General features: G+C 36.5%; 17 protein-coding genes and 1 long non-coding RNA gene across 26 annotated transcripts in view; 8 read left to right on the forward strand and 10 right to left on the reverse strand.

Moving 5' to 3' along the window:
* Positions 1-7,301: 7,301 nt before the first annotated feature.
* Positions 7,302-7,887, reverse strand: LOC130746762 (uncharacterized). The gene has a single exon (XM_057599485.1). It carries the CDS (start codon positions 7,738-7,740, stop codon positions 7,534-7,536), a length of 207 nt encoding a protein of 68 aa, XP_057455468.1. The 5' UTR covers positions 7,741-7,887; the 3' UTR covers positions 7,302-7,533.
* A 1,918-nt stretch (positions 7,888-9,805) lies between these two features.
* LOC130746760 (secretory carrier-associated membrane protein 1-like) lies at positions 9,806-14,020 on the reverse strand. The gene is made up of 12 exons (XM_057599483.1): positions 13,721-14,020; positions 12,484-12,585; positions 12,330-12,392; positions 12,198-12,231; positions 11,980-12,102; positions 11,476-11,538; positions 11,302-11,395; positions 10,874-10,919; positions 10,721-10,788; positions 10,518-10,566; positions 10,281-10,346; positions 9,806-10,198 (listed from the first exon to the last, which is right to left on the reverse strand). The coding sequence occupies exons 1-12, from the start codon at positions 13,781-13,783 to the stop codon at positions 10,112-10,114; spliced, it is 858 nt and encodes a 285-aa protein (XP_057455466.1). The 5' UTR covers positions 13,784-14,020; the 3' UTR covers positions 9,806-10,111.
* Positions 14,021-15,154: 1,134 nt separating this feature from the next.
* LOC130746761 (uncharacterized) lies at positions 15,155-15,951 on the reverse strand. Its single transcript, XM_057599484.1, has 2 exons — positions 15,825-15,951; positions 15,155-15,745 (listed from the first exon to the last, which is right to left on the reverse strand). The coding sequence occupies exons 1-2, from the start codon at positions 15,931-15,933 to the stop codon at positions 15,291-15,293; spliced, it is 564 nt and encodes a 187-aa protein (XP_057455467.1). The 5' UTR covers positions 15,934-15,951; the 3' UTR covers positions 15,155-15,290.
* Positions 15,952-16,638: 687 nt separating this feature from the next.
* Positions 16,639-18,437, reverse strand: LOC130744903 (uncharacterized). Its single transcript, XM_057597063.1, has 4 exons — positions 18,417-18,437; positions 17,920-18,009; positions 17,229-17,522; positions 16,639-17,127 (listed from the first exon to the last, which is right to left on the reverse strand). Exons 1-4 carry the CDS (start codon positions 18,435-18,437, stop codon positions 16,729-16,731), a joined length of 804 nt encoding a protein of 267 aa, XP_057453046.1. The 3' UTR covers positions 16,639-16,728.
* Positions 18,438-19,266: 829 nt separating this feature from the next.
* On the reverse strand, positions 19,267-26,939 carry LOC130746759 (protein STRUBBELIG-RECEPTOR FAMILY 3-like). 5 transcript variants are annotated; one of them, XM_057599481.1, is made up of 18 exons: positions 26,700-26,793; positions 26,496-26,553; positions 26,111-26,329; positions 25,647-25,776; positions 25,486-25,557; positions 25,230-25,295; positions 25,082-25,153; positions 24,934-25,005; positions 24,743-24,814; positions 24,587-24,652; positions 23,953-24,018; positions 22,574-22,974; positions 22,062-22,444; positions 21,417-21,688; positions 20,954-21,092; positions 20,173-20,309; positions 19,932-20,088; positions 19,267-19,841 (listed from the first exon to the last, which is right to left on the reverse strand). In XM_057599481.1, the coding sequence occupies exons 3-18, from the start codon at positions 26,229-26,231 to the stop codon at positions 19,752-19,754; spliced, it is 2,316 nt and encodes a 771-aa protein (XP_057455464.1). In that variant the 5' UTR covers positions 26,232-26,329; positions 26,496-26,553; positions 26,700-26,793; the 3' UTR covers positions 19,267-19,751. The 5 variants fall into 5 exon arrangements, with proteins under 5 accessions (XP_057455464.1, XP_057455465.1, XP_057455462.1 ...); XM_057599482.1 differs by lacking the exons at positions 26,496-26,553; positions 26,700-26,793 and adding an exon at positions 26,867-26,939; XM_057599479.1 differs by lacking the exon at positions 26,496-26,553 and having other exon boundaries at positions 26,111-26,266; positions 26,700-26,852.
* Positions 26,940-30,509: 3,570 nt separating this feature from the next.
* On the forward strand, positions 30,510-34,928 carry LOC130746763 (lipoyl synthase 2, mitochondrial). Its single transcript, XM_057599486.1, has 4 exons — positions 30,510-30,998; positions 31,884-32,095; positions 32,654-33,033; positions 34,658-34,928. Exons 1-4 carry the CDS (start codon positions 30,571-30,573, stop codon positions 34,778-34,780), a joined length of 1,143 nt encoding a protein of 380 aa, XP_057455469.1. The 5' UTR covers positions 30,510-30,570; the 3' UTR covers positions 34,781-34,928.
* A 19,199-nt stretch (positions 34,929-54,127) lies between these two features.
* On the forward strand, positions 54,128-58,960 carry LOC130746765 (indole-3-acetic acid-amido synthetase GH3.10-like). The gene is made up of 4 exons (XM_057599487.1): positions 54,128-54,549; positions 54,779-54,880; positions 55,190-56,019; positions 58,073-58,960. Exons 1-4 carry the CDS (start codon positions 54,218-54,220, stop codon positions 58,621-58,623), a joined length of 1,815 nt encoding a protein of 604 aa, XP_057455470.1. The 5' UTR covers positions 54,128-54,217; the 3' UTR covers positions 58,624-58,960.
* Positions 58,961-62,248: 3,288 nt separating this feature from the next.
* Positions 62,249-65,685, forward strand: LOC130746766 (protein SYM1). Its single transcript, XM_057599488.1, has 7 exons — positions 62,249-62,795; positions 63,352-63,492; positions 63,569-63,682; positions 63,762-63,935; positions 64,409-64,524; positions 64,739-64,820; positions 65,167-65,685. Exons 1-7 carry the CDS (start codon positions 62,424-62,426, stop codon positions 65,170-65,172), a joined length of 1,005 nt encoding a protein of 334 aa, XP_057455471.1. The 5' UTR covers positions 62,249-62,423; the 3' UTR covers positions 65,173-65,685.
* Positions 65,686-73,186: 7,501 nt separating this feature from the next.
* On the reverse strand, positions 73,187-73,879 carry LOC130746768 (putative cell wall protein). The gene has a single exon (XM_057599493.1). The coding sequence runs from the start codon at positions 73,843-73,845 to the stop codon at positions 73,456-73,458; it is 390 nt and encodes a 129-aa protein (XP_057455476.1). The 5' UTR covers positions 73,846-73,879; the 3' UTR covers positions 73,187-73,455.
* A 452-nt stretch (positions 73,880-74,331) lies between these two features.
* LOC130746767 (probable protein phosphatase 2C 52) lies at positions 74,332-78,713 on the reverse strand. 3 transcript variants are annotated; one of them, XM_057599492.1, is made up of 7 exons: positions 78,547-78,713; positions 76,804-76,884; positions 76,372-76,606; positions 75,764-76,108; positions 75,572-75,689; positions 75,252-75,475; positions 74,332-74,966 (listed from the first exon to the last, which is right to left on the reverse strand). In XM_057599492.1, the coding sequence occupies exons 3-7, from the start codon at positions 76,384-76,386 to the stop codon at positions 74,499-74,501; spliced, it is 1,170 nt and encodes a 389-aa protein (XP_057455475.1). In that variant the 5' UTR covers positions 76,387-76,606; positions 76,804-76,884; positions 78,547-78,713; the 3' UTR covers positions 74,332-74,498. The 3 variants fall into 3 exon arrangements, with proteins under 3 accessions (XP_057455475.1, XP_057455474.1, XP_057455472.1); XM_057599491.1 differs by lacking the exon at positions 78,547-78,713 and adding an exon at positions 77,579-78,355; XM_057599489.1 differs by having other exon boundaries at positions 76,372-76,884.
* Positions 78,714-90,709: 11,996 nt separating this feature from the next.
* Positions 90,710-94,030, reverse strand: LOC130746769 (uncharacterized). Of its 3 annotated transcripts, none has more exons than XR_009022213.1 (4): positions 93,376-94,030; positions 92,936-93,157; positions 92,031-92,670; positions 90,710-91,330 (listed from the first exon to the last, which is right to left on the reverse strand). It is a non-coding gene; the product is annotated as an uncharacterized LOC130746769 (long non-coding RNA). The 3 variants fall into 3 exon arrangements; XR_009022212.1 differs by having other exon boundaries at positions 90,710-92,095; positions 92,321-92,670; positions 93,376-94,024; XR_009022211.1 differs by having other exon boundaries at positions 90,710-92,670; positions 93,376-94,015.
* Positions 94,031-94,456: 426 nt separating this feature from the next.
* Positions 94,457-95,361, forward strand: LOC130746770 (photosystem II repair protein PSB27-H1, chloroplastic). The gene has a single exon (XM_057599494.1). It carries the CDS (start codon positions 94,567-94,569, stop codon positions 95,086-95,088), a length of 522 nt encoding a protein of 173 aa, XP_057455477.1. The 5' UTR covers positions 94,457-94,566; the 3' UTR covers positions 95,089-95,361.
* Positions 95,362-104,701: 9,340 nt separating this feature from the next.
* On the forward strand, positions 104,702-109,107 carry LOC130746771 (uncharacterized). Its single transcript, XM_057599495.1, has 6 exons — positions 104,702-105,748; positions 105,877-106,088; positions 106,569-106,791; positions 107,469-107,554; positions 107,715-107,806; positions 108,359-109,107. The coding sequence occupies exons 1-6, from the start codon at positions 105,659-105,661 to the stop codon at positions 108,601-108,603; spliced, it is 948 nt and encodes a 315-aa protein (XP_057455478.1). The 5' UTR covers positions 104,702-105,658; the 3' UTR covers positions 108,604-109,107.
* A 6,845-nt stretch (positions 109,108-115,952) lies between these two features.
* Positions 115,953-116,787, reverse strand: LOC130744904 (60S ribosomal protein L9-like). Its single transcript, XM_057597064.1, has 3 exons — positions 116,554-116,787; positions 116,139-116,261; positions 115,953-116,012 (listed from the first exon to the last, which is right to left on the reverse strand). The coding sequence occupies exons 1-3, from the start codon at positions 116,785-116,787 to the stop codon at positions 115,953-115,955; spliced, it is 417 nt and encodes a 138-aa protein (XP_057453047.1).
* Positions 116,788-120,958: 4,171 nt separating this feature from the next.
* On the forward strand, positions 120,959-125,296 carry LOC130746772 (uncharacterized). The gene is made up of 2 exons (XM_057599496.1): positions 120,959-122,326; positions 122,653-125,296. The coding sequence occupies exons 1-2, from the start codon at positions 121,801-121,803 to the stop codon at positions 122,685-122,687; spliced, it is 561 nt and encodes a 186-aa protein (XP_057455479.1). The 5' UTR covers positions 120,959-121,800; the 3' UTR covers positions 122,688-125,296.
* LOC130744905 (uncharacterized mitochondrial protein AtMg00810-like) lies at positions 123,889-125,112 on the forward strand. Its single transcript, XM_057597065.1, has one exon. The coding sequence runs from the start codon at positions 123,889-123,891 to the stop codon at positions 125,110-125,112; it is 1,224 nt and encodes a 407-aa protein (XP_057453048.1).
* Positions 125,297-131,134: 5,838 nt separating the features above from the next.
* Positions 131,135-132,606, reverse strand: LOC130742894 (protein EPIDERMAL PATTERNING FACTOR 1). Its single transcript, XM_057594993.1, has 2 exons — positions 132,391-132,606; positions 131,135-131,823 (listed from the first exon to the last, which is right to left on the reverse strand). The coding sequence occupies exons 1-2, from the start codon at positions 132,482-132,484 to the stop codon at positions 131,585-131,587; spliced, it is 333 nt and encodes a 110-aa protein (XP_057450976.1). The 5' UTR covers positions 132,485-132,606; the 3' UTR covers positions 131,135-131,584.
* A 9,039-nt stretch (positions 132,607-141,645) lies between these two features.
* Positions 141,646-141,659, forward strand: part of LOC130746774 (NDR1/HIN1-like protein 6) — a 1,982-nt gene continuing 1,968 nt past the window's right edge. Inside the window, exon 1 of the mRNA XM_057599497.1 lies at positions 141,646-141,659. This exon is cut by the window's right edge and continues 1,968 nt beyond it. The gene's annotated coding sequence lies outside the window, so the exon portion shown is untranslated.

A 141,659-nucleotide genomic window follows, 5' to 3' on the forward strand; every position in this document is an offset into this window, starting at 1 on the left:
TTTGGTAATGAAGTTTTATGTTTTCATGATATTTGACTATATGTCATTTATGTGGTATTATTTCTATAACATTTTGTGTCTTTTTCATGCTATTTAGTATTATAACATATTTAATATTTTTTATAACTTTTTTCTGAATTTATAATAATTTTTGCAAGATTTTTTAATATTTCAGATATATTATTATTTTAATATAGTGACCCAATAAATCCATCCAACCCAATCCAAACTTCGTCGAGTTGGTTCGGATCGGGTCCGAAGAAGAAATTCGTGAAATCCAACCCAATCCAACCCAGACAATTTTGATCGGTTCGGATTTTATTTTGACCAAAATCCATCCAACTCAACCCATGTGCACCCCTACATTTTCTTATAAGAATTTTTGCCTTACTGATTTTGCTTAAATTGAGCCAAGGACTCACGCTTAGGCTTGCTAATTGACTTCTTCTCCACAACAACTCTAGTGTTTTGGCTATATCAAGGGTTTGAGTAGCTGTGTCTCTTTGAGAGACTTTGCAATTTTATCCTTGTAAATATTGTAATGAGAGTATTTTGCAATTTTCTCCTTGTAAAAAACCCAAGTTGAGTAATTGTCACTTCACTAAAACCAAAATAGTCTGGAAAAAAAAGAGGTCCCTTATGGAATGAAAATTGTTGTGGATGTATTTTGTCAAGTTTTAAAGACAAAAATTAAAAATTACAATATTTAAAGAGATCGAAAATTAAATATTTTGAAAATTAAATTTGGTGTTTCTTTCCTTTTAAAAAAAGTGAAAATTTAATTATGGATCATCAAAAATATATCTAAAAGTGTTACTATTTTTTATCTTAAATAAATCTATTCAAATATATCTATAGTATTGATTTAAAAAAAGGAAAATCTATAATATCGAGTATATGTATTGACATATTCATATGAAAAGACAAGTGAGGAAACTTTTGCATGTATTTTAACTTTAAAATATCAAATCTACCCAAATGCATATATAACTTGGAGAGCTATAGTTCAACCATGATTCTCATCGTTTGTACTCTTTATTAATTGTAGGGATGTAAAGTGTTTCGGGGCTCAATTCAATTGACCATTTGACAACCATATTTCCATGGATCAAGATCTACTTCCAATCAAGCGCCATTTTCAATTATGTCCATCCTCAAAGGAACCCATACGTCCATCCTCCTCTCGACTACGACTACTCTAGGGCATAAGTATCAAACACATTTATGTCACCTCATCACGTCCCATCATGAGCCCTTCCACCTAGCTACGGATGTAGGCATCGAGCTCAAGACTCCATATCTCGCTCACAAAACTGCCTTCAGAACTTTGAAGACAACATGAGACCCAACAGTTGAGATTTACCACCATACCAAACCCTCATTGCAATTCTCGAGACCTCCCATAACACTCTCAAGTATAAAAGGCCAAACACAAAGATTAAGCAGGTAAACACATTTCGCCCCAACACTTGAAGAAATCCCTAAAATCTCCAACTTCTAACTTAGGCACTGGAGTGTCTTTACAGGACCCCTCTTGGACTTAACGACGGTGGACGATCTCAAGACTCTTCCTTCTTCTTCCTCCAAGCTCCTTCTTGTCGCCCTCCTACCGAAGTTTCATCGTTACTCTAATAAAGTAACCCTACATAAAATGTTTCTAGTACCATTCGAGAGAATACACTTTCAGATTGATTTGTAATAAGAATTACGCTCACTTCACTTTTTTTATTTTAAAGTGTGTGTCATGAATAACTAATTAAATACACCAAAAAACTCTTCATGTCACCGGCATGAAGCAAAAATGGTTCTAAGTTAAGAAGTAATCTTTTCAATGTTGCATTCAATTTAACTTTATACCTACAACTGGCTAACACGTCAGTCATCAGCCCATCATGTTTAAATCTAGTTTGTTTAGACCCGCACAAAGGGAAAACTGAGATTTTTAAGTTTGGGACCTTTTTCACACATAAGTGTGGGACTAAAATTACAATTAAGTCATTTATCTATTAAATGAGATAGGCAGGTATACATAATTACATATAACAGAGTTACATACATATGCATGCCTTAAAAAAAGCTAGAGTTACATGCATGCCTTAAAGATGAACCATGTGAACAACTAAACCACCACTGTATGTCTGCATCTGTAAGCAGTCAGTTTTAGAGAGATTCTTCAATCTGTGCAATTCGGGAAGTGCTCTGCAGTACTCTGCACCTTCTTATTTTTCTTCTTTATTCGTCTTGTCATAATTACTATCTTCTTTATTTCCTCTCTATTTCAGAATTAAGTTACTCCACTTTATTTATATTCCCTTTTTAACCCCTTCAATTGAAGATACATAAGGATATGCGACATTTATCCTTCCATGACATGGTTTTGTATCCGGAAAGCTTCAAATTAAGTTCATGATCAACTTGTGACTTGAACATCTATTTTATATAAATCAATTTTTAACTGAAGGTTGGCAATTATAGCACTAAATTTAACATTTTAAGGACCAATTAGGAAGAAAAATAATTTAGGCGGTTGATTCATGTCGTACTCACTTAATTTAATTTCCTTTAAACAATGTTCTACTTAGAGCTCGAATATGAAGACTGTCACGTGGAGTACTATAGATTTGCTTAGATAAAAAAGGTAAAAAATTTATGAAAGAGAAGGGTACCGAGCTGGCTGCTGCAATGCCTTGTCAAATTTGAGTTGAGCTATCGATATATTAATGAGTGCCATCGCTAACACCACCACCGTGGCACCGCCCATCTACCACCCTGCTTGGGTGGGGACGCTGACTAGTGACTACTATTTGATTGAAATTTCCATCTTACATGTGGAGAAAGCTTGTGCTGTTATAAACACTAAATGGATGCATATGAAACTTACTTCATTTTTTTCTTTCTAATCTCATTGTTAAAAACAGAAATTGATGAGCATTTGTATTGTGCAGGTAAAAAATTTATGGTAGAAATAGGTACTGCATGGTACCGTGCTGCCATTTGATCTACCTTGTCAACTTTGAGTTTTTAATGAGTACGGCCACTAACACCACCATTGTCCATCTACCAGACTGGTGGATTGGGGTGCTAATTAATATTCTATTTGCTTCAATTCAAATCCCAGAGATGGTCAGATGGAGAAAACTTGTGCGTACCCTTCTTTTAAGATCTTCAAATGTGTTATTTCAAAAAAAAAAATCTTCAAATGTGAATAAGAAATAAAATAAACACTACAAAATGTCATATACCAACGGACAGCTTTAGTGACAGCAATAAAAAGCGTAGGAATAAATGTTATTTACCAATAAGCGCCTTATTAATCGTGGCTATAGGTATGATATACCTATAGGTGATTGTTACCGTAACTAATTTGTATAGCATTGCCTCCTCCCATGTTATAACCATGAGACATACCCTTCATGTCATGCATAAGTCATAACAACTGGTACCAGAGTTGATGGTTACGAACATGACAGCCAACAACAACCCCGCTAATTAAGATAAAGGATGGTTGGATGACAATTGAGGGGGGGATTGTTGGAAATTTGTTAAGTGTGAATAAAAAATTAAATAAAGAAAAAAGAAGTCTCACATTGATTAATAAAGGAGAAAGTTGAATATAGCTTATAAGTTAAAGGACCCATACATACATTGACTTGGTTTTCGATGAAAGATGTGGTGTCCTTCACTAATGTGGTTTACAACTCATCAAGTGGTTATTAAAAAACATATCAATGTCTCTTCTCAATCTATAACCATGAGAGAAGAGTGGAAATAGGTTGAGCTAAACTGAACTTTGTTTAAATAATAGGTCTAGCTAACCTACTTAAAAGTTATACAACTTACCCCCCAAAAGAGGTTCCACTTACGGTGAGCCAGTTATAAAACTGGTTCACCATGGACCAGTTTTATTCTAACCGTTAGATGTATTTTTTTTTAATATTAACGGTTCAGATTAATTAAATATAAAAGAAATTATTTATTAAATATAAATCACTTTACTAAAACACCCTTTTCACTTTTTCTACCCTAACCCTAGCAGCCTTCTCTCCTACCTCTGAAAAATCCATAGCCGCCACCACCCCTCTCCCTCTCATGGCAGCGCCGCACCACCTCCCTCTCCCTCCCATGGCAGCGCCGCTCTCTTCTTCTCACTACCGCACCACCACCACCACCCAACCACCCCACCACCACCTCCACACCCATCTTAACCCATAACCAACCCCACTCACTCCTCCCAACGTTTCATCCTCTTCTCCTAACCCATATGAAACCCAACACCACTAAACCCCCAACCCACCGCCACCACCAAACCCCCACCAACACCCACGAAACCCCCAAACCCAGCACCACGGCACCACCACTAGTGAATGCAAACAAGGATAGATAAACCGATCTCATCTCCGTTCCCCCACCTTCGTCGCCAGCCGTTGGGGCTCCGTCGTCGTCGAACTCGTCCACCACACCCTCAATGTCTTCATGGTTTTGACAGAGGAACAACCACCACCACCAGATTTGGGTTAATTCGTTTCAGATCTGGTGGTAGTTTTGACAGAGGAATATGGAGATGAATGAAGGAAGATGAAGGATAGAGGAAGAACCATAGAAGAATGATGGAAGATGAGGATTTGGGGTTCTGGATCTGAGAAGCCTTCGTATTTTTCGATTGTTAGAAGCTTGAATCCTTATGGTAACGGAGCAGAGATAATGAATCCTTTTTTTTTTATCTTCTTCTTCTGTGTTCATCTGAGTTCATCTGGTTTTTGGTTTTGGGATGACAATTTGTGTGTGTGGGTTGGTGGTGGGGGAGGAAGTCGAGGGTGTGGGTGGTGGTGGTTAGGGGGTTTTGGATGCAAGGGTTGCAGTGGTATTGTGGGGAAGCGGGAGCGTGGTGGCTGAGGAAGGGAAGGTGGTTGTTGTGGTGGCTGGGCGGAGGAGGATGGTTGCGGCGCGACTGGTGTCGGCGGCCGGAGAAGGTGGTGGTGTTGTACCATGGTGATAATGGAAGGAGATGATGATGATGGAAGGAGAAGGAGAAAGATGGAAAAAAAAATTGAGGCAGGGATATTTTCGTACTTCAATTGTATCATTGAAACTGGTCCATGGTGGACCAGATTTAAAATATTCCACCGTAGGCGCAGCCCCCAAAAGATTAACACTACAAGAAAGAATTTAATTCAATGATAATCGTTTGGAAGCTTCTTTGATGGAGCAACCTCAAGCCCAACAAGATGTCCAACAACTTCGCGCATAAAGAGCAAGAGCAGTACCCCCTTTGTGGGTTTGTTTCTCCCCTAAGCGAGAGGTTTTCTACCCACCTTGGATGGGTTTGGTTCTCTTCTAGGTGAGAGTTTTCCTTTAATCGGCTTTATTTTCTTGTCTTCCTCTTCTAGATCTCTCTTTCTTCTTCCTACAGCCTCCACTCGTTCCCCCTTTCCTGCCTCCAACCTTTTTTCTCTGTTTCGTTTCATCTTCACAACCATCCTCTTCCCCTCTCCTCTCCCGTCCCCTGACTACCGTAGACACCAATAGACCCTGTTTTCGACGAGGTACAACTGAGCCACCTCTCTCCATGCCAGAGGCATAACTACGGATCCAAGCTTCTAAAGAGTTGAACACAGCAGCATCAAATGGAGATCTGAAGAAAGGAGACAACTTTGGTTCTTGTTGATGGTAGATCTTGGGTTTTGAAGTGGGGGCTCTCATTTGTTTTTAGTTCTTCTGTGTTTCTTGATAGTCTTACAGATCCATTCTGCCACTCTTCCGCCACCTTTATTGGCTAGGTATTGAGACCTGATGGCTAGGGTTTGTTTGGCCCAGTTTTCATGGGCTCAGTGTTGTGGGTCTGATCTTTAGGCTTGGACTTGCAAGAGTTCTCTTAAATCTCCCTTAGTTCTAACTCAGTTAAGATATATGTTTCTAAGGAGTCACATGCTTAAGTGTTAACGAACTATCTTTGTAAGTTAATTTGAGATTATGACCCAATTTTCTTCATGTAATATGTATGATCTACGATGATCAGTTGTAACTGTCATTGGACTCCCTTTGTTATTAAATGAATTTGAACCTTAAAAAAAAAAAGCAAGAGCAAGAAGAGCTCAACTTTTTCAAATAGGTAAAAACGAAAGCATAAAAATGATCCTTACCACTTCCCCACAAACTGCCACATTCCTATAAAGGGAAAAAACTCCGTCAGAATTTAGTTTCACCCACTCAAACTTTGGCGGGGAGGAGAATTAGGACAAGTAACACTCCTAATAGTTTATTGATACCTTTTAAAGTTAAGTAAAAATTTAAAATAAATTTTACTTTATTTTGAAATATATTTTAAGCATCACTTAAAAAAAAATTATCCACCAAAAAGAAAACACAAATTATTTTTTTATTTAAAACCGTATTTATAATTCTTTTAAACCGGACAATGGGCAGCACGTGTCATCGGAAATACATCCTTGATCCTTCCTCGTAGTATTGTACATTTGTACCTCATAAAATATCGTACATTAATGTACAAAATATATTCACCAAAAAAACCTTAAACTTTATAGTTTTTTTGTTTTGTTACAGTTACATTAATGTATCTTCTTATTTGCTTTCTAGAAATAGAAAAAAATAGCCAAGGGATTAAATATAATTAATTTGTTAAAAATATTTCTAACTTTCTTCTTTTGATTATTCTTATAAACTACTAAATGTTCACCAAATAAAATTAAAAAAATAACTATTCCTTATCCGTCTACCTTTCACATTACCAACAACGCCTAACAGATTAATATACACAATTGGTAGATAACTCTCCCGACATATGATTATTTCAGAATTTGATTGTGTCATCATCACCTTCACCAAGATCTAACGTAGAACCCTTCTATCAACACATTTTGACTTAGTAAGGACGTAACATTTCCTATAAAAGTTGTATGTTCAATTTCCACCATCGATGTAAGAACTATATTGATCGGCGATCTATAAATACATAATCGACCTATGATCCTAAAAGCATGTCAAGACTCGTGGTTGCGACCATAACTCACTTCATCCTTTTGTTCATAAAAAAAAAATTAGAATTGGTAAGTTTACTCTAAATATTATAGTTTGAAAGTTAGTCTTATTTAGAAGCATATAAATGAACAAATTAGACATGCTTTAGAAAAGAAATTGCAGTATTGCACACGAACAACATATCTCCCAAACATGATTTCAAAAAAAAAACATATCTCCCAAAAATGAATTCACCCAATAAGGGAATAGAGATCAAGAAAGAGAGAGTTCCAAAATCAAAGGGGATAAAGAGAAAAGAGAGCGATTAAGAAAGAATATCAAAAAGTATTAGTACTAGTAGTAGACATTAATAAAGATATATAGAATCACAGGAAGAGCATGATCATCATCACATCATTCCATATTCATGAGTTAGCAACCAACCAGAAACCACTACCAAGGAGACATGAGTAAACAAAGCCCCCTATAGTTATACTCTAGCTACTTCAATTCTCCTAACCACATACATAATATCAATGTTAATTAATTACTCTCAAACTAATGGTAAGAACGAAGAACAGCTCCACAAAAAGTGCAAACAAGTGCCCTCCATGATTTCCAGTAAAAAGGGACATAGCAAAACCTCGTCGCCGTCTTCATATCCGCCACACTAGCTCCTCCGCCACACCGTGAGCAGATCCCCGCCGCCGGCTTGCTCCGCTGCATCTCCCTCCTCTGATCCACCAGGAAACAAAAGAACACCATTATCCTCAATGATCCCTCGTCGTTTCTTTAACTCTAGCTAGTTCTGTTTTGATAGTTTTGAGAACTAGCAGTTGAGGAAGATGAAGAATATATAATAAAACTGAATTGATGCTGAGTGACAGTAGTTTGTTGGGGCAGGCAATGGAGTTTAATGTCTTATGAGAAAGCTTGCTTATCGCATACCCCAAAATGGGCCTGTTTAAAGTTCGATCATGTTTGAGATTATTTTTGACGGTTGAGAAGGTTAACGTGTGGAGAGTTGTTCGATGTTTAGTGAAAATACAAAGGTTAAATGCACGTGGCAGTCAAAGAACGTGTTTTTGTAATAAATGACAGGGCGTAATGCTGGTGGCAGTTGGTAGGTCCTTGTTGATATTTTGTTTGCCAATTGCCAGTTTGCTCTTCTGGCCCCGCCCCCTGTATAGATCTTGGGTTTCTTAAAGTATATTCCTTAAAACCCATAGGTTCAACATGATTTCGTATTTTACAGCTTGTAAGTTAAGTGTGTGTCTGGATCAGTGTTAGAAGAATTGTATATGATTAAAATTGCATCTTGTCAGAATTGAATTTAGTAACGTGAGTTTAAGTGACGTGATTTATGTTTCAGAAGCAAAAAATAGTTGTTTTTGGATTTCTGGATCCACGTTTGGCCTCTCCAGATTTGAAACCAAACACACACTTACTCATAATTGATTTTCGTAACGAAGTACAAATACACAGAATCGGATCAGTTAGATGAAGAAGTTACTTCAAGTTAATTCTGCCCGATCCGAATCAAACTCGTAAAATTAATTCTCAAAATTGGTTTCCAAACATCTTCAAAACAATGGAGATCCACGTTTGAGGTTCTGATCCACGTTTGGAGCTCAGATCCACGTTGAGAATTGGAACCAAACACACCCTAAGTCTTCACTCGTTCTTTAGGGTGAGGGTAAATTTAACATGAATGCAATCACAACACAAAATAACTAGTTCCGAGACAATGCCATTGAGAGCTAAGATAATCTAATGTTTTCATATTATTTTCCAAGTGTAAATTGTGAAACTATAACAAATGATTTGAGATGTTATTTTTCCTATTAGAACTCTTCGAGCTTCTCCTATAGTTCATTGGTTGACAACATATCTTGCATATATATATATATATCTGCTGGAACATTCATAGTCACACACATACGAATTACACTTACAACTCTTCCGTTCTTCACTTTGTAAATGTTTCATTTCAACGTCTTTTGTAATCCTAATTGTATCAATGCATCCGCACGCTACTTGTAGTTTTGACAAGTTGAAATTAGTTCTTCCATAAAAAATTTATCTATGCAGTTTTCACATCATTTGAAGACTTGACATTGTAGCCGTATGCAATACTTTCAAACTAGGTACCACTCTTCTTTTTTATCTATGTCGTTTTTAACACAATTTTTTTTTTCTCTCACACTCCCCAATTCGAATTCACCTTCTCCCCTAGTCAAATATCTGAAAAATGTCTCATAACACTCAAATATAAGAGTGTAGAAAATCATATACAAGCAACAAGTTTAAAGCATCAATTGCAACTGCCCAAATTGACGCCCCACAAAACAAGGCTGATTTTGAGGCTTCTTATCTCCATGTTTTACAACACTTGTTCTGACAACATTCGCAAGTAGCCTCCTTGAAATTAGGAGGTCATCACTAACTTATGTTTGTATATAAGTTTCACATGGCCTTGTTCTGACAATCTTCACATAGCTTGCACTTAGCATTGCTACCATAGAGCAAATGGCTGTCGACCTACCTTTCAGTTAATATCCATAATTTGGGCACTATAAGATCTCCTCTTATGTCAAACTTCTGGAGAAGACAAAAGTGCTGCTACCATGCCAAAATTCCAGATGCCTACAACAAGTGTCAAATAGGATGAGGCAAACACTTCGGCCAACACTAAAGAAGTTAATCCACACCTTAGAATCTAGAATATGTGATCTCCATCTCATTATGACAATCCTATAAGATATGAATGATTGACTCCGGAACCAATTCACAGAGCGAGCACAAGCCACTTTCCATAAGAATATTTTTATTCTTCAAAAATTATAACTGATTCTTTTTTTAGCCCGAAAAATATTTTACAAACCATATTGTTAATATCAAATATAGACAATATTCTCTGTAACAAGTCATACATCAAGGGAGCATCTCAGTCTGAGACAATGTTAGCCTATCTATGCACAACTACAATTTCTATGTTAACCTTTTAGTGTGACTCAATTCCTAGGCCAAAACCTAGGGAATAAACATCCAAACAGAAAGGGTGCAAGGAACTGGAAAATCATCAGGAACACATTTGCTGGTGCCAATTTCCTCATTTAGTCGCCCTCCCTGCCTATCACATAGCTGCCATCATGGTCCCTCTCGCAGCCGCGCGCTTCATCTCTGCAGCCTTCCCACTGCCGCGAAAGTACATGTATACTTGCTGCAAATGCAAATCAATTATCAAACAAGAAAGTAGATGCAAAGTCAAAAGAATAACAAGGCAATTGTTTATTATAGTTAACCTGCATAACCCAGATGCTTAAGAGTGATTCTATCGTGAAAAAACCAAACCCAATTAAGTAGAATACCTGCAATTCAGCCCAAATATTAGCATCATTCATACATTTTAATCATGACTTGAAGTAAAATTAACCCTTCCTTTTGGAGCAAAATAAGGTCCAACTATTGTTTATGACTCTTTATCAAGAAACTAGTAGCAAATTAGAAGGAAAACAAATAACAACACAATTGGAACATACCCCAACCAATACATTGTAGGTCAACACCTCAAGCGCAGGTAGTATACCTCTGTCCACAGCATAACATAAAAAACAACACAACCATTAGTTCGAATAAAAGTGCAATCGTGATGAAAACGAAAAATTATTGCAATTAAATAACTGATCTAAGTGTTTTCCTATATAATTATATAAAAGGAATGCAAGAGTGGACAGGATCTCACGTTAGAGATTTTCCTTTGAAGATAATTGGAGGAGCAACTGCAGCAAAAATGCAGAACGCAACATGCCACTGCTTGGACATAAATTGGAAAAAGGACATGAGCACTTTGCAAAATCAGCACATTATGAATTATTAGAAAATATAGAAAACTTACAATGTAACACAGGAAGAACCAGCCAAACTTTAGAGCACTGTCTGTCCTGTAACACGTGATGGCACATAATTGTAAACCAAAAACATACCAAATCGGAATGATAAAATCAGGTTAAAAAGAACGAAGGATCTCGATTTTCAGTAGATAAAATTATTCATTTTCATAGCATTCCTTAAAAGACATTTACATCTCAGTGCTTTTTTAATGCAATTTGGTCAAAGGCCAACATGCTCCATCTGTCTCCACAAAGTTCCCTAAATGGCATACTAGTATACTACTGTTGCAACAACATACTTGATGCTTCATATTGGTGATAAGGCCAACTAGATGACATTAATAATTTTTCAGAGTTTAAAAGAAAGGCTGAAAACCTATTGCATATACACACCAGACTAGAAAATTTTGAATTCAATCAGATTGATGACTACCTCATAGCACGATAAAGAGGGCGATACCATATCACATAGGATCCAGGGGCACCAGCAATGAAGTATATGATAGCAAGAAACCATATTGACGTACCTACAATGTAAGTCAAGTTCATGTCAATAACAGCATGGCCTAGTATGATTGATGGTCCAATATGAAGTTGTAAAACAAACCTTCTCCTTTGATCCAAGCCATAGTAACAGCCACAATATTCCATACAAGACATATGATAAAGCCTGCAGTTTGTCGCAAAGTTCCAAACTAAGATACAATAATTAAAGCAAGATAAATTCTTATAAAAAGATATTTATACTGGAAATTTCTGCAAAAGGGGGAGAAGGCTTTGTAGTTCTATTTATAGAGCGAAGGAAAAGAATGGAAGATACATCTCCCAGCTGAAAAAGAAAAAGAAGACATTACCGTGTCATGTACATTTGTCAGAACTCAGAAGTTACAATGACATGGTACATGAGTTTTAGAAGTCTTCAACTTTGTTATGAAATTTATTGAAGCAAACTTCAATATTAGTCTAAGAAAACAATAAACGATAAGAAAAAAATGTGCACACTATGATTCTTTTAATGAAAACTGCCTACCAAAACGAAACTCCTTTTAGCATAAAATTTATCAAGATCAAGACTTGCAAATCTTTTGAAAAAAAATGGACTTCAACATACCTAACCATGTTGTAAACGCAACATACTGGATCCTTTGAAGATGCAATGGTATTTCTTTTGCAATATCATGATGAATGATGGGGAAAAAAGGAGGCCAATTCTTTTCCTCTATAACTATTCCAGCTGCAAACAAAAAAACACAATGTAAACCACCAAACTGAAAGCAATGTTCCTGTAAATCATATTGGCTTCAGGAGGTATAGATGAGCTCAAAATACCTCGTGCTATAGCATCTTCCTTTCGCTTTAGCTCCTACAAAATATCAAGAGATCATGAATTACTTTATTAGTACAAAAGATATGATATTCAGCTCACATAGAACAGCGAAAAAAGAGATCAGTCTGAATAACCTGTTCCCTTCTTTTCAACTCAGCTTCTCTGGCTTGAAGTTCTTTCTCCTTTGCCTTGATGTCCTACAGTTTAAAATGAAATAATTGATTTTATATTTGGTCAGCAGCACTATGGCATGATAGTTTTGACATTTTCATAATCTGATTTATCTACCTTTGAGGTATCAAGAGGAATGTCAATAGTTGCTCCACGATCATAAGGCTCAGGAGGAAGGGGTTTAAGCTTTGAGGTTGCAGGGGGAACGCTTCCTGCGTTCTGCAGGTTTATAAAAAAAATGTAGAAATTTAATGAATGATAAAAAGGCATATAACCTTTTCTTTACATTTCAAGTTCTATATATTAACCACAATCAAGGAACTATATCGATGCAATGCCCTTGCTCAATCTAAAAACAGAGGATACTTATCAAAAGTTAAAACATGTCTATTCAATGTCCATCCTTAGTCCAAATATGTTAGGAGATCAATCAAATAGAGAGAAGATATGAGAAAAAAAATTCTCTATTGATTGATCTTTTTTATTAACTTATATAAATAGGTATATACACAGTTTAATGCAGTTCAATTAACTGAATCTAACTACCTTAGTTTACCAAACTAACTCAACAGCATGCTGCTATAGTCAAATAAATAAGGGTTTCAAGTTAATAAAATGAAAAAGTATAATGAACACCCCAGGTAGCAAATACACCTAGAAGAAAGAGAAGTGAGATATATGATGATTGATATAATAGGAAAATAAGAAAGAGAAAATGGGAAAATGAGTGTGAATGAATCAAAACCCTTAATATAATGATAGTATGGAATGAACGGGACGACATCTAGTAGTGTAGAATGCACCTCCACTATAATTGATTTTCCTTTACCAGCTCCATCCTAATATTCTCAATGAAAATGCATAAATTTATAGATCTTTAAAATATTACTAAGTAAAACTAAAGGAACCAGCAAAGTCAATGATAAACATTCTCAATATATGTGTGTGTGTTAAGAAAGATAGATAATTTAAAGCTAATAAATAATTAAATATCATTACAAAGAATGAATGAATGAAGGAATCATTGAGGGGCTTTATTCTTAAGAAACATTTTCTTTCAAAGTTCTACAATCTGATACATGAACAAGTTCCACAACATTTGACAATATCTAAAAGTTTTACCATATCATCGCGCAGCTATAGAAGCATGAATTGATAGGTCCATTTAGCTATATACATTACGAATTTCATTCAATTCATCAATGATTTCATTCAACATAGCATTGAAGCCATAAATCAAATGCATGCAGTTTTATTCATCAACAACATGCAATTACAATGTGAATGTGACACGAGATGAAACTATTCATGCAATGCGGTAAGGAAAATGAAGAGAGTTAAGATAGAAACTCACGGCGGCGAAGGGATTGACATCTTCTTCGGCGAAGGGGTTGGAGTTGGTGTCGTAGTTACTCATGGAATTTGAGGCCAAACACGGAGATCTAGATTGGAATCAAGGTGAAAAAAGAAAAGAAGAGAAAAAAAAATGGATACGGGAATTGATGAGAAGAGAAATTAAATGAGAATGGCATTCAAAAACAGGGGAGGAAGATGTTTGTTGTAGGCCTGGGAATGGAAATGAACGGCTTCTCGTTACGTTAACGCTGGTTTGTTTGTTTGTTTGTTGAGTGGGAAGGAAAACTGAAGAGGAGGAACAATGGGGAGGAAGGAAAATTTTCATGCATAATCTTTCTTTTTTTAAGAAAATTCCATGCATAATCAAAGTTTAGGGTGGTCTCTAATTTAATGATTTCATAATTTTGATCTTTTGTCATATATGTGATCATATTAGCAAAATTGAAAAATTAAGGGGACCAAAATTCTAGAATCACTAATCTTGGGGGACCAAAATTGTGAAAAGAAAATGATGGGGATCAAAACTGCAGAACCACTAAACTAGGACAAAAATTGTGAAAATTAAAGTTGGGACACCAAAATTATTATGTTTGGTTCATTTCTTAGGAGAAGACTCTCCTAAGACCATTTTGTTTCCCCTCCAAAAGTGAGGAATTGGAGGGGGATATTTTGTTCGAAAAAAATGCTTTTCTTCACTTTTAATGGTGGCCTTGCTTCCATGCTCTGGTGTCTTCCTTCTCTTCCATGTGGTTCGTGCCAAAATATTGTTGTTAATGTGCCAGTGCATGCGGTGAAATAAGCAATATCATCATACCTTCTTCTTGGGCTTTCATCTTACCATTCAGCTATTATATATTTTGTTTGTGCATAATATTTTTCCTGCATCTAATTACTTGTTCTTTTCAGGCTTCTTTCATGCCTGTTGTGATTCTAGCAGTGAATAATGAGGGTATTATAGAGGCAGTTTGGATGAGCTTCTTTATAAGCTCTTATAGAAAAAGAGCTTTTTGTAGAAGCTCTAAATGAAAAAGCTCCTCTTAAATAAGCTATTTAGCGTTTGGATGCACACATACATAAGTGCTTATTCAAGTAGAAAGTGGCGTTTGGATACATTTGTATAAGCACTTTTATTTTATAAAATTACGAAAAAGGTCATGATTTTAATATTAATAGATTCAAATATTTAAATACTAAAAAATTTATCATTAAACTATTTATTAGTAAAATTATTTAAGTTATTTTATAAATAAATATTATATTTGTAGCTTTTAATGAAATATTTTTGGCAAAAAATATTTGAACAATGTTTTTTTAAAATAACATTGAAATGTTTTATTTATTTGTGTTAGAAATTTTCAAAAAATTAAATGTGTGTGTACACTAAGCATCTCTACTAAAAAAAAATGCCATAATATCATAATGTTAACAATGCTCTAACAATAACGTCAAACCATATCAAGTATCAAATAGTTAATACAAATCATAATTCGTAGTCTTGAATATAATCATACCACCTTACAAATAAAAAGACATATCTACTAAAGTATCATAGATAACTAGGAAAAAAGCTAAACTCGTGTTGGAAACATATTTTTGATGTGTTCCCTAATTTGCTCCATTTGCAAGGAACTTTGAAAATCAGGTTCCTCCCATGTAACAGTACTTGGGCCAGCTTCATTTTCTCCTCCTCCATCTTCATTTTCATAATTTGCATCAAATTCTTCATCACTTCTATCATTTCTTCTAATAAAGTTATGCAAAGCCATACAAGCCGTAATGATTTTGTTTTGTGTCTTCAAATCATAAGAAGGCATACTACCTAGTATCTTCCATTTTGCTTTGCAACAACCAAATGATCGTTCAATCACATTGCGAAGACTAGAATGATAATAATTGAACACCTCAACTCTCCCTGTTATTCTAGGTCCATTTCTGAATTGCGGAAGATGATACCTATTTTTTTTGTATGGCCCTAGAAAACCCATAAAAGTAGGGTATCCCGCATCAACAAGATAATATTTACCTAAACAATAAAATATTATCGCATGTTAATACATAAGTGTAACAATATTATATAATTATAAGTTTTAAATATTACGTACCATGAGGAGGATGGGGAAAATGCAATGATGGTCTACGCAGAGCCTCCATAAAAATCTTAGCATCATGTGCAGAACCCTCCCACCCAGCCCAGACAAAGGTGAAACACATGTTGAAATCACAAGCAGCCATGACATTAGTGGTAGTGTAACCTTTCCTACCAATATAAGTTGCCTGAAGTTGAGGAGGAACACAAACTCTTATGTGAGTACCATCTATTGCACCAATGCAATCTTTAAAATAAGGGTAATATCTGACATCATTCTTAATCTCATCAGGAACATCACTAAATGATGAGTCAATAGGTTTAATTATGTCTCTTGCAAGTCCACAAACAGCATTTAGGACGCTATGAAACTGTCTAGATATTGTTTCTCCAGAATGTTGGAATCTCTCCTCTAAATTGCGAACAGAAGCTGGTTGACCCACCATGTATAAAAAAAAAGCAACCTGCTCATAAATTCCCACATTGCGAGTTGGCCTCAAGTTATACTTGTTTTGCAACACATCACATAAATGGAAGAAGACATGTTTCTTCATTCTAAACATTTGGTAACAACGAATCGGATGACCATTTAGAATTTTAGAAACCCAACGATAACCTGTTTGATCTGAATCTCTACGTGGACTTTTGACAACATTACTCGTGAAGTAATTCACAACTTCGCATACAAGTGCGTACACAACCTTTTTCTTCTCCTCTAACTCTGATGAAGACATCCTGTGAGATTTCATTGTTAAAATTATATCAAACCAATAAAAGTGGAAAGCAAAACTAAAATATCATGTCATAAAATATCCAAACAAGCTCATAGAAGATCACATATCCAAAATTCAGAAAGTCATAACACTAACATATGTCATAAAATATCCAAACAAGACCACATAAGATCGCATATCCAAAATTCATAAAGTCATAACACTAACATATGTCGCAGGATCATTTTTAGATCCAGGATCACTTGACTCAAAGCTATTAATAACACGTTCCAATTGACTAGAGAGGTTAGCCGCAGCCCCAACTTTCTTCTCACCCTCTCTACCTCTCTTCCTTTGTCCATTTCCCCTTGAAGATGATGGTTGCGCTGTCATTTCTACCTCAATCCCATGCTCTTCTGTTTCGGCCTCATCAATATCAGCATCAAATGACTCTTCCACTCTAATGCTTTGACCGTGAGAGTCTCTTGAATCTTCAGATGGAGCATATGCTGCAAGACCAGTAGCAACTACACCCTTGAATAAAATTTCCATCTCAGGAAAAAATTTCAGACCTTCATCTCTAAACTTTCCAACCTCAGGACTCTCCTGTGAAAAAGAAAAACAAGGATTAACACTTGCAAAACTCAGGAAATTGTAGAGCAGATCATGCAAATACAATAGCTGAAATAAACAGTCATCACACATACCTTGATTTTGGCCTCCCACCATTCATCACTAGCAGCTACTGTTCTCTTAGTTGCATCCCAACCAAGACCTGATTCTATTGCATTAAGCTTTGTCCATAATGCCCAATCTACTTTCAAATGATCCCACTTATTTTTAAATTTTTTATAATCATATGCTAACTTTGTGGCATTGTTGAACTTGGCTTGTATATTTGCCCATCCAGTTCTTGTAAAGTGAGTGTGAGGTCTATTCCCAGCACGTACCTCTTCAACGCACACTTTCAAAAAAAATTCCAAGATTCTTATCACTCCAATCTGCTCTCTTTCGTTTCACATGAACTTGAGACATTTCAACAAGCTTTAAGAAACAGTATATAAGTGAATGGTAAGCACATCATTCAATTCAATTAATATTGCAAGTTAACTAACTATCTTTCTTGAATTCTTGACAGTGCATACAAATGGAATATTAAAATTTACATAAGGAAATTAGCAATCAAAACAGCAACCGTTTCAACTTGTCCATGAAATGAAATGCTACCAGAGAACACAGTACATAGATGATGATGCCATTGATAATTGAGAAAAAAGAAAAAAGAAAGTAGAAAACAGAATCAAACTTAGAAGCAAAAGAAGCTAAAAATCAAACCTACCATTGATAAGTGGGTGTAACATACCAAAATGAGTGTGAACAAGCAATGCTTTCACATACCTTCTTGTAGAAACTTGGTATTGTAGAAGCTTCAGCACTTTTCTTCTGCTTTTCCTTAAAAATGTCAAGCAAAATTCTCTTTGTTTCAAGCTGTGCAAATTAAAGTAGAAAATCAAAATGGGGTGTTGTCAAGTTCTGCAAATTACAGTTCCACCATGCAATGAAGCATTCAACTTTGAAAGAATCACCCAATTCAATTTTCTTTAGCTTTAATCCTTTGCTTCAATTTTGTTTTGTTGGTCTTTATAGTGTTAAAATGCTTCAAATTGTCACACTTTGATTAGTGTTTACCATATCATTGTTCCTCAAAGTTAAACAGTCATCACACGTAGTCTTATCACTTGTTAACCACTAAGCTTAAAATGATCAGAAGATGACATTAACAAAGTCTCAAAGCATATATATAGCACCATGATCACTAGCCATAAGTTAATCATAACAAATCTACTACAGGGAAACAGAACAAAGAAATAAGAAATAAAATCTAACATAACTACATAAGACACATACAGATCCATGTAATTATAAACTGGAAATTTCAGTGTGGTGATTTCAATTTCAATCACAATGTTGAACTGGAAATTTGGGGAACAAATTCACACAAAATGAAAATCACAAAAATCAGAACGCAACCAGATGAATTCGAAATTGGCAAAGAACAGAACCACCAACAGAAAGTGAATCTCTCAAAATTGATAACATAAGCAGGATCAATTATCAAACCCTAATCAGATTATAACATATAAATCCCAATTTGATGAATTCAAGATAATGAAAACAGAGTTGCAATTTGATGAATTCGAAACAGACGAAGACGCACCTTGGTAGGAGAAATAGAGAGAAAAGGAACTGCACGATTGGGTTTTGATGAACTGATTCAATTCGAATGAGAATGTCGATGAGTTGAATCCAAAGAACGTCGATCGTGACGGCGGCGGCGACGAGATTCAGTGGGGAACCATTTGTGTGCTAGGGTTTAGTGTTTCAGATGGAGAGAATTGAAATGTAGGACAAGGCTTGTCATTCTGATATTTTGCTAAGGGTAATTTTGTCAATAAAGTTTTAGGTAACAGCTTCCCGAAAAAGCAGAAAAAATAAGCTCCAGGACCCAGCTTTTCAAAAAGATCTTTAAGAAGCTTTTTAATAAGTTAAAATAAATTATCCAAACACCACTTTTTAATAAGCTCTAGCTTTTTTCTAGTGAAAAAGCTGTAATAAGAGCTTATTTATGGTATCCAAACGGCCTCATAGTTCATGTAACTGCATTGTTTTATTCATGTTTTATCGTGAGTCTTATCCTATGACTATCAAATGAATTCTCTGTAAGTGTAAATAGCAGAAGGCACGTTTCCAGTTTACAAAGAACTATATTAATATATTATATTACAGTGCTTGAATGTGAAATGGTACAAGGATTACCAAATTTCATCAAGGATGAACATAATAAAATCCCTAGGATGCACTATGGCATCAGATTTCATCATCAACAACAATAGGGAAACAATCATCAAACAAATGGGCCAATTACCCGGTCAACATGGCATGGTTTAATGAAATCGATCATGCATAAAATTATACTTATAATCTACATTTGGAAGTGTTGCTGACAATTCTCTGAAGCTGATTGGACAAAGCAACTCACAGAACTTGGCATGTGATTATTGGATGGCTTGGAGCTTCATAGGAAGTAACAAAGCACAGGGTGCTTCATATTAGGCCCTCAGATGAAATATGTATATCTCAACTGTCAACTAGTTGAGAATTTGAGATCATCATTTATAGCATGTCAATAGTTAAAGATCCATTCATGTTCCAATATGAAAATACCATCTTCATTTTTCATTTTGCTGAGATTCCTTCCTTATCATATTTAATAAGTACAGCACAACCTCTGACATGGCTGGCCTAAATTCTGGCTCTGACTGCATCACATGACGGCCAAGAAAAGAAATCAATTGCATGGTAGCACAGAGATTGAAATTCAAGTTCAGATTGAAAGTGAATAAGCTTACCTGAACACATCTAGAAATAATGTCAGCAAAAGTTGACAGTGATTTGGGAGGGTAATCTCCATTGAGAGAGGGATCAACCATCCTTGATAATGCATCAATATCATGAAGTCGAGGAATTGCCCATCTTACCAGAAACTGTTCCCCTCGAGGGCGTGTCCTGTCCAAGATGTTCAGAATTCATGAATGAAGTCCATGAAAAGCTGGAAATAGATGCTGAATTACTTTGGTTATGAGCCCTTACCTGTCATAGGACTGCCGGCCTGTCAAAAGTTCTAACATAACCACACCAAAGCTGTACACGTCACTCTGGTATGTGTAAATTCCGGACTCAAATTCTGGAGCTCCATAGCCATAAGCGGTTAGCAGTTGCCCTGAGAGCTGAAAATGCAGACAATGTTATCAGGCTGTCATAGTGCAAATTACAATTGCAATTACCCCCTGGGTTCCTCTATTTCAAAATAATTGTCATCTGAGTTTCCGCTCAAGGATTCATAAACTAACTAAATGTTCCCAATTAGAAGAGAATATAAGTTCACTTAGCCATATAGTCTTGGTTAGAACACTGGTTATATTTACATTTTCAAGTAATTGAAAACATTTACTAGAGGTAAGTATCATTAAAAAGTATTTATTATATTAAATCCAGAATAAAAAATTACTTGTAATACTTACATTTTCAAGTAGCAATTGGAAACATTTACTAGTGTATTAAATGCTTTATAACCCATGCCCTGAGGACCCATCGGCAAGACCATTTGAATTTTACATTAAATTATTTTGAAAATTATTTTGTAATGGAGGAACTAACTCACATGCTAATCATTCCAATGCAGAGTGATTGCATTATAATGATGCTTAAAAAAAGACAACTTAGTTGTACATAATGGGAAATTGACATATTAAAATTTGACTATTTTAGAGGTTAGTCCACAGGAAGTATATGTTTCTTCTTGCAAAACTTTTGGTACCATTTCCCTCAATATTCAGAAACATATTTTTTACAATACCTAATAAACTCTTACCTGACTCACAGAACCTTTAGTTATTAATGGAGCCAGGCCGCAATCAGATACCCGCACTGATAGATCATCATCAAGGAGAATGTTAGCAGACTTGAAATTTCTGTGCACAACAGGTGGCTGACATTGCTCATGCAAGTACCTTGTCAAAGGTTCACATCAAGTATTAGACTCAGAAAGTTCCACATAAAGAAGCATTATGGGTAAATATTATTTGTATTTTTTTTTGCAATTTAAACTTCAAAAAGTTCTATTATATATTTATTAATCCCAAGTTTTAGATTTTTCTAACCTACTCCGTTTCATAGTAGAAAGATAAGCGGAAAAAGAAGGGTTATTACACTTTTATATTTCTGATGTACTCAACCTTTCTTTTTCCATCAAATCTTTCCACTTTTGTATTCTTTATCCTATGATGTTGCTTAGATTAGAAAAACCGTTTTTCCTAAATAGTTACTTGACTTACTCTAAGGCTGTAGCTGCAGCCAGTGCTATCCGGATGCGAGTATTCCAAGAAAGTCTTGCTTTGAATTCATCATCTGAATGAAGTGTTTCCTGCAGAGACCCATTATTGCAGTACTCATAGACCAGAAGCTTTTGACCATGCTCTAAACAGTACCCCATAAGCTCAACAATATTTGCATTCCGGATTCTGTCAATACTGTTAACCAATTCAAGAAACTCATCATCCTTTTGGTGATCAGAAACTCTCTTGTCTAGTTTCTTCACAGCAAGTATCTAACAATTCATACAGAGAGAACAAAGTGTCAGAAATTGAAACCAATCAGGGTACATATAAAATTTACAGGACTTCTAAGGGATAGAGAAATAGAGATTTGAATCAAGATGCCATTTAAAAATATCAGTAGTTAAGCGTGTGATGGAACAGTATAAGCATTAAACCAGTTAACATGTCATTCAGGAACTGTCTTGCCAGAATATTTAAATCACATAGATGTAATCATTAAATGCTACCTAAAGGTGGTTAGAGTTCAGGAAACATATCATAATAACTAAGCAGACAAGGAAAACAAACAAAAAGTCGGTGTGTACTCCATTTCAGCAGTACATTCTACGAGGGATCAATGCAACTAATAAGCAACAGTCTTACCTTCCCATCAGGAAGCTCTGCCCTGTACACACTCCCCAGCATGCCTAATCCTATAAGATTGTCTTGAGAAAAGCTATTTGTATACTGTTGAAGGGATGCAATGGTGAAAGATTTGGCAAAAGTGGGAGGAGCTGGACTTTTTTTAGGATGATTGATATTAGCCCCTCCGCTGATTGTGGTTGGCTCAACAATCACCCTCTCAGCAATAAGGGGTGGAGCAGGAGGTGGTGGTGGAGGAGGTGGGGGTGGTGGAGGCATTGAAAATTCATCTAATCCACTCATATCAATCTCTTGCTCTAACAACTTTGGTATTGTTCCTCTTCTTTGCTCATCTTTCTCTGCTTGATGATCCTCTTTTGGCCTGACAACAGCCCCTTTGGGCACTGTTAGAAAAAATCAAAATTATTTAGACAATAAAATGGTTAAATTGGTGAAATCGTTACAAGGAAAAATATTTCAAATGTCAGAAAATAAATGGAGACTGGAGAGACCAGAAGAATATGTTTTCTTGCCTTTCTCAGTTTGTCTGGGTGGTTGCACTAAAGCTCCATTATCCCTAGGATTCTGTCTTTCACGTCCATATGCACCAATTAGATGTTGCTTGGAAGTTCTCTCAACCCGTTCTTTTCTGCTACATCTTGGAATAAAGATAGCAAGTCCCAGTGCAAAAATAATAAACACCAATACACCAGAAATACATATCCAAACCACCCTTTTCATGTGTGTTTTTGATTTCCCAGAACTTGATTCAATTGCTGCACTTGGTCCATGAGCCTGTTTAGCAGGTACACGCCCAGAAGATGGTGTCCCAAAAACCAAATTTCCGGATGGTGGTGCAGTCACTGGAGAACGAGGTGGATGAGCCGGAGCTATAGTTGCATTGCCAATAAGATCGAATGGATTTCCATCTTTACTGCATATGATTACCACTGAGTTATTGAAGCAGAAAAACTTTATAGATATATATATCAATCAAATTTCTGAAATGACACAGATATCAAAAAAGGAACTGAAAATAGATAAAGGAATACACACATCACTTTTCTAATGTAGATACAAGAGAGCTATAACACTTTTGGTCCCAAACACCAATAGTCCAGTCACAATTTTTCTCTTTGAAGCTTACAGTTCACCATTATCCTTATTTTGTCTTTTACATCTATTTAAATTACAAAAGAACAACATACAGGAAAACAAACACAAATTTCAAGCACCATTACTAAACACCATATTACAACCATACTTAAGTCCTTCATTGCAAGTTCAAAAAAAAGAAAATGTACACCTCACCAAATTAACTGACTATAAAACATCTGAAATTGCATGTCTAAACTTTTGACTCTGGAGACTTATTCTGTCATATGTATAGTTTCTATTGCCTGGCTGTATAAATGGAGGCAGCGTCGATTTGGTTGCTTTCTAGAACTGAAGTGCTATATAAATTTTGGAGAAAGAAAAGTCTCATACTGGAGTACTTGTGTATTCTTCTGTTATTAATTCCTGAATTTTTCTTGGCGGTATGGACATGTACAAAGAAGACCTTTGGAGGCACCGGTGAGAAAGGTTGATAACATAGTCTTTATTCATATGAAGAGGAGTAGAGAGAGGCCAAAAATAACATTGGAAGATATTGTTAAAAATGACCTCATTATCAATAATACCCCTCAAAATATAGTTTTTAAGCTCTATGGCATACTGTGAGTAGTGTGATCCTATAGCCGACCTCACTTAGTGGGATACAGCTTTTGCTAATGATGTTCTTATATCTTTGGAATTAACAGGATCACAGATACTTTCACGAAAAACACAGTCCAAAATACCAAGATCCATGCCCATCTTCATACTCAAGAAATCGCCGCATACAGAAGAAATTACGTCTTAAGGATCTTACCTGAACTTTGGGATGCTTAACAACTTTTGAGGTATTGATCCAGTAAATTGGTTGTTCTCGACATTCCTGCTCCAACAGGTAGAATAAGCATGAATTTAAGAAAAGAAAAGAGTAATTGAAAAACTAAAAGATGACATCAAATCCTATATGCATTCCTTTTTCTTCCAAAAGCTCTATAATCCATGTAAAAAGCAATTCTCCACACTAATAGTAATAGGTTAAAGTAAATAATAAACCCCACAACTTCACCCAATTTAAATTTTGGGCCTCACAATTATATTTTTATGGACATCGGTCTCTAGTTTTGTTCATTTGAATTTTGATCTCAGCCATAGTGCAATTAAAGCATTAGCCAAATATTTTCCACCCATTTAAATTTGAATGCTCTAATTTTTACTCATTAAGGTATATGTGTCTATTTTTATGAATTTTTTTATCTTTACAGTTAAAGCCTTGAATCCTGAGAACCAGAATTCAAATAAGTAAAAAAAATTATAAGGACTTAAATCTAAAAATAACTTTAGGAACCAAAATAAAAAATGGTTGAAACTTGAAACTATAAGGTCTAATTGTTTATTTTTTTATCATACTAATATCAGGCAAAACTTGTATGAAACATGGTTAAGAGGAGTACAATTCTTGCAGTGGAAGGTCTTGTAAAACGTCAAGGGTCCCAGACAGATTATTGTTCTGTAAATTTCTGTCAACAAGGAAAATGTTAGATTCAGTGACAGAGAAAAAAGAATTGAGTTCATAAAAGTCACTATATATATTGAGTCAAAATACTCACAGGGTGGTCAGAGCTGACAAAGTCTCCAGAGATGGAGGCAACTCCCCACTCAAGTTATTATTATATAAATCTCTGCATAGAAGTTTGTGGCTCATCAAATAAGTTTCATGTACAATGGAGCTAAAAGAATCTTCATTCAACTTCAAACACACACACACATAGCTAAAGATTGATTTGAAATAAGGCCCTACAGATTGGTCAATTTTGTAAGAGACTGAAAGGCATCTGGTATTTCTCCAGTTAAAAGATTGTCGTTAAGAGACCTGAAAGGAGAACATCAATTTCAGTTAGATAAACTTGCATAACAGTTGACATCAGCTATCAGTTAGATAAACTCACATGGCGATCAGTTCGGTCAATGTGGATAAAGAGGTTGGAATACTTCCAGTGAACTGGTTACCTGAAAGAAAACTGCCAAAGTACAAACCATCATGTCAGTGCACAATTTGTTGCAAGAGAAAATATTAAATAGGTAGGTACCACCTACAAGTTTTGCAAGGTCACTGGCAAACCGGATGGAATACTTCCCCCGATGTGGTTGTTGCTTAGAGCTCTGCCCCCAAAACATGAAACAAACAGCAAAAGTGGTGCCAGATGAAAAAAATTAAGAAAGACGACCACTGAAATTCATGAACCTACAAAATGCAAGACACATGCTATACACACTAACACATGGACTTGCTCAGCCATGCATAAAGATCCAGATAAGCAAGCCTGTGGAGAAGAGAGAGTTTGCTACTTACATCTCTTGGATAGAAACAAATGGCCCCAAGCTCTCACCGAGTTCTCCTCCCAAATTCGCACCATTCAGAACTCTGTCATACATTAAATGATAAGAGACAACAGTCATTTATTTTGCAAGATGTCAATCAAAATGAAGAAGCAAGAAAAAGTCTTAACATACATTGCTTGTATGAGTGAACCATTACATTGAACGCCCTGCCATGCTTCTCCGCACGGATCTCCCGCACTAGAAACCCACCCAGGAAGAGCAGGGCTGCCCAATGCAGCATATAAGCGATTAATTGCCGCAACTGATACAATCATGAAAATTCAGAACTCTTATAAATAGACCACAAATAGATGAAAATAATAATCAAGAGTATGTTGAATTAAGTAACAGGGACACACAATTCAGTAGCCAGCACAAAATTGGTCTAGAAACTAAAGCCAGGATAATTAAGTAAGCTAAACTAGCCAACAGGTACAATTTTGAATTGAATTAGACATTATCTGAGCATATTACTTAACAAAAAGAAGCACAGGAGCACAAATTGAATTAGCAAGGGAGGTAGATAAAGATTATCAACCCAAATCATGAGTGTGGAGGGAAATTAGGGAAGGGGAAAATGGGGAGAAAATGATTACCATCAGTGGGATTAGTGTCTGCAAGTGAAAATTGAACTATGCAGATCAACATAAACCCCAAAAGAACTTGTCCATGGATTTTCACTCTCTTGTACTGTGAAGCAGATCGTTCCACACCCATTGATCCCCAGCTCAACCTTAACCTTGAGCTCAGTCCTGTCCAATGAACCCAATCAGAAAGCTTTCCTCTAACCAATTTAGAAATCAACACCAAGGAACCTGAAAATTGAATCCAAGAAAACCAAATTGCTGGAAGTTAAAGACAATTAAACTAAAAAGTAAATGAAAAAAACCCATTATTCCAAAAGCATAAAAAATGCACATTATACATTTATACTCAAGTATTGTATGAAATCTGTGAATCTGAGAAACAGAGCGAACATACTTTAGATAGAAAGTGAGAATAAAGAGGTAATGCTGGAAATATCTTTAAGAAAACCAAGCTGGGAAAAGAGAAAAAAAAAAGAGAAAGGAAAGGGTTATTTTAAGTAAAACTTAATAGCTAAGAGTCAAAGTGGAATCTGAGTGAGTGGAGAGAGAGTTGAACATTGCAACATTGGTGGTCGGTCGACCTGACAAGAACCCTAACCTTGAGAAAAAGCTGAAAGCAAGGAGAAAAGGAAAAAGCTGCTACAGACTGAGTACTGTGAAGGAGGTTCTGTTTCTGTTCTGATCCAAAGCGAAGAAAGTGCGTGTAAACAAATGGCAAAATCATTCATTGTACATATCTATCTATCTAAGTACGGTGAAATTTACCGTTGTCTGTTGTCACGCTCCTTCATCAACGCGCGTACGCTTTTTCTCTGACATGCCATGCTGTCCATTCATGTTTCATGTTTGTTTATACAAGTTTATATGTTCCTCTGCTTTGTCATGTCTCTTGCGTTACAACAACTAGTCAATTATTTCTCAAATTATTTTACAAACATTTAATGGTTAAAATATAGAAAAAACTTATTCAGTATGAACAAACTGCATATTGCACATTGAATTGCGATATTCATTTTGTAACAACTTTTCTCATATTGACTTGCAATGTGTGTATGCATTGACGTAGAGATTATATCAATAGATTTTTCCTAAAAAATTATGTGGGATGTGATTGATATTAATGGCGTTACACCTATGAATTTCAACTAGATTAATAAAAAAAATTGTTAAAATATTGGGTGTCTGGGTATGATCATTTTTCTTAGTTCATTTATTCTCTTGCATAAAAAATCAAATATGGCTCCTACTTCTTGTTATTAAAATGGTGTATGGAGATTTTGGTTTCGGTTGCTGGTTGGCTGGCTTCTCTTATCATATGATTTCTCTCACTACAGAGTGTTCACCATTATTTATACAAGGTAAGGTATCATGTGCAATAGGAGGATTGGAGGGTTTTTTTCAATTTGTCATACAGTCATACACTATGACATCGATTGGCATGTACTAAACAAAATCCTACAGCGGTCCCAAGATTGATAGGAGGATTGGAGGGTTTTTTTCCCCATAATTGGGTTAATGAAATTTCTCTATATAGGACTGACATTTGGACCCTGCGTTACGAACATACATATATGTTTAGCGGCGGAAGAGTAAAAAAAAAGGAAAAAAGAGTTTAGTGGAATTTCAAACTCCCCGAAATAAATGTGCAATTTTGTAACGGTTTTGGTAGCGGTCCCAAGCCGATAAAATGTTGTCTTCCCGTTGTTTATAAAACTTGCATATGTGAATTGGCGGTCGACATTGTGCTCAGTTTGAAAATAATTTTGGTTCATAATAAGGGTGTAAGTTAAGATAAGGTTGAAAATGGATATGTAATCATCTATCCACAATTAAATCAATCAAATTCATCCAATTACAAAGTTAAAACTAAAGGAGCATATTGCACATGCCCTCTAATGAGCTGGTTTATCATTGTGGCAATACGGATGACATGAGGGGGCATTTCTTTCCTGGGACGGCAATATAAGACCGGAAAAGACCTCCACGCCCAAAATAAATAGGTACAAGGTTAGACGGTCATCCCCAAAAGACTTCCACCTCTGCTTTGTCTTGTCTGTTGCGTTTTTTTTTTTCGAAAGGGGAAATTGAATTGATAAAAAGACCTTGAGACCAACTCTCTCAAGTAGGTAGTATAATAGGGTCCAGGAAGGGAACCCAGCAAGGAAAAGAAAAGCAGAAAATTGCAACAACAGGGGCTTGGCTTAAAATTACAACTGTTGCGTTACAACTAGTCAATTTCTCAAATTATTTTACTCACAAGCAAAACTCACTTTAATATTTAATGGTTAAAATATAGGAAAAATTAATTGGTGTCATCCCTGCCTATTCAGTATGAAAAAACTGCATATTGCACATTTAATTGCGATGTTCATTTTGAAATTTTCTCATATTGACTTTTAATTAATGTGTGTATGCATTGACGTAGAGATAATATCAACTTGATTAGTAAAAAAATTGTTAAAATGAATGACTGGGTGTCATTTTCCTTAGTTCATTTAATTCCTTTGGATGGTTTCGGTTGCTGGTTGGCAGGCTTCTCTTATCATATGATTCCTCTCACCACAAAGTGTTCACCATTATTTATATAAGGTCATGTATCAGTATCATGGGCACTACATTGCCAATATGTCATACAGTCATACACACTACGGCATCGATTGGCATGTACTAAACAAAATTCTTCAGCTGTCAAGACCCAAGATTGATAGGAGGATGGGAGGGGGAAAATAGATTTTCAAAATTGGGTTGAAGAGATTCCCACCACGGATCCGATATTTGGACCTGCGTTCCAAACATACATCTGCATAATTGTGAAGTGTAAAAAAAAATTGGAAAATGATACCCGGGAATGTTATGATGAGAATGTTATTCCTAGACATCTTTAAAAAAATTATTTGGTTCACAAAATCAGTTTCTGGGAATCTTTTTTAATATTCCTGGGTATAATTATAATATATGTTTAGTTCAAAATGTATATTCCTGGGAATAGATAGTAAAATTCTTAAAATACCCTTCGCGGTAAAAGACATGGGTAGTGGGTAGTTGGTAGTGGGTAGTGGCAATTCAGATATTTCACACCAAAAATCTCATTCCCTTCTATTCAGGATTCAACTTACCCACCTCTGCATCATGGGAATGAGAAATGCTTGTGGATGGGCATATGACTTATCCAGGAATGAAAGATACCCGGGAATATTTTTTTTAAATCTGCTACCAAACACTAGAATGTAGATTCCGGCCCAAACATTCCCGGGAATCTTTTTCCAATCCGTGAAACAAACGCCCCCTTTGAAAATTAAAGTGTAACTTTATTGTTGTTTTTGTAGCGATTTGAAACCGCCATAAATTATTTTTGTTTTTTCCTATTTTTTGTATAATAGTTAGCACTTTGTTGGGTCCAAAAATAATTTTCATTCTCAATAAAGGTGTAAGTTAAGATAAGAGGGCAAGTGGAACCATGAACTCACCATCTATCCAATCAATCCACAATTAAATCCATGGAATTACAAAGTTAAAATTAAAGGGAAAATTGCACTTACCTCCCCTAAGATTTATCATTGTTGCACTAACCTCTCCTCTATCATCAACAAAGAAGAGGTGAGAGATCTAAGGCGCTTGTCTCGCAATGCGAATGTCATGAAGGGCATTTCTCTCATGTGCCTGTAATATAAGACCGGAAAAGACCTCCACACCCAAAATAAATAGGTACAATGATAGAAGGCCCCCCCACCCATAGCCTTCTAGAAGCTTGGGAAAATGGGAAAATCTCTTTAACCTCCCATTTAACAAAACAAAGAAACTAATTGTAGTCGTTCACCTCATGATCAAGTCAATCGTCTTCGCGAAAACTCCATGGAAGCTAGAATTGAATATTGAAATCCCTCATTCAACGCAAACAATGACTTCGCCATATCTAATTTCAGACTCACATAACACATTGCTTCCCCTTCTTCCACTTCACCTTTAGTTTCCGAATTATATAATTTTCACTATAGCCCCATAAAACGATTTTCGGAACTACAATGAAAATTCTTATTGTATTATGAAAAATTTCTCATTCTTTCCTTTCACTTTTTTTCACACTCTGTTTCCTAACCTAATATAACATTAATTCGGGAACATAGAAGGGTGAGATTTATTTTTTGGTACATCAGAAAGATAAATTGTACCATCCAAGAATCGATCCCCGAATATCCCATATTCAACCTACATGTCTCATATCTCTTACAATTTAAGCTATCTTTTAAGGACATATAAAAGGGTGAGATTAAGCATTGAGGAGGATGCGAAAGGAACACTTCACTTCTTTTTATCAACAATAGTAAATGGGCCACGTGTAATCCTAATCGATACCGGCCCAAATTGAGGCCCATATTGAGGGAGAGTGGAGTTGGCGGCACCTTGTATTTCCAGCGGTCTCTATCTATCTACGCACGCGATCTGTGATTGTCCGAAGAGAGCGAGGGATCATGTATTCGCGGGTTAGAACCGTCGCCGGAACCCTCAAATGGGCCACCAAACCCTTCTCTTCAACCTCAATCACCACCACCACCACCAACACCGCCACGCCGTCGCAAACTCTCGCGGCGCTCCGGGCTCGCCTGGCGGAAGAATCGCCATCGCTCTCTGACTTCATTGCGCTGAAATCCGGTGACGGTTACTCGGTCGAGGTCGGCACCAAGAAGAAGCCGCTTCCGAAGCCCAAATGGATGAAGGAGTCCATCCCCGGCGGCGAGAAGTACGTGCAGATCAAGAAGAAGCTCCGTGAATTGAAGCTTCACACCGTCTGCGAGGAGGCTAAGTGTCCTAATTTGGGTGAGTGCTGGTCCGGCGGCGAGACCGGTACCGCCACGGCTACTATCATGATTCTTGGAGACACTTGCACTCGAGGTTGCAGGTTATATACCAATAATTTCTTTTTGTTTTTGGAATTTACATAGTTTTTTTTGCAATTGGTGCCTTCAGTTTAGGTTAATCATGAATTAGAGTAACCATTGGTACGTTAGCTTGATGGATAAATGGCATGGAGTGGTGGTATGGAGATGTAGGTTCTCATTGTGTGAGACCTGAGGAATGTGAAGTTGTTTTTAAGCAATGATGAGTTGTTTACTGGCATATTATGATGAAATGGATGATGCCCCTGTTCGAAAGTATGCAATGATGAGTTGAGTGGACTCAGTGTTGTCAAATAGCGGTTACAGCGGCGCTATAGCGTAGTGCTCTCAGAGCTTACCACTATTCCGCTGTTGTCCGCTATTTTCCACTATTTTCCGCGATCAGCAATTAACAGCACTGAGTGGACTGGCTCCTTTTGTCTAGTTGCTACCTCATAGTCGTGATCAAATTCTTGTGTTAATTGAATTATAAGAATCGCTTCTGAAGTCTGAACCTGTACTGCCTTAGATGTTTTTTATAGGTCAATATAAAAGGTTTTGTAATTATACAAATCTGAACCTGGCACTGTTCATGCTGGGGAAATTACACTTGCATACCTAAATTTATGTGCTCTTCTATTGCCCAATGCCCTTTATTTGGGAAATTGTTTGTGCCTAACTAACCTACTATATCAGTTATTCGCAATTTTTGCACCATTTTCTTTTGTCTTGTAAATAACAAAAGGAAGTAATGTAATTTCCAAAGAGGGATTTTGGTTGTAATAAGCGCTACAGGGATGTCAATGTAATAATCCTAAGTCCTGAAATGCTAAAACCTATTGAAGTTGTACATGGATCAGTTTGTTTTTACTAGAACGCTTCCTTTTAGTAATGTTGTTATTTTTCAGATTTTGCAATGTAAAGACATCAAGGACTCCTCCTCCACCTGACCCTGATGAGCCCACTAATGTGGCGGAAGCAATTGTGGCATGGGGTTTGGATTATGTGGTCATAACAAGTGTTGACCGTGATGATTTACCTGATCAAGGGAGTGGTCATTTTACTGAAACAGTGCAGAAGATGAAGGCGTTGAAGCCTAGTATGCTGATAGAAGCCTTAGGTATGCATTTTGGATATTTGTAGTTTCTGAAAATATAGCAGTGTGGTGGTCATTTGTATGGCCGTATGGGCAATTGATCATTTAGTTCTATCCAATAGCAAACAACAATCAAACCTTTTATAGGTTGGTTGGCACCTAATTCTACTGAATTAGATGAGTGTCTATCTGGTTTGCAGTTAGAGCTAGTGAATGATATATATGAAATGAAGGGCTATCTTATGTGAGTTTGTGTTTCAACTTTCAACTATAGGCTATTAGGTAGCTAGGTGAATTACAGGTGGTACGTAAGATGCAAATTCCTCATGCAGTTTCTGTTGATGAATTCCACATAGTTAACTGGTAATATTTCAATAGTTGGCTTTTAATCAGAATAGTAAAAGAAATCTTGTTGATAGGGCATGAGGATTGGGGAATAAACTTGAAGGTTTGATTTGTATGTGCATAATTTCATTATAGGGTTTCAGTTTTGGCATATTTGTTGAGATAGATCATTACCTTTTCAAATAAAATTCAAAATTTCTTCCTATTACAGTTATTGCTTTATTTTTGTTGCAACAGTTCCTGACTTCCGAGGAGATGCAAACTGTGTAGAGAAGGTTTCCAAATCAGGATTAGATGTCTTCGCGCATAATATTGAAACAGTTGAAGAGCTTCAAAGTGTTGTGCGGGATCATCGTGCCAATTTTAAACAGTCTTTGGATGTTCTAATGATGGCCAAGGATTATGCTCCTGCTGGAACCCTCACCAAGACTTCCATAATGTTAGGTTGTGGGGAAACGCCTGACCAGGTTTTGAAGACAATGGAGAAGGTGAGAGCAGCTGGAGTGGATGTGATGACATTTGGTCAGTATATGAGACCTTCAAAGCGCCATATGCCAGTATCAGAATATATTACACCTGAGGCTTTTGAGAAATATCAGACTCTTGGAATGGAAATGGTAAGTTCTTAGCATTTATTCTAGGGTTCTGATTAGTTGAATTTTACTTGTCTGTAAGTGAAAGGAATATACATTTATTGATTGGAAAGTAAAAAATTACTAAATTTTGGGGTGGGCATGGTCCAGTTTCTTTAAGAAAACCAAACTTAACTAAGTCAAACTTGTATTATGGTTCTTTTTTTTTCTTATTCAAATTGAACTGGTTTACTTTTGGTCAAATCAATTTGATTTATAAGAACCGGTTAAGGACCCAGTTTTAGACTGGTTTAAGTACAGGATTGGATTTTTTCCTCTATTTGCCACTATCCACTATAGAAAGGCAAGACACGATAAAAAACTGGTGGAGTGATATTGACAAGGGAGAAGAAAATTCCCTGAATAGAACCATGGAACGTTGTGGGGTGCCATCTCTGGAGATTTGTGAACAGAGCTACTGAAGTCTGAAGGAGCATTACCTTAACTTTAGGGCTGGATCCTTTCACAGTTAACTACCCTAACCAAGGAAACTCAATGCTTCTGCCCCCACATCTGCACCACGGGATGACGATTGAGAGGATAACCGAGCTATTCTCTGATGTGGCTGTGTTAAGCCCCAAGTGTACCCGAAGAAGAACACAAAGAGGCTTTGAGAAGAAGGGGGGATTGTTCTGATGGAGAAAAATCAGAAAACCTGAAAACCAAAAATACGAAGACAGTTCAGAGGGGTTCGTGAAGATTTGGGGAAAATTGCAAACAGATAGGAAGAAGATTCAATCCTAACTAAGGATTGCATAACAAAAGGAATGTAGGTTTCATTGTTTCTAAATAAAGGGAACACAGATTTTGGATGAGGTTCTATTGCTAGTGGTAGTTGTAGATGATATAAGGTTTGGAAGGAGACACTGATTCTAAACATGAATGATAATTTGATATGAGTTTTGGACATTTGGGGTTTAGTTAGAAGTTTGCTTACTTTGAATGATATCCGGTTTGGCAAAAGTGATTTTTTTTGAATAAAATGTTTGTGAACCATTGTTCCGTTTTTTTTAAGCTTGGTGCAGTTTGGTTTGCCGTGCAGTTCTGTTCATTGCAATTGTTTGAACATGCCTATTACTAATTTACTATCAATCAGTATTTATTGCTGTATTGTCGTGATTTTGCTGGTGCTCTCATAATCTCAATATCCATCAACATTTACTAAAATCTTCTGGCGGTTGTTACTATGTTTTCGTAGTCTAAGTAGATACTAGGGTCAACGTATCCAACTTAAAGCATTTGGGCTTCTTGCCGGTGTTTGTATATGTAACTCAAAATTTGTAACAGATAGGATCATTTCCAGCATCATTCTTGCCTATTCAGTCTGTAACAATTCTACATCGTGCTAATCCATAATGAGTTCAGCAATTAGGATGACATCTTAGCGCCCCATCTAGTAAAGATCTAATTCTAGCACTTCATCTGGCATTCTATACGTCACCATGCGAGTGTAATCATGGCAGCACTTTTCTTTCCTGTTGATTATTGCATCCAACTTCATGTTGATTTGTGGAAAAGCTCTAATATATTAAAAGTTTCTTATAGTATATTAATTATGACTTGATCATGTTGTATGAATGATGGCTTAATTCTACTTTGCATGTGACAGGGATTTCGATATGTGGCATCTGGACCCATGGTAAGATCATCATACAAGGCAGGTGAGTTCTATATTAAATCCATGATTGATTCAGATCGGGCTGCATCGTCCTCAAAGCTGACTGCCTCTTGATCAATTCTTTTTTTTTCTTTTGTTATTTACACATCATTTAATGTTCATTATATGTAAGAAGAAGCGCAGGCTTACTTCATCATGTTGATGCTCATTCCTCATGTAATATATCATTTAAATATTACAAACAGGCTTATGCTGTCTGCAATTTTTCTCTGCCCCCTCCCACACACAAGCATCATTGAGTGGTTTGCTTTTAATTTATTTAGAAAATGCATAGGTTTATAAGAGCCCATTTGTATTCCGTAAAAAACCTCGGTTTGATCATCCTGAGGCAATGAAAACCAAAGTTAAGAAAATCTGAGACAAGAGTTATGATAAACTTGACTCGGAATGATAAATTTGTTTTTGACAAACAGGCTCTAATGTTTTGTTCTACATGAACACTTTTTGCTCTCTGTAACCGGTGCAATTTGTACCAATTACTGTGTTTTTATAATTTAGTTCTTATTTGAGGATACAGTTAAAGATGTTGATTTTAATATGGTTCATGTGTATATTTTTGTGAGTGCTACTCAATTTGGGTTTATTTGGTAACTGCATTCTAACTCATCTCACTGACTTTGAAATTTAAAGAAAATTTTGGGACTACTTGATAGCAGTATACCAGCAATAAAATGTGTAATTCTGGTGCCAAGTTGTCCTGAAGCCATGTCTAGTGTAATAGTTACAATAGAGCTGTGAGGTATTCTTTTTTGTGCTGTGACTTATGACAGGCTGGTGAGTGTCTGTGTTTTGATATCCTGTGGGGACTGGTTCTAAAAACTAATGAAAGCTGGAATGGTTGAGTAATTCTTTTTTAGGCTAAAGTACACTCCTCAAGCATATAATATTGTGGAAACTGGAAAGTTTGGTAGTCCCTTTGTACTGGGGGGTCGGCGTTGCTAATTAGGCCATTATATGTCATGTTGGCAAATCTTAGTGCCGTTAGTGGGGCTCTGGTCTTGACTATCTTGGTGATACAGTTAATAAATAGAACTGCTTTTTAGAAGAATGGAAATTTAATATATGATGAGCTTGCATTCAAAAAAAAAAAAAGAAGAATGGAAATTTAAATAACTAGCGTTTTAGCCCATGCAGTGAGAAGAATTTTAAATTTTTTTTGGTACATTGGAAATAAATTACACCCGACAAAAATTGATTTCTGAACCTTCCCCTCTAACTCATATGTCACTTAACTCTTACCACTTGAGCTATTTTTAAGGACAGAAGAAGTTTAAATGATTAAAATTAATTTTATAATAATTATTTTAAAATTAAATTATATATTAAAGTATAATTTTCTATATAAATAAATTTTTATAATTAATATATAAATGTAATATTAATGAAATAATTATTGGTACGAATTTGATTTAGTACTTGAAAAGAGTTAAGATATGAACTAAAATTTCAATGAATTTTGTTATTTTGGTTTATTCATTTAGTTGGGTTAAATCAAATTAACCTTTCATAATTGACAATTCAAAAGGCAAGTGTTTTTCCCTCTTTTTTAGCTTTGCTATGATACATTGTCGTGTTCTTTAGCATGACATTGACAGCCATGTCCAGCATGTCTCACTTTTAAATCATCTTTTCTCTTGCATTGCCAACTTTCAGAATTCCCTTTTGAGTTAACCTTTTTCCGTTTCTCGCATAAAATTTCAGAATTCACTTCTGAATTCATATTTTCCATTTTCTTGACTAGAATATCAGAAAGCTTGCAACGGGAATAAGGAAAATGAAGTATCTAGTTATTTTGGTGGTGTAGCTAATATAGAATTATAGTCTTATAGACCATCTTTGCCACGTACGTGTCATCAGAAATTTTATGTGGCATATTTTGTTGCTAAGTCGGATTTGACAATTAGCTCTAATAATAAGAATAATTCTTATTGCCCCATGAAGCCTCTTGAAATTAAATTGCAAAACAGTGAGAACACTTTTAAATCAAAAGAGCTAGTCATCGAACATGACTTAGAAGTTAGAAGTGGTAAACAATGGTGACATATGTCTCGATTAGCTACATGACTAGTTATTAATACCATATTAAGAGTGAATGTCAAACTAAAAACCATAGAAATTGTATGATGGGGATAATATCATATTTAAATGTTAATTGAGGACTTGAAACTAGTTTTATTAAGTGTTTCCATGCATTATAAACGCATACTCATTGAGGTTTTGTTTGGTTAGAAAAGAAAGTAGAAGGAAAGAAATGAGAAAGAAAGTTATGAGTTCTGACGATGGATTAAAGAGAAATTGAAAGAAAAGAAAGTAAAAATTTTATCTCCTCTTACTTGGTTGGGTTATAAGTAAGAGAAAAGAAAAATATGTTATTGGATGGATTTTATATTTACCCTTCCCTCTATTTTATCAGCATTCATACTAAATAACAGAACTCATTTTTAAATAAGTAAAATGCAAAATAAGTTCAGATTGGAGTTGCAACAATAACTTTTATTAGGTTATCCACACAAGTTAAGAATTATGGCGCTGATTCATAAACCACTCAATCGTATAAATATTTATGAACATTTCATTTTTTTTCTACCTCTCACTTTTTATCACATAAAATCATACTATATTATACTCATTAATTCTTTCTCTTATCTTCTTTATCACCATAGGTATCTATACCCAAATTTGGATCCTCAATTTATGAATCATTTGGTAAGAATTAAGATCAAATTAAAGCTATATAAACAGGTCCAACATGTTTCTTGCTTGGTCAATCAATTAAGCTCACTCTGTCTACAATTATATTCACTCTCTCTGGATTGCCCCTTTCTAACACTTAACCTCACCATTCTCCCCTCTAGGCTCTAGCTCATTTTCACAACCTTTTTTCTGACTTCCCATTTCCCAACTCAGCCAACATTTCAAAAACCTTTTTTCTTTTTATGTTTCTCTTATCATCAACACTTTCAAAACAAACCAAGCTGAAGCCATGCAATACCATTCTTCCAATTAGCCACCACACAATTACTTGGTTCAAACCAAATGGGTTGCTGCTTGTGCACCCCTAAGCAACACCAAAATGTCCTAAAATACCAGCAAACCCAGCTCAGATCCCATGCACCCAAGTCTCCCAATGCTACCCACCAATCAGAATGCAGAGTCCCACCACCACCTGCTGAAGAATCTGTGAAGGAGGTACTCTTGGAAACACCCATTTCCAAGCCCCAAGTTCCAATTTTGACGCCAGAATCAAAGACCCAATTGCCAGTTGTGCTACACAGCAAGGATCCCATCGATGAAAAAGCAGCATTTCTGGAAGAGGCCTCCGATGATTGTTCTCCCATTTCGGGAACATGCAGCGTCGGCGAGAGCTTCTCCACCACCACCACAACCACCGTGACGGTGACAGAGTCGAGAGAAGACGAAGTTACGAGTAAGCGAGGCACCAGAGGGGAAACTCGGTACCGGAATCGACCACACAACGATGCGCCCCGGAGGCGTTCTCACGCCGTCATTGGAAATGGAATCGGCGGGAGAGAGAGAAGGCCAAATTCTCCGGCGAGAGTGACAGAGCCTCCGCCGGCGAAGAAGGTTCTGATGGGTTCAGGTTCAGTTCGTCGGAGGGAATCCGGCCAGGTCCGCCGTGATCCCGGAGAGGATTCCGGAAGGCGGCCAGGGTCACCGTCGTTTACAAGGACGGTTGGCGCCGGCACAAGTCGGAGACAGCTCAGGCCGCCGGGAGGAGCTGGTCGGCGGTTGTTGCCAATGGAGAACGGTGAGGTTGTTGGGGAGAAAAACGGCGGCGTTTTAATGGAGGAATCACTTGAGAATCCGCATGTTTCTTTGGAGTGCTTCATTTTTCTGTAGATTTAGCACTGAAAGCTATTTTCACATTGATGTGTGTTTTTGTATCATAGTAGCACTGGCTTGTTGTATGTTTGTGGTTGAATTTGATCAATGTATGTTATAAACATGCCTAATTCTTCTTCAGTTCTTCTTATGTACATATTTCCAGGAATGTTTCTAAAAGAAAGGACTGATAATTTGGCAGCATTGGGCCCAAAGGAAAACACAAATATTCCAAGCCCAAAAGAATTACCAAATCACCAGCTTGGTTAAAGGGATTTGATCAGACCAGTGGAAGGAACAAGAAGAAACGGAAATGAGTAGGAAAGTTTGGCAATATATTAGGAGTACTATTATATATATATTAAATAGTCTCATATTATTAGTTATTGGGCCAGTAGATTTGGGCCTTAGTAAGTACAAGAAGAGACAAGTAGTATAAATATGTAATTTCTATTTCCAGTCAATTAATCAGAAAATTGAGCTTGCTCACCAATTTGATTTTTCTTTTATTTTCTTATTGCTATCTCTGCTAGGGTTTATCCCTTGGGAGGGTTTCTACCTTCCAACTGGTGCTTTCATTGATGTCTTCCTCTCAGCCAGAACAGTCCTCCATGGACACCATTGAGGACAAGCTCACAGCTCTCCTCCAACGCCAGAATTTCCAGGATTCACGAAATGAGGCCTTTAATGCCATCTTGCAGACTCTACACAAGTAGATTTCTACTCTTGTTTCCTTGCAAATCCCACCTCAACCACCTCCAGGGTTTACATCTGGATCTGGCCTTGTTAGACCCCCAGGACAGCTTGGTTTCTCCTCTGGACCACCTGGGTTTCAACCTTCTTTGGTTACCCTCACACCTGAGGAAATCTTGGCAACTTTAGCACAACCACAAACCGCTGGATCTGTTCCTACTAATCCAGTAGCAGCTGGATCTGTTGCATCTGGCTCCCGGGTACCTGCTGTTCCACCTGCACAGCACAACAAAAATCTGAAATTACAACTCTCTTCATTTGATGGTAAGAATCCTCTTGACTGGATCTTTAAGGCTGAACAATTTTTCCAATATCATCAAACATCACCCACACAAAGACTAGAACTCGCTGCTTTTTATATGGATGGGGAAGCTTTAAGTTGGTATAAATGGATGTACAATAATAGACAGCTCCATTCTTGGGAGGAATTTATTAGGGTTCTTGCTCTTCGTTTTGGTCCTTCTACCTTTGATAACCCACAGCAAGAGTTGTTCAAACTCCAGCAACACACAACAGTGACTGAGTACCAGTCTCGTTTTGAACGCTTGTGCAATCAAGTTCTGGGTTTGAGTGCTGAAACTATGCTTGATTGTTTTATTTCTGGGCTACGGACTGATATCAAGAATGAGTTGTCTATTCTAAGGCCCTATTCAGTGTCACATGCTATTGGGTTGGCTAAATTAGTAGAATCAAAAATTGCAGATTCAAAATCCCAGCCCTATAAGTACCCCAAACCAGCACCAGCTCACCACACTAACCCTCCATTTTCCCCAAAACCTCATCAACAACCCTCCCCACAAACACCACCAAGTCGCCCCCACAATCAACAACAGCCCCTCACGAAATCCCCAACCCCAATGACAGTGAAGCGGCTGACTTCAACCCAAATGCAAGAGAGAAGAGCATTAGGGTTGTGCTACAACTGTGATGAGAAATATGTTCAAGGACATAGGTGCCAAACAAAACAGTTTCTCATTTTACAGATAGATGACCCAGCTGAATCAGAATCAGCACATGACACAGAGGGTTGTGGCACAGTAGAAGAAATAGTAGAAGGGGAAGAAGAGATAATTCATTTTCAATTATCAAATGCTGTGCTAAAAGGCGTACCTTCTCCGCGGACGCTGAAGTTCTTTGGAACCATCCTTGGACAGCAATTTCAAGTTCTGATTGACTCCGGGAGTTCCCACAATGTGATGCCACCACGCATTGCTCAATACCTGCATTTGCCAATTAAACCAGTTAGCACATTTCCAGTCATGGTTGGGAATGGAGCATACATCTACTGTTCAGGGGTATGTCACAATACTCCCTTAATGATTAAGGGAACAATGTTCAATGTACCTTTCCATCTCTTGGACATTCAAGGGGCAGACGTTGTCCTAGGTGTAGAGTGGTTGCGCACCCTAGGCCGCATTGTTTCTGATTATTCCATTCCAGAAATGACATTCTTGGTCAATGGCATGCCTTTTACCATTACTGGCTTTCCTCACCCTCCCCCGAAATCAGCCACTTACCATCAAGTGCAGCGACTCCTTCACTCAGATGCCATTGCTGAATCCCATACACTATTGTGCATGCCCACAACCAATTCAACCTACATGGCCATGGATACACTTGTGTCCCCTCCACCAGACCTACACCCAACCTTATGGGATTTACTTCAATCTGCTGCTCATATTTTTGCACCACCACATGGGCTGCCACCCCCGCGCCCGCACGACCATCACATCACACTTATTCCTAACTCTCCGCCGGTCAATATTCGTCCCTACCGCTACCCTCACTCCCAAAAGGAGGCCATGGCCACCATGCTTGCTGACATGCTTAAGGAAGGCATAGTGGTGCCAAGCACAAGCCCTTTCTCCTCCCCAGTCCTGCTCATAAAAAAGAAAGATGGGTCATGGCGTTTTTGTGTCGATTATAGAGGGTTAAATTCTATTACCGTAAAAGACAGGTTCCCAATACCTACTGTGGATGAATTATTAGATGAGTTGGGAGGTTCAGCACTTTTCTCCAAGATTGATTTGAGGTCAGGCTTTCATCAAATTCGCATGGCTGCTGATGACGCCCACAAGACTGCCTTTAGGACAGTTGATGGCCATTACGAGTTCCTCGTTATGCCGTTTGGTTTAACCAATGCCCCAAGTACATTTCAGGCCGCCATGAATGATCTTCTGCGTCCCTTCCTTCGCAGATTTGTGCTTGTATTTTTTGATGACATCCTGATATATAGCCCTGATCTGAATACACATGTAGAGCACCTCAAGGTTGTTTTGGACACACTATCAGAACATAAATATTTTGCAAAGCTTTCCAAATGTGAATTTGGAGTTAGTTCAGTCGGATACCTGGGACACATTGTATCTGCCAGCGGAGTGGAACCAGATCCTAGCAAGGTGTCTGCTATCAAGGAATGGCCAGTTCCCCTTTCACTGACTGCCCTCAGGGGATTCTTGGGACTCACAGGCTTTTACCGCCGATTTGTGAAGGATTATGCCAGACATGCTGCCCCCCCCTTACTGACCTGCTGAAGGAAGGCCCTTTCTCTTGGACAGCTGAGGCAGAACAGGCTTTCCAAACACTCAAGGGAAAGGTCACAGAAGCCCCAGTTTTGGCCTTGCCTGATTTTCAACAAGACTTCAATGTGGAAACAGATGCTTCAGGTTTCGCCATTGGAGCTGTACTATCCCAACAAGGCCATCCCATTGCCTACTTTAGCAAAAAGTTGAGCCTGCATATGCAAAACCAATCAGCATATGTTAGAGAAATGTATGCCATAACAGAGGCCATCAAAAAATGGAGACAGTACTTGATAGGGCACAAATTTAATGTGTATACGGATCAGCAGAGTTTGCGACACATGCTTACTCAGTCAGTACTCACACCAGAACAACAGAAGTGGGCAGCAAAATTGACAGGGTTCCAGTTTGAAATTTTCTACAAACCTGGGTCTACTAATAAGGTTGCTGATGCCTTATCCAGAAGCATTCAGGGTGAAACCCCAATTTATGCCTCTTTGACCACAGCCGTTCCATCAATCATAGAAGAGCTACACCAGTACTTTGCTTATGCCCAGGGAAAAGAATAACTAAATCAGAAGCTAACTTTACGGGGATTTTTCCAACACCAAGGACTGTTGTATTACAAACAAGGGATGTATCTACCTGACCTTCCTAACCTGCGCCAGTCCATCATTTCTGAATACCCCTCCACACCCACCTCAGGACACTCAGGACTACAGCCAACCTTGTCCCGACTTGCTGCATCTTTTAACTGGCCAGGACTCTATACACAAACAAAGGAATACATACAGAAATGTCAAATCTGTCAGATGAACAAAACAATGACAACAAAAAAACAAGGACTCCTGCAACCTTTGGCGAGCCCAGAGAGGGTGTGGGAAGATGTTTCGATGGATTTTATTACAGGATTGCCTCCCTCTGCAGGACACACTGTCATCTGGGTAGTTGTGGATCGACTAACCAAATCTGCACACTTCTTGGGGTTGCCCGCCAAGTTTACAGCACAGGCACTGGCTAACCGATTCTCCACAGAGATCTGCAAGCTCCATGGCATTCCGCGATCCATCGTATCTGACAGAGACAAATTGTTTACAAGTCAGTTTTGGAAGGAGTTATTTCGCGTGCATGGCACACGCTTAAAATACAGCACCGCATACCATCCAGAGACGGATGGTCAGACAGAGGTGGTCAACAAGGGAGTTGAGACTTATCTGAGGTGTTTTGCTGGGGAACAACCACGGTCTTGGCACCGTTACCTCCACTTAGCAGAACTTTGGTATAACACATCCCATCATTCTTCGATTGGCATGTCTCTGTTTCAGGCCCTCTATGGCCGAGCACCTCCAGCCCTCTTGATTATGTGCCTGGGAGCACCACGCTTGAGTCATTAGACACATCCCTTCAACAAAGAAACCACATTATCAGAATTTTGAAGGCCAACTTAGCCAGAGCACAACAAAGAATGAAAGAACAGAAGGACAAACATAGGGTGGACATTACCTTTGAGCCAGGGGATTGGGTTCTTCTGCGTTTACAGCCTTACCGGCAAGGATCCCTTCACCGCAGGCCATCCCAGAAGCTTTCCAAACGCTATTTTGGCCCTTACAAAGTGCTCAAACGCGTCGGAATGGTCGCTTATGAGCTTGATCTGCAGCCAACGAGCCAGCTTCACCCAACCTTCCACGTGAGCTTGCTACGGCGCTACCACGGAGAACCTGGGGAGCACCGCGAGCCCTTACCACCGCTGGCCAATGATATAGCGGAACCAGTACCAGCGGCGGTCGTCGCCCCTCCTCCATTAGAGCCCACGACCATCCCTGCGAGTGGGGTCAACAATCAAGGCTTGGAGTTGGACATGTCAGTCCAAGGTCTTGAGGTTGAAGGAGGATTCGAGACTGATAGAGAGGGGGAAGAATCGCTCACGGTTGAGGAAAGGAGAGAAGAGGGAGATGCATTTTTGTCTGGAAAAACTGAAGAACTGAAGAAAAAAGGAACAGAGGCACTTAACGTGAGAAGTGAATTGGGTTCTACCCTTTCCAACACTCTTAAATCTCCTCTGGATACTTTGCAGACAAGTGACCCACCCCCTTTATCACCAACCAATCAAAACAGCTCTCTCTCCTCACAACCCACGTTACTTTCTGACCCAACCTTGGCAGTCCAATCCCAAACTCAAGTGGAGAAAATTTTGGCATCCGCGAGGTTGACTCCAACGGCTCCAAGGAGCCCCACTGCCGACACCAACCCTAATTCCTCTCCTTTGGATCTCCCTCCAACCCAGCTGGATGCCCCACCCGTTTCTGACTCGGTCCAAACCCGACCCAGCCTTGAGGACAAGGCTTTTCTCCCAGGAGGGAGTGATGGCAGCATTGGGCCCAAAGGAAAACACAAATATTCCAAGCCCAAAAGAATTACCAAATCACCAGCTTGGTTAAAGGGATTTGATCAGACCAGTGGAAGGAACAAGAAGAAACGGAAATGAGTAGGAAAGTTTGGCAATATATTAGGAGTACTATTATATATATATATATATATATATATATATATTAAATAGTCTCATATTATTAGTTATTGGGCCAGTAGATTTGGGCCTTAGTAAGTACAAGAAGAGACAAGTAGTATAAATATGTAATTTCTATTTCCAGTCAATTAATTAGAAAATTGAGCTTGCTCACCAATTTGATTTTTCTTTTATTTTCTTATTGCTATCTCTGCTAGGGTTTATCCCTTGGGAGGGTTTCTACCTTCCATAATTTTACATTGGATAAAGATTAATTTTTATGTCAGTGACGGTGTAAACAAATTTACACACTGCAATAATAATATTTTTTATATATTTTTCATAATGTTATTAAATAACCTTCTTAAAATATGAGTAACATGCAAAGGATGTTACCATGATGTAGATGTTTCCGGCTCGAACTAGATTGCTCCAAAGGATGTCACATGTATTAAATCAAAAAAATTAAGAGTAAATATGAAAGATTGTACTCCTTCCCTTCCTTATTAACTGTCCACTTTGAAGAAAAAAATTTGTTGTTATATATATGTCCACTTAGAGTTTCAAGAGAGAATTAAATGATGTTTTTCCAAGAAATGCCCTTGCAGGAACAATAAATGAGGAAAGATAATATACATTTCAAAGGGTGAAATAGGAAATGAAATAATACTTTTATGAAAAATAACAAAATTAATTGCACTCCTTAATATGTGTGTTTCTTCTCTTCCTGAACAGTTAAATATGAACGGAGGGAGTATGAAAAACAATAAAATCAGTACACTAATTAGTTTCATTACATATTTTCTTAATAAATGACATTAGTAAATGACATTGACTCAATAAGGTCTTATAATTAAAAACAAAAAGTACTAACTAAGGTCTTAAATGACATTGACTCAATAAGCCCTCGCCTTTGATCGCTGAAGCTTTGGCTTTCCGTTGGTCACTTTCACTTGTCGCTGATTTGTTCTTCATGGAGATCGCTTTGGAAACGGATTGCCTACAACTCTTTGACGCTTGGAATAAGCCATTGCATGTTGCTTCTTATTTTGTTTCAATTCTTAGAGATTGTAAGGATTTGGTTTCTCGCTTTCATAGTTTTAGTTTTTTCTTTGTTCACCGTCCGGCAACTCTAGCTAATCACTTAGCTAAGAACTCCTCAAAGTACCCCAATTGTGTTTGGATTGAGGAGGTTCCGCCGGATTGTGTTCGTTTGGTTGTTTATGATGTAACTGCCTCTATGACTACTTCAGCTTTTTTTAATAAATTTTCCAGGTTTCAAAAAAAAAAAAAAAACCATAACTCATATCTATCCACCACATTTGGCTCTCTAAAAAAAATTCCGAAAAATATTGACTTCCTGAAATGTTTTTTCGTGGGTGAGTTTGGGCCTACTGCAATTGCAACATATTTTGGCCCATTTCAATCCATTCGGCCCAGTTAAAAAGTGAGTATATTTTGACCCCAAAAAGTGAGTATATGATCTATAGCAGTCTCATGCTGGATAATAGTGGAGTTGGATACCCACTTGGCCATTAGTATGCTTGACAAAGGTTGTGGGGACTCTAATGCTTGTGCCCCTCTTGCTAGAGAGGTCAAAGAATTGCTTGATAAATGCTTTCTTTCGCATTGGAAGCACATTTTTTGAGAGACTAATAAAGTGGCGAACTCGATCCTTTGCAAAAAATGGATTCTCTTTGCTCATAAATATGAGGATATATGATATTCTCTCTTCGTTTTGTATTATTCCTTATATGTTTGATGTTCGTAATACTCTCTATTTGAGAGTGTAATTGGGTTTAGGCCCCGTATATAAAAAAAAAAAATTACTTGTGAGTCTCATCTTTTAGAGAACCTTCACTAACCAAGGAGTGACTCAATGGAATGAAATTCTTATGTATTTTAAGAAAAAGGAAATGCAAAAATTAATATTTTGATATATTTTAAAATAAGAGGATAGAGTTCTTACCCTTTTTTTTGGTTCTCTTTTTTCTTTCTTTCCACTATTTACTCATACCGAACAATTTAGTCTCTCATCTAATTGCCTTCTCAATTTTCTATCCTAAACAAAGATGGTGTGAATGCTAAATGGAGTTGTAATATTGTGTATGATGGTAAATAGTTTTTAAAATATATTTGGTGAAATATTGTTTTGTTTTTTACACAATTTAAAAAAACGAACAAAAAATATAAAATAAAAAAAGAACTGAAAAAATAATTAATGAATTTACAGGTGAGATGTAATGACATATCAAAGATGTATATGTGTGGACACACAAGATTCACATATATATACATCACTCTATTATACAGTATATACCTATACCTATATTAATATCATCTGCAGGCAATTTGTGATTAAAGCAAATGTTTTGAAAACAAAAGTTCCACGTTTCGAAAGAAGAAGGTAATGAGTTAATGATCAGAAAGTGACCCTTCCATACAGTGCAGATGAAGACAATGCAATAATGCTTGCAAATTAGCAAATTGCAATGGAAGCAGGCTAGCTGGTGTTGGATACCATGCCAGTTTCAAATTAAGAAGCAGGTACGATTCATTATTTGATGATACATAGATAGCTGCGGAACAAAAGAAAACTAAAACAAGGTTGCTTTAATCAATAACAGAGTTACGTACAGACAACACCAGTCAAACCACGGACTATGTACTAGGCAGTACGTACTGATATCAGAACAATAATTTTTATAAATTTATTTTGTATGTATGGTATTGGCCTGGTAATGTCAAATAGGGGTGGAAATGAGCTATGCTCGGCTAAGCTTTGTGGGGCCTAAGCCTGACCTACAATTTGGAACTCGCGGCCCAAGCCTTGGTGGCCTTTCATAGGCCAAAGTTTAAGGTTCGGTTTGGCCTTTTAAGAGGCCTGCCCTGGCTTACGAGCCTGTTCGAAAGCCTACTTACCTAAAAATAGCCTCTTAAAGAGGTCATTAGACCTGGAGACTAATAGGTCGCGAGGTAATTGGTCAGCAGACTTATAAGCCTTCACAATTATCATTGAAATTCTATTTTGAATATTGGATAATCCAATTAAAAAACTCATCCCTCAACAATACTAAAATGATTTCTTCTTAGGAGAAAACGTTTTTTATTTAGGTTTTCATCTTGGTATTTCTTCTCTTTTAATTTTTTTGTATTTTTGTACTTTTTAGACATGATATATTAAATTTATTAATATGTTTTTTTGTTAAAATTAAATTTATTAATATATTAGTATAATATATTTATTAAATTATAAAAACAATTAGGTAAATAGGCCAACCTATTAGGCCTAATAAGTTTTTTTGTAATTCTAGGCCTGACCTTTTTAGCTAATCAAAATTTTTAAAAAGCCTAAGCCTGACCTTTTTAGCAAATAAGTATGGCCTAGTCCCGACCTTTGGTAGGCTAGGCCATAGGCCCCTGACGAACAACCTGGTCTATTTTCACCCCTAATGTCAAAGTGTTGTCATGTGTATATTACTTATTTAATATGGCACCAAAAAATATTTATTTAATAAATTTAACAACACTTGTCTAGTCATGTGATTTTTTTAATGAGAATGCCTTGAAAATTATTTATTTATTTTACTTAAAAATATTTTGAATTCATTTCCTAAGAAAAATGTTTCTAATATCAATATCAATCAATACATATTAGAAAATAAGAACTTCCATTAGGCCAATTTGATGAGGTGTCACTCTCAGATTAATTCTCAGACCAATTTGATGAGGTGTCACTCACAGATTAATTCTTAGGCCAATTTGATTAGGTGTCACTCACTGATTAATTCTCATTTGATATTAAAAATATTAAAAAAAACATATATGTACATTTTTTTAAAAAAGAAAAACAAATCTGTGAAAAAAAAAACATATATAAAAAAATATTTTTTAAAGATTTTATTTTGTTTTTATTGTTATTTGTTAGATTTTGGTAGTTTTTATCTATCTTTAATGACAAAATATTATAACTAATTTAACTTAAAATTAAACTGGGCAAGTATAATATTTTGGAAGAGAAGCTTCTCATTCAAAATGGGTTTTCCTTTTTTTTTTTTTTTTTGAAGATGAGCACACCCTTCAAGGATTCCATCAAAGCTCTTGAAGCTGACATACAACATGCCAATAATCTGTAATTTCCATCACCCTCTCCCTTCTCTCTGTCCAAGTCAACTGAAAGTTTTGGTTTTTATTTTTTATTTTTGAAACCTACTGTATCCGTAGTGCTAGCTTTCAGTTCGAGAGATGAACTCACTCATTAAAATATTAAGAAAGAAATAACTTATGGGTTCTTTCAAAAAAAAAAAAAAAAAAAAAAAAAAAAACTTATGGGGAGCTTGCAATGTGTATTAGTTAAACACTGGACAAATATTTGCGTAAAATCTGTTTCATATGGAAATATGTTTAAGATAAAATAAAATATGCAGGGTTTCAAACCCTTTTATTTCAATCGGAGAGGAGGTAATAATATATTTCATGATTCACTCATAGTAAGTGGCCATTTTTCTGAATCTGTCAAGTGTAAATATTGGGTGGTGTGTTTCATCTGTGCAGTCAATCAAGATGCCATAGAAGCACTGAAGTCACTGCTGCAACTGATGACCTGATAAGTGTGCTGGAAGAAGCACAACCTCAGCAAGTAAGAACAATAGCCATTTGTTTCAAACCTTCCCATGTAATTTGTGCCTCTTTTACTCATTCACAATGTTTTTTTTTCTCCTTTGTTATGTAGTGGTATTGTGATTGTTGCCCTTTCTCGAAGCCCATCGTCTTATGCCGCTTTGTTCAAGACCAAGGGTATTGATGTTGCATCTTCTAGCAAATGGTAAATATGTTTATCTTATTGTGCCTTACCAATTACTAATTGCCAATATGGGTTAGCAGAAATATTCAATCTTCCTAAGGAAAAATTTCACCCATGAGTTAGTATTTTCCCTTTTATAGGGATGGAATTTTACATAAAAATCTTTCAGTTTTAGAACTAAGTGGAGAATAATTTTTAATATAATTTGATAAATTTTTCACAATAATTTAAATTATATTAGAATATACTTGCCCAGTTTAATTCTAAGTTAAATTAGTTATAAAAAAAAAGGTAAACCCATTTTGAATGGGATCAAATTTTGAGAAAATCAGTTTTTTTAATCAAAAGGGAAGGTAAAAAAAGGAAATGCCCAGTTTAAGATTTAAGAATATATTAAACACATTTGCTGTTAGGTATGATCAAGTGATCATACGAGATTTTAAGGTTGTATCAAAGTTGATTAAGAAATTGAATATACATTTCTATTTTTTATGAATATATAATAATAAAGAATATGATGGTTGATGAATTGATGAAACTTATAGGGATGAAAATTGATGAAACTTAATTACAATATTTGAAAACCTAGGTCAACCCCAACCAAGATATATATATATATATATACACCATGTTCCAAACTTTCCATTTTTAATCTTCTGTAGCCAAAATCTTTGAGAGACCATGGCCATGAAGATAGACTCTATTTCAAGTATCACACCACTGGTGTTTAAAACTGAAAATTGTTCGTCAGTGGAGGTTAATGTATCGAGGGTTTCCAACGTCCATTGAGATGGTCTTCATGGACGAACACAGAGACATAAAAAGCCTAATGTATTTCAATGATTGATATTGCATCACCAAAATTGAATGTGTATTGATTGCACAATTTGTAGACGAATACATTGATTTCGTCTCTACTGGTTGTGCATTTGGTGCGGTTGTTTTGATCCAGCTTGGCAGAGTCAACTGTCAAGACTGGTCCAGGTATCTGTGTCGAGTTCAATTATTCATTGTCAAATTAGTGTTTTAAAAAAAACTTTTTAGTTATTTTTTAATTTTAAAAAATTAATGTGTTGATAACCTATGTAGGTACTACAAACAGATACATGGCTGCTGGGTTTGGGACAACCAGGATTATTTATCGATCAACATTTTGATAAAGCTTTAATGGTTAAGTAGAGCTCGCAGTTGTTCTCTTCACGTGAATATAATGAACATCAAATTCTTAATAAATTCCAGCAACTTAATTTTTTTAGATGTATTGAAATTTTAAAAACTTTGTTTCTGTTGTACAATATGATTAATTTTCCGTACCAAACAATTCCATGTCTTTGCTCTTTAAGTTTGGGTATTAATCTAATTTACTTGGTCAAAAGGAATTGATCGATCATGAATAATTTTGAGCACCCTTATCTTAATTTCTAGCTTTGTTTCAGCCATGTGAGACGGCCACACCCACATGGGTACATGTTTTTTTTGGACAGTCACATGGGTTCATGTTATATTCTAATCTCTTGATTTATCTTGCGGTCATATTCTGGGTGAAAAAGTGGTAAATTTATTAATTTTTGTTTACGTTCCCACTTTATCCTCTTTTCCCATAAATTAAAGGCACAAAAATAAACCTAACTACATCAATTTAAAAAGATTCTTTAAACATAAATTAAAAGATTTTATCCCTTTTATTCATTCTTAGTTGCAATCACAAGAACTTATATCTAAAAAAAATCTTGCCCAACGTGAACTTACATAAAACTGAACTTATATCTAAAAAAGCGATTATGTTAAATAGGAAAATAAATCAAATCCAACATGATCATACTCCATTTATAAGAGATTTACATCAAGGAAAAAAAAAAGTTTAATTATATAAAACTAAAATATCTAAAAAAGTGATTATGTTAAATATGAAAATAAATCAAATCCAACGTGATCGTGCTCCATTTCTAACATATTTACGTCAAGGAAAAAAAAGATATTTAATGGGTAAATATTTTATATCTTCTTTTATTTTAACCTTTAAATTTCCCTTATAAAACTAAAGATAAGAATTTTTTTTATTGATTTAGCAAAACAAAACAAAAAACTATTCGGTTAATTTTTTTTTCATGAAGAATGTGAAACGAGTTCCTATTGATCTCAATCAGGCTTAAAAGAAAAGTCTTTTTGTCTACTTTACTCATCATTTCAGACTCTTCTATTTCATTTGTTGTTTATATATTTTTAATAGTCAAAGTATTAATTGATGTATCAAATACAATAGACATATTCCCCATGCAACGCACGGATAAAAAACACTAGTACAATTAATGTAAAGGTTAAATTACACTCCCTCGATCACCTTTGTTGTGTTTGTTCAAATTATATTATTTCTCATCTCCCCTTCTATTCTAGACTTGAATTTGACAAAAAAATAGCTACACAAGTCTCAGCCTTCTTTGAATTTTCCCCAATTGAAAGGCCTAGCTAGGCACATGAAAGGTAGTGATCCCATAATTTCAAAGCATCTTAAAATGGTGGTAATGCACCACAAATTATCAATTAATTGTAGGCTCGCCAATAAACTAGAGGCGTCATCAACTTAATGTAACAAAGCCACTTCAACGAATTAAGATCTCCTCAATTGTAATTTTTTTTTACCATATCAAATCTTATCACTTCAACAGTTTCATCTTCTACCTAACTATAATCTTTGAAATTTATCTTTTAAAACCCCAAACTTATTTTCCAAGAAAAAATCATCAAACTTTTACTAGATTTATATGTCTTTAACATTTTCGAATCATTTATATATTGGGTCAGCTACTTGGCAAGGCTTGATCCAACTTAACTAGAGATTTTGGATCAATGATACATGTGGTCTAGAAAACAAATCATATTATCTCAAAATTATTTTTATCTAAAAAATAAGAGTAAAAGTAAGGTTAAATATGTTTTTAGTCCCTATGAAATGGGTTGAACTGTAATTGATCCTAGCAAAACAATTTTATAGTTTTTAATCCCGAGCATTTATGCCGTGCATTTTGTGGCAGTTTAAACCGCCACTAATGTATTTGGTGGCGGTTAAAATCGCAAATAAAATTACCACAAAATAAACACTAAAAATATCTATTGATAAAGTCATCTAGTAAAAGTAGAAATGAAAGCGGAAATTGGTGGTGAACAAATCATCTAGATCATTTTGATAAAGTCAATTTTGTCCAAAATTTTGTCATGCACACAAAATAAAAGAAATATATAGCTAGATAGAAGATTCTACAAGAATAATTTGGAATGGTGGCTCACGATAAATTTGGAGGGAAAGTGTGCACTTGTCATCCTTATAATATGAATCTCTCACTGTCCCTTTCTCTCTCTCTTGAAAAGGATAACGTCATTTCTATGTGGTCTATAACTGATCGTACCATTCTTTGGTTGGGAGCTGATCTTCTGCACATCAGGATTGTTGAGCAATTCCAATTTGAATAGGGGGAACATATAGCTCTGGATGGATAACCATAATAAAAGGGATATTTCAATGGTGGGCTCAGTGGTTGTTATTCTATCTAGCTGTCTTACAAAAATTTAAGACACCCACGCATGAGTCTTTAACTAGGGACAAGTTAGAATGTGTTTTGTTTAACCTTAAAATAATTTTAATTTAGCTTAATTGCACTTTTGACTTGTTTTGACTTGTTAGCTAGATCGATCACCATCGGGGATTAAAAGATCAATTAATTTTTTAATTTCTTATATGGGTCAACTTTTTAATCTAAACTTGATTATAGGACAAAGGAAATTGAGTAATTAATATATATGTATGAGAATTGAATTGACTTAAAATTATGAAATAAAATTGACCTATCAAATATAATAGATGTATTCCCCGTGCAACGCGCGGGTAAAAAACACTAGTATTTTATAAAAAAAAATGATTGGTGAACATAAGAATGGTGCTAGACACCTAGCACTTCCAATTTATGGCGATTTGTCACAAATTTTATAGTGTTGCAATTAATTAGTATATATTTAGAATTTTTTCAAATTCAATTTCACACATCATGAATTTTTAATATATTACTTATTTAGTTAATGACGATTAATTTTACTTGATATACTAAATTTTGCCCCACTTATTCTTATTTTCTAGTTTTGTAACTCTTCACAAGGGAAAACTCATGTCATGTAGTCCTCCGGTTATTAGTGGTGATCGAGTACTCTTTCCATTCATATATATATTATGACATAAATTTATTTGTTTTTCTATTATTTAGGGCGGTGCTTTGGATCTTTTCATTAGGGTTTTTTCTGTTATTAAAGTGAGTTGCGTTTGTTTTTTTTTTGTTGGGGCTTTATGTTGCTCCATTGAGGGGTGTAATTTTCAAGTCTTGTTATTTCTTTGGATTGTTGTGTTTTAAATTGTTGGGATGCCTTGTGTCTTGGGTGGTTTTTGTTGGTGTGCCAGGATTATCTATCTAATGACAATGATTATTTCTCACTAATATATTATCTATTTTTGAATAATTTTTTTCCTTTCGAAAAAAATTAATTATCCAATTTTTTATTTTTTAAATCATTAATAAATATTATTTTACCTTGATTTGATTTACCAAATGTTGACAGCAAATTTTCTCTTTGTGCCGAGTTTTGAACACCCCTTCCTCCAAGCAAATTTTGACAACTCATGTAGTACTCAAAATTCAATACATCCCTCTTAAAAAGTGGTATAATATTATTTTTTCAATTTAGAAAAAGAAATAGGAATTACTTACCATACATGAGATGTCATGCCAATAATGTTATTTACACACCTCTCATTTGAGGTGGAAGAGGTGGAATGAGGGGAGAGATAGAGAAAAGAAAAAGTAAGAGATAGAAAGTATGAGATGTGATAGATGATAAGATGAGAGAGATAGAAACAAAAAGATGTGAAAATGAAGTGTTTAAAAAATAGGTGTGTATATATATTACCCGATTTCATGCTATAAGATAACAGAGTAGGTACTACAAAATCTTCCTTCTCCACAACCAAAATTATTTTATCGCAGCACTTCCAACATTCCCCCATCACTGCATTATCCACTTCAATGGAACCAGATACAAGTTATCACAGCAATGTCAATTGCAGTGGTGACTGTGATATCATTACCTGGTTTGAAGATGTGTCCATGAACGCCAGTTCCGTTCAGACTCAGATACTATGCAGTATTCTGAAGCAGAACTATGGGGTGGAATATCTGAAGAAATGGTTGGGGAACTACAATATCTCAGAGATGGATGCAAGTGCATTGGAATCCCTTTTCACTAGTGTGGTTCCCCTTGCCTCACTTGTGGATTTTGAGCCATATATCCAAAAAATTGCAGATGGAGAAACAGGTCCTATACTCACTCAACAACCCATGACCACTCTTTCCTTAAGGTACTATACTTTACCTTATTTCATGATTTTATTACTTTTAGTTCTTCCTTCCTCCTCTTTTGTGCATAAAAGGCATTCCTTGCAGCTTCAATTTTTCTTTCATTTTATGGCTATGTTCCCATTGATATTAATCAGGAATCAGGATATAGAATATTATATTGAGTCCATATATAGCTTTCTCCTTTTTATTCCGATAGAAAAAATGTGTGGTGATGATGGTTGTGTGCAGTTCTGGAACCACAGAGGGAAGGCAAAAGTTTGTGCCCTTTACAAGCCATAGTGCACAAACTACCCTTCAAACTTTCACTTTAGCAGCAGCCTATAGATCAAGGTGTGCCTCTCAACTCTCATTCTATTATTGGTACTCCTTAATTTCTGTGATGAATCTTAATGATAACTTAGCTTTTGGATATACATCATTTCTACCACAAAACACATAGATCAACTAACATGATGTTGTTCTAGTTTAAGCAGATGTTTTGGTTTCGAGTTCCTATGAATACAACTGAGTTAAATACACGATATTGTTCTATAGCTTAGGCATATGTCTTGGGTATGAGTTCATGTGAATGCAGCTAGTTAAATATTTGATTTCTTTTTTGAAGTTGTTTCATTCTTCTTCTCACTGTTTAACTTACAGGGTTTATCCCACAAGGGAAGGAGGTAGGATTCTTGAATTCATATACAGCAGCAACCAGTTCAAAACAAAAGGAGGCTTATCAGTAGGAACAGCCACAACACACTACTATGCAAGTCAAGAATTCAAAATCAAACAAGAAAAAACAAAGTCATTCACTTGCAGTCCTTATGAGATCATTTCAGCAGGGGACTATAAACAATCCACATACTGCCACCTCCTTCTTGGCCTCTTCTTCTCTGATCAAGTGGAGTTTATTTCTTCAGCTTTCGTCTACGGCATTGTGCAAGCCTTTCGCAGTTTCGAAGAGCATTGGAGGGAATTGTGCAGTGACATTAGACATGGTACTCTAAGTCCACGAATCAAACTACCACAAATGAGAGATTCTGTTTTGGGAATCATCACTTTATCAAATCCCTCATTGGCTTCAAAACTAGAAGCCTCTTGCCAGGAGCTAGAACTGGTAAATTGGTTTGGTTTGGTTCCGAAGCTTTGGCCAAATGCTAAGTACATATATTCCATAATGACAGGTTCTATGCAACCATACTTGAAGAAGCTTAGGCATTATGCAAATGGGTTGCCATTAGTAAGTGCTGATTATGGCTCAACTGAGAGCTGGATAGGAGTTAATGTGGATCCTGGTTTGGCTCCAGAGAGTGTTACATTTGCTGTTGTGCCCACTTTCTCTTACTTTGAGTTCATACCACTTTACAGACAGAAACAAGATCATTCAAGTGCTTCAGTTGGGGATGATTTCATGGAAGACAGACCAATCCCACTATCCAAGGTTAAGGTTGGACAAGAGTATGAAATAGTGCTCACAACTTTCACTGGTAAACACTCATTCTTCTTCTCTTCAATAGATGCTCATTTACATCTAACACTTATTTCTCCTGTACTATGATTTTCGCTAATGTTTCATGATTTGCGAGGAAACCTCACACCTACAGTTTATGACATTTTTTACTCTAATAAACTCTACAATTTTTTGCGGTAAAAAACGACACAAACTATTGGTTTTTTTTTATAGGTAAATGTTAGTTGTTACAAATGTTAGTAAATTAGTCCCTCCTCCGGATTCAAATCCGGGACTCTTCACCCTCACCCCACCCAACCCTTATAACACAAACTATTGGTGTTAATGCCGTACACGACTCACCTCTCTATAATTTTTATTTAGACACTTCTCACATTCAAATTCAACTTTAATACATTCGCATTCAATTTTTCTTCAATCCCAATTTCACCTCATTTGTTCGCAATTCGCATAGATGTCGTTTTCCCTTTTTAAAATTAGCATTCTTTGTTTTATTAAAATTAATTTTTTTTTGTTGAGGTGTTTTTGTTCTTATTAGAAGCACGAAGAAAGAATTAACAAGGTAATATAATATAATTTGAATCCTCTTTAATTATACATGGTAGCACATCACAGAGACAGTTGGTTTTATACTATACTGAGACATTAGATGCATGAATGAAATACATTCTGCCAATGGGGGGGCCTTTATTTTCTTCGGATATTCTTATCAGTGTTGGCCACAATTTGGCATTGTGTGACCATAACCCACGGGTTGGTTCATACACATGTCGTATTGTAGCTGTCCTTTGTTATTTCAGAACTAATGTTATGTACATTTCATGACAAGGATTCACCATGACTTTTGATAGTGTGGTCATTTTCAAAATTCCATTTTCCAAAATGTAATTCTTTGGGTTATATAGTGCATTTGTTAGATTATACATACTAATGTTTTCCATAACCACATTGATTTAAATCGGTTGAGGGCATCAGTTCAAAATTTAATAGTCGGATTGTAGGTAAACCAATAGTAGTTAAATAATATTTTTTAAATATACATATGAAATTATATATAATAAAATATTACACACAATATATAGTTTTTTAACTTTCAATTGAGATGAAAATTAGAATTTTAACCTTCAATATATAGATTTATATAACATTCAATTTAAGGAATATGGTGCATCATGGATTCATGGTAAAATGATCATTCATGCATGAAATTATACATAGTCCAAAAAAAAGTGTAAAATGGCCACAACTGATTCAGACTAATTTTTTAATGGTTTTAATTTTTGACTGGTTTACCGGCTTCAGCAAGATCAGTTTTCGTGTGCTGGTTGAACATATAAAACACTTCATCTTTCATCTTCTTAATTTGTTATTGTTAATATGTATATGAAAAATGATTTATAAACATTTGCAATTTGCATAATAAAAATCTAATAGGCACCCCATAGTGAGAAAGAAACAAAAAGAAATTGATATGATATATAATAATGAAAAGAAATAGAGTAAAAAGATAGATGTTTGTTGCATGTAAACTCTATCTGTATGTCTAAATATATATAAAGTTGTGCTGGTTGAAAATACAAAGTCGCAATATCTGAGATGGCACACATGGCAGTTTTATTTTATCAGAACTTGTGAAAAAGAGTAAAACATAATTGTGGCAGTTCTTTCGAACACACAAGTTGTGCCGGTTAAAAACTGCTCCATGACCTCTATGTCCCCCCGGATGTCATTGTTCTCACAGAGAGTCAGAGAATCATTTTTCTAATACTCTATCCATTCATTTTTAACAGTACATTTTGAAGAAATTTTTTTTTCTATTTAACTGTCCACTTAGCATTTTAAGAGAACATTAAATGATGTTTTTATCACAAATGTCATTGTCAGTACAATAAATGAGAAAAGATAACACATACTTTAAAAGGTAAAATAGAAAAATAATCCTCACTTTTTCTAAAAATCAACAAAATTAATCACATCCTTAATATGTGTGCCTCCACTCAAAGTGGACAGTTAAATAGGAACGAAGAAAGTATATACAAAGTATCTAATAAAAATTTGTTTACTTTCAGGACTATACAGGTGCAGATTAGGAGATGTGGTGGAAGTGGCTGGTTTCCACAACGGTACACCAAAATTGAACTTCATATGCAGAAGAAAACTGATTCTAACAATAAACATAGACAAGAACACAGAGAAGGACCTTCAGATGGTGGTGGAGAAAGGGTCACATGTGCTGAACCAGGAATCCCAAGCAGAGGTAGTTGATTTCACAAGCTATGCCGACGTGTCGAACCCGCCGGGTTGCTATGTTATTTTCTGGGAGATGAAAGGAGAAACAGAGGAGAAGGTGCTTGAAGCGTGTTGCAGGGAAATGGATGCAGCTTTTGTTGACCATGGCTATGTTGTGTCGAGAAAAACATGTTCAATAGGGCCATTGGAGCTTCGCATTGTTGAGAGTGGAACTTTCAAGAAGATATTGGATTGTTATGTGGCGAGTGGTGCAGGGTTGGGACAGTTCAAGACACCTAGGTGCACCAACAACCCTGTCCTCCTCAACATTCTTAATGCATGCACCATTAAAACATTCCGGAGTACAGCTTATGGTTCAAACCGACCATGATATAATGCATCATTGCTTTTGTTCCCTTTTTTCTTCCAAATGTATCATGAGGACAGGTTTTGTTCTTGTGAACAAGAGTGAAGTGATTGCCGGAGGCAATGAGCTAGCTAGGACACCTTTTAAATAAGCAATTCCTTCCTTCGGGCTGTTATATGGTTTTCTTAGTTTAGATTTTCTTTAAGGATGTTGGTGGATTAGTTTTGAATTTTTGGAGAAAAAGGTAAACTGATCTTAAGCTAAATTTAGCTTCAAATTCGTAGTAGGAAAATTAGGACTACTTCCGGGTGATTTTCAGTTTTGAAAAATAAAACTAGTTTTCAATATTAGCTTGGGTTTTCATATTTAAAAAGTTGTTGTCAAATTTGTAAATTCATAAAAGTTACTATCATTATAAGACATTTACTACTAATATTACCTCAATGCGTGTAGTAATAGAGGTGACGACGGACATGGTAGAGCAAGTTAATAGTGGTGGTAGAGGAGTGTGTTAGGTGGTTGTTGTCTAGGATGCCGAGCATAATTAGTGGTAGTGTGGTGGATATTACCTAGCTAGTGGTAGTGGTGGAGATGATATTACATGATGATGACGACGGTGGTGGAGGTTGATATTACTTGATGCGACAATAATAATTGGGGTGGAGGTGATGGTGGCAGATAAGATTTTAGGTGGCAATGATATGGAGGGTATTGCGTGGCGGTGGTGTGGGGGTGGTGAAGTGGAGGATGTTAGGTGGTAATACCTATGATGGAGAGTGCAAGCACTGACGACAATGGGGGTGTCAAGTAGTAAGGAGTGGTGTAGGATATAAGATAGAGGTGGTAGTGAATGATGGAGCGATAGATGGTGAAAGTGGTGGTGGTGGTGGACAATATTGGGTAACGGCAGTAGGTGTGCACACAAAGCGACGAAAGTGATGGATGTTGTTGGGTGGAAGTGACATTAGTGGGCGAATAGATGTGTTACATGAAAATGATGATGGAAAATATATTTAATGTTATTAAAACTAAAAACTATAGTCACTCATTTTTTTCGGCTTTAAAAGCTAGGCTAAAATTATTTTAAAGCTATGCAAAAAATATTCAACTTTACTTTTGCCGAACATATTTTGTGTATAAAAATATTCAACGTCAGAAATGGAAGAATGTGATTGATTGATTGTGTAAATTTTTTTTTACGCTGTCACTATATATAAATTAATCTAAAAAATAAACTTATTTACCAAAAAAAAAAGTCACCTTAAGTTTTTTTAGTTCAATGTGTACTGCCGGAAAATTGGGGTTTAGTTCAATTTTAGTGCTAGAGGAAAATTGCCTCTAGTGACCTTGCCATGTGTTCTGCTGCAGTGCTAACAGGTAAATTTTAATTAATATTTTTATTACACGTGTATAATTAATAAATAAAATTTATTTATTAAAATTTAAAAACTCTCATTAGAAACAAAACAAAAAATAATAATTAAACCTCTTCATCATAAGCAATGATTCATGTACCACTGAGTTTTAAGACAACTACAATTCGAGGCGGTTACTAGTCGCCGCTAGTGACAGCTGCAAATTGCAGAATTTGCTAAAAAAATTAAACTCTGCAGTTTGTGGCGGTCAGAAACCCTTAAATCTTAAAAAAAAGTGATATGGCGAATCATTTTAAAAGAAAACAACTTTTCAAGTGAAAAAATTATAGAATGTTAAAATTTTTTAATTCCGTAATTGGACTCGCTAGAAAGTTCACATGAAAATTGGCAGAAAACGTTTATAGGAAATTAAGTTCGCAAGAACCCAAGTATCCCACTTGGCTCCGGTCTATCGAGCTCGACCCTATCTTTGTTTGACTCATGATATTGTGGCCTGTATCATTTATAGTGGTTTCTACTTTCTAGTTTGCCTTGTATTTTTGTGGGTCACAATTATTATTGAATTCCAAGTTGATCGATCACAAGATTAATGTAACCGTGAGAGTGAGACTAACAACGGCACCCACTACAGTTTTATTAATATGCAATTCAATCCAAAGAGCAAATTAAATAGAGACCACTGAAAGCGTGGAATATATATTATGGTTTTCTTAGCTATGTGGCCATATCGTAGATGTAATGCATGGGGCGTGTGGTTGCAATCAGATTGCACTCAGGCATTGCATTATGATTTATGAATAATGCAGTGTTACAAATATCAGACAAAGTGGTCTAGCTTGTGGAACAGGGCGATATGCAACAGTGACCACTTAAATGGGAAGATCCTAATTAATGGAAAAAACATTGGTTGACTTTCAATTTCACCTATGGAAATTGAGTGCAAGAAAACAAAAATATGTGAGGTATTGATGAATGAAACTAATTGTGTCACACACTCACACTCCCAATCTCATAGCTTAATAGCTACCATTCATGGCTGGCTTTGGTTATCCGCTGTAAGAGTCAGGATAAGGGTAATGTTGGGTTGCACGACATGTGCTATGTACGACCCAACACTACCCATGATTTCCGTCCTCTAATCTGTGTTTTAATATAAAAAATATTCAAAATGTTGGAAATAATTGAAACATAAACTGGTTGTGCAGGGTAGTGCTGAAATCAGTCGTGGATATAGCAGTGCTGTCCGGAAAAATATGGTTGAAATGTGCGTGCATCTGCTAGGTGATAGCAAGTAGGTTGGGCCAAGCAAAGGAGCGGAACCAGTTACTAACAGAAGGCCCAAACGGAAAACTAAAAGACCCAATGGGCTGAAGAACTTTGTTTAGATGGATCAAGAATTATTTTGGGCTTTTAAAGTTTGCTATTGCTGTTGACCAAAAAGATTTGCTATTGCTATATTTGATGTTTTATTTCCTTTTATATAATGATCACCATTCTTCTTATTGAACCAATAATCTTTCTTTAAGTTCCCTCTCTTGCCACATTCATAGCATTTGAGGTTCATCTTTCTTGGACATTTTGATCTCCTATGATTTTTACTCCTGCTGGGGTGATGTTTTGCTGATCTGCCTCTCGTCATCGTCAAAGCTCATAATGACTTAAAAGTTTCCAACCATCTTTCTTTGCTCTAAATTTATTATTATTTTAATAGCGGTCTGATCAACATGTTCTGTTGATCTACCTCTCGTCAGTTTGGTTTGATTCGGATTTGAAGGCAAAAGTACTTAAAATTCGATTCAAAGCAACTCGAACCGTTTTAATTGATTCTTTAATTTGACCAATAATTCATCCAATCCAACATGTTTGGACCCTTACCAACAAGTGTCTCATTCAGTGCTTACAATTAAAATTGTATCTTATCATTTGAAAATCATCAATGTAAGAATATAAGTATCATGTTCATATTTATTTAATTGACACGAAACAATATTATTAATGAGATATAATATTGATAGACATACATTTTGCGTGAGACATCCACTAGACATTCATATTTATAGATTTTTTAATCACGAAAACCGGACAATTATGTTTAATGGATATCATTTGTCTACCTATCATTACATTATTACTCACAACATAATAGAAGATCTCAAGCCCTAATTGTTTCTCCCATACATTTTCAACGTGTGATATTGTTCTAGAAGTGGAATTGGATGAAAAGTCCAGCACAGACAACATAGGAATCCCAGTTGAGTTCCCACGTAAGATCTTTCCATCTTGGCACTTTTCACTTTCACACACGGTCGGTGTAGCAAGAAAAGAAGCGTGTGTTTATGATTGTTGCCACGAAACACATGATGAGATTACTAATTAGACACATGAGTAACATAACCAATCAAATTCTTCACTCGAACCTTCTTCCTCTGTAATCCCTTCCCATCTCTCATGGCTGCTGCTACTGCTTCTTCTCTTTGCACCGTTCACTCTCCGAGTTCCCTTCCCTTCCTCACCTCAACTTCCTCGAATCCCAAATTCTCCATAGCTCCCCTGTCTTCCCAAACCCGAAAACGATGCCGTATCATCACCTCCGTCGCGGAGGATCGGAAGGCGGTTGTTCCGGTGCCGGAAGACAGAGGATCAGCCCTTCTCCGTGAACTTGAAGAGGAGGGATCTTCTTCACCTTCCGATAAGGATAGCACAGAGGTTGCTCGTGATTCTGATATTGTCACCAGCAGGGCCGTCAATGCCATCATTGTTTTGGGGTTTGGCACTTTTGCTGTCACCAAATTGCTCACCATTGACCATGATTACTGGCATGTTGGTATCTTCATTTTTTATTGTCCTAGTTTTCAATATATACTCTGTTTTTCATTTCTTATTTTATCATTACCCAGTGACTAGCGTGACCCGTTGAGAATATTAGATGATGTTATGGTCAAATCCTATAATACTAAAATAAGCTTGTTAATCTGTTTGATTTACTTTGAGTTTGTGACTTTGTGCTTTTTAATATGGAACTATTTTGAGGTGTAAAACTTAACCCAATTCACTATGAAGCCAAAATCACGGTGGACAAAAGCAACTTTCCTTAGCTTTTGTGCATGTTCATTGTGATTTTGATCTCGCCCTGGATTTTCATTGTGTATCTAAACATGAACTAAGCCTCTTAGGTAGGTTCACGCGTACGATGGGCCTGCAAAAACAAAGTTGGTAGATTAGAGCTAAAATATAGTTCCAAGCTTAATAGGCATGTTACTTCTTGTTTGCAAGTCTTTTTGCAAATAGTAATAATGAAGAAATATGGGGAAATGGTTAATACTAGTGTAGTTAGAAAGAATATTTTAGCTTATTGTCTGTATATTTTATTTTTCAGGGTTGGACCTTTTATGAGATTCTAAGGTATGCACCTGAACACAATTGGATTGCCTATGAGGAAGCTCTGAAGAGAAACCCAGTTTTAGCTAAAATGGCAATAAGTGGGGTTGTCTACTCAATTGGAGACTGGATTGCTCAGGTATGTTATTGAAACGCTCAACTTAGACATGTAGATTTTTATCAACTCTTGAACAACTTCTGACCAAAATATACAGTGCTATGAAGGAAAGCCTATTTTCGAGTTTGATCGGACACGACTATTCAGATCAGGTCTTGTTGGGTTTACTCTCCATGGATCGCTTTCTCACTATTACTATCAAGTTTGTGAGGTGATTATTTTTCATGTTCTGATTGGAACTATTTGGTGATATTCTGTGACTGGCTGACATTGTTTGCATCATTTCACAGGCTCTTTTTCCTTTCAAACAATGGTGGGTCGTCCCTGCTAAAGTTGCTTTTGATCAAACTGTGTGGGCAGCAATTTGGAACAGCATCTACTTTGTAGCTTTGGGCTTGTTGCGTTTCGAATCATTGACTAACATATATGGTGAACTGAAGTCAACATTTTGGCCCATGCTTACTGTAAGAAGCTATTTAAGTATATAATTTTCAGATGTTTTCTGTAATTAATTGCTTCTTGTTCACAATAGTTTTAGTTTCAATGTGAAGTCATGGTGGTACATCAAAAACATGTTTACAATGGTTCGAAGCTAAAAACTGAACTACATCAAATACATCAAAAGCATGTTACAATGTTAGCAATATTTTCATTACAGATTGTCTCTTTCTATGTGCATCAATAAAGAATAAGGAGCAAGTTGGAGGATGAAAGGGATCAAAAGGGGAATTCTATTAATACAACTAATAATTCAAGGATGAAAGACTAGATATGCCCAAATAAATGTTTATAAAGGGTAGAGCAACCCTTACCCTTGAGCTAGTTTTTGGGGTAGACTTAGGCCTAACCCTTCTTATCCCCATACAATTGTTTGATTAGTAAATTAGTAAATTCTTTTGTTTGGATGACTAAAATTTCACTCTAACATGCTTCGCAGGCAGGTTGGAAGCTTTGGCCTTTTGCCCATTTGGTTACTTATGGTGTGATTCCGGTGGAACAAAGGCTTCTTTGGGTGGACAGTGTGGAGCTCATCTGGGTCACAATACTCTCAACGTAGGTTTTCTATGATTACTTGTCATATCATATTGAACTATTTCACACAACTTTCTTTCTTAATTAATTAATTTTCTTTAAAGTTATCATATTGCTATGTGACTAATGCCCTTTTAATGATGGATGTTCGACCTTTACATTTTATTCGTATTACATATAGTCATTAAATTGTCAAAAAGATTTGTATCCTTACACAACCTTGTTTTGTTTTTAGATATTCAAATGAGAAATCAGAAACCCGAATATCTGAGGCAGGATCAGAAACAAGTTCATCTACTTCAAACCAGAATTCTAAGGTAAGACTATTGTATCATTCCTCATGGAGTGTTTTAAGGTTCCATGATCTTTATTCTTATCATCAGGATGGAACCAGAAAAAAATGATAAAGAGGTCAAAACTTCAACATATTAAGCAAATTAAATCAATGTGTAATTAGAATTTTTTTTAGAGAGACAAATACAACATTTGAATACTATTTTACTCAGAAAATTTGTTCTATGGCGGTGACTGCCGCTATATTCTGTCACCTGCTTTCGTTCCTGTTTATCTTGAAATGAATGAAGAGAAAACACAGTTCAGCACATTTTAATGAGCTAATAACTCCTTTTTTGTGTGTGCCTATTGTATGTTGTGCACTGACAGGAATAAACGATTTGAAAACGGGAAAAAGTCAAAAAACTAACTAGGTTCATGGCAGTTACAAGGGTTCTTTTGGTGTCTCGAGTTAAAATTCGAAGAATCTATCTATTGAAGGTCAAATTGAACAACCTTACAACCTTAGAATCGCGAGTTTGTGATTCACTGCCCATACGGGATACAATTATACAGGTCTTGTCGCGTTGAATTTTCCAGGTTGGAGTTATCTGATAAGTAGATGATTGATTGTAGCTTATCAAAAAAAAAAAAAAAAAAAAAAAAAAAAAAGATGATTGATTGTATATGTAAATATATATGAATAAATACATTATTCCACAGGTCAAGTAAAATTATGATATTTTTCTTGGGTTGTATTCGACTCCCTCATATATTCATAATTGCGTGTAAAGATCATGTATCAACTAGTGCTGGAAAATGTGAGCAAGCTCATGTAATAAGATGTCAATTTGCTATAATCTTCTGCAGCTTCTTTCCCCAGGCATCAAAAGATTATTTATTTAGCTTTAGCTTATATGTGTTCCTAACTATCACAATTTTTTTCCCACGTATATGTTAATTTCCTAAGAAAATGCATCTTTTAAGTAAAAGATATCTTCAATGTGATAGTTTTGATCAAATTTTTCTCTCATTTGAACCCTATTATTGTGTGCATTTTTTTTTTGTTTGAAACCCACCTCCATTGCTCCTCTTTCGCGCCTTTGTTTCAAATAATTGCATCTTTCGTGTAGCCAATTGCACTTAGTGCAGCGATGCACTTTCTCTTGCCAAATCCTCTATTTTTTTGAAGTGTGGTGGTGGTGGTAGATGGTACTTGGTGGTTGCGACAGTGACGGTAATTGTCGGATGCAATGATGGTGGAATGGAGGGTGCTTGACAACTATGATGATGGCGAGAGATATTAGGTGATTGCGGCGGTACGTAATTAAAAGGGTACGGGGTTGTGGCGGTGAGTTCTACGAGAAGCAATAATTGTGGATGGTACCGAGTGGTGGTGATGGAAGGGGTTGCTAAGCGGTCGTAGCGCCAATAATAGACTATGTTGTGGTGACGGTAGATGACTCATAAGATAAAATTATGAGTTAGATAGGACAAAGTAGTAATATGTACCACCGATGAGTAAGTTGATTGATTCAAGTGGTAAAAAAAAAACACTCGTAAGCACAGCCTCAAATTTCTCATAGCAAGTCTAATATGTAATTCTTGTTAATGGAAAAACTCTTATTAGGAAAGTTAGTCTCATCATGATGTGGATGTTCTGACTCGAATATTGTAACACTCCACATTTTACTATTTAGATTCGAAAATTTTTGACACTAGTAAAATTAATAAGTATATACATATATAAATATATATATAAAAAAAAACTAGAAAGAAAGTTATACGTAGGGATTAAAAAATATATATATATATAATAATAAATAGGAATAGTTTATTAGTTTCTTTTTTAGCACATGATTATTGTGCTCAATCTTGGCCATCCAAGTGGCCATTTTGATGGCAAAATCATGGCCTTCATTCTTAAAATTTTCTACAAGATTCTAGAAATTAATCTTGACCATCCAAGTGTGCCCTTTGTTGGCTTCATCTTGATCATCCATCCCATAATGCAATCCTAGCCCTCCAAGTGTGCCACATGAAGATTAAATCATAGCCATCCATTCCTAGGGACCTCAAGTATAAATAGCTCATCCCTCTTCACTTGTCCACACCACACACACTTCAATCCACTCTTCTTCTCAAACACACACACCTTCACTAGTCTTCATACTCTTAATAAAGTGTTAGCAAATTCACTTGTAGTGAAGCACCAAGGAGAGGAGGTTTCAAGGGGATATCCAAGTCACGCCCAAGATTTTTGAGAGGTAAGGGGGGATAGATTTCAAGTAGTTAATAAGAATGTGAGTAATAATAATAACTTACATATATAAGAAGGAATTTAATTGTAGTTACTAGTAGAATTTAAAAGATTTCGACATTATTATCCATACTTGATGATTAGTTTTTTCATATAAGTAAGTTAAAATTCGAATACAATATATTAGACTACAAAACTCTGTCCGTAGGTGATCATAATTTTCAACATATATATATATATATATATATATATATATATATATTTGAAATTATAATAATGCCACTGTTACGAACTAAGAATTTAATAAAGAAAAAAAAATTAAACTATATATAAAAGAAAATCTTTGAGATCCTAAAACACTGTCATTTCGTAATCGGAGTGAAATGGATTGGTAAATGCAAAATGCAAAAATGCATTGGTAAGCACGGTCAAAAATTAATACTAAATGTCATTTATATGTAGTTAATTTTTAGTCATGTTTTATACGTATTTTGAAGTAATAAGGAGGACTAAAACTGAGCATGCATCATGGAAGGTGTCTATTGGTAAGGAAGCTTATTTGATATTAGTGGGTTCCGATGTTAAATTCCGGAAGGATATTATTATTTGATATTTGGAATGATATAAGTTGATGATGTGTTCCGATGCTAAATTCCGGAACGAGATTGTTCTTTGATGTTTGATATATTATGATATGTGACTTAAGCTTCCTAAATTTGTGTGATTGGGCCCACATGCATTGCATGCATTAGTTTGAAGAAGGAAGAGATGAAGTCCAGTATTAGTAGTGCACAGTGTGGTATGGGACACATTGTACACTACAAATTCTGGAGTAGGACGGAGGTAAATTTCTTGCATACACATCATGCATCTTATAGCATAATTAAATCATAACTTGTAAAATTTAAACTTACCTAATAATTTAATCTATTGCGTTATGTAAAATATTATTTTCTAAATTCTTATTAATCTCTTGTATATTTATCTCACCCTTACACTGCTTTTTTTAAGGATGGACATCCCGATCATCAGAGTGCACTTAGACTTTGACTACATAGAAGGGGTATGGGATTATAATGAAATAAATCGCCAATTTTTGTTTTATGAAATAGTGGGAATCAACTTCACCAGACCTGATATGGAGCTATTTTTTATTGGCGATTTATTTCATTATAATCCCAAAATCAACTTCACCAGACCTGATAAAACAAAAATTGGCGATTTATTTCATTATAATCCCATACCCCTTCTATGTAGTCAAAGTCTAAGTGCACTCTGATGATCGGGACGTCCATCCTTAAAAAAAGCAGTGTAAGGGTGAGATAAATATACAAGAGATTAATAAGAATTTAGAAAAGAATATTTTACCTTAACGCAATAAATTAAATTATTAGGTAAGTTTAAATTTTACAAGTTATGATTTAATTATGCTATGAGATGCATGATGTGTATGCAAGAAATTTACCTCCGTCCTACTCGAGAATTGGTAGTGTACAATGTGTCCCATACCACACTGTGCACTACTAATACTGGACTACATCTCTTCCTTCTTCAAACTAATGCATGCAATGCATGTGGGCCCAATCACACAAATTTAGGAAGCTTAAGTCACACATCATAATATATCAAACATCAAAGAACAATCTCGTTCCGGAATTTAGCATCGGAACACATCATCAACTTATATCATTCCAAATATCAAATAATAATATCGTTCCGGAATTTAACATCGGAACCCACTAATATCAAATAAGCTTCCTTACCAATAAACACATTCAATGATGCATGCTCAATTTTAGACATTCTTATTACTTCAAAATACGTATAAAACATGACTAAAAATTAACCACATATAAATGGCATTTAGTATTAATTTTTGACCGTGCTTACTAATGCATTTTTGCATTTTGCATTTACCAATCCATTTCACTCCAATTACGAAATGATAGTGTTTTAGGATCTTAAAGATTTTCCTTTATATATAGTCTAATTTATTTATTTTTCTTTTTTTTATTAAATTCTTAGTTCGTAATATATATATATATATATATATATGTTGAAAATTATGATCACCTACGGACATAGTTTTGTAGTCTAATATACTGAATTCGAATTTTAACTTACTTATATGAAAAAACTAATCATCAAGTATGTATAATAATGTCGAAATCTTTTAAATTCTACTAGTAACTACAATTAAATTTCTTCTTATATATGTAAGTTATTATTATTACTCACATTCTTATTAACTACTTGAAATCTATCCCCCTTACCTCTCAAAAATCTTGGGCGTGACTTGGATATCCCCTTGAAGCCTCCTCTCCTTGGTGCTTCACTACAAGTGAATTTGCTAACACTTTATTAAGAGTATGAAGACTAGTGAAGGTGTGTGTGTTTGAGAAGAAGAGTGGATTGAAGTGTGTGTGGTGTGGAGAAGTGAAGAGGGATGAGCTATTTATACTTGAGGTCCCTAGGAATGGATGGCTATGATTTAATCTTCATGTGGCACACTTGGAGGGCTAGGATTGCATTATGGGATGGATATCAAGATGAAGCCAACAAAGGGCACACTTGGATGGTCAAGATTAATTTCTAGAATCTTGTAGAAAATTCTAAGAATGAAGGGCCATGATTTGGCCATCAAAATGGCCACTTGGATGGCCAAGATTGAGCACAATAATCATGTGCTCAAAAAGAAACTAATAAACTATTCATATATATATATATATATATATATATATATATATATATATATTTATAATCCCGGGGATGTATTATATGAGAAAGATGTTCTTATGTGAGAAAATGAGAATAAATCATGACCGTTAGATCATGTCATGAACGGTCCAGATTAAAACAATTTAATGCTCACATGATCACTTAAAAAAGTCATGTGACTTTCTTAAAAACTCACATGACTTAATGTTTTAATCTGGACCGTTCATGATTAGATCTAACGGTCATGATTTATTCTCATGTTCTCACATAAGAATACCTTTCTCACATGATACATCCTCATATGCCTCTTATAATCCCTACGTATAACTTTGTTTCTAGTTTTTATATATATATATATATATTTATATATGTATATACTTATTAATTTTACTAGTGTAAAAAATTTTCTAATCTAAATAGTAAAATGTGGAATGTTACAAATATCATCATCTGTTTTTGTTATTGTGAAAATCAAACAAACTCTAATCATCGTTCGATTTTAGGTAGAAAGGCAATGACTTATTAGCACTTTTGGCCCCCCACGTTTCAAAAATGTGCAAACAGAGTCCCCAAAGTTTAAAAATAGCATAATAGTACCCCGACGTTAATCTCCGTTAGCAGTTTTGGTCCCCGAGCAATTTTCCGTCAAAAAACTAACGGTTCTGAGGGCAAATATGTAATTGAGCCAAAAAAATTAATTAAAAAATTGAAAAGCCAGAATATTCATCATCTCCCTCTTCATCTTCCATCATCTTCACCATTCTCTATCATTAAAGTAAAAAATCCAAAAAATTAAAAATCAAAATCATCTTCATCCTCCTTTTCATCCCACAAACATCTTCATCTCCTTCATCTTTATCCTCATATCACATACACTCAAAAAATAGAAAACAACAATTAAACTCATAACCCACTCAACCACCGTAACCACTCTCACACATGACCAGGTAGAGATTTTGGAAAATTTTGAGTTGTGCAGTTCAAGATGTCGTGGATTTGAGTATCTAATTGGTCATTGGTTGTAAATGGACTTGTAATGTTTCACTTTAATTGTTGTTTACTAAAAAAAAAGATGAATCTAGTACTACCCAGTTTGGGTTGAACCTCTTGTTTTGTAATTTTGTTTCTCTACTTGTATTTGGGTTGATGAGGTTTGGGAAAAATTATTTTTCTGGGTTTGTTCTTTATTTTGTGGGTTTCAGGTGGTGGTGGGTGAGGAAGTAGGAGGAGGAGTGGTGGTTGAGGAAATAGGTTTTGTGTCAATTTCAGTTTTAGGTTTGAAGATAGATGATGAAGATGATAGAGAAGAAGATGAAGATCAAGGATTTTCTGGGCTTTTAATTTTTTCTATTTTTTAAATTAACTTTTGGGTTCAATTGCACTTTTGGTCCCCGAAACCGTTATGCTTTGTTTGGTTGGGTGGAAAGAAAGGGGAGGGAAAGAAAACACGGAAATCGATGCATGAATTTAGACTAACCCTTTAGTCTAAATTCATGCATCGATTTCCGTGTTTTCTTTCCCTCCCCTTTCTTTCCACCCAACCAAACAAAGCCTTAGTTTTTTGACGGAAAATTGCATGGGGATCAAAACTGCTAACAAAGATTAACGTTTGGGGTACCATTATCTATTTTTAAACTTTGGGGACTCTGTTTGTACATTTTTGAAACGTGGGGGACCAAAAGTGCTAATAAGCCAAAGGCAATTTCTAAAGTATTTAAAGGGTATTTTAGTAAGAAATTGTTTTTTTTTTAATGTTAGTAAGAAATTGTTTAAGGGGTGCAAATAGCATTTGAGGGGTCTTAATAATTGCCTAAAATGAGTTCTAACTTGTAAACCAAAGTCCAAGTGTTGGGTTATTTTGGTCTTTTGCATTTTCTGTGGCGCCCGTGAGCGTAGCTGTTGCTCTCTTTGTCTCTGCAATCGCAACGGTTCGGGGGTGGAGATCGAAGAAACCCTCCATTTTCCTGTGCAATGGCGAAGATCGAAGAACTGGACGAGCCCGTCACCAAAATGACGACTAAGAGGAATCACGGCTCCACCAGATTCTTCGTCTTCGTTGATTACCTCTTCCTCACGATCTTCCTGGGATTCCTCTCCTACATCATTTTCAAGTTTCTCAGCAATTGATTCCTCATATCACACAGAACCCACTTTTGTGTTCTGAACTAGGTATAAACAATTCAATTCATGTCACCCTTACCCCAATAGCTTCAATTTCACCCTAGCATTTCATTAAATTTGATTTTTCTTCACATCTGTTTCTTTTGGCAGGATACTCATGTTGACAAAGCTAGTTCCAAGCTTGAATGTAATAATAACTGGCAACTGTCATTTTTTGTGAGATCCTATGTTGTATATTTGTAATTTGTAATATTTACATATATAAACTTTCTCTGCTGAGAAACTTTTTTCAGATCCTCTTGTTTGTTACATTTGATCTTTTGCTTAGCATATACCTTTTTCCACTTTAATTACCTTTTTTGCTTGATAATGTGCATGTTTTGATATACGGCGGAAAATTATGGTGAGGACAAAGTCACAGTGGACAGCCACAAAAGCTCAGAGAAGTTGCTTATGTCCGCCGTGATTTTGACTCACATTGGTTTTCCAAACATGCACTATGATAAAGAAGGATGACAGCTAAAATCAAGATTAAAATACAGTGCAGAGCCTAAAAACTTATAGTGATAGCAGAGCAAGTTTTCTTTTTCTCTGTCAACTGTTTCATAACTCAAGAAGAAATGGCTTTTATGAGAGGGGACTTGGGATTGTAGACTGTTTTTTTTTTTCTTTTTCTACTTTTTGTTTCTGGTAGCTGGGTTGGGGTGGTTAGAAGAGATGGAGCCCCGAAGCTACTATATATGCATGTGATAGACTTGTAGTAGTTTGGTGAGGTTGCTTGTACATTGATGGCACACCAACTTTGCATTTATGTGAGACATTTCTATCACTCATTATGATCTAAGAAGTTGAGGAAAATAAATGGATTTGTTCATATGAATTGAGGAAAGTTAATTTAATGACTTGAGCTGTGGAATTCAAGTGTTCCCTTCTCTGTAAGTCTGTATTACTGGAATGGAATCTCTACCCCATGATTGGCATTTTTTGAATTTTATGCATGTTTGGACCAGCTTCTCTTCAGAATCAATTTTTACACCCAGAAACTTCTATCCAAAATTGATTTTGCCTTTAGAATCAATTTTAGAAAGATTTTCAAACATGCACTTAATGTAGATGCGATGATTTTCCCTTTTCGATTCATTCTTTGTGCAGGTAAACATAATATTTATGGTGTTGAAAACCTTATTCATAAATTGACTTTTGGGGTAGTGGTGAACCATAAACCTTAATTCAACAAATTCTCTGCAACATTGCCACTGGAAAATTTATTAGAATGAGCCAATATTCATAATTTTAAAGTGGTACTAGCTATTGAAATTGAAGAATTATGTGATATATGATTAAGGACCAACAAATACCACCAACAACTACTTTGAGGACAATGGGGAATGCTACTAATTGAGCTTACAGCATACTTAATTCAACTTAAACAAGGAAAGACCAGAAGGGCTTTCGACACCAAATAGCAGATAGTGTACAGTGAACACTTATTTTATGGGTACAAAAGGAAAAAAAGATAGGTAATGCAATTTCAAAAGCATAACAGGCTGGGAAACTAAGCCTAATTAGCAGCCATGCATTCATGGGTGAACTGCAGCAAGAACTCCACCACCAACACTGCCAGGATTTGGAACCTCATAACCAGGATTCGGGACAAAAGTGTCGTCACCACCTGGAACATAAGTGTGACCACCTGGTACTCCTGATCCTGCTCCTGCTCCTGGTCCTTCACTGCCACCAGGGTATGGATTTTGAGGTGTAAGATCAAACACAGGAGGAAATCCTACTTGCCCAATGCCAGGAACAAACACACCACCATCAAAATTGAAAAACCACTCAGGCTCTTTCTTATCCTGGGTGTTTGAGTTCTTCGGAATAATTTTGCGTCCTGCAGCTGCTTGAAATGTAGTGGCAACAAGGATGTTTGAGATCAGAAAAAGTGCTAGGAAATAGGAAGCTTTGTAAGCCATAATGTGATGAGATGAGACTTCTGTTGAGATGTGTTATGCTTGTGTTGAAGGTTGAAGGGACTGGTTGCATTTTATAGTTAAACAGGTTTTACTGACTGTTGCGGTGAGTTAAGTGTTTCTTGTGCAAATGCCACTGGCAATGACTCGTATGCATGGGAGCTTCTTGTGGTAGTTGATTTTGTGGCTCATTGAACTGCAGGACACTTCATTCGTTAAAATGGCTAGTGTTACTTTGCCTCACTTTTATTACCTGCTATTTGTGGAAGATATTCTCACCAATGTCAGAGCGGCCAATAAATGAAGCCTTCACACTGTTTTGTAACATTATGTGAAGAAAACTTGGATTTACTTCTAGCTTCAATCTTGATCCTATCTCATGTTTTAGATATGAATCATTTTATCTATCAAAAACTGTAAAACTGGTGTAGTTGATTTCAATCCGCTAATACGTTATATTTGGGGTATAACAAATCTTCTACACACATCTAATCATATTTCATTGTCTTACTAGATCATATTTAAATTAAAATTAGAAATACAAGAAATGCATCGTTTAGTTCAAGTAATTAACCATCAAAGAAAGATTTCCCTTGTTGAATCCATTGTGATGCAACAGGTATTACAATAAAGCATTCCAGATGAACAAACAAAACTCAAGAGTTAGGCCTTTCCTCAGAAAACCTAGGAAGTTGAACCAGTGAGTTTACTCGGGTAACACCCTCTAGACCTGACCAGTTTTGATCTTCAGCTGATGATGTTCCGTCTTCAGCAACAACACCTACTCCTCGTCCTCCGCTGGTCTCATCTTCTGAGGATCTCACAGTGTTGTTCCTTTGCAGAGATGGCTCAGACTTTTGACCTTCATCTGACTCAGCTGGGTTACCCGAAGGATTGCCCTGGATGGTTGCAGAAGAAAAGCACTGCTCATCGCACTCGAATTCTGAGTCCATTTTGCCATCCAAAAATAGACACACAACAGCACAATCATCCATTTTTGAAGTAGGATATTTAAGTCTCCACTCTCTAGCAGCAGAATCAACCAGAACTCTTGCTGCTGCTGATCGAGTTGGTGCTGAAGATACTATCTTAACCACCTCTTCATTGCTCAAAACATCCCACACCTGCACTTGTCACTCCAAGCATCAAGAGAAGGTTAGTTTTCAGTGCTAACATTAAACTTCTGGAAAGGTGGATTGAAGCGTCAAGTTAATTAGCGTAAAACTAAACAGAAATTCTAAGTGCATGCTTGGAAATTCTGTTATAATTGATTATAAAGTCAGAATCAATTCTAAGGAGAAGCTTTTATGCGTAACTTTTTTCGTGCTGGAATTGATTGTGAGAAACAATTAGTTGATCCAAACATGCTAGGACAAATAAAAAATAGGTACAAGATTGAAAATTCTTACCCCATCAGAGGCAAGAACAATGAACTGATCTCTGTCCGTGAGCAGCCGATGAGAAAACTCAGGTATAGATATCACACCATACTCCTTCAAGCAAAAATCTCCAAATGCTCTAGCCATGGCTAATCCAGGTGCATCATCAAAAGGTAACCACACCCTTGGAACTTCTGGCTCATCTTGCATTGCAAATACCCTGCCCTTGCACCGTTTAATTCTTTCTGCTTCTCCTATAAGAATATACATCCAAATTTAAATAAGTTAACATCAAGTGAAAAACAAAAATTCAACACAGAAAATATGAATGATGGTGGCAGATGACACACTTGGCAAATCAGGCTTCAAATCAACAGTAAGCTGAATTGCCACCATCAAGTCATTGCTGTCCTTGGTTCCCATGACTGCTCGCGAATCTCCAATACTCCCCATGAACAAACTTGAACCCTGGAAAGTGAAGAAAGTAAGAAATGTGTAGAAGAAAGCAAAAGAGGATAGATAGATGCTTCTCTTTGAGTTACCTGCTTCACTATAGTTACAGATGTGCTCCCACTACAAAAGCAATCCAAATTTGGATGAGACTTCAGCTCTTTGTCCATAGCCTTATATGCCTTCATGAAAGCTTCTCTCCACATAGCACTCAGTGTATCCTCACCACAGAAATCCTTCTCAGATTCTTCAGTTTCAGGCTTTATTTCCCCCTTAATAGAAGCTTTACCTGAAGCATTCCCCCTTGACTCATAGGAATTTAAATATGAAAGCAGTTTTACTGGCAATGCATCCCGGACTTTGTGCGCGACAAGGTGACCTTGTGGACCATGGCCATCAAAGACACCACAAAAGGTCACATCTTCTGACATGAAGTCCTACAGTAAATGATTACATTTGAGATGCTTATATACAATTGAAACTAACTCGATTAACTGTTACAAAGGAAGCAGACAGTTATGAAACTAACTCACTAACTCTTAACAGAAAACTAATCACAACAGAATGCTAACAGAATTACATTCTAACATACTGAAATAAAGGTCCGAACTAGTCTTTCAGTTTCTAAAATCTATCTTCATTCAGTTAGAACTAACACCATCAACCATAGGTTTATAAATTATAACAAAAGCATACTTACTTCCCATACAATCATGGCATCTTGATTAACACCCTTACGACCCTGCTGCGTAAATATGCAAGAAGACCTGCTCTTTCCATTAGCGAAAATTCTGTTTGGTAAGGATGATAACTTGTTCAGAGATCCAACAAGATCTGAGGATGTTCTCCTTGCACTCTTTTGACCGCAGAATCCGATTTCTAGACAGGACGGAGAGGCCGCTTCTCCATCGCTCCTGCTACTGCAAGCACTTCGACTGCTTGTTGAGACACAACACCCCATTTGATCAGTTCCGGAAGGAGGAAGACTTCAGATGGAAATCATGTCAATATCCTTCAACCCTTTCTTTTCAACTATAGATCTCACATGAAATTCTGATCTTTCAAGTATAGTGAACTGAGTAAACAATCCTGACTCTGAAGATTCTATAGAAGTATCAGACAATTTACACACCTTACTGTTGAAAACTGGGACCCGTAGAACTAGTCAAATGCACAATTTGCCGGAAGGTATATGAATTGACAACAAAACCAGCTGAGCAGAAAAGGACACATGAATTTATTAGTAACATATCACGTATAGTCTAAAAGAATCAAGCCATAGTTGCATGTAAAAACTAAAAACAATTACACAAAAATAAAAAGACCAAGTTATAAGAATATAAAAAACCAATCATATGAATTGTGAATAATAGAATATACTAGAATCCTGTCGGATCACTTGTCCTTCATCAGGTTTCACATTGACAGCATCGAAATGCAGAGTTTGAAATAATTGAATCTGGAAAGTATGCAATAAATATTTGAAGAAAACAAAGACAGAGAGAACACACGGGACTTTGTGTCCCATGTCCCCTCATCAATTTGCTAAAGCGTTGACCAATATTTATCTATTTTTCTTTTCACAGAATATAGATCTCATTGAGTAAAAAATCAAACAGATATCATAGCCATGGAATCTCCAGATACACAATAGAACACACTTTTGATATTGTATTCAAGTTTACTCACACCAGCATCTGAAAAGCTTCTCTCTAGCTTCACCACTAGGAGTAGAAGATGGCCTTCCAAAAAAAACTAGGAGTAGGAAGAGGAATAGAGATTGAAATTATAATTATAATAAAAAAACATTTTTGGTCTGAAGCCTTAGAACTTAGAAGGAACATCAGATTGAAAATTGTTAGAGTGGAGAAAATACAAGGATAAAAGTAGTAATAGTATGAATCTACCTGAATAACCGAATGGGAGTAATGCATCTATGGAAGCCCTTTCACAATCAATTCTAACTCAGAATCAATTATGGGTAGCTTCTGTGTTTCAGAATTGATTCTGGTGAAAAAGAAGTTGATCCAAACATGTTACAAATAGCCTTGAGCAAAACAATTTAGCATTTACAAAGCCTTTTACTGCTTTTGTCTCTGCAACCAAGTAGAGGTAGAGAAGAAACTTGGTAACTAGAGGGTTCTGAAAGAGAGAGAAGAATAAAAGCAGGAAAATCGGTACAAACTCTAGCAGAGAAATACAAGAGTCAAAGAGGTAAAGTGAAAAAGGCAAAAGCAGAAAAGGACGAAAGAAAGGTATGAATATGATGATATGATCTTGTTGTCAACCACAGCAAGACCAGACAAAGAGCATTGGAGATCAATCAAGTAAGTATCACGTAATTATCATGATTCATGACCACCAAAAGAAAAGAACAAAAAGTCACAATAATAGACCAACGAATGAGTGAACAACAGAACTAAGGACCAAATCAACCCAATAATAAAAAGCTAAGAAATATAATCAGAAAACTAATTTTTTGGTAGAAAATGTGATGCCAAAAGAATGCAAACTTGCCAGAATCTCCAAGTAAAAGAACCCATATATACAATCAGAAAATAGAAAGAAAAATTCAGAAGACAAACAATCATAGCATGAAAATCAAAACAGAATAGCACATAACAAAAAAAATAACAAAAAACTCTTGAATTATCTGGGTTTTTAACAGAGTATGTGAAGGCAGAGAGACTCAAACATGCAGATCTTTCTGCCTTGGTGGTTTTGATCCATACCAACCTGGTGTTTGAAGAAGGGCAGTGTGTTGCTATAATACAGTACAATTAAGCATGGACAATCTAAAAGAAAACAGTAACTCAACGCTTCAAAAGTGGAAAAGACAAGGTAAAGATGGAAATGGTAAGAGTGTGTTGATCACCTTTCTAATGATGTAGAATAGAATTTGAGGATCAGAGCAGGGAATTGGGAACAGGAAGATAGAGAACAGTGAAAGAAAGAAAAGAGGGAGTTAATAAGAACAGAGTAGTGTGGTGTTGTTGGAGGAGTGGAAAATGGCGTGAAGCTATTAATTGCAAAAGCAGAGTAGACAGCAGAGACAGAAACAAATGTGTTTTATATACTTGTCTGAAATTAATGTAATCATTAATTAAGAATTTTTAAAAATTGATAGGATAATTATTATTTTGAGAAAAATGATGATGGATTCAGAGTGTAAAGTTTTTTACACCGTCAACCAGTTAAATCGTAAGATGTATCGCGTCAATTAATGAAATTAAATGAAAAAAATAGATTTTCTCATATATTTAAAATCTAATTGGTTGACGGTGGGTCAATAGAAACTAAACTTCAAGCCTTTAAATACAATTCATTTGGATCCTCTCCATCCAACTTCTCTCCATCCCCTCTCCATCCAAAATCTGAGCCATCGATTTTAAATTTTAAAGGTGAGGATTAATTCATGTTTTCTCTCTCTTCTTAAATTGATCCAAGCCTTTAAATACAATTCATTTTTTCTCTCTCTTCTTAAATTGATCCAAGCCTTTAAATTTCAAAATCAATGGCTCAGATTTAGATGGAGAGAGGATGGAGGGAACATGGATGGAGAGAGAGGATCCAAACCCTATTTTTTTTGGTACATAAAGGATAACGATTTATTTAATGCATTTGAATCCATATTTTAAGTTAAACTTAAATTGATGTTATAATTTTTTCTTTGTTTATAAAAAAAAGGAAAATTAGTTAGCCTTCTTCGTGTAAGTAGAATCTTATCATTGGAGAGCGTATTCCAAATTTTATCATTGGAGGGGTCGAAATGAAAAAGAAAGAATCCACAGAGTTTTTGAAGAGATCGGGCCAAAAAAACTTTATAAAATACATACTCCCTCCGTTCCTTATTAACTGTTCACTTTGAAGAATTTTTTTTCTTCCTATATAACTGTTCACTTAGAGTTTCAAGAGAGTATTAAATGATGTTTTTCCAAGAAATGCCCTTACATAAGCAATAAATGAAGAAAGATAAAATACATTCTAAAGGATAATATAGGAAAATAAATAATATTTTTATGAAAATCAACACAATTAATTACTTTCCATAATTTGTGTGAACATTCTCTTCCTGGACAGATAAATAAGAACGGAGGAAGTATATTAGTATATGGGTTGACGAAGAATTTAAATTTTTAAGGGGGTCGTAAACCTGCGAAATCTTTTTTAGATATGCACCTGAAAGTGATCCTATTTACAAGTTGAGGTGAAGAATATGTGGAGTTTGAGAAGAAATGATTGAAATCAATGTTGGACCATTTATAGGAACCAATTAACAAAAAAATATATATCTATATATATATAAGTATGTTTTTAATCTTATTTAACAATTTTCCATGTACCAAAAAAATCTTATTTAACAAAGGTGACTATAATTTGAGTAATCTCAGAAGCATTTTAAAATGAACATATAAATCTATTTAACTAAATATGGATAATGATAATTTTTTATTAAGGTTATTGTTGTAATATGGAAAATATTATATGCTCAAAATAATTTTTAAATATTTAAGATTTCAGTCTATTTAAAATTAAATTAATAACATTGTTTTATTAGTGACCTTTAACCTATTTAAATACACAGGAGTTGTCTAAATGGTCTTAAAATAATTGAGTCAAATTAGCATAGGCCTAAGTGAACTAATAATATTTAAAATAAGTAGTCTAGTAGTTTCACTCATCTTAAATATCATTGGTTTATCTAGAATCATAGTGATTTAACTCAAACTTTTCCTAAGATCATTTAGACAAAACTCTATTACATAATAGATTTTTGCGTTGAACATTAATATATATATATATATATATATATATATATATGTGTGTGTGTGTGTGTGTGTGTGTGTGTCGCATTCCCAACCCAAGAGAACATGTTTTGGAAAAAAATGTTTAACAGGTCTTAATAAATATGTAATTTTGTGGCAGTTGGTGTAACTTTCTCTAACCGTGCAAAAAAAATGTTAATTTTTATATAGTTTAAAAAACGACCATAATTTGCATGTGTTGATTGGTAGTCGGAAATCGCAATAAAGGTGTTCAGGAATGGGTTGAGACGAATCTAACTAGAGTTTCACCCAACCCTAAATATTAATTGAGTCAGTTTCTATACTCGGATATCCGTCCCTAAGCCCAATGAAACCCGATGAGGTGTATGTTTAACATAGACCGACCCATAAAAGGGCGGGTCCGAGTTGGCCCGAATGACAAATTAATTATCTATTTCAAATCACAATAAAGTATTATAAATATTTATTATTTTGCAAAAAACTAATTTTCAATCCTATTAATGAATTATGGAAAGAAAAAAAAAATTTAAAGAATTGAAGTTTTACATAACAAAATACAAAAGTAGAGAAAAAAAATACAAATTTTATTCACTAGAAACTTGATTATTAATGAAAATACACAAAGGTATATTTTGAAGCAAGTGGGTAAGGGGTGTTTATGGGACGGGTTGAGACATGTTAAACTTAACTTTCGTCTGACCATAAATATTACTAATTGGGTCCAGTTTCTAAACTTGAACTCATCCCTAGACCTAGAAAAGTCTAATGATATGTGAGTCTAAGAGATATGGGTCGGGTCGATGGACTAGGCTGAGTTATGTGACCCATAGATTGCAGTTCTATGTTTATTTCAACAATCATCTTTCATATTAACGAACACATAAATATTGTTTACTATAACTATTTTAGAGAGGAGAGAAAAGGAAGCGAGAGTTACCGAAGATAGAGATAACCCATCTTATTTAATTATGCCACAAAATAGATAGATTGGAATAATATGTGGGCTCATATACATTTTTTTGACTCTCCCCTTTTTGCAAAGAGATAGTAAGAAAACTTTATACCCTTCTCTATAATTGTCCATTATCACTATTCTGTGTGTTAACCCTTCTTTACACAATGTAAGGTAATGGACATAAAAAGATTTTTTAATGAAAAATAAACTCTCTTTATCATTTTTCTACTCAACCAAGTGAAAAGAGAGAGCTCACACAACTCTCTCTTCTCTATTTATGTTATACTGAATAACATATAAAATTTTATTTGTTTATTTTTCTATGCTCATTTTCTCTCTTCTCAAACTCTTGTTTGAAATGAGCACATAGTTAAAAAACTTAAAATTGACTTCAAAGTGTGAAAAAAAGTTATTTAGTGTGAAAAAGGAAAGGAATAGGGGGACCTATTAGGGACTGGAATATGTGAGATAATCCGTGTAGAAGAGTGTGGACTGTGGACTCCCCGAGTGGATTTTTTTTAATGTAAAATAAATAGCTTGAGTGTGGCTTTGCCTAATCACAGTCCTTATCTCGTTGGTACTCTAATCCGTAGCCCACTAACAATGCCTTTAACTTCAATGAAACACAAAAAAAAGAGTCATAATAAATTTTCTAATTTGCTTTTAACCAAATGGGAAAGTCAACCAAATAATAAAGTCATATCATGCACAGTTATAACAAGATAAATAGATGATGTATTATGCCATACTTGTCAAATCCCACCTATATAAAATTGAGAAAAAGTTTCATGCACCGACCGTCAACTAATCAGATTTTAAGGATGTGAGAAAATCTCTCTTTTTATTTAATTTCTTTAATTGACATGTCACATCCTTAAAATCTGATTGGTTGACGGTGTAAAAAAACTTTACACCGTCGGTGCATCAAAATTAAACTCTATAAAATTATACTTATTAGAATCCCAAGGATGGTGGATTCAATAAAAAAAAAAAAAAGTAAGAAAAGCGATTTTTAATTTGTCGCACTGAAAAGATAATATATAACCATCACTTTAATTTGGTAGAAACAACTTCTTAAAGTTTTTATTGTTGTGCAACATAATTTTAGTATCAACATATTTTTTCACGGTAAGAGCTGGGTGACACATAAGATGGATAGAAAATAATAAATTTGTTAAATATATACCATAACCAAAGCTAAAAAGTAGGGATTAGAGCTGTCAATACGGGCCAGCCCAACCCATATGGGTCAACCCGTATGGGTTGGGTTCAAAACGGGTTGGGTTATATCAACCCGGGATCTTAACGAGCCAGGAAAATATGAACCCAACCCGACCCGCAACGAGCTCGCGGGTTGGCGGGCTGGCTCACGGGTTGAGTGAAATAAATATAAAAATTTGAGAAATTGGATTAGAAAATGTTTAAAATGCTATAAAAAATAATTTCAAAAAAATACTTATAGAAATTGGTATCAACTCATAAAAAGAGGTTTATCAACGCAATTATTTTTATCCCCATTTGAAATAAAGAAAAAGAATTTTGTTTACAGGATTTAAGAAAAAAATTTTTCTATCACATTTAAAATGAGATAAATAATATAATAATAATAAATAAAACATAAAAAATTGACTCAAATTAAAAGAAATGAAAATTTCAATTTTTCTATCTAAAATTAATCCATAAAACAAACCTGGAATTAAAGAGAAATAAAATAATTTTTTTAATTAAAAATAACTCTAACCCGACGGGTTGGCTCGCTTGACCCGCGGGTTGGCCCGTCTAACCCGCGGGTTAAACGAGCCGGGTTGCACTAACCCAAGTTCTTTTCGAGCTGGAATTTAACCAACCCAACCCGGCTCATTTAACCAATCCGTCGAGCTGGCCCGCGAGTTGGAACCCATATTGACAGCTCTAGTAGGGATAGTCCCAATCTTTGCCACACACGTTCCCAAACTTGATACAAAAATTTGGGATTAAAAGCTATATAATTATTTTGAGTGATAAAATTCAATTCACTCCTATCTCACAAATCATAAATAATAACATAAAATTATAGGAATTGTAATGTTTTATTAATAAAATAAGCTTTCCCCCACATTAGTGTAATAACACTATTGTTCATATCATTACAAACAAAAACTTAGCTTTGCCCCCCCCACAATTGTATATGTGAGTTTGTTTTTGGAGTTTGATTGTGTGGAGTCGTGCGGGCATTCTCAATATGTAGGAACAACAAAATAGTAAATAACTTACTAACATAATAGATCATTGGTTCATTACATAAGTTTTTGTAAAATTTTCGTGCCCCCAAGTCTTATAAAATGCATCCGTCATTGCAAAAGTGTTGAGTGAATACAAATTGGAAACTCTTACCACCTACAAGCATTCGAAAATTTCGAAGCCTTAGACGCTAAAATATGAGCCACCTTATTCCCTTCCCTCTTAACATCAGTGACACTAAAACTGACAAATTGAATGGCCATAAGCCTACAATCATGCAAAATAGGCTCCAATAGTGCATTACTCATAGTTCCCAAGAAGCATGTAATAACAACCACTGAATTAGATTCAATCACAAGAGATTCAAGCTCAAGCTTCAAAGCCTCACTAATAGCCCATCTAAACGCCAACGCTTCAACTACGAGCGAGCTTCCTCTTCCTTGTAGCAGTTGAGTGGCAGCGTACATAAACTCCTCTTCATAATTTTAAAACTCGGCTCGAACCGGTCGATCCGACCGGTTGAACTGGGACTCGGTCACTTGACCGGTTTGAGCCACACTACAGATCTGTTATGCAGTTGAACCAGTGAGAATCGGTTCGGCTCAGTCAACTCGATGGTTAAACCGGTGACTCGCTCGGCCCGGTCAACCCAACAAATCACAAGTTTTTTTTCCAGCAACCATTTATTTCGGGAAAAAAAAAGTTGAAAACGGTCCACACATGGATTCGAACCTCTTCCCTACATCTTATCCTAAGAAACAAGAAACGCTACCACTAGGCTATGCACGTGCTTTGTTAGGTATTTACGATCTATTAAATATATAACTAAACAAATTAAATAATCAGTACTAACTCAATATCACTATAAATCAATATTATTTAGGTTTATTAGCACTTTTGATCCCCCCAGGTTTCTAAAATGTGCAAACGAGGTCCCTCAACTATAAAAATAGCATTTCGCTACCTCCACGTTAGTCTTCGTCAACACTTTTGGTCCCCCACCAAATTTCCGTCCAAAAACTGACGTTTTTGGCTGATGTGGTGTTTTTTTAATTGAGGTGGCATGACATTAGGAGAGAGAAGACCTAATAAGACTCACCCATGTGAGCTGCACATGATTCCTCTTCTTCACCACTACCTATTACCCAGTAACATCATCTTCTCCAACCCAACTTAAACAAATCAAACCCAAAAAACTTATGATCTTCATCATCTTAACCCCCAGAAAATAAGGATTTTTTTTTTCAGATTGTGGAAATAAAGCACAAATTATATATATCCAAAATAAGCACATGGAACAGAAAAAGATAATTCATAAGGTGTGTATAGAGAAGCTTGATTCCATGGAACGAATTATATACTGTATTGTCACTAATTTAGAGACTTGATTCCATGAATCATTAACAGGGAAAAAAAAAGACATTACAACGTAATAAACGCATGGAACACTCAATCCTTTATACAAATCCCCTTCTCAAGAATTTCCACTACTTTCGATTCTTCTCTCTGAACTAATACTCCTTTGAACCCTTGCTCTTCACCAACCCCTAAGTCACCACCGATCCAGAAACCACCACCATCTTAAACCCTCACCTCACCTGAAATCACCACCAGAGCCTGTTAGATTTATTTATGATTAACTCTCTCTTTTGTTATGTGGATTAACATTATCAATTAATTAAGATATATTTTGTTTGGTCATTAATATCAATTATGTGAATTATTAATTTAATTCACTTACATGTATTATGATGTATGGTAGATTAGGCTTTTGTTATTAACTGTCCTATGATGAGTTAAGTCAGTTAACTTTGCCTAATGAGGGGACTCTGGTCTCAACTGGTAATATATAAACTGCTGCCCCATTAGACAGTTTATCCAAAGAACGTATTACCAGGTGCAGAGAGCAGTTTCACCCCTCTGGTTCTTTCCGCTTCATTCTCTAGTAGACTCGTAGATTCTTCAATCATTTCAGGTGCACAATTCCTTTTACATTATTGAATCACAACATGCTATAATTTGTATCTATGTCCCCCACCAAATTAATAAACCACCACCATCTTAAACCCTCACCTCACCTGAAATCACCACCAGAGCCACCATTCACTAACCCTTCCTCTCAAATGAAACATAACCAAACCCTAATCACGACCGCAGGCTCTATCCTTTCCTTACCCAGATTCAAAAAATCGAGAGAGAGAGAGAGAGAGAGAGAGAAAGAGAGAGAGTAGCAATTCAGAAACAGAGAGGGAAGCAACGATTCAGAAATAGAGAGAGGGGTTTATGGGTCCATTCGCACCTCCAATGCGTCCCAAATCTCCATCTCAACAACAGCCAAACCCTCCCCTCACATTATCTCTTTCTCTTGATGGGAGGTTGGGGTTAAGGTTTTGATAGGGTTGGGATTGTTGAAGAAATGGAGAAGATGATGCTGTAATTTGAGAGAGAGAACGATGAAGATGAGAAGAGAAGATGAAGAAGAAGATGTTTTTGTTTTTTAAAATTAATTTTAACAATTTAAATTTTATTAAGATTCCACGTCAGCCAAAAACGTTAGTTTTTGGACGTAAATTTGGTGGGAGACCAAAAGTGTTGACGGAGACTAACGTGGAGGTAGCGAAATGCTATTTTTATAGTTGAGGGACCCCATTTGCACATTTTAGAAATCTAGGGGACCAAAAGTGCTAATAAACCTATTATTTATTAGATAAAATAACCAAACCCACAATCCCATGATAATAGTTTTTTGTGCCATTTATTTTAATATATATTCTATTTGACAATTATTTAAAATAAGTTATTTGTGTATTTTTTTTTATTAAAGCGTAAGACCTATGTTTTTTTATAATATTTTATTGTAGTAAAACATTTCTTATGGTTGTTTAATTAGGTTTTGTGTGATGGTAATGATTTTAATTATAGGGTATGGACTCATTAATTAGTGTTAGTTAGTATTATTAATTTTTCAAAATACACCGAGTTAAACAATCAAACTAGTGACCCACTGGTCCGATCAGTGACTCATTGACTCAGTACCTCGATCGAGTTGATGACCGTGCCAGATTTTAAAACACTAATGATCTCTAATTTAAATGACAAATAATTGGCTCAGTTATCACTTTGAAAAATTGTACTTTTAATTTTATTTTAAGTGGTTTTTTTAAAAACTAGAAATTCATTTATATTTGCCTACGAATATGATGAGTGTTTTTACTATTTGGACACAAAAATATTCAAATACAAATTAGAAGTATTTTTAACTATTTAAAAGTTTTAAGAAAGTGTTTTATTCTGTACTATCTCATTAAACCATTTTTCATGAAACTAAAATGTCACATTCTAAAGGCTTAATCCTCATATTAGTCCATGTCTTTGTGTCGCCGTCTGAACCAGGTCTCTGACCGAAAAAATTTGTGGATTAAATCCCTCTCTTTTAAAAACGTATGGAGCAAGTTCTCGCCGGAGCTCCGAACTCCGGTGAGTGATGAAATGACATGGTGACTGTGTAAATGAAGCCTATGTGGAATTAAAAAAAATAAAAAAATAAAAACACAACATCATAAATTTTAATTTAATTAACAATTATAATCCTAAATCAATCAACAAAATCAATTCTCCCAAATCATCTTCATCTTCATAGAAATCATCTTCATCTTCATCTTCACCATGTCCTTCATCTTAATCTCATCACCATCTCCAAATAATTAAATTTCCCAAACCCAAAACAAACCTAGAATCAACAACAACAATCCAAAAAATCAATCTTTCATCTTCACCTTCAACAAACCCAGCCACTATGAACCTCCACCACATCCAAAGCCAACCACTGAAGCCGTAGAAGCTTGTGATGGACCCCAGCCACCATGAACCTCCTTCATCAAGCTTGCTGACGAGGAGCAGCAGCAACAGAAGCCGCAACGGCTTGTGATGGACCCAGGTCGATCCCTCCGTTCGCATGCCTTTCGATGTTCCTTCAACACCAAAAATCCAAATCACAAAAATGAGCACAATTCAACCACACAAATGCAAACAAACACACACACTGCCAGATGATCAATCTCGAATGCCAAATCAAAACCCAAAACTACAAGTTGTCTTCATCCATAAATGAAAAGGAAAACCTAAGAATTGTGCCACAACCACAAATTGATCAAGAAATCTGCAGAGAGAAGAAGGGAAGTGTGATGGTACCTGAAGGCGAAGGGAAGAGAAACGAGAGACGACGCTTTTCTGAGTGCTTCGATCTGCCTCCATAAAACCAAACCCATAAGTTACCTCCGCCGCTCCTTGCCCAGATCTGACGATTCACCACCACCGCAGAGTCGCCAACCAACACCACTCGCCATTTCCTTTCACTTTTTCCTTTTTTCTCTCACAGACAATCAGTTGCGGTTGGTTGCAAGTTTTGAGGGGTAGAAGGTGGGGGTTTCAGGTGGTGGTGGTGTCGTTTTCATGGGTCTTTGATGATGTTGATGGTGAAGAAGAAGATTAAGAAGATGAAGGAGGAGGAGATGAATTTGGGGGTTCTGGATGAATTAGGAAATTAGTTTTTTTTTTTTTCGAGAAGATGAAGGAGGTGATGAATTTCTGGGATATTATGAGTTTTTTTGGGAAATGAATTGCTTAATTTTGGGTTTTTTAATTAATTCGGGATTAGATTTTTTTAATTAATTTTGGGTTTTTAAATTAATTTATTTTCCTTATGGGTAAATTTTTTTTTAATTCCACGTCAGCTTCATTAACACAGTCATCATGCCATTTCATCACTCGCCTCCATACATTTTTAAAAGAGAGAGATTTAATCCACAATTTTTTTCGGTCAGGGACCTGATACAGACAGCGACACAAAGACAGGGACTAATATGAGGATTAAGCCCATTCTAAAAGTCTTATATCATATTATATTTCATCTTAAAAACATGATAAAAATAGAACGTAACCTTATGGCTTGCTATTTTCTCTTTTTATTTTTCAACTAGTACTTTTTACCCGTGCGATGCACGGGGATATTCATTTTTAAAGTTTTTTGTTAAATATGTTTTAATGTTGCAGGTAGAGCTCTCATCAACATTAATTGGAATACAAAACCTAGAGTGTGCTGTCCGACCGCCCGGAATGAGCAAAGCTGCAATTCCACTTGATGCAACCGCTAAAGCAATCTCTCCTTTGGATCTTATAGTTGTTGATAATGCTCTCCAAATGTAAGTTTTCCCGGTCCCTCCATAACCATTGAGGAAAAACAAACCCCTTTGTCATGAGTAACTGTATCCATGATTGTTTGATAGACTTTTTTTTTGTTTTGACGTCATGTTAGACAAAAGATTTGCATGCTCTATGGTTAAAGCTTGTCTATCATAACACAATTCATCCATAATAGGTCTATTTTGAGTAGCTGATATAGTAAATCTATCAATTTGAGGCATTTGTGGGAAGTCTGCTAATGACCTGTTGTTGCTTTGCAGTAAAGTGTCTATTTCGGCAAGAGCTAAATTTTTTATTTGCTCCACAAAACTTCCAACAGCTTGGCTTTTTGAAAGTGTCAACACACATGAAGGATTCTTATTTTTAAACCAAAACACAACAGCAAAACCACTTGGATTTTTGTAGATCATCGGCATTGCTGGTTGTTTAGGCAAATGGAATATTTCACTCATAATATCAACATTCTCTTGTTTCACATTCACAGGCCAACCATGATATGTCACCTCAGCAAATGTTGCATCCAAAATTGAAAAGTGAAAGTTATAGTTGTTCACATGTTTCAAGAGGAACCAGCAATTACCTGTAAAATTGTAGAATTGCCGAAGTTCACACCATCCAAGAATTAGGTAAGCCTTGTTGTCTACCACAGTAAAGCCCACATCTTTGGTCACATCCAATGGGTCAGTAAGGAGAAACTCTCCATCATCTGGGAGTTGTAAGTATTGCACCACATGTTCATCAATCTTACCATAGTTCTGCGTCAAGTATATAAGAGCCAAAATGAAAACATATAAGAGAGAGTAAAATAATAGAGAAACAAAATTGATGATTACCCATGATTCAGTGTGCAGAATCGCAAATGCAAAGGGAGGGACAAAGTGAGACATGAGAGAATATGAACCTATAGAGTTAGACATGACAAAATATTAGCTCTTGCTCTGATGTTTATGCACATACTATTGTATCTATATATAGAGCTCAAGAGTGTGGATTTTAACTTTAAAGAAAGGAACCAAAAGGCAAGTATAAATTAAATTTTAAATAGACTAATAAATACAAATTTATCATATAATGTATTGGAATTTTTTGTCAATATATTTTGCATAGGTAGTTGGATCATTCTTATTTTCTTTGTAGTTTTTCCTTAGCTGTGTAGTGGGTGGTTAATTGACATCAATTTCATTTTTAATAGGCTTAATGGTGTTTAATATTCAATTGCAACCTTTACTAAAATTCCCTTGGGATTCCATCACTTTGTAACTCTCCCAACAATATTTCTTTAAAAAATTAATTTAGTAATTTATGCACCTTTAAATATCTAACTTCTCTATGTTCTAATTTAATGAAATCATTGGGATTCCATGATCTATTGTCTTGTATATCTTCTCATCCTACATAAGTTCCTCACATTTATAACACCAAGGTTACTTTTCCGTTGGCTCTTAATCATCCGACATTAAGTCCCATGTAGCATTGCAGGTCTTATAACTAAGCAGTGAAATTTTCCTTTCAGTCCGAGATAATATTTTATCACATATCACACATGAAGCATTCCTTCATTTCAACCACCCTGCTTGAATCTTATGATACACTCAAGGTTTACATTGAGACATGTGGTAATTCATGCTCTCCAAGTTTCACCTCTATTTAAATTAGTTATGTCTTATGCGAGCATCTATAAATGCAGAAGGCTATTTATAAGTTGCAAGTTAGGAGATGCCAAGAAAGCATTAAGAAAAAAATGATAGATTTAGTAGACACTGTTGGCAAATGAGTGCCTTATGCAATCACTATTCCGCAAAGAAACTCCAGGATATGTGATGATTATATAAGAAAAAAAAAAGATATCTATTGAAGCACTAAGAGAACAAAAATAGGTAATTAGGAACAAATAATTAAATAATGATAGGTATTACATATATGTAAGAGAAAACAAATTATTACATATAAAATAAGCCCTAATAAAAAATAGTATGCCATAATGTAACATATGGCATTCACCAATGTCAAACCATCTCTATAGCATAACATGTGGCCATGAAACTTGATAGATGAAACGTATTCATATCATAAACATGGATCACTTTTTTATGATAAATAAACATGGATCACTTTAAAATTAATGCTAGCTTGATTTCACATTCTCCTGTCACAAAGAGGACTGTTTGAGACCCTTCATCATCTCAGCTTGTAATTTGAAGCTGAGAAATTTGGCAAGAATAGGACTGTGGCAGGAAGATGAAGATGAGCTTGAGGATGGAGCTTCACTAAACACATGCAAACATTCTCTAGGCTCTTGACTTGGTACTGTATTTGATGTTCCCATGAGTGAGCTTCATGATCCTCTTGTGTGTGCTCCACCATTGACTTCTTCTTGGCACAACCTGCACTTTGCTTCTTCTTGATAACATATTGAATTCATTTGGTTCTCAGTGCTTTGGAGGCCACTAAGCGTGAAGGCAATGAACACAAAAGCATGAGTTTGTTTCTTGGATCTTTTTCAGCAAGCCAACAAATAAATAGGGAGTGAGTAACCGGATAGACAAAAGAATCTCGAAAGAGTCATGAAAAGAAAATTTTCAAAAACTATATACTCATTGGCATGCATTGCAATTGTTACATCAGAATTTGAAACCATCAAAATAATATAAATTTGAAAATAGACTCAGTCAAACAATTTAACCGGTAGAATCCTACCACCCTTTTCTCTTATCCAGTTTCCTCTTTTAAGCGATTTGATATTTTAGAGGCCAAGTCTTATGTAAAGTCAAGTGCTATTCAATGTCTAAAACTATCCATTCAAAGCTTCCTAATCTATTACTCAAGGGCAAATGCACACAAATATCAAGAAACAACTAATAAAAGCAGAACAGACCTCAGGTTATGCTCATTGAAACAAAAATACATGAAACTACTTTTTTATAGAGACACCCAACAAATTATGTGTGAAAGCCAATACACACGTGCACAAAATCATGTAGTAAAGATAGAAATTGCAAGAAAGAGAAAATCGCAAGCAATAAAAATGAGGAAACAAAATAAGCACCTACAATTCTTTTAATTTGCCAAGTAGAAAGGGGATTCAGATTAGTTCAAAGATAGAAAAAAGTATTTTCATGAGAGAGATACTCAAGTCAAAAGGTTTCAAATGAAGGCTCTGTAGAAGGAGATAAATTAGAGAAAGAAGAGAAGTACCTTCAATCATTTTCCTCTAGTGCAGATAAAGTTATGCTCATTGAAACTATAGTACTACCTACTACCTAGTCAATAAAAAAACCATGTGAAGGAATAAGGGTCCCTCATATACCAAACAGCCCCTTAAGAAAATCATCAAACTCCAATAAGAGCCCCTCAAATTGGGAGAACAAAGCATGTTTGGGCCTCTCAACTTCTAACAAACTATTAGATTAAAAGATAAACACACCAAGATAGGGTAGATACACTAATCCAGAAAGGGGCATAGAATTAGGAAGTATATTACTGACATGATTTTAAGTTGCAGATGTAATTTTGCAGTAGAGATATTTGAATGTACAACATAGATCTCAAAGGAACCCCGTGGTCATCTCATAATATGTGAAGTACAGAAATAGTGCTTTTCAATTGAAAGATTTCACACCAAAATCCTGATACTCATTATCCCCCAAAAATAACATCTCAAGTTCTACAACAGACAAAAGGCCACATCCGTTCACAGCTCTTAAATCCTGAAAATAGCAACAATTTCCCCATTTGATGAATTATATGTCAAACCTTCTCATTGCCATCTTGGTGAAACTCATCTTAGAGAGTCACAATACTGAGGGAATTCACACTCGCATAAACCTACCCTGACCTGGTACACAGAGAAAGTTATTTCAACATGAGAAATGTTACACAGCAACGAAAATTCTTGGAACAAACAATTCTTTATTAATTATTATAAGTGATCTTTCTCTAAATTAAGAATATTTCCTTAGATATATAGTCTTCAAAAATAGCCTTGTAACATAAATATTTCTTATATCAAATCAGGACCATAGGAGATAGCGAAATAAAACCCAGTTATATCCTACATCATGATAGGACTTGGAAGGTAAATTGAATTTCAATGATAATACCCCCAATTGATATTTGATCAAAGCCTGAGATTGTTGCAAAATGCAGCTGAGTAGCACTCAATGCTTATCCCCACTCCCCAACCAAAAACAGTGCTTCGACATCCGATTTTATCAGTAGCACTCAATGCCAATTTTAAGCAGATACTTTGAATCACCACTTCAACTCCATGTCAGCCAAATGCGCTTGTATTCTTCTTCTAGACCTCCTAGTAGACTACGAACCTTCCATAAACCAAAAGGCAGAAAAATCAGCAAAAGAAATTAAAAAATCCAAACTCACAAAACCTAACATGATTAAAATCAATCTGAACCCCCTTTCGTTCAAATTAAACTGGGTCGAACAGATTTTCATAGTCTAGAGGGGTAGCTGACAGATTCAGAACAGAGAAAAAAAAAACAAACAAAGAATCTGAGGAGATAAATTCGAGAAAAACCCTTACCACAGATTAGTGAAGCCGCAAATCTGCCAAGAAGAAAATAATGTTAAGCCGCAAAGGGCTGCGATTTAATATCTGTTGTGCAAATCTCGCAGTCGATTCCTCAGTTCCTAATGGACGGGACAGATTCCTCAGTTCGCCATCCACCTATCTCCCCTACCTCGCACGCCGCCGGAGCCCTCAGGGTCTCCACCTCGTCGCCGATGTCGATGCCGCTGCGGAAAAAAACGACAGCCACAACTTTGGGGGTTTAGGAGAGGGCCTTGCGATGTAACGGGGAGAGGAATCCCTGGCCTCAACATCGCAAACAAAGAAACAGAAGAGGGAGGGGATTTGGGTTTAACACCCCGCCTATGAGGCTTCTCACCCCACTTTTTTATTATTGAAAGCGGGATTTAAATTTCCGTTTTTTAATACAAATAAAACGGAACTTAAAAAACCGTTTTGTATTTTAGCACATGTGGCACATTTTCAACTATTTATTGTATACTAAAAAAAACGGAATATTAAATTCCGTTTTAAAAATGGAAATTTAAATCCCGATTTCAATAAAAGTGGGGTGAGAAGCCTCATGGGTGGGGTGTTAAACCCAAATCCCAAGAGGGAGGGAGGCAAAGAGAGTGAAGATGGAACGGAAGACATGAAAGGAGAACGTGCACGCGATTAAAAGCACCAGAAGAATGAAAACAGATGAAAAAGGAGAAACCAAACCATCAGTGAAATAAAGAAGGAGATTGCCGGAGGATTTGGATGGCTAAGATTTGATCCATAAATAATAACTTATTGTAAATTGATGGCTGAGATTTAATCTAACTGAAATAAAAGGGACTTTTACCAAAATATCCATGGTCAAGCTTCATTGTCTTTAAAATTATTTGTTGATTGACAAATTTACCCTAAGGCTCCTAAAACTCTCCCTTTATAGAATTTATAGATAGATAGATAGATTTGTCTACCAAACACTACTTAAAATCTAGTTTGAACTATTTGAGGACACCTTAGGAATTGACCAAAAAAAAAAAAAGGACACCTTAGGATGTGGATCTATACCTTACAAATCATTGGTTGCTTTCTCATCCAAGAAACCAAAACATAGATAAGGTGATAAGGCCACATGGCAGAAACTCAATACCTCATCCTCGTTAACTCCCACTTTCTTTCTCCTTCTCTCAATTCCTTCACCCATCGATCACCATGGCCTCCCCAACACTCATAACTCCAACCTCCACACCAAAATCACTACCACCCATCAAACCCAGACCCACCACCGCCATTGCCGCCACTCTGTCACCAACCACCACCACCACCGCGAACCCCCGCCGCCGTGAGTTCCTCTCCATCACGGCCTCAGTTCTCTCCGGCACATGGCTGTGTCACGTGACCCCTGCACTGGCTGCCGAGGACGAAGAGTACGTGAGAGAAACAGAAGAAGTGATCAACAAGGTGAGAACCACCATCACAATGGACAAGAACGACCCCAACGTTGCTGATGCGGTTGCTGACTTGAGAGACTCGTCGAACTCGTGGGTGGCTAAGTACAGAAAGGAGAAAGCGCTTCTTGCAAGGGTTTCCTTCAGGGACGTGTACTCTGCTCTCAATGCGGTTTCAGGGCACTACATCAGTTTTGGACCAACCGCTCCGATTCCGGCGAAGCGAAGGGCGAGGATTTTGGAGGAGGTGGAGGTTGCTGAGAAGGCACTTCTAAGGGGAAGATGAACGGAAAACACTTTCAGCTGCTGCTGGATTTGAGAGGAAAGAAAATTTCTTATTTTCACATTCCTCTGTTTTCCTCTGTAGATTCGTTTCTTCTTCTCTGTTCTTGCTGAGTGCTTGGTTTTTGTATTATTATTGTATGATAACTCAAACTGAAATTACAGTAAGAGGCTCACATTCTCTGTTAATTCAGAAGAGAAGATTATGTATGCAGGCATAGAATCTAAGTAAAATTATGAAATATCTCTTTGAATTAACTTATTATGGGGTTCACAATGTCGGTTTCTTTTCAACAGTTTTCTTATTATTATAGTATAATTTGTGCATTTTTCCTCAATTGTAATTTAGAGCATGCTTAGATGATAATTGTAAACCATGGTTTGATATAATGTAATTTGAGAGTTGAAGTGATTTTGGAGGAATATTATGTTGAACAAAAGTCAGTTCACATTAGAATTTGGGATATCTTAACAGGCACTTGAAAGTGTAAGACAATGTTTAGAGGCTTGGTGACTATTCCTAACTTGCTATGGATGTTAAGCATAGCATGTATTGGTGTCACTTAAAAAGTAGTGATGCTAGGCTTAGTGACTATTGCTAACATGTATGGCTTGGTAACTACTGCTAACTTGCTATGGATGCTATTGCTAAAAAGTAGTTTCAGTCCAGAACAAAAAATAATGATAAAGTTTGTCCTTTCTTTCCATGTGAAGATTTAGTTAATGACGAATTTCCCCCTCCCCAACAACAAGAAAAGCTTAAGTAAGCATCATCCAACAACCAGAATACTACTCCAGGTTTTGTTAATTCTTAGATTGGCATCAGGTTTTGTTCATATATATGGTTCAATTGGGGCTTGTTGAAATTCTTGCATCAAGAACAATACAACATCTACATGCAGGTTAAAGAGGAGTATCCAAATGGGTTTGGATTTAGCGGTGCATTGCAGTCACAAATGCAAACCACATGATTAGTTAGTGTTTGAATTTTCGTTGAACTCAACGTAGATCCACGCTGAAGCTAACACGTCAAAATCATGCTTTCCGATCTACCTTAAACTTAACGAAGCAATTTTTACCTTCTTTGATAGTGCGTTGAGACACGCGAAACCATGTTGGCCTTAACTTCAACGCTAAGAGCATCTCCAATGGAGTCCTTAATTTAGGGTCTTAAATTAAGATCCAGATCTTATTAGATCCCACCATTGGAGCTATTCTACATGGCATGAGATCTTAGCAAAAGCTAAGATCCGTGCCTTAGCTCAGGTACTCTCAAATCCGGGATCTTAAATAAAATAATATTTTTTTCTCTCTCCTTTCAATACCAGAACCAAAGTTAAAAATAATGAGAGAAATAAATAATATAAATATATTGGGTACCGTGGGTCTAGTCAAAAATAAAATAAGATCTCAACCACTAGAGTGAAATGTACATTGGGACCTTATGAGTGTCTTAAATCTTATGTGGCAGTCTGGGCCCACAAAAAATGAGTTAAGTCTCAAAATAAGATCTCACCATTGGAGATGCTCTAAACCAGACATGCACTTAGACGACATCTATCATATTTTTAGTGTTTATACCCTATTTACAGTGATTAAATATGAATTATCTGATGACTTATATTCAATGTAACCTCATTACTGCATCCAAGTTCCAATCCTCGAACTCTTATTGAAAGCTAGTTGTAGCCATTCCTTAGAACACAAGCTTCACCTAGCATACAACTTCAAGTAAATAGGGGGAAGAAATTAATGCTTTAATACATGGCCCTTTTATTCTAGGATATTAAAATATACATTGGAGAGGAAAAATCATCGAGACCCTAATGGACAAGGGTGAGAGTAAAGGTGTTCGCGGATTGGATTGGTTCGATTTTATGATTTGGTCATCCAATTTTATATGAGTAATGTTTAAAAAGTACAACACTTCATTTTCTTATTCAATGACTGAAATTCATGAGGCCCTCACTAGGTTGTAATGGACCTATATTTTAAGTAAATTTCACATTATTTTCAATTAATCAATGAGAAAATGTTGAATTGAAAAAAGAGCGGTTAATTGTTGCTAGCATTGTTTTAGTTTGGACTTGGCCCATAATTTAATATATATTGAAAAATAAAAGTCAGGTAGTGAAGTTACTTTAGTTACTTATACGGCTAAACAAACCAGCCCACACTTGCGCCTGTAATCACGGTTACAATGTTTTCGTGGATCATTAGAGAATGAGCCCATTAACATACCAGTGATAATTTTCCATGCACTTATCAACAAACAAAAACTTTATTTATTCATGAACTCCAATCCTTCAAGTAAACTTTGACCAAAGAAAAAAATCCTTCAAGTAAAATACATTTTTTTCCAAAAAAAAACCCGACATAACACTACTTACTTCAAGTTTTGGGTTCAAATCACTCTTCATATGTTGATGGTTTGAATCCCCATGAAATCATTAAAATATCAGCTGGTAGACAACCACACATGACGCTTCTATTTAGGAGTGAGTCTCTGCTGATCTTCCCAGCATGTCATTAATGTCTTATCCAGTAGTTTGGAAGTGTTTACTCACATTATACCATTTTTGATATAAAAAAATTCTTTATAAAGTTAATTTTCTTTCCAACTTTTTTTTGAAACTTATTTTTTTTTCCAACTTATTTCAAAGAAAAGCATCTTACTTGACTTTAAATTTTAAAATACATGGACCATAAGATGACTCCTTTTCTGACTGTTCAATTGATTTGAGGCTGCGTATTATCATTAACTAAGATTAATTAAAGTCATGCTATCAAATTACCGCCGGAAAACATGGTCAAGAAGGACCAAGTCACCAAACTCTTCACAGAGATATTCATATTATGAGTTTCTTTCTCAACCTTTTCTGGCTTAATCCAATTCCTGAGTTACTATGTTTTGACCCGCTGATTCCAACACCACGGGCAGGTTGAAATTCATCAAGATAACTATTGGAATCATGGCCTCGTCAGCAACTTCAATTTATAAATGTCTATGATCGATCTTTCAATTTGCACTTTGCAGATATAAAACGTGATAAAGGAAAACAACACAACTAACCATTGAACATCTCTTTAATATATGGGCCAAACATGGATAAATCATTTATAAATGTGCCATTAATTTATTTGTCACCCATACCGTTTAATGGACCAACGTTATTAAACACTTCCATTGTTCAAGAAACTTGGCTGGACAAGGGCAAACCTAGTCTAAAAGATATACTAAAGCTTGTTTCAAAAGTTGAAAACAATGAATTTCCCGAATTTTGAACTACTTGGTCATACAAACTTAGACTTCATATCAAAACTAACCATAAAAAAATGATTAAGTCGTTGAGTGAAGGCAAGCATGAATGTTTTAAAATAATTTGTAACATAATTCACACTCCACATTAGACAGGATTAACTAGTGAAAGAATAATTCAAAGCATATATATGGTTATAATAATGTTAACAATCGGTAGAAGTTAGGGGAAGGTGGGCTAAGAGACACGTTTATGATAATAATACTAAGTAATTAGCCCCTCATATAAACAAATTACCTAACACGTATCTAAAGTAGATCTAACCAAAAGTGAAAGCTTGACCAAATTAACGGGACTGCCGGCCCATTAAAATTCTACCATCTCCAATCAAGGCCTAAATTCCTTATTTTCTATGGTACTATGACCCATTCTCCCTTGATTGCGTCCATTTTCAAATGCTTGGTCCCAAATCGTGGTTCCATAGTTTGTAGGAATATCAGACTACAGGTTTTGCATGAATTAAATTCTGAGCCTTTACCTATTAATCAAATGTTTTTGAACCTTTAGATTAAAATACTAAGTAGTTATCCCCTCAAAAAAAAAAAATAGTTATACCAACTAGTGCTTGCGTCACGTGATATGAATACCTTTTTTTCATTGAACACAAGTCTCGAGTTCAAGTTTTATTTACGAAAACAAAAACTCTATTGAACTCCATCAAAACGTAAATATTTCCAACTCGAATAAAATTGTGACATGGTCCCATACAAAGACCAAGTTGTATGCAACCCAGGTGAAAGACATACTTCTATAAAACACACTTCATCTACTTCAAAAACTTGATATCTTTAGAGCTTGTGGTCTTACAAGTAATTCGAAGCATATGAGACCGGGTTATCTGTTTGCAGTTCGAGACCAATAGTAGTTTCTGTTGAAGAAACTGACATTGTGGGCGAGATGGATGACCAACCGATTTTTTCTACTTGGATATTTACCGATAGGGGTCGGATGGACTAGGCTAGACTAGTTTTTATAGGACTATCGCGCAAGGAAGATATCCCCATAAAAAAGAGACAGTAGATATAGCCTTGTTTGATGGCTATTTTATATATAAAACAATTCTCAGCTTTTGAAAATAGAAAATAAAATAAACTCGTTTGAGATAAATAATTTTAGAAAATTGTTCATAAAAGTAATTTTTATTTTTCGATTTTGAAAATTGAAATGTCAAAGTTTTTTTTTATATTTAATTTTTAAGCTATATATGCTTTTTAGCTTTGAAAAACATGTTCTAAATTCAGGAAACTAAGAAGGAAATCAAACAAACTCTATTCTTATGAGAATTAATTAGATAATTGTTTACTTGCTTAAACCATTTGCCATTTTATGACATTTATGCTTTGTTCAAAAAAAGTAAAAACTAGCTTGAGAGAAATCTTACTCTTATGAAAATGTAGACCTGTTACCCCCTACGTAGTAGTTTTAGGACGCCAAGCATGTTAAAGCAGTAATCTAATGTGGCTATATATTCAGTTGAAACACAAGACTTGTGCATATATATCATATATGATCAGTCCCACAGAGAAAAGGAAGGAGTTTGGCCTACAGAGCAATTGCAGATAAACTTCACATCACATTCTTAAAAAGTGGGATTATTGTGTCGATTATCCGCTTTTCCAACCGCTGCTTGTTTGCCACATCGGCTTAATTTACACATATAATATTGACATCTAACTATATATTTGCTAATCTAACATAAGCAATTATCTCGATGGTGTATGTCATTTCTCCCCACTGATATATTGGTAGTTGGTACACAACTTTTGGTGTCTTGGCGAATTTTAAATTCTGATAACCAGATAATATGTCATATGATTATGGGTAGTGCTGGCATTATCAAGAAGTGCTGGCATTATTAAGCCTTGTTTCATTAATAGATTCCATTTCCATGCAACACCATAAATGGGTGCTTGCTCATCCATTTCTTCACTATTCATCATTGGCCATCTCCAACAGTCTATACCCAATGAAGGGGTTTACACTAAAAACCAATCATTTCATTTAAAAACTTTGGAGCTCTGCCTAATGAGAATGACTTAAGCTTTTGTCAAACTGTTTTTATACTATCAGTAATAGTCGAGAAGTTACACATTAATTAGAGATATAATCATTTTCTCATGGCCAAATAAAATGGTACGTAGATCAAAGTCACTTAAGAAATGATGGATTAGCTATAAAAAAAGAAAGAAAAAAGAAACACCAATTTTAATTAGAAGAAGCTTGTCTAATTTTCATAATTTAATTAGCTTTTTTTCATTCCCAGATCCAATCATTTCCGGACAAAAATAAATTGAGCAGTAAGTCTAGCAAAATAATTTATGGATGCATGCATATACATCCAATCCATCCATAATGAAATTCACTTATATCCATCCACATAGAAAAAGTAATATAAATGGATGGATTATTGGATTTCCACAACCCATCCATTTTAAATTAAAATCCACTGGATTTGTATATTCAAATTTTACAAATTGTGATGGATCAACTTAAAATCTCAGTGGATCACAAAAATGGATTAAATGGTCTGTAAATAAAAAATAGATGGATTACTAACCCTAAATTCGACTCTAAACCTAATTTGATCCTAACCCACCTACCCACTTGACTCAGGGTCGACTCGTCTGACGCCGAATTGAACCTTAAATTTGACCCGACTTTGGCTTTAAGTAAGATATAGGGTCTAGGACGACGTCGGGTCAGATTATGGTTTACGTATGTGTTGGGTCGATTTTGGAGTTTAGTTTGGCGGAGGGTCGAGCTTAAGGTTTTGGTCAGCATTAGGTCAGATTTATGGTTAAGCACGATGTCGAGTCAGATTTAGGTCAACATCAAGTTGGATTTAGGGTTTACATCAGTGTCAAGTTAGATTTAGGGTTAAGGTAGGAGTCACATTGGATTTCGGGTTTAGGTCTGTGTCAGGTCGGATTTAGGGTTTAGATTAGCATAGGGCCAAGTTTAGGTCGGCGCTATATGAGAGTTATGGTTTAGGTCGTGTTGGGTCAGATTAGGGTTTAGGTTGGTGTCAGGTCGAATTTAGGGTTCAAGTTAGCGCCAAGTCAGGTCTGATTTAGGGTTGTAGTCTGCTTCGGGTCAGATTTAGGTTTAAGGTCGGCGTCATGTCAGATTTAGGGTATAGATTCGCATTGAGCTAGATCAAATTTATAGTTTAGGTCGAGCGTAATGTTTGACTTAGGGTTTAAGTCAGCATTGTGTCGAGTTTAGAGTTTAGTTAGAGTTGAGTCGCACTGGGCCTGGTTGATGAAAAAGAAAGTGAATGCATCAAAAGTCCTTGCTTCACCATGAAAAACTTCGCGTTGCTAAGAAACAATTTCTTCTTTGTTTATGATAAAAAAAAGTGCTTAAAAAGCTATGTGATATCGACTATTGTAACAAATTCTCCGCCAAAACCGCACATATGAGAGAAAAGGATGAGTCTTATAAAAATTTCTGTGTTTGGATCTTAGTAGGTTTCGTAGCGTGTTTGAAACTATCACGTGTCTTGCAAAGTAACATCTAGCCGAAAGCTACGTATTTTTGCAAAGCTTTTTATAAATTTACGCAATTTTAACTCATCTGAACACGGAAGCAAACATCTCATTTACGCAGAAGGAAAATTTGATTTCATGATCCATTCAATTATTTTTCTTTTCAAAATCATTTCTCTCCTTTCAAAAAATATAATCCTAGTTCTTATTTCAAATCAAATTTCTTTCAACCGTGAAAATTTATCATGTTTCTAAACACACTAGGAATAAAATTTATGGGAGAAGAAGAATAATTATAGAAAGTTTAATCATAAATCTAAACATGTTATAGCTACAAATTAATTTTTGTTTGCAATTTTTTTCTGATATTGTTTCTCTAATTAATCCTCTGAAATAAGATGTCTGAATTCTAGGTCTAAAAGAACTAAAGCAATGCAATATGAGAATGTTTTGCAATTGGGTGTTAGAGAAAGGAACAGATAGTGAAGTGATAAATAAATATGACATGTGTTCTAATATGACAATAAATCCAAGATCATTGAATGCAACAATACACACCCATGTCGATCACAAAGTGAATGTGTTGTGTAATGTAACAGTCTCATCTAAATTGTTTTGTGCCATGCCGTGTTGGTTAATTCAGATATTGAATTGAATGGATTCAGCATTTCGTTTCGTTTGCGTATTTTGACCCTCTCAGAATTCTGGCTTTGCTTGCTTCTGTTTAGAGTGCAACTTTTTCTCCCCTCTATCTATTTTCATATTTCCCTCTAATAACTCTACGTCATGGTTAAGTTTACGCTAATTAGTTTTATTATTATCATAGGTACATCACAAATTAACGGCATTATTAGAGTTAATATTATAAGTATTATTATTACTAGTATCCTTGCACCTACGTTCACGCGGTTTCTCCAACTTTCATGCCTCTACCGCTTTAATTATAGCTACACTTACAAGGAGGTAGAAACAACAATAATAATAATACAACTATACAAGTTAGAAGCAAAATAATATAAGTGGTGGTACTTTTATTTTGCTCTGAACAATTTTTTTATGCTGACCAACAAAATTTTTAATACGCTTGATTTTAGTTGTCAATGGACGAGAGATTTGTTGCATGCTTTTGGACAAAAATTTCGCTCTCAATAATTAATGCTTCCTTTATTGTTAAATTGAAAATATTAACTTCAATTAACATATTATAACTATCATTCAACTAAAACAAAATACATTTTTCAAGTGGTCAGCAAGGTAAGGTAGACCACATAAAAATGAGCGTACAAGTTCGAATTTCAAAAAATACATTTATGAAGAGAGATATGCAACTATTTTTCATACACCCTCCGGTCACATATATAAGTAAAAAAGACATTTTAGGTTCATTTATTTAATTAACGTATCTACTCATTATTAATGGGTAGATACATTCATTAAATGAATGAACCTAAAATGTATTTTTTCTTAAGTTTAATTTTGATGCACCGACGGTCAACCAATCAGATTTTAAGGATGTGTCATGTCAATTAATGAAATTAAATAAAAAGAGAGATTTTCTCACATCCTTAAAATCTGATTGGTTGACGGTGTAAAAAAACTTTACACCGTCGGTGCATCAAACTTTTTCTCTTTTTTTCTTATATATGTGACCGGAAGATGTATAGGTGATGACATCCGACACTTAATTATAACTTATAAGTCTATTGATTTGCAATGCAAGGTTCAACTAAAGCAGTTTCAATAACTTAATTAGGAGTCACAAATATACTTTCATTAAGATAACGGATAAAAAGTGTTACTACATTAAAATCTGCAACTCAGTTGGTTTTAATTACATACACCCTCCGGCCACATATATAAGCAAAAAAGACATTTTAAGTTCATTTATTTAATTAACGTATCTAGTCATTATTAATGGGTAGATACATTCATTAAATTAATGAACTTAAAATGTCTTTTTAGCTTATATATGTGACCAGATGATGTACATTATTAGTAAAAAAAAAAATAGAGAAACCTTAAGCTGGCAGTTTTGAAGAAGTTTTGTTTTTTATTCACTTGTGGAAATTTTTGTGTGGCATATATGTGATTATGTACAAAATCTTGCAAAACAAAGTGTTGTCAATTCTCATACCATTTTCTGTTTTCTTTTTCCACATTACACTTTTCCTTTGTTTTCAGCCAAACTTTTCCCTTTTAAGCCCAAAAACAATTTATTGAAAAAACTACCTTATTTTGATATTTTTATAAAAAAAAAGTTAAAATTCTGCTTTGTTTCTCTAACTATGAGCATTAGCTGTTAAATTTAAATCTATGAACGAAGCCAACAAGGTTCCAAAGATGATAGCTACTGGTTTGTGGTAAAATAAGAAACCTCGTCCAATAATAAAATTATAAAACAAAAATATATAATAAAATAAAGGATTTATTTACTATCATCAAGAAGTCGTTTCTGAAAATTAGTTTTAACGCATTAAAAGTATATTATAAATAATAAATAATAAATGTCAGTTATAAAAATATAGTCCATGAATGAATCAAATTTTAGCATGGTTCACCATAAAATTGATAAAAAGTAGAATTCAATAAAGGTTTAACTCATATACGTGGAGTTATTTAATGTGATCTTAAAATCTCGAGAGAATTTGTTACATAGCCACTGGCTATGAGTGGCTATGAAAATAACATCATGACTACCGACCGTGAGGATACATCTCATATTCGTATCGCATATAAATTAGGTATAAAGTGCTTATAAAAAAAAGGTAAAGTAGTAGTATTTAATAAGCTGAGACTATATATACCAAGAGACAGATGAAGCTCATAATTATTGCTCCTGTGCATCCAATCTAATCCAATCCATAACCTTCATCATTTCTATCTCCTCTGTTTCTCAGTTACAATCACTTCACCAAAATTTGCAGTTTCAGGAAAACAGAGAGTTCTTCTTCTTTAATGCCCTTGGATAATTTTTAGGCATTATCACTTTCTAACCTTGCCCCACTCTCGTTTGGGTTTTTTTGTTCAGTTTCTGTTTCCCTTTCCCGGAAAATTTTGCTTCTTTTCTGTTAATCACCGTCCCCAATTAACGCTTTAACAAAACCATTGAAAAAAAACAGAGTAAGGTTCTTTTTGCTTGTTTTCTCATCCGTGTCCCTTGCCCTTTTCTCGTTTCCTTCAATTCCAATCGTATGAATCTACCTAGCCTTGTTTAGAAGGTTTGATTTAAACTCATGATTGTAGCGTCAGCGTGTGATTGTTTACCTCTGAGGAATGTGTTTCTTAAACATTGAACAAAGCAGGGTTGGCTTGAGTTTTCTTCAAGGCTTGGTTTAGTTTAATAGCGATATATATATAACAAAGAGAAAGAGAGGGGAAAAAAAGAAGAAGGGTAGCATTGTTTTGTATAGGAATCTCTTCTCCATTGTGATTTACAGGCACCAACAACAACAGTGTTGAATTGACAACATTAATGCCGGCGAAGACTGTGAGAGAAAACAGGTAGAGATTGAAGAGAGAGAGAGATAAAGACATTGAGAAACTGCGAGAAATTCGGTGTCCAATCGTCGAAAAATAGAAGTCTTTTTATTGTTGGGATGATTTGCATTTCAATCCTCTTTTGAACACACAAAATTGCAATCCCAACAATATCTCTCTGCCTTCCCCTGTTTTTTCTCTCTCCTCCCCTGTTCTGGGTTTCTCTGTTTCCAGGGTTGGGAGAGAAGCTGAAAAAACCACCCTTCCCTCCCTTTCTCTCTCTAAAACCATGATCTTTAATAAAGGGTCAATGCATTCTAACCTTGATTGCTTTGTTCGCTGCACCACCCCTGTGGTTCAATCCCAGTTTCTTCCCAAGGTGAGTTTTATTTTTTCTCTCTCTCTCTCTCTCTCTCTCTCTCTCTCTCTCTCTTGTTTTCTTTGCCATAATCATAGAACATTTGATCCTAATTTTTGGTGTTTTATGTTGTTGTTTTTTTGTTGCAGTCAGAGATTACAAGCTTGAACCGTTTGTGGCATCCATGGGAGAGAGAAACAGTGGAATATTTCACCTTGGGTGATCTTTGGAATTGCTATGATGAATGGAGTGCTTATGGTGCAGGTGTTCCTATTACCTTGACCACCAGTGGAGAGACTCTTGTGCAGTACTATGTGCCTTATCTCTCTGCAATTCAAATTTTCACTAGCAATAGTTTCAGGTATGAGTATGAGAATGATCAATATCCATCACTGTGATATGGTGGTGGGTGTTGGTTGGATCATTATAGTTTTGTTGACCAAGTTGAGTTCTTATCTTGTTTCACCTCAAAGTTCAGCTTGAAAGCCTTTGCTTTTATTGCTGTCTCCAACATGTCTTGTAACCAGAAAATAAGTTTGAGTTTTTAATGATCTTTGTTGACCAAATGCACCATTTAGTGACTATGTTAATTTCTTATAGTCAAACTTTCACGCGGATAACATGATCATGCTTTTGAATAATTTTACTTGAAGTGAAACTCGTTTACAAATCACGGTGAAACCAAAACTCAATTGGACAGAAGCAGTTTGTCTTAGCTTTGGCTTCTGCCCACCGTGGTTTTGGCTTCATTGCGAGTTAAACATGCACTTTGTTGTGGAGCTTCGTCAACTTCATGACTTTGTAGCTTAATTGAATAGCTCAATTTGAATGAATGTTTCAGGGAAGAAGCTGAGTCAGGTGATTGTGAGACAAGGGATTCCTATAGTGATTCTTACAGCGATGAGAGTGAGTGTGAAAAGTTATGGAGGTGGGATGGAACTTCTTCAGAAGAGGGGGGGTTTGAGCAAGATTGCCTCTGGCATTTCAATGACAGATTGGGTCACCTCTATTGCCAGTACTTTGAAAGATCAAATCCTTATGGAAGAGTTCCTCTAATGGATAAGGTGTGTTAGCTTGTTCTTTTTGGGCCATATCTTACTTCACTTTTTTTTTGTATTGTTAATTACCTTGATTAGAACTTTATAAGTTCATCTATTAGCATATTTGCATCAGCTTCTTTTTTGTCATAATCAATTCTGATCCCAAGAAACTGTTCACGGAAGCTTCTCCTGATAATTAATTTTGACTTTATAATCAATTATATAAGAATGACCAAAGATGCATTGTGTTCTGCTTTTCATGATCTTAATGAGATCAGAACCAACTATAGGCATAAAACTTGGTAAGGTTAAGGTACTTAGAAGCAAGCTATAATCTCCAAAAATCTAGTAATATGATAGGCATCAATCAGTAAAAGATAGATTCCAACTTTTGATTTTTAAATACGAATCTTGATTGTGGGGAGTAGAGAGCATAGACCCATTTTCATCTGAATATGTCCATGCTGCAATTGAAATTATGCATATGCTTTTTTCTTTATTTCTTTTCAATGTAATTGTCATGCTTATGTCTACTGTCTAGCATATGTTCTTCCATGACTTCTTTTTTCTGATACCACTCAAACATAATGTATGTAGTTTTCATAGTGAATGCAACAAAAAGGACTTAAAATTCTTGTAGCATAACTGATAATCTATAAAGATTCCATTGTTGACTTGGTGGGATGGTTTCTCACTTTCAGATTACTGGCTTAGCTCAAAGGTATCCAGGGTTGATGTCATTAAGAAGCGTAGATCTTTCGCCAGCAAGTTGGATGGCAGTCGCTTGGTAATTAATTTTCTGTCTCATCACCTATAGCTACTTATCCAACATGATTTATTCACACCATCCTTACTGAATTAACTTTGCCTAGCTAATGGTTAAATACATTTGGATCGTGCTTTCTAGCACTTAGTATGTTATTTACTGACAAGTAAACGTTTTTCAGGTACCCCATTTATCACATCCCCATGGGAAGAACAATCAAAGATCTTTCTACATGCTTCCTCACCTACCACACACTTTCATCTTCATTTCAAGGTATTTTCTATTCATGCTTTTATTGTTATTTACCAAGGGGTTATGATTATGTACTCTCTGACTTTTATTCAGTGTTTTCAGAACCACATGTATTATGGTATAATGGTTATTTCTGCATGAAATAATAGCCCCAAAAAATATCAAATTTCTTGACCGGTTCAAATTGATTTAACACCGGATTTGGTTGGTTCTATCGGTTTTTGACCTATTTTACTGATTTTTCACAAGTTTTTATTAAGTCCTGTTGTAGGAGAGGACCGAATCGGCCAAAGTTCCGGTTCATGGTTGGACCAATCGAAGCGGTCCGATTTTGACAACATTGCTTTTATCTCTCTCAAAGTTCACTTTGAGATAGCTGGAATTTTGTGAAAAAAAATGAACATGCACTAATTGCATGTGTGGTATAGCTTTTTTTTCTAAAGTCAATTCTGAAACCCTAAAGCTACTTATTTAGATTTTTCCTCTAAATTGAGTCTGGCAGTAAAATCAATTGTAGAGTTATTTTCAAAAACATTTGCTAAATTGTGGGATATTTTTCATGTACTTGTGTAGGCATGGACCTTGATGATGATGTTGAAGGTGGGCAGGAGAAGAAAAAGGAAGGGGAAGGCATCTCCCTGCCAGCATTTGGATTGGCAACATACAAGATGCAAGGGGGAAATTTGTGGGTGGCAGGAAATTATGGTCGGGACCAAGAAAGGCTCTTGTCATTGTTTAGCGTGGCCGACTCATGGTTGAAGCAACTAAGGGTTCAGCATCATGACTTTAATTATTTCATGGGCATTCGGCATGGCTAGCTAGCTAAAATTAAAAGGATCATCCATCATGATATTTTAATCAAAATCCACTACTCTTCAAAGAAATTAGAGCACTTTGCAAAGCATCTATCTTGCTTGGTGGCTGAAAAAAATTAAAAATATCCTCTTTTTCTCGGATGTTTGGTTTGTGGTACTTTCTTGGACCTTTAGTTGTGCCTTTTTTCTATTGAGGGAGTGCGAGGAATGAATGAGGACATGTAGTAGTTGATATTTAGCCCTTGAGAGCATTTGAGGACCATCCTATCTTGAGATTTAAGCATGAGGGTTGACTCTTTTCAACAGCCTATGTATGTTCAAAAGAGGTAAAATTGTATTTGTATGTAGAGAAAGGTAATTAAAGGGTGGAGAGGGGCCAGGGGACAGTGGAGAGAGACTATAGAACTTTGAGCTTTAATTGTGTATCACTTGCCATTAGCCATAATGGTTAATGGATCGAATGAATGATGTGGAAGGAGCTTATTTCCCCCATTTTCTTTGTGTCAATTTCCCTGTTCCCACCGGCTACTTTAAAGAAAGCCTGTGGACATTCAGATAACAAATATCTAACAATATATTCAGAGTGAAAAATATGAAAAAATAATTTGGTTCGTTTTGGTTAAGTGTGACTTGGATCATTTCAATGTTCATTGATGTTGAATATGTTGGAATCAAGTGTTGGAGTCAAGTCCCACATCGGAGGAGTCAAGGAGAGAGGAAGAGTTTATAAGGAGATGGACCCATAAACCTAATGCCTTAAGGTTTTGGGTTAAGATGTGGTGTCCAACATCTCTTTGGTGTCTCCTCTCGGCCTTGGCCCATGGGTCCTCGCCGTGACTATCCCCAACAAGTGGTATCAGAGCCGATGGTTCGTGGGACCATGACAGCTCCTTGTGTCGAAAGTCTTCCTAGCAGTGTGGCTAGGAGGCGGGTTCCGTTGGCAGCGAATGGCGGTGCAAGGTGAATAGCTTCCGCAGACGGGAGGACCATGAGTGATGTGGTTGAGGGACTCACACTTGAGGGAGAGATTGTTGGAATCAAGTGTTGGAGTCAAGTCCCACATCGGAGGAGTCAAGGTGAGAGGAAGAGTTTATAAGGAGATGGACCCATAAACCTAATGCCTTAAGGTTTTGGGTTAAGATGTGGTGTCCAACATCTCTTTGGTGTCTCCTCTCGGCCTTGGCCCATGGGTCATCGCCGTGACTATCCCCAACAGAATATGGCCCTAATTGGCCTCTTGTTGTCATGCATGGAAGATGAGTTTACCCGTAACTATATGTGATTATCAAATAAGTAAAAACATAAAAATATGTTCCAGTACTTGGTAAATTGTCCTTATTGCGATCGTGCTGCTCCTATACGGATTTGACTCCTACCCTCTTCGCCACATGCCCTGGAGGGGGCGTCACGACTAAGTAACCCATTGTTCGCAACTGATTTCATCTTGCATTTGACCATGTGTAACTACCTCAAGTCGGTTGTATCCCACACCTGATCGGCTCTTCACCAAAATCGATTGCGTCCAAAATAAACCAACAACCTACCATCGGTCGCTCGTCTCGACCAAGGGCATAATGTGACGTATATCCATCCACCACGTCTCATCCTAATTTAACGAATCTTTGTTCAAAAAGCAAGTGTGGCGCTCAAAGCTCTTTCTACAATAGGTAAACATGTCCCCAGTCCCCACTAATTTGATCAAGTGACATGTAAGTATATCGAATAGTTCCGCTCCGTAGATGAACTCTGTACTCAACTTGACACTCCAAATCTTGGTGCCCTCAAAACTCAACACGTCGGGTCTTGCATCACATAAGGTAGACACTTTTTCTCCATCATCCTTTTCCTGCTTCTCCTCCACGTTTTGACTTCGGTGTTGGAGTTTCCTCACAAGTACCCCACTGGCGTGATTCGACGACGGAGAAGCCCATATTCTCCTTGAGAAGCACCTCTTCAATAGACAGCTCGTTGTTCTCCCTTGTCAATCAACACTTTCCTAAATGATTTGGTCAGACTCGTCCTATCAAATAACCTAAATTTTGGGGCACCTTTATTCTCTTCAAAGAAATGAACAATGTTAATGAAACTTGTTGGATAATTTCTACGGGTCGGGCTCCTCGAAAGCATTTTAGGAGGTAAAGTAAATCATCACATCATTGATTAAGTTGTTTTATTGACTTTTTAAAAGGGTATAGTGACTTACTTTACCCTCTAAAGTGAATCCACTCGCTTATGTATTCGTTACTATATAGTAGTAGTTGGAGAATATATATGATTATTTGTAATTTTTTTGCGCCACCAATATTTTCATGAGTCAATTCTTTTTTACCTAGAAACATTTACATTGTTTGATTACAATTTTGGAAAACCGTTTTCTGTTTTTTAAAATGAAGTATATAGAAACTTATTTGTCACAACTTATTGTCGAAAACATTTCTCATTTTTCAGTCTTAAAAACTAAAATACCAGAATTGTTAAAAGATGCTTTTTGCTACTATTTTTAGTTTTCACATTACAGTTTTTTAATGTTGGAAAAATCTTATTCAAACAATTTTTTTCTTGAAAAACATTTTTCAAAACAATTTTAAAAAACTGTTTTTATACACAGATAACTAAAACCTCAATCAAATAGACTCCAATGGTTTTTTTTATCATTAACAAGACTCACCTAAATACAATGTTTAAGGAGAATCAATTTTTATTAACATATCAAATTTTCATTAAAAATCAAGTTGGCATAGTAGCCAAAGCATCCTCGTACAACAAATAAATCAAACCCGGCAGCCCTTCCTCAACCCAAACCTCATTGGAGAAGGTAGAGGCATTCCGTGCGAGATAACAACCGCATGATTGTTAGAAATGAACAGGCTTGATCGTGATGAAATCACTTTCCTTAAAGTATTTCAAGCACTCTCTGAATTTTGTCTAAAGTTTGGATGCAATAATACCCAGGATAATCAGCCTTGTTTCGAGTTTGCACAAGACTAATGAAAACTCGAAATGAAGCGAAGTGGTTTTCTGGAAAATAAGAGGATATGATTGTTTATTTTGAATTCTGAACATGCACTATATTTATAGGCCAAACAGAACAATATATAAGGTTGCGACTCTTCATAAATTGTGTCTGTTACCAACAGATATGTGTGCCAACTGCCATTTCGTGAACAGTTGCAAAATTCAAATTCAAAAACGAGCAAAATAAACGGACGTTACGGCAACCGCGTTGTCGTTGCCGTCGTTGCGTCGTGCTCTACAAGCCACCACTAGCGCCTCTACGCCCACGCCCACGCCGGTGGCGACACCGGCGAGGGGTGGTGTGAGTGGAACATGTCACATAAAAGTTTGGGACCACCAAACCATGCACATGTGACAATATATCCTCTCTTTGTCCCTTTGTTGAATGGTTGACATTTAATGATATATAAATGCTTTGAAAAGTTGCTCCACTTTCTATGTGGGACTTGTTTCAAGTCCATTCAATGCAAAATCAACACACTTGTTAATTATTACTACTTGAGTAATTATTACAACAATGATTACCATCACGACGAACAAAAGAGAAATCCACGAAATCAAAAAAAAAATTACAAAAACGAAAACAATTCTGAATAATAGTAAATAAATAAGATCCAAGGAGAATGAAATATGAACCACTTAGATTAAACACTATTAGTTGTGAGGATATTTCTTTGAGAGTATAACATTAGTCTGTCTTTCTTTAAAGGGAAAAACCACATGAGTTATTGTTTTGATACATTAAAGTTTAAACCACAAATTACACATTCAATTTCATTTATATATTATTACTGTTTCTGTCGTATTATCCAAGTATTGTTTGGTCTTGGTTAAAAGGTAAGAAGTATATGTATAATTTTCAATTAGAAATGTAGCTTATTAACCTCTAGAAAGAAAATACTTTTTCCTTCGTCTAAATAAATTAAAGCCTTAACACAAAGTAATATTTAAGTTACATTATTTGAGGTTTGAGTTTCACAAAGTAATATTTGTGTTTCATTATTTAAGTTACATTGTATAGTTCCTTTTTTGGATGTAAAACATGAATCAGAAATTCAGAATACTACTTTTCTAGTTCATAGTGAAAGGTTTCTAGACATGCAAAACATAAACTATTATACATTTTTTTTATAGACAAATGTTAGTTGTTAAAAATGTTAGTAAATTAATCACTTATCCGGGTTTGAACCCGGGACCCTTCACCCATCATCTCACCCAATCCTTATGTCCCTAACTCCTTACCATTTGAGATACATTAAACAAATTTAATGACCCCCTTAATCAATAAGTTTGTGGGCATAGTCAACGATTAACTCTCTAAAGTCTAAACTGTTGTATTTAATAAGAGCCATTTTGAAGTCAAAAGAAATGAGGGACCCCCTTACATCACCAAAGATTTTTCTTCATTTTAATTTTTACCTCTTGAACAATTACCAAATTCAATTTCATTTTACCCGTTCTAAGAGAGAAGGGACAACGAGAAGATCTCGTGCCATGTAAAGTTATTTTTTATACGTTTCAGACCATAAAAATTGATGTGAACTCACAAATAATAATATTAATACACTAACCTTCGCCATACTTTTTAATTAACAAATAAGCAAAATCAGTAGGCCACACTCCAACGAATGAATCAACTAAGAATACTTTTTGCATTTACAATTTACCTAAAAAAAATTATAACTTCTTAGTGAGACTGAGTAGGATCTCAGTGATGTGTTTCAACTTTCAACTATTTATGAACCACAATTTTCAACTAATAAAACGATTTTAATAAAACCTAAACGTCGTTATCAAATTTTAAAAGGAAGGATCTTATGCATTTTAGCTGCATCACATTCAAATTCAAATAGAAGAACAATTAAAACCTATTTGAATGAATCTGCGATAGCGAGATAAGTTCACTACTACAAAAAGTACTTTTCACATCGGGCGAAAAGTACTTTTCACATCGGGTATACAACCGATGTAAGCAAAGCTGATGTGGTATGTTCCCACCTTTTCACATCGGGTACACAGCCGATGTGAAAACTACACATTTCACATCGGTTTATGCCGCAACCGATGTTAAAAGTATGTTTAGTAATTTCTTTTTCAAATCTGCACGTGTATTTCACATCGGTGGAATCAAATACCCGATGTGAAAACTACACATTTCACATCGGTTTATGCCGCAACCGATGTGAAAAGTCTGTTTAGTCATTTCTTTTTCAAATCTCCACATGTATTTCACATCGGTGGAATCAAATCCCCGATGTGAAAACTAGACATTGCACATCGGTTTATTCCAAAACCGATGTGAAAAGTCTTTTTTTTTTTAAAAAAAACAAAACCAGTTATGTTTGGAATAAATTAAAAAGTCATACCTAGCACATTTTCCATTCAGAAATAGCTCATATAATTAGCTCATAACTAATTTAACTTTCCAAAGTTTCAGTTATAGAAAGTGAAGTAGCACACACTGTTAACCTAACATAGAAGGAAATGAGAGAAAGTGGATGAATATTATTTTCATTAACTAACCATTCATTAGTACATTGCACTAACTATCTCTCAACCAGTATAACTAGCTCATTCATTACATAATGAATCTGATGAACAAAAACTGCAAGTATAGATAAACACATACCCTTAATTTAGACTTTCTACTAAATACATGCTCCAATCTTTTTCCCCATAACGATCTTTTTCACCACCTACATATGGAAGAATATAAGAATAAAGATGAGGGAGAAATAGAGAACTAAATCAACAAACTTCAGCTTTCTCATTTATTTACATTGATCCATTGCAAACTTAACTTTTCTACATAGATGCAGGTTAAACAATTGAAAATTAAAAACAGGAGTTAAATCAGGATGGCTAAAAGAGAATAAAAAATTGAAAAGCAAGAAGCAGCTAACACTGAAATTGTTAAATGACAGAAAAATGAAAAGCCAAATACAAAATGATGCAGGTAAACAGTTAAGGAGTGAGGGATGTGAATTTCTAAAATGACAATTGAGGCCTGCAACAATAAAAAAACTCAGATCATGCTTTTATGGACATGGATGAGGCTCTGTGAATTTTATGAGCAAACGATGATTATGAAACTTTGGTAATCAGAATTAGCAGCATGAAGGAGTGCTTGTATTTGCAAATAAAAAAAACAAGAGAAAAGATTTGGGTAAATGTGAGACCTCATAAAATAATCTGGCCAGAGACAGTCACCGATGTGGGAGAGGAATCAATATCAATATAGCTAAACGAGTGGCAGTAGAAATAGCTAAACGAATTCCATCAAGTTCAGGTCTAGCGATCACTTAACAACCCAGGCGTGATCTGTATAACAACCAAAATTAGTCTAAGAAGAACTTTGGGGAAGAAAATGGAAAATAAAAATTTATGTTCCTAAGTTACCTGGATAAGAAACCTACGTTTCAAAAAGCCCAAAAGCTAGGTCCAACATGTCATTTTCCTCATCAGTTGGATCTTCCAATTTATTGTATTGTTCTACGTCCTGCACAAAGTTCAATAATTTAACTCTTGTAAGTGGAAGACCGTATTTCAGGAAAAATAAATAAATTAATCTCAAGCAGCAATTTACTGCATATATCACCCATGATGTACCATGACTATAACATGGCAAGTTGAACATGCAAGCGAGCCTTCACGTATTCACTGCATTTATCATATACAGTACAGTAGGAGTGATGTTTAAAACTGAATCATAAAAAAAATTATAACGGTCATCCAGTGTCAATAGATACACTTCCAGCTGCAATAGTACTGATAACATAATTTCTATATAAAGAATGCTAAAATTCATGTATCAACTCTCAATTACCAGTGTCTTTGTGAGCATGATTACGAGAAAAAGCTTGAGCATCTCTCAGGCTTCCTATAATCTCCACATCAATGGGTTCTCCAAAGGTTTCTTTTTAAGCCAACGGGTGAGTATATCACATAAACGCTTGAGTATCTTTCAGGCTTCCTAACAGGCAAGCACAACATACACATTACTCTTCTTAACTTTATCAACAAGTATCAAGTACTATATAGAATCAAATATACAGATACATGTCTCAGAAAAGCATAGGGATGCCTTTACACCAGCCTACCCTTCCAGCAACAAATTCAGAATTTGTTCAGATCATACACATGTTTTCCAGCTAAATGAAACTAACCATGATTCTTAACAGTTCTAGAAATAACTCTCACACACAACTCTTTTCAAATAACCACCACTTTTATCTCTCTTCAAAAAATCATTCTCTAGCTAGGAAAAAAGCAAGGAATTCAAAATGAGCAGTTAAACAAACAAGCAAATTAGAAATTAAGATCACTGAAAATGAATATTACTCGGTCCCCTTCTCACTAACATAAATACCATCAAGAAACTTCCTGATATCCTTGTTCTTAACATGGCATTTATGTAACAAAAACAACAAAATAACCAAAATTAAAATCCAAGCAAGACAAAAATTAGACAACAATAAAGTCAGGCATTAGCATGTATCCATAGAATGAAAAAAAAACTGTACCTGATTGATAAGGGCACATGACCTAGAAACAAGCTCAATGTCATTTCCATCGAAAACCAACTCATCCTTCACCTTCTCAGATCGCACAATGGAAACTCCATCAAGCATATCCACTTTCCTCACCTAATCACACAATGACAAAATCCATAGTTCAATTAATCAACAAGAAAAATCAGACTTGAATTACCCAACTAAACGAACAAACGAATGCAAAATTAAATTACTTGAAAAAAAGCACATTATTGACACAAATGCACAGTTCAAAGTTAATAAAAAAAAAATGATCAGCTCTTAACCAGTTAAACAAACAAGCAAATGAGAAACTAAGATGACTGAAAATGAACATTGTTATCTGACCCATATACCAATCTTAACGGAAATCATCAAAGGAGTTGAACATAGGGTTAGGGTGAACGAAAAGTAGAAAGCTATGGATCTTGATGCCCTTGTTGTGATTAGTGATGCTAGCATTGATGGGAAAATGGGCATAGACGAGCCTCATCTTGTGGGTACCGAACCATGCCTCGATCTTGAGCTTCTTCTTGCCGTTCTCATCGGTGATGAGCTGGAAATCCCCGCGAGGGCCTTCAACCTTGATGCTCACGCCGTCGGGGATGTCCATGGTCTCTGATGAAAAGATCTTCTTCATTCTCTGATGAAAGGATTTCAAACATAAGTCCAAAATGAAACAGCACAGGTACAAATTGAACTATTATGACTCAGCAGTTTTACCCTACACTAAGTTGTCGAATAATTATTGTATTACTATGTATTGCAATCACATGGACATTAAAACACTGAATCGTTCCAATCAACTTCAGCAGGTGCAGCAATGGAAGCCATGGCCTGCAAAATCACCGCATACCCATTACACGCAACACACATAAACAACAAAAGGGAATCGATTTTGCGAGGTGAATGGGAAAAGGGTATTGTTGGATTGAATGAAAGGTACCTTTTGAACGCGAGTGGAATCGAACTGGCGATCCTCGACGCCGTCAGTGAGCTTGTCGAAGGCTTTGCTCTGTTGTTGCATGTCCTTGGAATCCAGCATCATCTCCACTCCTTCTTCTGCTCCCTCCATTCTTCTTCTTCTTCTTCTTCTCTTTCGCTCGCTTCCACCACCACTGTGAACAAGATGCCCTAGCTTCTATAGCCCCAGATCCTCGACGCGGTCAGTGAGCTCTTGACAAACCTCTGAAATTGTTGAGCGAGGGAGAGGCGGTCGACGGCGGAGAGGAGGGAGAAGAGGGGTTTGGATTAGGGCAGCAACCCTCTGAATCAGAACTCGTTCGCGTCATCGGTGCTGGTGTGGCCAACGATCGCGGGCCACTCGAGCGGATTAGGCGAGGATTAGAGGAGGATTCATGAGAAGGCGAGGGCGACGGCGATGGAGAGCTTCAGAGAATCGGTGGTCTGAAAGTGAGGCCGTGGAAGGAAGGAAGGAGAGCTTCAGAGAATTGGTGTTTAGGTCGTGAAAGCAAATTAGGGATTCAGTTTTTGTTTGTGAATTTGTGATATCTTGAAACACTTTTCCCAACGGTTATACTACCACTAATGTTAAATATATTTCATCAAAATTTCTAAAATGACACCGTGTTTAGCTTTCACATCGGTTATTATATTCACCGTTGTAAAAAAGTCTTTATTAATTATTTTCCACATTAGACATATTCCCAACTGATTTGAAAACTATCATAAAAGTTCACTATAATTTCAATATTGCCACTGCGTTATCTTTCACATCAGGTATTTCTTCCACCGTTGTGAAAACCTGATGTGAAAAGTCCATTTTCTAGTAGTGGTTGTTGGGCTTGTGGCGACCATATTAAACACATGTGTACTATGTGAATCATAGATAAAAAAAATTAACCAGTAACAACATAATCTTCATTTCACAAATTAATTAATTTGTTTTTTTTTTTGTTGTTGATAAATAAGTGGCTGCTTTGATCACGAACCACATAAAATTATTGAAGAGATATGAGGATTGAGTTAGTGCAACTAACAGAGATGTTCACGCGTAGTTATCTTAGATAGTTATATATATATATATATATATATATATATATATATATATTTAACTTATTCCTTATAAGAAGGTCTATACTCTCTTTAAAAAAAAAAAAAGGTCTATACTCAAACTTTAACTATGATAAACTTAATACAGTTGTTTTGAATTTTCTTTTGGATATTTTTATATATAACTCAAACAACTTCACTTGGTTCCTTAACCATAAGATTATGAGTTTGATCCTTATTCATGGAAAGGGAAATAACATTGAATTTGGCCGTGGTATAAAACGTTGTGATATGATATCTTTAAAAAAAAGAATATCTATAACACACTTAGGGCTATTTGGAACCGCAATAGAGGTAGTTACGTGGCTGTTTTACCAACCGCTGTAAAATATTTTCTCCACGGGTGGTTTTAGCCGTTTGCCAATCGCTGACAAGGTTGTTTAGCGGCGGTTTAGACTTTGTCGTGTTATGTACTTCCAACCGCCACTAAATTTCTTTTTTTTCTTTCTACATTGAATAGTCTTTGGGCTCGTTTGGCACGCCGTATTAGGCATGATAGTATAAGCTTATACAATACATTATGAGTTTATCCATTGTTTGGTGATGACATTGTATTGTATAAGCTTATCCATCAAAGTCCCCTTATACGTTAAAATGACGTATTATTTAATCCATCATGTGAGTGATGGATAAGGCATGATAAGGTTGTGATGTATAAGTCACCATCACCACCACCCTCTATTGCTGCCAACTTACACCATCATTGGCACCACCACCGCCACCACCCGATCACCGTCGCCGCCACCACCACCACCACCGCCGCCACCCGATCACCGTCACTGCCACCACCACCACCACCATTGCCTCCACCCTCCACCGTCGCCGCCACCACCACCACCACCATTGCCTCCACCCTCCACCGTCGCCGTCACCCGATCACCGTCGCCGCCACCACCACCACCACCATTGCCTCCACCCGATCACCGTCGTCGCCACCACCACCACCACCGCCACCACCCGATCACCGTCGCCGCCACCACCACCACCACCATTGCCTCCACCCTCCACCATCGCTGCCACCTTACTAAGCCGCCACCGCCTTACCACCACCACCACACTCTATCGTCGCCAACACCACAACCACCATCGCTGCCACCACCGCCACCACCCGATCACCACCACCGCCACCACCGGTGTTGCCGCCACCGCCACCACCACCGCCGCCGCCCTACCGCCGCCACCGACACCACAACCACCACCCTATCGCCACCACCACCATAATCGTCGTCACCACTCTATTGCCACCACCGACACCACAACCACCACCCTATCGCCACCACCACCACCATTGCCTCCACCACCGCCTTACCACCACCACCACCACCCTATCATCGCCACCACCATCACTGCCACCACCACCTCCAACCTATCTCCACTGTCACCACCACCGCCACCAACACCAACCTACCACCATTGCCACCACCACCACCAACCTACCACTACTTCCATCACCACCGCCACCACCGTTATAATCATCTCCATATTTGATTTTTATTATATACCATTATTCAATACTTCATTAAACATAAAATTGCATCAATTTAAACGATATGGTAAATTATACAGAGTATGTCCAAACGCTGGATAGTATAAAAAAGTTATCAGGGCTTATACTATCAGGCCTAATACTATCAGGTCTTATACTATCAGGCCTTATACTATACGTCGCACCAAGCGGGCCCTTTATTTTTAAATCTCCTTTTACTTTAATTATATTTGTGATAATCCCCCTAGTCCTAGAAGGTATAGTTTAGAAAATTTTCAGATCCATTTATATATGACACTTAAAAATATATATAAAACATTAAACATTTCTCGAGTAGACACATATTATGTACTCCCTCCGTTCCTATTTATCTGTCCACTTTAAGAAAAATAATTTGTTCCTATTTAACTGTCCATTTAGCATTTCAAGAGAGAATTAAATGATGTTTTTACAACTAATACCCTTATCAGAACAATAAATGAAGAAAGATAAAATGCAATTTAAAGGGTAAAAATGAAAAACAAATACTACTTTTATGAAAACCAACAAAATTAATTGCACTCCTTAATATGTGTGTTTCTTCTCTTCTCGGACAGTTAAATAGGAACGGAGGGAGTATAAGGCATATCTAACCTAACCTCATAGTGCATATGGGCCTTCATCGATTAGATGCATCAGGGATAGATCTAAATCTAAGGGTGATAGAGGTGGGCCTTAAACACACTGATCCATCCGTACACCCCTTAAATTTTTGTTTAATATTATAAGAATTAATCAACAAATATACTCACACATATATATTATGAAAATCTAATTAAATCAAATTATATAACATAAATTTGCTTATAATATTCTTATAGTGTTAAATTTTTTATTGTTACATGTAACAAAATGTACTTTATGCCTTTTTCTTAAATTTAATTGAACATTTTTTCTAATATTGAAATTAAATGATCACTCAATATGTTACAATAGTAATTAACTGTTCAATGTAGGTCAATCCCCACTATTTCAAATTACAAAATTTTGTTTTATTTTGCAATTGTACATTTACAAAAAACATGATATTTAATTTTTCACGGCACACGTGCTACTTCTAAGAGACATAACAAGCGTGTTTGAAAAATCATCCACATGGATTATGATGTCTGTTGAATGGAAAGATATGTTTTTCAATGTAGTAAATGTGACTTGGCAGAGGTTGGCGGTTCCATAAAGATAAATACATGTAATTATACACGTGTGAGTTAAATTAAGCACGTGTTATGTGTTATTTAGATTCAGTTAGAGGTAGTTAGTGTTTAGTTACAATTAGTTACAGAGTTTGTTAGTGGTTTAGAGAGTTTGTTAGAGTTTTCTTTTGCTCTCAGCTTCTGTATATAAAGAACTTTGATCAATGAATAGAATCACCGTTTCAGAAATTAACAAATCACTTTCTATATGGTATCAGATTAAGCTACACGCTTTCTTCCGCACTCTCTTCCTCGTTTCCACATCGATCTTGTGATCGATTGGAATCGATTTTGCCTCTTTTCTCTCTGATTTAGTCTCTGCATCTTCTCTTCGATGCCTTCATCCATGGATGATTTCTCAGATCCATACTTTCTGCATCATTCTGATGGCCCAGGCTTGGTTCTGGTTTCACAACCATTGACCGGTTCAAACTACAACACCTGGAGTCGATCTATGCTTGTTGCTCTCTCGGTGAAGAACAAGGTTTCCTTCATCAATGGATCGTTGCCCTGTCCTGCTGCTTCCGATCCTAACTACCGTGCTTGGAATCGCGGTAACAATGTTGTGATTTCTTGGATCTTCAATTCTGTTTCCAAAGAAATCGCTGCCAGTATCATGTACTCTGGTACAGCACTGGAGATTTGGCAGGATTTGCGCGAGCGTTTTGCACAGAAAAATGGCCCGCGTGTGTTTCAGCTTCGCCGAGAATTGATGAGTCTTCATCAAGGATCTGATTCGGTGAGCGTTTACTACACGAAATTGAAGACGATTTAGGATGAATTGCTCATATACAAGCCAGTCGTGAATTGCATTTGTGGAGCGATTCAACCGTTGCTGGTTCATTCTGAAACCAAGCATGTCATGAATTTCTTGATGGGATTGAACGATTCCTTCTCCCAGGTTCGTGGAAGTCTGCTGCTTATGGATCCTATTCCACCGATCAACAAGGTTTTCTCCCTTGTTATCCAGGAGGAGAAACAGCGAGAGGTCGGTGCTGGCAATGGCGTCTCTGAACATTCTTCCCAGGCTTTTGCTGCAGCTAGCTCACAGGGAGGCTCTCGTTCTTCCGATTCCGCCGATAAAGCCAAGAACTCCAAGAAGGATCGTCCAATATGTTCTCACTGTGGAATTCCTGGCCACACAGCTGCAAAGTGCTTCAAATTACATGGTTATCCACCAGGAATGAAGCCAAAATCCAGCAAGTCTCAAACTACTGCAGTTGCTGGCCAAGCTTCTGGAAATTTCCAGCAATCATCTGAAGGCCAGAATGTTGTCACAACCTTATCTCCTTATCAGTGTACTCAATTGATTCAGTTGCTTACACATCAACTTACCACAACTTCTCAGCCCTCAAAAGATGTTCCTGAATCCTCATGCACCAAATCAGGTATTATCTTGACCAATTCTATCTCTATGATGCATCCTAGGCTAAGAAATTTGTGGATAGTTGATTCTGGCGCCACACATCATATTTGCTATGATCACTCTTTGTTTTCCAAGTATGAATATGTACAATCAGCCACTATAACATTACCAAACAAAGCACATGTTTCAGTTCAAGGCATTGACACTGTGCATTTATCCCCAAATCTTGTGCTGCATAATGTTTTTCATGTCCCTTGCTTCCAATACAACTTGTTATCTGCATCAGCTTTGTTTAAAACTTATTCAAACTACAAGATTATTTTGTTGAAACAGTTTCTTGTTGTACAGGGCAACCTCACTTTGAGGATGATTGGGAATGCTAATTCTCAAAATGGCTTGTATTACTTAGATACTAGGACTTTGGATAAGATGTCACACTTGAATTCTGTTTTCCCTTTTACTTCTGTTGTAACTAGTATAGATACTAGTTCTGTTTTCCCTTCATGTACAAAGGTAGCCAAATGTCTATGGCACTATAGACTAGGCCATTTATCTTTTCAGTATCATGATATGTTGCCTACAACTTGTAAGATACCTGTTTCTCTTTCACATGAAATAAAATCTTGTCCTATTTGTCCATTGGCAAAGCAACATAGGTTAGCTTTTCCATCTAGTCAACATATTTCAAAGAGCATTTTTGATCTTTTGCATATTGATGTGTGGGGCCCTTATAAGACTGTTACACATACTGGACACAAATATTTCTTAACTTTAGTTGATGATCATAGTCGATATACTTGGGTTGTTCTCATGAAGAACAAATCAGAGGCACCACAAATCATTAAGCATTTTTTTCAGTTTGTTAAAACACAATTTAACATAACTGTTAAGGCAATTCGTACTGACAATGCCAAAGAGCTTCCCTTGTCTTCTTTCCTAAGTGAAATGGGGGCACAACATCAATTCTCTTGTGTAGAAACACCACAACAAAATTCTGTTGTGGAACGGAAGCATCAGCACTTGCTTAATGTCACTAGAAGTCTTCTCTTCCAGTCACGGGTTCCTATCCGGTTCTGAGGTGAATGCTTGCAAACTGCATGTTTTCTCATCAATAGAATTCCTACTGCTATCTTGCAAAAGGAGACACCATATTACAGGATGTATCACAACCATCCTTTTTATGAATCCTTGAGGGTATTTGGTTGTTTGTGCTACGTTTCTACATTACCCTCCACCCGGGACAAGCTCACTCCTCGTGCAAAGGCAGCAGTGTTCATGGGATATCCACAAGGTTATAAAGGGTACAAGGTGTATGATCTTGAGTCCAGAACCATGGTGATATCCATTGTTCCATTGCCTCCTCACAAGCATTCGATTGGGTATAAGTGGGTGTATAGAATCAAGTATAAATCTGATGGCACCATAGAGAGATACAAAGCTCGTTTGGTGGCAAAGGGTTTTACACAACAGGCTGGTCTTGATTATATTGAAACATCTCACCAGTAGCAAAGCTAACAACAGTGAGATTGTTACTCAGCTTGGCAGCAATTCGAGGCTGGACTCTTGCTCAGTTAGATATTAACAATGCTTTTTGGCACTTTACTAGAGGAAATCTATATGGATTTGCCCCTTGGTTATCATATTCAGAGGTCCACAATTAAGGGGGAGCAGGCAGCATCCAAGACAAAGCTAGTTTGTAAACTTCACAAGTCCATTTATGGCTTGAAACAAGCTTCTAGGCAATGGTTTACAACATTTGCAAATGTCTTACTTCAAATTGGTTTCTCTCAATCTAAGTCTGATTATTCTCTTTTCACCAAAGGCACTGGATCCTCTTTTATTGCCCTCTTAGTGTATGTTGATAATATCATCATTGCTAGTGCAAACACTTCTCTGATCTCATCACTAAAGAAGGCTCTTCAAGACAGTTTCAAGCTTAAGGATCTGGGCACTCTTCACTATTTTCTTGGCTTGGAAATCACAAGATCCAAAAAGGGCATTTTTCTGAATCAAAGGAAATACACTCTGTCTTTACTAGAAGACACTGGTTTTCTGGGATCCCAACCTACGACACTTCCAATGCAACCTCACCTCAAGTTGAATTCCACAGATGGAGATCTTTTGCCTGATATTACTCAGTATCGGAGACTTGTTGGTAGGCTGCTCTACTTGACTTTGTCACGTCCTGATATCACCTTTTGTGTTCATAAGCTTAGCCAATTCTTATCCAAGCCAAGAACACCACACCTTGATGTAGTACATTACTTTCTGCGGTACCTGAAGGGCACACTAGGCCAAGGCATTTTCTTATCTTCCACATCTTCATTGAAGCTTCATGCTTTTTCTGACGCTGACTGGGCCACTTGTCTCGACACACGCTGCTCCACAACAGGATACTATGTTTTTCTTGGTGATTCCCTTGTGTCCTGGAAATCTAAAAAACAGGGTACCGTGAGTAAATCCTCAGCTGAATCTGAGTATCGCGCTTTGGCAGCAGTAGCATCTGAACTTACCTGGTTGCATTACTTGCTGAATGATTTTCAAGTCCAAACTGGTTCTACTGCTGTCTATTGCGACAATCTAGCTGCTATTCATATAGCTTCTAACCCTCAATTTCATGAACGCACAAAGCACATCGAACTCGATTGCCATTTTGTCAGAGAACAGGTTGAAGCGGGCCTATTACGACTGGTTTCAGTTCGCACTCACCAACAACTCGCGGACATTTTCACTAAGGCTCTGCCATTACCCTCTTTTAGAAGTATATTAGGCAAGATGGGAATTCTCAATATTTACATTCCATCTTGAGGGGGAGTAATACATGTAATTATACACGTGTGAGTTAAATTAAGCACGTGTTATGTGTTATTTAGATTCAGTTAGAGGTAGTTAGTGTTTAGTTACAATTAGTTACAGAGTTTGTTAGTGGTTTAGAGAGTTTGTTAGAGTTTTCTTATGCTCTCAGCTTCTGTATATAAAGAACTTTGATCAATGAATAGAATCACTGTTTCAGAAATTAACAAATCACTTTCTATAACGTATGTTCACGTTTCTCCAACATTAACACAGACAAATACACTCAATTGTAAGTTGAACATGATTACTTCTTATACTTTTTTTCGTTTAGCCTTATGCCATTTATAGACAAAAAATAAATCCAAAGCATGTGAACGCCCTCAGGTGAATGCATAGAAATCGTGATATCTCCATGTTTTCCACAACAATTAAACAACCACAAGCTTTCAAGAGACCTAACGCAAGCGTGTTCGAAAAATCATCTTCATGCATTATGAGGCGTGTTGAATGGAAAAATATACTTCAATGCAGTAAACGTGACTCAACAGAGGTTGGTGGTTCCATAAAGATAAATCATAAATGTATGTTTATGTTTCTCCAACGTTAACACAGACAAACACACAATTGTAAGTTGTGAAATGATTATTACTTCTTATAGTTTTTTGTTCAACATGATGCCATTTATGGACAGAAAATAAAGCTAAAGTATGTGAACTCCCTGAGGGAAATGCATAGAAATTATGATATCTCCACTTGCTTTGCGCAACAATTAAACAACCCTAGGCGTTCAAGATAACGTTTTCTTTATATCTCCACTTGTTTTGTGTGCTTTGCCAATTGCCATAATGATTTATAGTGTCACGGGTTGAGGGAGCGAGAAAAGAATCCTACCGAGAGAAGGAGGGAGTATTATCATTTATTCAATCCCAATCATCAAATACTTTAATATTATATCAATGGTAAAAATTATTTTGCACACATGCACCATTTAAAAGTTAGTGCATTGTAGCCACCCCTTTCAACAGGAAAAAGAAAAAACAAATAAGCTAGGACATTTTTTTTTTTGGTCAAATGTTCATAGTTCATTCATAACCCAAGGGTTGCCTAACGACACTTACAACATGCGAGAATAAATCTCAATGAGTGATATCGCAATGCAAAACATGAGCAATTTAAGTACAAGAAGCATGCACACTCAAACATAAAGCTGAAACATCCAGCATAAAACATGATGTAAAACCCTAAGGGTCATTCAAAAGTCCCTAAACCCCAAAATACCAAAGATCCTGATTGACTTCTGAGCGGAGAAGTATCAATCTTCAGTTTTAACCGGCGCTCCCCAAACACAACTCACTCGGCTCTGCCGTAGTTGCAAACAGTCCGCTATCGGGAAAGCCCAAGAACGGCTTCAGCGACACCAACAGGGGGACAATCCAGCATCTCTGAGAAGTGAGGGGATAATAGGGAAGCTTTTGTAGATCTGGAACATGGAGTTGAAGGAGCCAACAACAAGAGTGTGAAAACAGCAAGCCAACCAGTGGAGTAAAGGAAGAGCACGCAGAGGACGACCCAAACCCTACTTCCACTTCCTCTTCAAAACAAAACAAAACCAAAGCTTTCACCTTTCAACCCAAGCTTTCACCTTACTGCCCAGATCTCTGCCTGAAAAAACGAAGAAGAGGATGGCCTCAGATCTGGGTTGCGGCGGCAGCCTGTGTTGCAGTGGCTCTTACGGCATCTGAGACATTGAGGTGGTGGTCGAACCTTCTCAGCACTGGATCTGCAGCAAGGCAAACGTTGGCAGATGGAGGTGGGAGAGGCGGCCAAGGTGGAGGGAGGGATGGCAAGGGCGGATGCTATGGTGGCCAAGAGGATCCAAACAAAAACTAAGCAAAAACCCACTTATTTGGGTAAGCAAATCCACCTAATGTGGAGAAACACCCACCTGTTGTGGGAGAAAGACCTACCTAAAGCAGGAAAAGAGCCTCCCTAGAGGAGGAGAAGCCCCCCAAAAGGGGAGGAGCCCCCAAAGGGGAGAAACGGCGCACTGTTCAGTTGCAAACCCTAGCAGACAATTGCACGATCAAGATGACGGCTTGTCTTATAGCTAGGACATTTCAGTAAGTAGTTAGTGCAGATTTTTTTGGGTCAGTAAGTAGTTAGTGCGCTTAAAAGGAGTTGTTGGCCACAAATAATTGTTTTGGGTCGGAGGTCCTACAGGCTATAAGCAGTTGAATGAGCCCATTTCTTTTTTCAGGCTGGTCAGGTTATTGCAGAACCCATTCTTTTATTACACTTTATTGACCAACAAAAATAGTTAACTAAAACAATATGAGTATTGACAAAAAAAAAACAATATGAGAAATCCTTATTGTCACCAAAGCTTCAAGGGAAGAAATGCAAGAAAGATAGTCTGCCATATATTGTACTTGGTTTTTTAATATATTTATTACCTTCCATGTTTGTTACCAAATTCATTTATTGGACCACATCTCTTTTGTGAGGATTCTTGCATTCGTTCGTACTAAATATAATTACTGTTCCGGTCTGGAACTATCAAGCAAGGGCTAAACAGTTTGAGAGCGATAGAAAACTGACAAAATGAGAAAATGTGTGAAAAGTTAGATCCCCCACTGCTTGGGTGGTGTCTGATATTTATAGCTTGATTCTGACCCGCTTGGGATCATGGGTCGCCCGGCCCATTATACGTACAAGTATTGCAAAGCCCACAATATTACAAAGTTGGTACGCCCATATCAGCAATGCATATTTCCTAAGTTCTCGATGCTTATAGAAATAATGCGCCCTATAAGCCCATACCAGTACACAAGACACCAAGTCTTAAAAGCTTTAAGACGAAGTGTGTCTTCTTTTCGAGCCCACAAGTAATCAACTCACCCAACACTATACAAAGACTAACAAGTAATTGATACGCCCAAAAATGTGCAAATAAAATAATGGGCGCACAGGCTCCAAAATCAAATAAAAATTCAAAGACATAAAAGCTAAGTAGTCATTCCTTTGTCATTTCAACTTCTGTTGTTGCTTCTTAATCTTTGTGTAGCGCGTGCAAGTTGACTCCAGTTGTCCCTTCACAGCCTCAAAATTCACGTGTGTAGTAGGTTGTACCATTTGTAAAAACGATATTGTTAGCCCAACAATCTCATCATTTCTCTATCAACTATTCTCTGAATTCATAAGGTTTTAACACTTGAACTTAATCAAGATTCCACCAAGAAAGTTAATGTCAATTAATTTCTTGGCATTATGCTCGTTTTTGATCGATGATCTAACAAGGCTTTTGCTCGCTTGGAGACTTTGTGCTTGAATTGGGTAAGCTTAAACCAATCAAGGTTGTACTTATGAATCCGTGGTCAGATGCTCTAGTTTTAAGAGTCTTACTCTTATCTCAATTGTCTGGCATCGCCCAATTGATAGACCTAAGTTGGAGAAATGAAGAACATGCTTGTTCAAGCAATGTTTTAAGAATTATGCCTCATTAAAAACTCTCCCGCCCGGGTAGAGAAAAGAATGCATAATGTTGTATTATTTGACTGTTTTTAGTCAACTCATCACCTGCCAACTCATCACCTTGTTAGTCTAAGATAAAATATAATATAACACATTGACGATATCAAAACTAGTTGCTCTCCGCCCAATGTTTTAATTTCCACGCCAAAGTAAGAAAAACTAATCTTCATCTCCTTTTATTTGTCTTTAAAAATTGCAATAACAAAATAATATCTTGTAAAACTTAATACTTGCCAGAAGAATAAAACGTCCAAGACTTGCACTCACTTGCACTCTTTCAAAGAAGAATTTCGACACAAGAGCAACTCAAGAATATGTATACAAACATCATGTGTGTCACAAACTCATCATGTAAATGTAACTCGAGAAAAAGAACATGTTTTAAGTACAGATGTTTCAAAAACGTTACTAAATATACTTCATTCTTTTCAAGATGAACATATAGGCTTTCTTAAAGTTTGTCAACTGACCTTGGAAAATAACAAATGATTCACTTTCAAAAAACACTAAGCACGAATACGAAATGCCAGAATCACTTGTAGTTAAAATCATTGATGAAAAGATCCAGTTTCAAATAAATCCTCACATCGCATAGTAGTGGAATCATATTTAAACAGTGTTAAATCAGTTTAACAACTAATAGCACAAACAGCCCCAAAAGGCCAAGATTATGAATAAACAGATAACATGAGTGAGTTTAAAGGGTACCACTTTCAAAAGTCACCGGCACAGATGTCATATCTTTTCGCCCCTTTGAGACTTGGTCAGGGCGGTCCAATTTGCATCGCCCTACTCGCAATGAAACAACATCTCATTGTGGCATTTGATCAAACACTTTGTGTGCAATGTTGAAATCTGCAATTTTCACAAAACAAATGACAATAGCGGGTGAAAATTTGCTAGCCAGAAGAGAGCATCGACTCCATGGAAATGTGCAAAGAAACTTTTAAAAGGAAAAAGAGTCAGAGATAGGGATCAAAGAAATCGAATGGCTTGAAGAGTCATCCTTCAGATGTGGCGGGAATGAGCGGTTGCAACTCCAAAGTGGCGGTTGAGACAAAATGACATTGACGGTTGATATTGAGTGGACGGCTTCAACCCAAAAGTTGGGGCTTCGGCGGTTTGTATTGCATATCCTGTCATCAAGCATCAAATTTCACCCACGTCTGGGCTTTCTCCCCGCCGTTGAAGATCGCGCCACCACGAATTTCTGTTCTCCTCTTCGTCTCCTTCCCTTTTCCCTCAAATTGTTTCCTTATGTTGAATTTTTGGTTTGATGTCACCAGTTTCGTTCGCCCTCCTCTTTGATTTCAAAGAATTATTTCCTTTTGAAACTGACATTTTGACAGAGATTTATTGCATCGTTTCTCCTTCAATTTTGTTCGCCCTCCACTCTTAGAAGTAGAAATCCCATAGCCTCTTGTTCGTGGTAGTGGGGATTTGTTTTACAGAAGCCCCACGGTAGGCGCCAATGTTCCGGTCTGGAACTATCAAGCAAGGGCTAAACAGTTTGAGAGCGATAGAAAACTGACAAAATGAGAAAATGTGTGAAAAGTTAGATCCCCCACCGCTTGGGTGGTGTCTGATATTTATAGCTTGGTTCTGATCCGCTTGGGATCATGGGTCGCCCGACCCATTATATGTACAATTATTGCAAAACCCACAATATTACAAAGTTGGTACGCTCATATCAGCAATGCATATTTCCTAAGTTCTCGACACTTATAGAATTAATGCGCCCTATAAGCCCATACCAGTACAATTACAAATGGGTAGAGTAGTAACGAAAAATTGGTAAACATCAAAACAATATATTTCACTATTAGATATTTACATTTGTGACAGTTGATAGCCGCTACAAAATGTATTGGCAATTAAAAACCGGCATAGTAATGAAATGTTCCACAATGGTCAGCACTATTTTAATGTTTGAGTATCAAAACTCGAGTAAAAAATATAGTTTCATGTTCTTTCAAGGTTGGAAATCACATGATTACTTGAACGGTTGTTTCCATGTAAATTTATAAATATGTTAATTAATGTGTTTAGTATTTTTAGAAACTAATGTATAAGATTCTCATCATCTTCCATTAGAATCAAATGAAGGAAATGATAACGGTTATAAGAATAACTTATACTCGAGAGTCATAGTATCAATGTTGCGAATATTTCTTCAATTATGATTCATTCACATTTCATTTCAATTTTATTTTGGATCTATTTTTCACTTATTTTTCAATTATATCAATCATCACATCTTGTACTTTTTCACCATTTTTTTCTTATCTCTCTTTAATTTCTCTCCACCTCATTATTCACATTTATAAGAGGGTGTGAATGAAATTTAACTCATATTCACTCCAACCCTCTATATCCTTGGGAACATGTTTTGAAACTTGAAACAAATGTTATATTGTGGTGTAAAAATTTCATCCCTCTTCCTCTCCTCCCTCCCTCCGCATGGACTAGAAAAAAGAAATAGACAATACTAAGATTTCCATTATGTCAAAAACCATGCTCATAGCTAGAAACCCCTGTTTACAATGTTGAACAACAAAAGACAGAGAAAAAAGTGACTCTGAAAACCTGGAAAAAGGACGCATATATGTTACACGGGGCTAGAAGTCTTAGCTTGAAAATTGAAACATGGGAAGATCTCTATTTGGTCTAGCATATATATATGAGAGCTAGATTTGCCACCCCAACCATTAGATTTCACACCCCTAATTTTCGGATTTTCAAGTTCCGAATTATTTCAGAATCTTAGATTCCGAAATTAATTCGTGATTTTTAGTTCAAAATACATCTAACACCACACTTTTGAGTAAAAAACCACACTTTTGAGTAAAAAAGTGCTTCGGAAACCTTATTTCCGAAATATTTCGGAAACTGAGTTTCCGTAAGTGGGGTGACATTTCTAATGGTTGGGGTGCCAAATCTAATGATCCATATTCTATGGGACAGGGTAGGACTTGTTATGGCACATGCACTTGTAAGCCATTGGACATGACTCAGCCTCTGCAATGGATGCACAAACGAAGCTGACCATCACCAACCTGCACGGCGAGCATGACCCACACGCATGAGAACAATCCGGCAACCTTGACCCTGCTACTTGCATTGTGTCGGGTCCTTTTCTATGTTTTGTTGGGACTTTTCCTCCCCAATGCACCCTTTGTCCGCCATGTCCTCCTGATTAACATGAAAAAATTACCACAGCCTCATTAACATGTTAATTAAATTAATACATCACTTTGAACCAAAAAAACACGATTCACTAGTTAAAAGATTTTCTGCAAATCAATTTTAAAGCATAAGCGGCATATTGTAAATAATATGTGTTCAATGTAATGTTAGTTGTAGTTTCAAAAAAAAATTGTTAGTTGTAAAAAAATGGTTAATGGATAATTTTAGATAGATGTAATTGAAATTCAAATTTAGTTAAGTTGGCAATTTTGCAAACTAACTTTAATTTCACGGATTTGTATGCACTCAACAGAGAAACAAGTTTGAGGTTGGAAACGTACGTTGCATTAAGACAAAAGTGCTTTTACGCTAGAAGTAAGTTTTCCCAAACACGGTATTAAGGGTATGTTTGGGTTATAGTTGAAATGAAAGTAAAAACACATATAATTAAGTTCCATTCACTAAAAGCACATTTAATCCATCGAAAACTCTGTTTTTCTGGATTGAAATTTGTATGAACGGATGAAAATGTTAAAACAAACACACACTAAGTTGTAAGTAATGGAGACTTACGTGAGTGTGAGTGGCTTATGTGCCTTGCGGAGATGATTAGTGAAGTGTAGAGTAAAAGAAGAACCACTGCAGCATACACAGAACTCCTTCTCATTATTGCTTATCTCGCAATTTACTGATGATCAACTTTTCTGAGATATAGGTAGTCGTAGTTCTTAATGTATCTGAGAAGTATAAATTAAGAGATGCACTTGAGTGGTGAATGATGAAGGAAGGAGATAGACGTATATATATGTACACAAGAAGGGGCGTGGAAAAAAAAGAGAAATGATGGAATTGAAGCAGTTCACAGGCAAGGCAAGGGGAGAGTGTGATATGAGGTTGTCACATGAAAGAGGGAGTGGTTCATGCTTAGTCACAGGATTGCTTGAGCTTTTGTTGTTGTTCCATGCAATGCAAGAAGAGAGAGAGAAGCAGTAAGAATTTAAAACGGAGGAGTTAAAAGTGCTTCTTTTACGTGAGTGTTGCCTTAGGTGGCATAAATGTAGCTACATTTTGCGATTTGATTAAGGAAAGAAAGAAAGAAAGTTCATGTGCCATTGAGTTCGCCTAATAAATTGGGTGCCCCAGGGTTTGATGTGACTGCCATCAATGCCTTCTCTATATTTATCCTCTTAGTAAAGTTTTTATTTTTATTTTTATTAGAAGAGAGGTAGTAGTTGGAAAATATATGTATGATATGGTTTATTTATTCAGATACTTTTCCAAGTCCATCAATTTATACACGAGCGATGCTTAAATGAGCGCAATACCATCACGTAAAAGTTGGTAAGTTTTAGAATCTTATATATTTGAATATAGGTAAATTTTGTGGTACCTCAAATTTTTTTTTTGGGTGTGGTACCCGTATTAAATAATTTAATAGATTATTATCATACTATTTAATGTAAATAATACATATTTAGATTTTACTTTACTTATCAATTAATTTTATCTCATGAAATTTATTTTTTAATGAAAAATGAATGATTGGTGGAAACGAATGATCGTGATAAAGATGCGCGTAAAATGACTATGGTTGATAGATGAACAAAATATGACTCGGAAATCTCATGTCCTTAAGAATGAAACGTTGTATTACTACGATAGAACAAAATTAAAATTTTAACGGTACATGAGTCTTTTTTATCAAACCAACTCATTTTGAGTACCACACCGATACCTTAATCTGGCTTAAGGTACCACAGCAAGCTCCTTGAATACATGGTTCTCTAAATCTCATAAGACTTATCAACGCTTTGTTAGACTGCTCCTCCGATCCTCCAGATTGAAATGACTCCATCTTCTTGTATTTCAGCAACAAGGTGGATATATGAAAGATACTCCAACGTTCAAGTCAGCAAAGTTCAGAGAGAAATAAATAATAGGCTTAAATAAGTTTTTGGTCCCTAACCTTTACTAAATGCTTGGTTTTCGTCCCTCGCCGGAGCAAAAGTGATCGAGTTTTAGTCTCTAACCTTTGTCAAAATGTTTGATTTTGGTCCCTCCGGAGCTCTGGGTCAACGCCGGAGCTCCGGTGGCCCATGTGGCATGGCCACGTGGGATTAATGAGGTGATGTGAAATTTTTTTCCTTTTCATTTAAAATATTAAAAAAACATCTCATTTAAGGTTAGAAGGAACTATAAGGTTAGAAGGAACTATATACTTGAGATGTGTCCCCTTATAAAATGTGTTTATGCACTTAGCGTATAATATCAAACTTTGAATGAATATTCCATGATATTATAGATATATCAAGATATGACAGATTCTATCAGAATTATAATATATCACCTTGATTAATTAGAGTCTTTATTCTCATGTACGTGAGATATTGTCGATATTAGACCAAAGTACACTAAATCTATCATTTTATTTTGTAACAATTTATCCTTAGCCCGAGTATCCAAGACATTAGTTAGAGTGTCAAGATCTGACATAGTGTTCGATCCACGATAATGAGATGTAATTAAGGCTTGTCCCATGCGGTATACTTGTGATCCGGGATGAGACTAAAAGCTTCACGAGTTGAATTCGTACAAGCATAACATGTTATCTTTTGTATCGACAACTTGTCTCAGGTTCCCCGAAATGGGAATAGATGTATCTCATCACAATTTCACCGTTGATTGAGGGAAAGTGTGACTTTTGGATTAGGGAGATTGATTCAATGAGATTCTCTAAAGGTGGCGCAATGATGGGACACAGGGTGTGGAAGGTAGTTTGTGCCCTCATTTGGGAGGTGAGAGATCACATTTTCCCTGGTTCGTTGACTCCAAATTGGGAACTTATGCGTCATTTCTCCTTCTTTAATTTCTATTGCTGGCATCATGCCAAGCTTCTTCACTTATTGACTTTAAATTCAGAGCGCCTAAATCACTTCTGGTTGAGATCTTCAACTCTCCTTCATTTAATAAGTTCTTCATTCTTCTCAACTTTAGCCTTACTTGAAAGCTTAATTTTATGATAAAATCTCAATATAAAAAATTGTTTTTAGTGGCACTGTAAATTTGTTCTGGTGGTTCTTTACAACCACTATTGAATCTCCTGGAAGTGGAACTTACCTCAACTGCCAGTTTCACATATGCCTCTAGTTAATTTGGGGCCATTTTTCCTAAATATAAAATGATTAGCTATTACTGGCGTCTTAAACCGTCGTATTAACCCTCACATAATGCATTTGAAGTAGGTATATATATTACTCCAAAGCTACTGGGGGGTTTCGAACCCCTATATGAACTGTAAAATAGAAGACGCTAGCTAACAAGAAACAAAAACACAAGACGGAAGAATGTCACTCGAATCCAATAATACTTCATAGCACATCCCCATTTCAGATTCATAAGGAATTAACTTTATGTATTGATCGAGCTCTTACAAAACAATAATTTGCTAGGCACAATATGAATCATCTACTCTAACACAAATTTGGTATTTCAATTTTACACCTACAATCTTCATGAAGTAGATATAAGGCATTACTTTATTTCGTGATATGATCGAAAAAGGGCTGCACTGCAGATGCTGCTGCTGCAATAAATGTTCTGGTTGACAATTTTCTTTGTCAAAAGAAATAGCAGATTGCTTGTATATATAGATGGTTAGTTATTACCATGCATCTATCTCTGTGGCATTGTACATATAGGAAACTGATTGAGAAATGAGAACCTATTAGGAATCAAGAAGTTTGATGAAGCACTTGACCTGGCTTGCATGATGAGGAAGGAAACACAAACACCCTCCTTTCATCGAATTAAGCCTGTTGTGCGGTACGTACGTACATTTCCAAGTTTGGGACCGTGGAGTGATAGAATATGATTTATTCCTGAAATTATATTGATTGTATTCCTGTAATTAAGCTAGGCAAAATAGGAAATAGTTTGACTTTTGTATATTCAGTTTGTATTTATACCTGATTGCTATCAATGAGAAACGCACCCATTGAAATCATTCTACTCTCTTACATGGTATCACGACCTAACTGATCCCTACTGCTTCCGCTTCTGTTTTTCCCTGCCGGCCTCCCTCTTCCTCCCTTGGGTCACACCGCTGCCGGCCACGCACATCTGTGCTCCCTTTCCTTCTCACGCCGCACCGCTCCTCGCCGTGCCGCGCCGCGCCGTTCCTTGCGCTGCCTCTACGCTGCTGTCCATCTCCCACGCTCGTGCTCCTCAACCAGCGTGTGTCACTGCCACCACAGCAACCTTGCACCACCGTCTGTGCTCGCCACTGTTTGGACCAACCGCTGCTCCTCCGTGCCAAGCAACCTTCAGAGACGCAACACTCATCTTCTCCTCCCCACACAGGTGCGTCTCTGCCTTCAGCACGCCCCAGCGCCGTCGCCTCCTCCTCTGGCCGCCGTTCACATCGCCAGGAGCCGCTCAACCAAGCCAGACCCGCTTCCCCTTATTCGGGTCTTCCCTCCTGCCCATCTTTTCAAACCCGTGACAACCCAGTCACGCGGGGTACTTATTCACGGTCCAGCAAGGCCCTTGGTTCACCCAGACCGGTTATTTCCTTGCGGTTCACTCAGCTTTTACTCTTGTTTAATTGTTTTTTTCAAGTTTTGCAGCCATGTCTTCCACCGAATCGGATCCTGCGACACCCACAACTTCCGTGGTTGCTGCCACACCACCTTCCTCAGGCAAACCGGAGTTCCATCCTGCTCTTGCTGTTAACAATATCAAAAATAGCATCCCTTTTATCCTGGAGTTAGAAAAGGATCATTATGCTATGTGGGCTGAATTGTTTGCGACCCATGCTAGAGCCACCCGGGTTATTCACCACATCATTCCCCAACCTGGGAAGGATCGTCCTGCTATGACTGATCCGGCTCATGAACAATGGCAAACTCTTGACTCTACGGTCCTTCAGTGGATCTACTCCACCATTTCCTTTGATCTCCTTGCTAAAATCATGGAGAAGGGCTCCACTGCTATGGAAACATGAAATCGTTTGGCTGCTATTTTTTAGGATAATCAGAACTCCCGTGCTGTTGCTCTTGAGCAGGATTTCTCCTCTACTCGCATGGATGATTTTCCCAATGTTTCTGCCTACTGTCAGCGCCTCAAACACCTATCTGATCAGCTGAGGAATGTTGGTGCTCCTGTCACCAATCATCGTTTGGTTCTCCAGTTGGTTTCTGGTTTGACTGAGCCCTTTCGCGGTGTTGCCACATTGATTCGTCAAAGCAACCCCTTGCCCACATTCTCTCATGCTCGCTCCATGCTCACTCATGAGGAGGCTGGTCTGGCGAAAATGCAGAGCACTACCACTCACACTGCTATGCATACTTCGTCCCCGAGGGACTCTGATGACTTCTCTCAGCAGCGCTCCAACCGTTCTGGGCCTGGTCGCTCGAACAATCGTTCTGGGATTGGTCGCAATCGCGGCAATCAGGGTCGATCTGGTGGACGTGATCAGCGCGGTGGATTCCGATCCAATGGCTCATCTGGCTCCTCTGCTGCAACTCTCTCCCCACCATGGCAGCCACCTCAGTATCCATCTTGGAATCCCTGGAGTTGGGCTCCTCCTCCTTGGGCTATGCCACCTTGTCCCTATCCCACCTCTCAATGGACTCGCCCCACTGGTCCTCCGCGCCAGCCAAGCATCCTCGGTGCTCGTCCTCAGGCATACACTGCCACCGCTTCCCCATCACCCACTGACATTGCGGCTGCCATGCACACCATGACTCTCACTCCTCCCGACAGCACTTGGTACATGGATACCGGCGCGTCTTCTCATTCAGCAGCATCACAAGGTAATCTCTCGTCTTATTCTAATTTGAGTCACTTAAATCAGAAACTGATTGTTGGTAGTGGTCAGGGTATTCCAATTCAGGGCTCCGGTCACACATCCATTCCCACCTCAAACCACCACAAATCTCTTGACCTTAACAATGTCTTGCACACACCTGATATTATTAAAAATTTAATTTCTGTGCGACAACTCACTACTGACAATAACATTTCTGTTTCCTTTGATCCTTTTGGTTTCTCGGTCGCTGATTTCAAGACGGGGATCCCTCTTATGAGATGTGATAGTGTCGGCGATCTCTATCCAGTCACCAATCCCACTCATTTTGTTGGTCTTGCTTCCGGTGTCTGGCACGATCGTCTTGGTCATCCCAGCTCTTCTGCTTTGCAGTCTCTTCATAGGAATAAGTTCATAGCATGTGAACATTTGAATTCTAAAACTATTTGTGATTCTTGTGTTTTTGGCAAACATATTAAGTTGCCTTTTGATTCATCCACGAATTCTACTTTGATGCCTTTTGATATTTTACATAGTGATCTTTGGACATCGCCTATTTTAAGTTCTTTTGGTCATCGCTATTATGTTTTATTCCTGGATGATTACTCTGATTTTCTGTGGACGTTTCCCCTAGGTAACAAATCTCAGGTTTTTGAAATGTTCACCTCTCTCACTAATCAAATTCAAACACAATTTTCGCAAAAAGTTAAATGTTTTCAATGTGATAATGGGCGTGAATATGATAATGCGTTGTTTCATCGTTATTGTGCTGCTAATGGTCTTATTTTCCGTTTCTCTTGCCCTCACACATCTTCTCAAAATGGCAAGGCCGAACGCAAAATACGCACTATTAACAACATGATTCGCACCCTTCTCGCGCATTCCTCTATTCCTCCCTCCTTTTGGCATCATGCGCTTCAAATGGCTACTTATCTCCTTAATATCCTTCCCCGGAAGGCGTTGGCAAATCAATCTCCCACTCAACTTCTGTATCATCGAGATCCTACCTACACACCTTCGTGTCTTCGGTTGTCTTTGTTATCCCTTGCATCCATCTACTAGTATTAACAAACTTCAACCGCGCTCAACTCCGTGTCTTCTTAGGATATCCCCTTAATCACAGAGGTTATAAGTGTTTTGATTTGTCGCACAGAAAGGTTATTATCTCTCGGCATGTCCTCTTTGATGAAACTCAGTTTCCCTTCAAACACATGTCTCTCTTATCCACCTCAACCTATGACTGCTTCACTGATGACATCCATCCCTCTATTATTCATCAGTGGAACACTCCACCTCCTACTCCGACTCCCCCTGATCCCCACACCATTCCACCAGCCAAAATGCATCCTCCTTTGACTGGCTCTTCGACAGCTACGACCTCACCCTCTCTTTCTCCCTCTCCGGATCATCCTGATACCTCTCAGCAACCTACACCACCGGCCCAACCCGCTCTTCCTACTCGGACCATGGCCACCCGTAGCATGACAGGTATTTACAAACCCCGAAAGCTTTTCAACCTTTCCGTTTCCATTGATGATCCGACCATCTCCCCTCTACCTAAAAACCCTAAACTTGCCTTGTCCGACCCTAATTGGAAATCCGCAATGCAGTCTGAATTTAATGCTCTAATTAGCAATAATACGTGGGATTTGGTTCCCCGACCTTGTGATGTTAATGTTATTCGCTGCATGTGGATTTTTAGGCATAAAAAGAAATCTAATGGTTGTTTTGAGCGTTACAAAGCTCGTCTTGTAGGTGATGGCATGTCTCAAACTGCAGGTGTAGATTGTGATGAGACATTCAGCCCCGTGGTGAAGCCATCGACTATTCGCACTGTTCTCACCATTGCTCTCTCCAAATCTTGGCCCATTCATCAATTGGATGTTCAGAATGCATTCCTCCATGGTGATTTGCACGAGACTGTCTACATGCACCAGCCGTTGGGTTTCCGTGATCCTCATCATCCTGATCATGTTTGTCGATTGAGGAAATCTCTTTATGGTCTGAAGCAGGCGCCTCGTGCCTGGTACCAGCGCTTTGCCGACTATGTTTCTACCATTGGGTTCCAGCATAGTGCTTCAGATCACTCTCTTTTCATCTACCGGCGTGGCTCTGACATGGCATACATCCTCCTTTATGTCGATGACATCATCCTCACCACCTCATCCCATGACCTTCGCAAATCCATTATGGCACTCCTTGCCTCTGAATTTGCTATGAAGGATCTTGGCCCATTGAGTTATTTTCTCGGGATTGTCGTGACTAGACATGCAGGTGGCTTATTCCTCAGTCAGAGCACCTATGCTCGAGATATTATTGCACGTGTCGGCATGACTTCGTGCAATCCTTCTGCTACTCCGGTTGACACCAAACAGAAGCTCAGTACATCCTCTGGCAGTCTTGCAGGTGCTCTCTAGTATCTCACCTTCACTCGCCCTGACATTTCATATGTTGTTCAGCAGGTTTGTCTTCACATGCATGCTCCTTGCACTGAGCACATGTTGGCACTAAAGCGCATTTTGCGCTATGTTCAGGGTACCTTGCACTTTGGCTTGCACCTATATCCGACCCCTATTGAGAAGCTTCTTTCTTATACTGATGCTGATTGGGGTGGATGTCCTGACACCAGACGCTCCACTTCTGGTTATTGTGTTTTTCTTGGTGACAACCTCATCTCCTGGTCGTCCAAGCGTCAGCCTACTCTCTCTCGTTCCAGTGCAGAGGCTGAGTATAGAGGTGTTGCTAATGTTATTTCGGAATCTTGTTGGCTCCGCAATCTCCTACTGGAGCTTCATTTTCCTCTTTCCCAGGCTACTTTGGTGTACTGCGATAATGTTAGTGCTATATATCTATCTGGAAATCTTGTGCAACATCAGCGTACCAAACATATTGAGATGGATATCCACTTTGTCCGGGAAAAGGTTGCACGCGGCCAGTCTCGAGTTCTTCATGTCCCTTCCCGCCATCAGATAGCTGATATCTTCACCAAAGGCCTTCCTCGGGTTCTTTTTGATGATTTTCGGACCAGTCTCAGCGTCCGTGAACCTCCCGCTTCGACTGCGGGGGTGTGATAGAATATGATTTATTCCTGAAATTATATTGATTGTATTCCTGTAATTAAGCTAGGCAAAATAGGAAATAGTTTGACTTTTGTATATTCAGTTTGTATTTATACCTGATTGCTATCAATGAGAAACGCACCCATTGAAATCATTCTACTCTCTTACATGGAGGATGCTTCAAAATTCCTCAAGGCATGGAGTAAGGTAAGTTTCATCTCCCATTCAGCCTATCTTCATGTTTTTAGATCTTTAATTAATCGGAGAAGATAGACTGTCTGTCCATGTGTCGTTCTCATATAAGAAGGTTGAAGGCGTAAGCCAATCTGTGAACTCTTTGCTTCAGTAGAGAAGAGTAGCATGACTTCTACTTGATACCTAGCAAGTTTTCCCTCTTATTATGCAGCATCTCATCTCTGTCCAAATTTGTCAATGAAATGGAAGTGCTTACGATTTATGTTAATAATCTTACTTGTCATGTGTGGCTAATATTGAATTTTTCCGGCTAAAGTCTAAAACATATAAATCGAATGTAATATTAATAATGATAATATAATAATAGTAATATATTTATTTATTTTTATTCAAATAAGTCAATTAGTTTTCTTTTAACAATCTGAATTATGAGAAATAGCCAAATAGGTACATATTATGATTTCTCTTGAAGCTAGTTAACCAACTATAGAGATATATTTCATCCCTTAAAAAGTAGTGTTCTTTAATTACTTGGAGCCATTTCTTGTATAATCATATATATCGAAGTAAAGATAGAAATTGAAGCCCCAAGAAAAAAAATATACTGAACAAAATATCCGATTTTTACTGTGCACCAAGAATTTAGCCCAAGCCGATCACATTTTAAGATCAGCAATAACGCTACCAAATTAGCCAATGCCTAAATTTGAGGAGGAAAATAATGCTTCACAAACCAGTATGAGCCCCACAAAATCTGGCTAGGAAACCTTGTCCATACATGC

This window comes from Lotus japonicus, chromosome 3 (assembly GCF_012489685.1).
Source record: "Lotus japonicus ecotype B-129 chromosome 3, LjGifu_v1.2".
Classification (NCBI taxonomy): Eukaryota; Viridiplantae; Streptophyta; class Magnoliopsida; order Fabales; family Fabaceae; genus Lotus; species Lotus japonicus.

Excerpts from the sequence above, each read along its gene's own strand:
- LOC130746765 (XM_057599487.1), top strand. The coding sequence starts at position 54,218 with ATGGAACCAGATACAAGTTATCACAGCAATGTCAATTGCAGTGGTGAC. Across the intron at positions 54,550-54,778 it reads ATGACCACTCTTTCCTTAAG|TTCTGGAACCACAGAGGGAA; the intron begins GTACTATACTTT and ends GGTTGTGTGCAG. Across the intron at positions 54,881-55,189 it reads GCAGCAGCCTATAGATCAAG|GGTTTATCCCACAAGGGAAG; the intron begins GTGTGCCTCTCA and ends TTTAACTTACAG.
- LOC130746772 (XM_057599496.1), top strand. The coding sequence starts at position 121,801 with ATGAATTTCTTGATGGGATTGAACGATTCCTTCTCCCAGGTTCGTGGA. Across the intron at positions 122,327-122,652 it reads ATCCTCATGCACCAAATCAG|GGCAACCTCACTTTGAGGAT; the intron begins GTATTATCTTGA and ends CTTGTTGTACAG.
- LOC130746766 (XM_057599488.1), top strand. The coding sequence starts at position 62,424 with ATGGCTGCTGCTACTGCTTCTTCTCTTTGCACCGTTCACTCTCCGAGT. Across the intron at positions 63,683-63,761 it reads ATTACTATCAAGTTTGTGAG|GCTCTTTTTCCTTTCAAACA; the intron begins GTGATTATTTTT and ends ATCATTTCACAG. Across the intron at positions 64,525-64,738 it reads TGGGTCACAATACTCTCAAC|ATATTCAAATGAGAAATCAG; the intron begins GTAGGTTTTCTA and ends TTTTGTTTTTAG.
- LOC130746771 (XM_057599495.1), top strand. The coding sequence starts at position 105,659 with ATGATCTTTAATAAAGGGTCAATGCATTCTAACCTTGATTGCTTTGTT. Across the intron at positions 106,792-107,468 it reads GAGTTCCTCTAATGGATAAG|ATTACTGGCTTAGCTCAAAG; the intron begins GTGTGTTAGCTT and ends TCTCACTTTCAG. Across the intron at positions 107,807-108,358 it reads ACTTTCATCTTCATTTCAAG|GCATGGACCTTGATGATGAT; the intron begins GTATTTTCTATT and ends GTACTTGTGTAG.
- LOC130746763 (XM_057599486.1), top strand. The coding sequence starts at position 30,571 with ATGTATTCGCGGGTTAGAACCGTCGCCGGAACCCTCAAATGGGCCACC. Across the intron at positions 30,999-31,883 it reads ACTTGCACTCGAGGTTGCAG|ATTTTGCAATGTAAAGACAT; the intron begins GTTATATACCAA and ends GTTATTTTTCAG. Across the intron at positions 32,096-32,653 it reads TATGCTGATAGAAGCCTTAG|TTCCTGACTTCCGAGGAGAT; the intron begins GTATGCATTTTG and ends TTGTTGCAACAG.
- LOC130744903 (XM_057597063.1), bottom strand. The coding sequence starts at position 18,437 with ATGGATCTGTATGTGTCTTAT. Across the intron at positions 18,010-18,416 it reads TGGATCTGTATGTGTCTTAT|CTTGAAACAAAGAGAATTTT; the intron begins GTAGTTATGTTA and ends TAATTTGCACAG. Across the intron at positions 17,523-17,919 it reads TACCAAGTTTCTACAAGAAG|ATTGGAGTGATAAGAATCTT; the intron begins GTATGTGAAAGC and ends GAAAGAGAGCAG.
- LOC130746760 (XM_057599483.1), bottom strand. The coding sequence starts at position 13,783 with ATGAGTAACTACGACACCAACTCCAACCCCTTCGCCGAAGAAGATGTC. Across the intron at positions 11,539-11,979 it reads TGCGTTTACAACATGGTTAG|GCTTTATCATATGTCTTGTA; the intron begins GTATGTTGAAGT and ends GACAAACTGCAG. Across the intron at positions 10,347-10,517 it reads CCTACAATGTATTGGTTGGG|GTATTCTACTTAATTGGGTT; the intron begins GTATGTTCCAAT and ends GCTGAATTGCAG.
- LOC130746768 (XM_057599493.1), bottom strand. The coding sequence starts at position 73,845 with ATGGCTTACAAAGCTTCCTATTTCCTAGCACTTTTTCTGATCTCAAAC.
- LOC130744904 (XM_057597064.1), bottom strand. The coding sequence starts at position 116,787 with ATGAAGAAGATCTTTTCATCAGAGACCATGGACATCCCCGACGGCGTG. Across the intron at positions 116,262-116,553 it reads TCCATAGCTTTCTACTTTTC|GTGAGGAAAGTGGATATGCT; the intron begins GTTCACCCTAAC and ends TTGTGTGATTAG. Across the intron at positions 116,013-116,138 it reads CATGTGCCCTTATCAATCAG|AACAAGGATATCAGGAAGTT; the intron begins GTACAGTTTTTT and ends TGCCATGTTAAG.
- LOC130746759 (XM_057599477.1), bottom strand. The coding sequence starts at position 26,829 with ATGAATGATTTTGCCATTTGTTTACACGCACTTTCTTCGCTTTGGATC. Across the intron at positions 25,777-26,110 it reads AGACACTAATCCCACTGATG|TTGCGGCAATTAATCGCTTA; the intron begins GTAATCATTTTC and ends TGATTGTATCAG. Across the intron at positions 20,310-20,953 it reads CTAAAGGTTCTGTGAGTCAG|CTCTCAGGGCAACTGCTAAC; the intron begins GTAAGAGTTTAT and ends CTGCATTTTCAG.
- LOC130746762 (XM_057599485.1), bottom strand. The coding sequence starts at position 7,740 with ATGGTGTTCTTTTGTTTCCTGGTGGATCAGAGGAGGGAGATGCAGCGG.
- LOC130742894 (XM_057594993.1), bottom strand. The coding sequence starts at position 132,484 with ATGAGAAGGAGTTCTGTGTATGCTGCAGTGGTTCTTCTTTTACTCTAC. Across the intron at positions 131,824-132,390 it reads CATAAGCCACTCACACTCAC|GAGGACATGGCGGACAAAGG; the intron begins GTAAGTCTCCAT and ends CATGTTAATCAG.
- LOC130744905 (XM_057597065.1), top strand. The coding sequence starts at position 123,889 with ATGCTTTTTGGCACTTTACTAGAGGAAATCTATATGGATTTGCCCCTT.
- LOC130746770 (XM_057599494.1), top strand. The coding sequence starts at position 94,567 with ATGGCCTCCCCAACACTCATAACTCCAACCTCCACACCAAAATCACTA.
- LOC130746761 (XM_057599484.1), bottom strand. The coding sequence starts at position 15,933 with ATGTGTTTCACCTTTGTCTGGGCTGGGTGGGAGGGTTCTGCACATGAT. Across the intron at positions 15,746-15,824 it reads TTTTCCCCATCCTCCTCATG|GTAAATATTATCTTGTTGAT; the intron begins GTACGTAATATT and ends TTTATTGTTTAG.
- LOC130746767 (XM_057599489.1), bottom strand. The coding sequence starts at position 76,632 with ATGGGGTGTTGTGTCTCAACAAGCAGTCGAAGTGCTTGCAGTAGCAGG. Across the intron at positions 76,109-76,371 it reads ATGCCATGATTGTATGGGAA|GACTTCATGTCAGAAGATGT; the intron begins GTAAGTATGCTT and ends CATTTACTGTAG. Across the intron at positions 75,690-75,763 it reads CTGTAACTATAGTGAAGCAG|GGTTCAAGTTTGTTCATGGG; the intron begins GTAACTCAAAGA and ends TTCACTTTCCAG.